General features: G+C 42.2%; 2 protein-coding genes across 3 annotated transcripts; one reads left to right on the plus strand and one right to left on the minus strand.

Annotated features, from left to right (window-relative positions):
* Positions 1-27,246: 27,246 nt before the first annotated feature.
* On the plus strand, positions 27,247-33,382 carry VGLL2 (vestigial like family member 2). Of its 2 annotated transcripts, XM_075148083.1 has the most exons (4): positions 27,247-27,327; positions 29,657-29,948; positions 31,672-32,187; positions 33,329-33,382. In XM_075148083.1, the coding sequence occupies exons 1-4, from the start codon at positions 27,247-27,249 to the stop codon at positions 33,367-33,369; spliced, it is 930 nt and encodes a 309-aa protein (XP_075004184.1). In that variant the 3' UTR covers positions 33,370-33,382. The 2 variants fall into 2 exon arrangements, with proteins under 2 accessions (XP_075004184.1, XP_075004185.1); XM_075148084.1 differs by lacking the exon at positions 31,672-32,187.
* Positions 33,383-46,010: 12,628 nt separating this feature from the next.
* On the minus strand, positions 46,011-121,127 carry ROS1 (ROS proto-oncogene 1, receptor tyrosine kinase). The gene is made up of 44 exons (XM_075148086.1): positions 121,005-121,127; positions 119,191-119,244; positions 117,461-117,520; positions 116,762-116,788; positions 113,850-113,910; positions 113,003-113,151; positions 111,711-111,849; positions 111,028-111,229; positions 110,273-110,349; positions 107,716-107,838; positions 106,506-106,690; positions 105,244-105,341; positions 104,193-104,704; positions 102,714-102,926; positions 101,719-101,829; positions 101,026-101,207; positions 99,878-100,069; positions 94,496-94,596; positions 92,715-92,929; positions 92,218-92,382; positions 91,452-91,613; positions 90,361-90,623; positions 89,422-89,485; positions 88,558-88,760; positions 87,600-87,811; positions 86,806-87,092; positions 85,138-85,314; positions 82,450-82,667; positions 81,636-81,777; positions 76,269-76,501; positions 73,442-73,618; positions 72,217-72,391; positions 71,629-71,746; positions 69,365-69,552; positions 68,632-68,724; positions 67,777-67,912; positions 67,204-67,366; positions 66,863-66,927; positions 64,070-64,199; positions 62,933-63,030; positions 62,096-62,299; positions 60,844-60,978; positions 55,371-55,538; positions 46,011-46,220 (listed from the first exon to the last, which is right to left on the minus strand). The coding sequence occupies exons 1-44, from the start codon at positions 121,125-121,127 to the stop codon at positions 46,076-46,078; spliced, it is 6,945 nt and encodes a 2,314-aa protein (XP_075004187.1). The 3' UTR covers positions 46,011-46,075.
* Between the last annotated feature and the right edge of the window lie 9,422 nt (positions 121,128-130,549).

Consider the following 130,549-nt stretch of genomic DNA (forward strand, 5'->3'; position numbering starts at 1 on the left):
GTCCCTGTGTTCCTGCCAAACTGCTGGTACATCTCCAGTGTAATAGAAATAATGTGAAATAAAATGTGAGCTCATCATATGAGCTCATTTATCCTACTGGGCCCTTAGAACAGTAACATGGGATGGGAGTAAAGCCTGGGGAAGTACCCATCATTGATTACTGCTTAAAAATGAATAGTCATAAGTTGGATGCCTGACTTCATCTTATTTTTCACTTGCAGGTGGTGCAACACAGTTATCAGATGACCAGCATTTTGTTAAGCTATCCAAATCCTTAGTCAAGATCCTTTGTTTAAGCTGTCCACCACTGCCATTCTGTAAGTTGACATCTATTGTAACACAACTTGTATGTAGAAGCTTACCTGACATGTCATATCTGTCACGTGTATCAGTAACAGATACCGATGAGGTGGGAACAGATACACGCACGCCTCAGGGCTCTGTGCTAAGGATGCAGTTAGGGTGTATGTTATTCAGTCACACAGAAAGAAACCATTTCCTTTATCACCCAGCCTGGGGAGTGCACTATCAACTTTCAAAGATTTTTTTTTATGTTTTTGTGTCAACTGCTTGAGTCTTAGCCTAGTTTCTATACGATCAGCCAAGACCTCAAACATCCTGACTGCTGATCTACAGCAGCAGTCAAACCTGGAACCATAGACTCCAGCCCCAGAGGACCCACTCGTTTTAACATCCGTTAGGTGCTCAAACACGTCTAAAATTCAGGTTGCTGAAGCAACAAACTCCTAACTTTTGAACTAAAACAGTCATGGTCTTATAAAATACCCAGTCCTCACCCTCTCCACAGACAAGTCACACGCAATGAGGCATGCAGCCAAAATCTTCAAGAGTCAGTAAGGCATTTCTGTCTTAAAATCAGTTTGGAGGAAGCCTATTGGCAGAGACTCCAGGACTCCGTCTTTGGATACAGTAAGAGTTGCAGCAATAACAGGAGTGTGATCTTTCACAGGAGCCAGCCTGTGCAACCTCCCTCGGTAACCACCAACCAACACCAAATGAAATAGTCTCTGCCCCAAGTGCACAGCTCATTTCATACACGCTTAGCTGTGCAGCAGTGTGTGTGTCTGTGCGCGCACATATTACTTTTAAGATATCAAAACAAAACCCCTCTGCTGCACATATCCTTCCAGGGGAAAAGATGAGAGAATAAATGTGGAATAAGTGTTAATTGCATTGCATGAAGCAATACTATAAGATACTCAGACAGTCTAATGACAAACATAGTAACTGAATATATGGGCAGCAGAACTGAGTTTTAGCATAATATCTCTGAACTGGAATTTGTGTAATCAAACTCTGTAAAACATGTCTAGACTTGCATGCTGCTAAGAATAGCAGCAATCTGAACATAAAGCAAACTATATTAATTTCTGTGTACACTGTGGTTGAGATCATGTTGATGGTCGTTCACTTTAAAAGGTGAAGTATGGCAATCTTACTCCTTATAGATCCAGCTCAGCAAAATATCTTAACTTTAAACACGGGCTTCGGCCCCAAGGAACTGTTTGCCAAACGAAGGCCTGGCATGATTAGAGCAAGAAATGAGCGCATTTCAGAAGCGTAAGATATACACTCCTATAAAACTGTAACTTTGCAGGACAGCAACAGGCACCTCTCCTCTTACACGGGCAGCTGCTCCAGAAATACTCACTTGTTTACTGTCGGCAGCGCCTGCACGAGGAGAGCACGCCTCCGCTCCTGCCCCGCAATTCAAAGGCGCACGTAACGAGGCAGTGCGTGCCTGCTGAATCCTCCTGTCAGCAGATCTTCTCGGTTTTCACTTCTTCTTCGCTACTTCGCAAACTCTCAGCTATTTTTTCCCAAGCTGTAACACGGGGGCTCTTAGAGATTATTGCCATTCTCCCCCTGCCTGTCATACACCTTGTTTCCAAGTATGGTCACTATGAGGGGACTGTCGCTTGGAACCTTTGTGGAAAATTAATGGCAGACAGGAAAGGGCAAGAAAGACAGGACAGATGGCTCTGTCACCACCACCAGCCTGATGCCATGGGAGAGCTTCAGTGCCTTTGCAAATGCCACTCTGTTCCGCAGACTTACTCTGAAGTTGATCCGATTGCACCCTTGGCAGCTGTCTTTCTTCTTTTTTATAAGATTTTTCCTTGTCCTTTTTCTTACTGGACTCATCCACGTGGCGAATGCAAAAGCTCAGTTTTTAAATCAGTGACTGGGTGCTGATGGTCTGAAATACTGTTTAACTATAAGCGTATTGGCACGTTGCTAGAAGTGGTTTTGAAGGCTGTTGTTAATAGGGCTTGTTTACTTGCTGGTTAAAATCCAAATCGGGTCAGCTGAGACCTGAAGGGGCCATGAGTAAACTTCTAATTTAGTAGGCAAACGGAGTGATGTCACCTCACTTTATTCTTTAAACAGCATTCTGTCTAGTTTCACTTTCACAGTGAAACACACACCCGCAGTATATTGCGTGCACATGGGAAGCACGAAGAGATGCGTCTCCTCATGCGAGCCGTGCCAGACAAACTTGGTTCGGTTTACGCTCATACTCGTGTAAAGATATGATTAGGATTTTATGCGTTTAAAACACGATGAACTTCAACAGGGCGAATAAATTGTGATGTGACACCGGGCCATGCAGTCAGAGTCTGCAGAGAGAATGCTAATACCTTGTCCTCTGGAGAAGCAGCGCTATAATCTCTGGTTACCTAGCTTCAGCGTATACAGTTGTAACTATAGGAGAAGTTCTATGTTGCACACATACCAAGACAGTTTGCTGTTAGGAAAGGACAATTCATGTCAGACGTATTTGCTTGCAAAGACTGGTATGTTTGTAATATTTTGTTAATTAGACGCAAGATTAAATTTTTTTTGTTTCCACCACTTTTGGTATTGTAGGAGAACATTTCCAGGGTTGGGCAAAATTAAAAAACTGGAGAATTAGACAGACGACCAGAAGAGTTAGTGCTCCAGTGTGATTTGGAGTGGAACCATTTGTCTACACGTGAAAATGTGACACTGTCCCAAATCTACAGACGGTATTCAACTGTGGCCACTTGATGTGAAGAAATATCTGAGATCTTGCACATTCCTGGGGACATTAATGGGAATTCTGAGACAGAAGTAAACAGACTATCAATCATGGAGGATTTCTGCCATTCCTGTATCTCACTCTGGAGTACAGGTACAGGCTGTTTCCCTACTACCAGGTCTAGCCCCTGCTGGTTGTCAGCTTGTCCCATCATGGTTTTGCGTTGGACACCAACGCTACTGAGTACTGGAAGGTACTCTGCTGGAAACATAGCTACAGATTGCTTGCAGGAAGACAGCTGACACCCCATCTTCTGGAGTGGGAAGAGCTTTTTCTATTGCTGTGAAGCAGGGTTTTTTTTGCCATCACTGTATCACCAAGTCAGTGATGTCATTCCTTATGGAGAAGCCTGCTCAAACAGGTTAATTTTGTTTTCCTAATCAAACTCATCTTCAAGCCTGATTCAATTAAAAGTTACAATGTTAAAGTTTTAACATAAGATGAAGCTCCACTCTGGGCAAAAAATATTCATTCTGTAGTAATGAGTTACAACTATGCCTGAATATCACAGGATCACAGGTCATCAGGAGAGCACCTGAAGAGCAGCAGAAAGGAATTCCAGCCACTCCAGCCAGTAAGCCAGCTCATCAGGGGCCCGACTTAAATGCCTCTATGCAAACGCACATAGCAAGGGGAATAAACAAGAGGAGTTAGAGAAGTGCACACTCCTGCAGGGCTGTGATCTTATTGGCATCATGGAGATGTGGTGGGACGGCTCCTATGACTGGAGTGTTGGAATGGAAGGATACAGGCTCTTTAGGAAGGACAGGCAGGGGAGACGAGGAGGGGGTGTCACCCTCTATGTCCATGACCAGCTGGAGTGCATGGAGCTCCACCTGGGGATGGATGAGGAGCCGACCGAGAGCTTATGGGTCAGGATTAAAGGGAGGGCAGGGACAGGTGACATTATAGTGGGGTCTGCTACAGGCCACCCAACCAGGAAGACCAAACGGATGAGGCCTTCCATAGACAGATAGAAGCAGCCTCATGTTCGCAAGCCCTGGTCATCATGGCAGACTTCAACCGATATCTGTTGGAGGGACAACACAGCAGGGCGTAAGCAATCCGGGAGGTTCCTGGAATGCATTGATGATAACGTCCTTCTCCAAGTGGTAGAGGAGCCAGTGAGGAGAGGTGCTATGCTGGACCTTGTTCTCACCAACAGGGAGGGGCTGGTGGGGAATGTGAAGCTCAAGGACAGCCTTGGCTGCAGTGACCATGAAATGGTGGAGTTCAAGATCCTTAGGGCACTGAGGAGGGCGCACAGCAAGCTCACTACCCTGGACTTCAGGAGAGCAGACTTTGGCCTCTTCAGGGCTTGGTAGAGTACCATGGGATAAAGCCTTGGAGGGAAGAGGCCCCCAAGAAAGCTGGTTAATATTCAAGGATCCCTTCCTCCAAGCTCAGGAGCGATGCATCCCAACAAAGAGGAAGTCAGGCAAAAACACCAGGAGGCCTGTGTGGATGAACAAGGAGATTTTGGACAAACTCAAACACAAAAAGGAAGCCTACAGAGGGTGGAAGCAAGGACAGGTAGCCTGGGAGGAATACAGAGAAATTGTCTGAGCAGCCAGGGATCAGGTTAGGAAAACTAAAGGCCTGATAGAATTAAATCTGGTGAGGGATGTCAAGGGCAGCAAGAAAAGCGTCTATAGGTACGTCAGTGATAAAAGGAAGACTATGGAAAATGTGGGCCCTCTCCAGAAGGAAACGGGAGACCTGGTTATCCGGGATATGGGGAAGGCTGAGGTACTCAATGAATTTTTTGCCTAGTTTTCACCAGCAAGTGCTCGAGCCACACCACCCAAGCCGCAGAAGGCAAAGGTGGGGACTGGGAAAATGAAGAACCACCCACTGTAGGAGAAGATCAGGTTTGAGACCATCTAAGGAACCTGAAGGTTCCATGGGTCCTGGGGAGAGTCCATGGGACCTGATGAGATGCATCCGTGGGTCCTGAGGGAACTGGCGGATGAAGTTGCTAAGCCACTATCCATCGTATTTGAGAAGTCGTGGCAGTCCGGTGAAGTTCCTGCTGACTGGAAAAGGGGAAAATAACCCCCATTTTTAAAAAGGAAAAAAAAGAAGACCCAGGGAACTACAGGCCAGTCAGTCTCACATCTGTGCTCAGCAAGATCATGGAGCAGCTCCTCCTGGAAACTGTGCTAAGGCACATGGAAAATATGGAGGTGATTGGTGACAGGGAACATGGCTTCACTAAGGGCAAATCGTGCCTGACAAATTCGGTGGCCTTCTACGACGGGGTTACAGCGTTGGTGGATAAGGGAAGAGCAACTGACTTCATCTACCTGGGCTTGTGCAAAGCATTTGACACTGTCTTGGACAACATCCTTGTCTCTAAATTGGAGGATTGGAACTAGATGATCTTTAAGGTCCCTTCCAACCCAAACCATTCTATGATTCTATGATTCTATGAATATAAAGTATTAAAAGAATTTACATGATCTGCCTGGAAAATGGACCTGAAATAACTGAGCTTACTATGTTGTAGTACTGAGATTGCCAGCACCCACCTTTGTGATGTTAATCCACATATCAGAGAAGACCATTTTGTGATAATCTGCAACAGGGGTAAACTCTGGATTTATGAAAACAGAAGCTGAGCAACGTATGTAGCAGGAGGATTTCAGGAATATCCAGGATGAGGCACTCTTCCTATCATAAAGCAGTCATTGATAAGTTTTTTAGATTTACCTGAATCATTCTGTATTCCTCCTGTTTCTTTGAGCAAGAAGAAGTTGTAGCTCGGTTACACCATTTCCAGCAGACCTCACTTCTGCTTTGTGTTCGGACAGATTAGAACAGGAGTGAATTTTATCTTTGGGATTTACAAAGCAAGATGGTATGCAGAGACAATATCACTTATGAGGTTAAACAGGGAAAAGTGTAAGTCATTGCACGCCAACATATCTGCTTAACAAAATGGTGGCCTTAGCTTGCCTGGACTTCACTGATATGTCAGCGCTCAATGCCATGAACAATAAACACACTGCTCAGTTGCAAAGCCTACTGTAGACATCACTATTGAATCTGTTGCAACCAAAACAAGCTCCCAGAGCCGTTCACTTCCAGGCCTGGCAATGTCTGTTTGTGTATTCTGCACCCTGTCTTAACTTTAATCAGAGACTGGAAGCAAAAACATTGCTGAGAAGGATGTAAAAACATAACTGCAGTGCAATATTCACTCTTGGTAGTGGACATGCTGAGTATGGGAGGTGCCACGCTGCAGTCTCTCGTGTAGGAACTTTGAATTAACTCAGAGGTGCAATTTCGTGTCTTACATTAATTACGCAGGCAGCTTCCACACTCCCTAAATTCACTGAGGGTCATCATCTTTGCCTTTTCCAGGATGAACCAGAAATGTCCACCTTCCTTTCCTGATACATTTGCCTCATGATCTCCGTTCCTCTCCCTTCTTACTTGTCTTGAAACTTTCCCTAACACATTACCCCTACTCCCCCTCTTTAACTGGTCAAGTATCCTGTCCTTTGCCCAGCTGGATGACTTGGCTTCCTCAGCCCTGGCTAGATGTGACATTTCTACTTGTTGTCCTTGAGGAATATAAATAATAAAATGTTGTCAATAGAAGACAAGCATGGGACTTTTGTTTTTGCAGTTGGAAGCTTTTGTTCATGTTTCCACCTGCTCGATATCACTTAGACATATCAAAATGCATCAGATAATTTCCTACTATTGCATTTCCTTGTCAACAAATGCTATAATCCCCACAGGAAAGTTATGTCATGATGAATGGGAGGGAAGAGTCCCCTGTAATCTCCATGGGAGGACAGATACTGTGCCATTCCTCAGCTTCTCTTTCATATCCCAGAAGCACGGCCACCTTGGCCATGTTCAATTCTTGTTCTGTGTCCCCTCTTTATATGGCAATAAGTATATGTCATCACCATGAGATCTCCCTAGGACGGTTGCAGAGGGAGTTTATGAATATCAAGTTCTTAGGCAATCCACAAAGCCTAACATGAGGTTACTTTTTCCAGGCTGCAAGCCGGAGTCAGGTGCTTGATGGAGGGTAACTAAATAACATCTGCCAGCTTAGAGCATATGTTTGAAAAACAAAGGTGTTGTTAGAGTAAGCCTGGAGTTATGTGTGCAAACTTGGACTGCAGTTCCTCTCCTTGGCAGTAAGCCTTGGTGCTCTGAAGAGCCTACATAAGGCCTAATGAAAGAGCAGGGTAAATAAAAAAATACTTGTGATTTTAATTATCTTATTTACCAGATAGATGAGGAAAGAACATTTTTCCAGAAAGACCCTTGAATTTGAAGACGAGGCTATATCCCAGGACTGAATGGTGGTGGTAACTCCTCAGTGGCAATGTGTGGAGGATAAGCACTGGATCAAGACTGTCTGTTTTAGGAACAGACAAACCCACTGTGAATGGGGAGATAGAGGCCCCCTGCTTCACAGGTTCAGGAGGGAAGAAAAGATGTGCTCCCTGGACTGCAGGCTAGAAAGAAGAGTGCAGCCTGGAGGTATAGCCACAGTGGATCAAGAAGAGCCCCAGAAACTGCTGTGGGAAGACACATTGCTGCTCCCTGTCAGCCATGTCTCATGTTTTCTCCTGTTCCCTGCCCCATTCAACCTTCTGGAAGAGCAACCCAAGTGCTGCCAGTGTTGTGGCAAGAGAAAAGAAGGCAGAGATTAACAAGTGGATAAAGTCTCTCCATCTTTACTACTCCAAATTTTACAAGCAATACTGATGAGCTACTGCTAGCTGCAGCTTATTAGGAGAGAGAAAGAGAACACACCATCCCTTTTTTCTGCTAACAAAAAGTCTGTGTTGATAGGCAGAGACCAAACCTCTGCCTTTCACTGAATGCAGTCCCATGGATCAGAAGTGATGGGGAGGCAAGGACAGTCACATCACAGTGACAGTGAACCCATTTCAGTGTCAACTGCCTTGTACTCATTGTAGTCTGGGGAATGCAGAAAGACAAGGGCTACTCAAAATACTGCCTTCCAAACATCTCATCAGATAGATACACTGTGTTGCAGCAAAGGGCTGGAAAGAAGAAGGTCATGTGCAGTGACTCAGAAGTCATGCTCAGGGTAAGCAAGTAGGGAGGAGGGGGGAAGAACGAGGATGCTGCATGGGGCTGGCAGAGAAAATGTTAGAAGTCAGGACTATATGAATGTGACATGCACATGGTCTTAGTAATACAGGATGCTTAAAATAGACAGGATGCCTAGGAGGACACAAGCAAGGTGTTGGATAACAAGTTATTAAATGTCAAGTGAATGAACGTGTGTTCTACACTGGGTCAGGTGAGGGCTAATTAATTATGCCTGTGTCAGCAAAATGGATAAGCACTTACAGTTGCTCTTGAAAAGCAGTTACATGAGGTTGAACAAGATGCCTGTATCGCCTGGACGTTTAGGGCAAGAGACATGGTTTGCATGATGTGATTGTTACAATGCCTTTGTGAAACACATTTATTCCTTATGAGCAACAAACAAGGAAAACCATGTAGACTGTTATTGAAATTGTAGAATAGGAAATTAATGCAGTCAGAATATTTACTTGGGTGGCTTTGATAACAGAGGAAAATGAATCAAAAAGCAAAGCTTATGTAAAATATAGCATATGTAAATATATAGGCATGTGTGTATAGCCTAAAGGAAAAGGGGTGAAGAAACGAAGTCTCCCCTAAGATGAAACATAGCCAAGGACCTGATTAACTCCAGACTAGTCGTCCTGCTCACCAGAATTTGGAACGTATCGTTTCGTCATTCATCCTTACCTGTTCTCTAGTATCAAAGATGCATTGCTCTAATATTCCTTCAAAAAGCCTGCATTAGCCTGGTAGGCTCATGGATAACCCACACCTCTCATCCTTCAGGCTGGTTCTTGTTTTCCAAAATAAATATTTTGAAGGGGAAGGCTGCTGAGCCCATTTTCTTCATCAATTTGGAAATACTTTTTAGCTATCTATCTCTGAAGTTGATTTTGGAAGAGCTCAAGAACCAGAAATGTGACATTAACCTTTCAGGGCAGCAGAGTGGAAAAAGAACCAGAAAGGTTCACCAACAGTTCTGACCATGGAGAGGAAGCTCTTCTGGTCAACTTGAACGGGCCACCTCTTGGGAACAGTTCCTCGCCAAGTGGGCAAGGTCAAGGATGGATTAAGGGGCTCCAGCCTGCACAAGATTTAAGCAGGAATTGAACTGTGATAATTCACAGCAGTCTGCAAGGTGCCGTATTAAACCTGTTGCTTTTCTTTCCTTTATTCCACAGTTCCTTTTGTTAGGAAGGATGCAGGGAAGGGTTGTTTTCAGGGAAGGGTTCTGTTAATGGCATGTTTACAGGAACAAATGTAGAGAACAAGCACATTTTTGGAATATCGTCTCCGTGATAAGTCTAATACACTGTTCTATCAAACCAATAGAAATAATTCTTCCATATTTCCATGGGCCCTGGGAGTTCAGAGTGTCACTTAGCCACCATCAGCTTTTATTATTTGATCTGACTCTTAAACATTGGCAGTTGCAATTAGTCAATACATGTATCCAGAAAAACAAACATCAATAATGTCAGCCAAAAAAGATATGTGAGTAGCTTCTGTATATAGATGACATTTGTTACTACTGTAGAGACTGAGATGAATAGCTGTGTGTGACCAGGCTCAGACCACAGGCTCTTCATGTCTGCATAAGAGCTCCTTAATGACAATTTGGTCATCTACACTGATATACATTTTTAAATTTTTTCAGAAAGCCACAATCAGCATGCTCCTTAATTCACCAACAGCAAATTCAGTCTCCATTAAACTCTTGCTATAGAAAGTGCACAGTCAAAAGGAAGCAGCAAGCAATTCAGAGGTGGCAGGAAATAGCAGCTGGGCCAACACTGCTCAGGTCAACTGGCAATAGCAAGCGAGGAAGATGAGACCCGAGAACCACAAGAATGGATTCAAAAATATTGAATAGAAAGCCCTCCTAGTCAACTAAACCTTATGCATTTGAAATTATTTAGCAGTTCAACTCAAATAAGTAATGTAGGTGCTTGAGTATTAAGGAGTAATCAACCTTTTGGCCTCCCCGACATTCATGACCTCTCTGTGTTCTTGCTCTTCCATAGTCTTAAGCCAAACAAACATTCTCTCTCCTTCATCATGTTCACAGAAGAGCACATACAAACCAGTTCTTGAACTCTACCTTTTCTCTTTGATTGAGCAGAATGACAGCGGTGATGAAATTAAGTAGAAAGTTTGCTTTTGTATAATAAAACAGAACTAGGGAATTCTATTTTGAGAAAGTTGTTGAAGTGATGATTTAATGAACAATTCAAAATCCTAAGCTACTTTTCCAGGAGAGAGGAATCTGTAGCACCTCTTGTACTAGTTTATCATTCCAAACAACCAGAAGCCATTGAGTGATGCTTGGAAGGTCAACATTTACATTTACGTTAATAAGCAAACACATCACTTTCCTTGCGGAGGTAGTCAAATGTAGAGTTGAGAGAACAGAAGTAATAAAGTGTGTTTTAATGGACTCGAAGAGTACATTAAAAGATGCAGACCATGCATCTTTTAAATAAAGATGTTACTGTTAAAGATGGATTTTTACACACTTTTTGAAACTCTAGATTCTGCTATTAAAACATTTCATACAACTTGACTGAAAGATATCAAGCAAAAGATTTAAATCTTAAGAGTTAACATCTCACTAAGGAAGATGTATGTATAATTACGAACGAGGTCTCACTCTGGCAGCTCCTCTAACCCTGCTTCCCTTGGTGACAGCCACCTTGCCAGTTGGACAGGTCGGCTCTGCCTTGCCTGGAATTTTCTTGATCTTCTCTCTTGAGTGGCAGCTGCTGGCACCCTGTGAGCACAGGGAATTCGCTGTCATATTGTGGGTCAGGCACAGCAGGCACCTGAGCACAGCAGAAAAGCCAGCTGGGACCCTGCTAATTGAGGGCGAAGAGCACTGAAAAGAGAAAGAAAAGGGAGGAAGTTGTTGCACCAGACCTGAAGGTTTAATGTTCTTTTAATTAGTTTCTGTCCAAACAGTAACCAACCCCACGTGCCATTTTCTGCCTGGACCATATGGATTAACCTGACTGCAGTGGCAGTGTGTTAAAACACCCACATGCGCACATGCCTGGTGACTGCTAAATTCAGGTGCCAACAGGCACAGCCACCTCTCCATTCTGCCAGGTAGCAGAAGGCAGGAATATTCCAGATAATCAAAAAGTCTTGAGGTTGGGGCTAATGCTTCAGTCCCCATCTGGCTCTGCCTGGTCTTAGCACGGACACCACATTGCGTGCAGACCTGGAGCCAGCTCCACTGCACCCTGAGCCCAGGGTAGGGCTGGGAATGCTGTGCTGAGGTGTCTGACGTGGATCTGCCTCGGCATCCTCCCATCCAAAGGGTAGCACACATTGTCACACCTGCGTCGGCACCTGGAGTTTCTCTACCTCTGCAGCATTGCTTATACCCACAAAGAGTAATCAGCCCATGAGCATCATCAGATGTATTTCCTTTGGCTTCAAAGCTTTCATTAGACTGGAAGCATTTAAAATACCAGACTGTTAATAGCAGCAGACATTTGCAAAAGCACAACAGGCACATTTCTTACTGCCCTGTTGTTTAGTAAGTGTATTTTTTATTAACTTCAACTATCTTGCTTTATGCTATAACTGAAGACCTCTTGGAAATTTCTGTCAGAGCAATATATCTTGGCTGTCTCCTTAGCAGAGTTTTCTATAATGATTGTGTTACTCCAGCCTGCATTACCTACCATGTTTTTCTCAGGGTAAAACTTTAGTCTTGTTTTTAACATACACATTTTTAAGAAGTTTGGAGGTTAGTTCCCTTAGAAATTTGTTATTTCTTTATGCCGTCGGCAGAGATCTGATGGGGCATTTCCCGTCCCCATCTCCCCAGCATCCCAGAGAGCCCTCTCTCAGCCTCTTTGCTGTCTGAGGGGGTGCCTGTCCTTGCAGAGGGGTATTTCATACCAGCCCAGGCTGCTGTGCCCGGTGTCCGTGGCCAGGACAGGTGTGCTCCTCCTCACCAGCACAACTGGCAGATACCACCATGCAGCTCTCAGGTCATCGAGAGGATGATGAGACCTAAAACTTTACACATGCTTGTAGTTTTTTCTTTAGGGAGAATGCTTCAGCAGAACAACAGAGTTGATCCTGTAAATACTGGATTTTGTTTGGGTAGAGAATCTCAGTTCTACTTCCCATTGAGTCTTTCTGGTGTTGCAGAGGAGGCCAGGGCTTTTCAGGAGCCTGAAAAAAGGCAGCAGTAATGAAGACTGCCTTGAGAAGTGTAGGGCATGCAACTTAATACATCCCCTTCACAGTCAATATTGCAAAAACATTCATTAGGCAAAAGGAAATTAAAAGAAAGGAGAAGGGAGAGGAGAGGAGAGGAGAGGAGAGGAGAGGAGAGGAGAGGAGAGGAGAGGAGAGGAGAGGAGAGGAGAGGAGAGGAGAGGAGAGGAGAGGAGAGGAGAGGAGAGGAGAGGAGAGGAGAGGAGAGGAGAGGAGAGGAGGATCTACTAAATTAATTTCTTAAAAGGTTTAAAAGGCTGACTTGGGTGGGTGGTTGGGCAATGCAAGGACTTATTACACAACAGAAAGGATCAATTTATGGGATATTGCCATCAGACTCCTCGGTTCAGTCGTTAGTGAGCAACACAGAGGCTAGTGGTGATGAGGAAGGGTACAGTGCGTATGTGGAAATGCATTTCATTTCCTAAGCTCTCTATAATTAAATAAAACATCAACCACTACAATAGCCTGCTCACCCAGCCTGACATTCCCTAGCTGATTTCTTGGATATATCTCAACATGCAGAAAAGGCTTAGGAAGGGATTTCAAGGACAGGGAATGGTCTTTCATGAATGGATTCAAGGAGGGCATCTCAAGCTATGAGGAAGCCCAGAGGGCTGTGTGGGACCTTGCCAGACAGGCTGCCATGGCTGGTGTCACTGGCCAAGCAGATGGAGGAAGGTGTGATACAAGCAGAAACAAGTGTAATAGCTATCAGTGCTGCCCCCAAGAAAGTCATCCATATGTGCACAAACATTTTGACTGACTTGTTTTTGGCAAATGGAAACTTCTGATTACTGAGCAACCCAAAACATCTACTTGTTAACCAGTTAGCCTGCTGCTGTTTCAATTGGAAATAAGCTTTCCCAATTAAAGTACAGCCCTGTGGAAACCAGATGTCCTGGTTTGTCATTCTCAGGTCAGGAGAAGTTGTCCATCATACAACTAGATCACGACAGGATGAGAAGCCAGAGCTATGGATTTCTAGCATGAAAAACCTAATGGCATAATCTTATCTTTAGCAGTCATTACAGGAAGTCTTTGGTCAGAAGGAAGCCAGAAAATCCTGCTAAGTCCTCTCCATGAAGTAGATCAGCTGCTATCTGAATTATAGGGGCCCAAACTGACAAATTACACATGGCGCTGACATTAAATCTTGGTGCGTCTAGCTCCTTTTTGGTTTTTAAATATGTCTACCCTCTGTTGGAGAGTCAGCATGTGTTGTCACAGCTCGGCTGCCTAATTTTAACCACTAATGGGGCTCGCTTATCCCCGGGATCCAGATTCGGGCCAGAAATAGGAAGCCGAGTGATGGTCATGTGTTTGACAAGGAGCCGGGCAGCGGGCCAAAACACATTTGAGCTGGATGGAATTTCTTGCCCCTGTGAAAATGCAGTGCTAAATCTTCCTCCCCCACTCGCCTCTTTACACACAAGTGGATCCCTCTAGTACAGTGAACTGTCACCCGAAACTAACAAGGAGGATGTGTCTCCCGGCAATCCGAGCTTCGGTCAAAAGTTCACCACTTGCCAGCCCCCTTATGCCAACTTGGACCAAGATTTCTGGAATGGTTAGAAAAATATTTTAATGTAATTCACCTTGCTATGCTATTTCATTAATAACCTCTAAAAATGCAAAGAGTGCGGCCTTAAAATTCCTTGACATCCTCAGCATATGACTAATAATAATGAAACTTTCTCGCTGTCGGCGGAGCCACCCTGTGAACGCTCTGTTTTCCCTGGAGTTTCATGGAGCCTTTAGCAAATGCAGTACATTTGCCATGTCCATTTTTTACAGCCTAGTAACCGCTGTTTGGCCAGGCTCGTCTGAGCTAGCTCTTTGTCCACCCCACCAAACGGCACTTTCCTTTCTCCCTGCACTGTGCTATTTTTCTCACAAGAATATTTCCTCCAGGCATAATTTGGACGTGCGTGAAATACTCTTTTACACATTACGTCTTTCTTATTTTCTCTATCTTTGTTTTCAGTCCAGTCTCTCAATGTCTTCCAAAATATGTCGTCCATGCGAAGCTTGGAGTTGTTACCAGCCCAGGACTGTGTGTGCTCCATACCGCACTGGGTGAAAAGGGCTCAGCCCTCGGATGGCGGCAGAGCGTGTCTGACATGCCATTATATAACATGAAACCAATGTATACAAGACCGTCTTTAAAAGTACATTTTACAGAGATCCCTATTTCTATATCCTGCTTCAAGCATTTCTTTCTAAAATAGCCTTTTGGGAGTCGGTGGACGAGACTCCGGGGGTAAGTCCAGGGCTACAGGATTGCTTTCCGCTCTGTGTCTGCATCCAGGCTGCTCGAACCAGGAGCTTATAAACCGCTGGGTGGTATCTAGAATTAAATTCAGTCTAGATTAATTTTTTGCAATTTGCTCTAGATTTTGTCCCAATGGCAAAAGCAGAACAGAGAATCAAAAGTGTTTCATTCTCAACACCTCCCAAACTAGTGATAAAACATAAATCCTCTCATCCTCGTTTGTTTTAAAGCATGTAACAAGGCCTGGTTATGGCCCATATAGTGTACTCTCTCTCCATCCTCGGTAGGTCTGCCTCCACTGCACACCCAGATCTAATGGGATCACGTTCCACAGCTCCCAGCTGACACGCGAGTATTTGGAGATGCCGTGCCAGATTATTGGAATAGATCCTTTACCCAGCCAAAGCCTCCTTTGGACCTGGGAGGTTTGCAAAAACATAGTTATTCTTTGGAGCTGGTGATTTTCCCACTGTGAGAAGCACTTGAGATCAAATTAAGAGTGCTACCAAAAACCTTGGGAGGTTATAATCCAAACATATTCTCTCCAGCAAGCTTAGCCAGAGGAACAGCTCCCTGAGGGCCGCCCCGCGCAGTGCCCAGCTGCCCAGCTGCCCTATTTTGCGTCGTGGGGTCTGTTCATACCATGCTCAACCAGAGGCAAACAGGCAGATCCAGAAAAGTGTGGAAAGGGGAAATGGCTAAAAAGTATTTTTATAGCCTGATGACCTTCTATTGCGTTAATTCTAAATTATCCCTTTCCTAATGAATCCTGCTTTTTCCTAACCCTGCCCTGTGCCTGCCTCAATTAACAGTTCATTTTTAGATTAAGGTTGTGCCATATGCACTGAGAATTTATTACCGAGAACTTCACTCACTAACAGATGTAATCGTCTAGCACAGGTGAGGTTGGCCAGTGAAAGAGTTTTCCAGAAGTGAAATGGAGATGGAATATTTTTTCCAAAATGTTTCCCTATTTGCTCAATATTTTCCTATTTGTTCAAAAATTGGGCGCAGGAAAAAACTGTAGCTTTCCAACCTGCTCTAGAGGTAAACAAAAACTGGGGAAAAAGAAACAAAAATGTATCAAGGCAATTTAGTGACATTTTAAAGTCCAGAATATTCATGGACAGCTGTAAATATTCCCAGCCCCAGTTGCCTTGGATTTTGAAATAACACAGACAGCTAACAGTGGGTTTGGGAGTGCACTTTTTGTGGCGTGGACATTGCATTCGATTTTTAGAAAACAGACAGAGACTACCTTTCCTCCAAAATATGGGTAGTTGTTACACTTCCACCAAACGTTGCCACATGAACATGAACAGTGCTTTGAGTTTTTTTCCCATAGGTTTGGCCAATGTCTCCAATCGCCATTTATAACCCCCCGGTACGTGGTGCAGTCTAAGTGGGGGGAAGGGTTCCCTTGCAGGGGCTCCCTGGGAACAGCCACTTTCCATGACCTCCAGGAGAGAAAGAAGGACCTGCTTCTGGCATCTTCTGGTTGCAGAGAAGCATCATCTACTGGTCTGGCCACATGATATATGTTGAGGCAGTTCTTCAACCGAATACTAGGTTTTATCATTTTTTAAGAAAGAAACTGTTCACAGTTTTTAGTAAACAATTTGTTGGTTGCTGACAATTTTCATCTCCGGACTTCCATTATGGTTGCCAGAGAATGAAAAAGAATATGTGTGTGTATATCTATATATAATGTATATATACACATATGTGTGTGCTTGTATATTTGTATACACATAGATGCCTACACTTTTAACCACTTTTACTGTCTTCTTCACGATAAACTGTCCATTTGTGACAGTGTGTCGGAATACATTTATTTGGGACTTCCCAAGTGGCTGGTATACCAGTGGTGTACCATTCTGAGCGGTCACAAACCCCATTTGCCCAGAAAAGCCAGATGTACATGTATTGTATGTAAGTTGGTGGGTGGAAAGCAATCAATACATACAAATTAATCAAGAAAACAGTTTTTTGAAAGAGCTGTGTATGTAACGAGCATTTCTGCAGGCTCATTCTTACTGTACTTGCTGTTTGCCCACAGTGCCAATAGTGTGCCTCCGAAAACTTCTGTTCTGAAAACCAAACGTATTCGTCCACTCCTTTTCTTCTCCCTTTTCCACCAACAGCAAACCATTTTCTGGTTTTCCCAGCTATTGCTCACTGTGGGTCAGCAAGTCTGCGAAGCTGGAAACCTCAGTGCAGGTGGGAGCAGGCTGTCAGAAGCATTTTTCACACATCAACAAACCTGCCCTGAATAGGTTTACATAGCATGGTGTCAAAGAAGGTTGTAACAGCCAGCTGGCCATCCATGCTGGGAATGCTGCTTATACTGGCAGGGCTGAGATGAGGGTGCAAGTTTCTAGGAAAATGTCCCAATCCAAACCAGGCCCACAGAAGTGAGGGGCACCTGCTGAAGGCACACGTGAAAAGACATCTCACCACAAAAACTGGAGGGACCACACTGGGGTCTCCAGGGGCTGAGACTTCAGTTGACTCCAGCAAAAAGTGTGGAAAAGATGACTCTGGCGGAGGAGAGGGGCATAAGGTGGAAGTTCCACCCCCGTGACAGAGGGACCAGCACTAGAAAGCAACATCAGGGAAAGCCCTGTCAAATCTATCAACTACAACAGAACTAAATGCTGATCAGCTGTAGCGCTTATTGTATAGCTGAGGCTAATTAACCTGTGCTAGGGTTTTTAAAGATGTTAATGTTCCCAATACAGGGAGATTTCCAGTCCTCCTTGAAAATAAAAAAAAAAAGGGAGGAAAATATGAACTCAGTAGAGCTGTGGGAAATTAATGGCTTTGGTTTAGGCCAAGTGTTTCCACAAAAGACAACAGCAAACTGCAAATGTTATGGGTCCCTAAAAGAGATTGGAGGTGAATCTTGGCCATGAATCTGCTGCATATTAGCCTTCAGGCTGCCCCACCCCAGCAAGCCAAAGTGCTCTTTCCAGTCCTCGGTTTAGAAGTTCCCCTTCATATCTTTCAGATCTGAAGGCTTGACTTCTAGATATTAGGTGCTCAGCCTCCCCTTTCCCTGAAATCCCTTTCACATTGGTCTCTACTTAGATAGCTGACAATTGTGAGAAATTTGCATAATACGCTATTAGGTAGGTAAGAAGGTAGAGAGGTAGGTAGGTAGGATAAATAGATGGAGGGATGGATGTAGGAATGGATAGATAGATAGATAGATAGATAGATAGATAGATAGATAGATAGATAGATAATCTTGGTAGGAACAGTCTACTAGACATGTAAACTACAACTTCCAAAGCATTTGGGGCTTTTCAGTGTGAAAGACACTGTATATATTTTGTGCATGTTTTCATATGTATTTTACATGTTTGTTTATTTTTTCTGAAAAGCAAAAGGATTGACTCTTTGTGTTGATAAAGAAACTTGTAACTGACTTACATTTTGGGATAAATGGTGAGTACAGAGGAACATAGTTGAAGAAAAAAATGTGTTGGCTTAGAAATAATTGCCTTTTTACTAAGTTAATGAGGATGGTAGAGTAAACTTTTTTTTGCTTAGTGTTTCTTGTATGTGTGGAATCAATACTTTAGCACGTGCTCTCCCAGGTGCAGAAGAAAACATGGTTCTGACTAAACACATATAAGTACTTGGATGAAAACATGCAGCCTCGGGATGCCTTGAATATCCTTTAGAAAGTTCATTTTACCCTCGTGCCAGCTTTCTCTCACCTACATGAAAGCTGTGGGGCAGCATCCCTGATTTAGGATATTAACACTGATACTATTCATGGAGTGGGAGTCATCTTGCTTTTCTCAAATAACAGAAGCATACAGAAGGGTGCCACGGGGCAGTCGCTTTTAGGATGCTGCGGGGACTGCAGGGAGGATGTGCATTTTCCAGGGAGTTGCAGGAGGGATCCCTGGGCTGGGCAAACTGGAGAACACTGAACTGACAAACACTACCCTATTTCTATAGTGTGACTGACTTTTGACACTGTGCCAGGGTAATGCGCAACAGTAGCATGAAAAAGAACTAGCGGCCAACCTCTGAAGCTCCAGTGAAGAGCAGGACACACACCCCAAACTGGCTGCAAGCAGAAAAGAAGCAGCGTACCCATAATTCTGCATATATGGTCTATGGGGCGAGAAAAAGCATAGGGGCAAAGAGGTTCTGACATCCTCTCCAACACTGGCTTCAAACAGTGTCACAGCACTTGCAGGTCAGTGGAGCAGGCACCTGGGTGTGTTTTGCTGAATAATGACTGTTCTCCTGCCCCAGGAGAAGATGCTCACCTGGAAAAAAGCGCAACACCCATTAATCTGTGTGTGGTTTCCCCCGGAGCGTGGCCGCAAGCTGTGCTCCGTACAGGAAGGGGCAGGAGCGGGGTGTCCTGTGCTGCGGGAATGCAAGGACTGTGGAGTTTGCATGGTGCTGGAAGGCGAGAGACTGAAGTATGGCTTGGCACGCGCCGGCTGGAAAGACACGGCATACTGAAAGACATGCTTCTGCCCTCGGGTGTGCAGGAGACTGGGATGCAGCACGGGGCGTGTGGGAGAGGAAGGAGCCGTAAGGGATTCCTGGGGCTCCTGCTTTTCCTCTGGAGCATGGAGTTGATGTCAGGTTTTCCCCAACGGCTTTTTCGTGCCTGTTTCTGATTTCCCTGGAAATCACCCTCAGCCCCTGCTTCAGCTGCCTTTCTGGAGCAGCCCGAGCAACCACCAGCCTGCCCTGGGAAGGCGCGCGAGGGCTCCGGGAGGCGGCAGCATTCCTGCACAGCAAAACCAGTAAAGCCAGGTCCCAGCCTATTCCCAGGTCGGGAGTAGAGGAGCAGATCAGGACAAGAGTTGCACAGACTGGTAAAATTGTCCCTGTGACCAGCAGTAGGCAGTATAACAAAAATTAATGCCGGTTTATTTAATGCAGCAGTTGTATTATTTCAACAGCTAGGAACACAGAAATAGTTTTGAGCTGCCTTCCCATTCCACTCTGCATTTGGCCAGCTCTTCAGCTTTCATACTCTTCTCTACAATGAACCATCCTCCCATCTGGTCAGTGAACTCTCTGCGAGTTAAAAATCAATTTCTGAAACCTGTTATTCAAACAGTTATGCCAAATTCTGAGCCTAAATGAAGTCCTGCCTATTCGTTTCTCGTGAAGCAGCAACTCCAAGTATTTGTCACCCTGTGTGCTTGGCTCTTACCAACTAATACAGAACCTCAACAGAAACATAAAGGTAATTTTTAAAGTTTTCCTCAACTGGGATATCTTTCTGAATTGAAAATTGCATTCTCTTACCTTGATATATAGACTGGACCTGCATTTCAAAACCTAGATTTGTTAGGATAGTATCTCCATAAATTTAACTCAGTAGACCAGAATTTCTTTAATGCATGCAAGCCTTCTTTAAGGAAGAAAGCATAATCATGGGAAATCAAGTATGAAATGGCTTACTTTCTCTAAATTGATGGCTCTGACCTCCTCTGCCAGCTCACTGACTGATTTATATGTACATGTAAAACACTTTGCCATTCAGGAAAGTGCCTACCTCAGCATGCGAAAAGATGCTTCTTTAAAATGTACAACCATCTTGTGTGAAGATCCCAGCACATGATCCCTGGTGTGCACTTTATGATTTCCCTTTTGGGGTGTGCTTATTGCACGGGATTTCATAATTTCATCCCTCTTCTAGTATTTTTGTGTACAAGCAGGGGCATAGGGCACAGATTACATGTGTCCTCAACAGAGCCTGGAACATCATTATTTATTACAAATAATTCATCTGCATAGTATTTTCTTATCCTTCCACATTAAATGAGATAAATCTACACAGATACTAATAATGAAATTAAGGCAGAGTTTCCAGCTGGGCTACAATATGGCTATGTATACACTGGTTTCCAGTGGATTGGTCTACAATAAATAGGTATTATTATGAAAACCACATAACATTTTATTTTGACCCCTTCTCCCTCATACAGATTGAGTGCATACCTGCAGTGGCATCGCCTTCCTTTCTTCTTTTCTTACCGTCTTCCTCTCTCTTGTTTGTTTTTCCAAATTGATTTCTAAAGATGGGGTTGGCTTTTGCAACCATCAGGACTAAGTCCTCTGTTAAGTATAGCCATAACAAATTTTAAATGTGGGCTTTATTCAGTTTCAGAAAGTCAGGATATTTTCCAGCCTCTGAAATCACACCTATTTACACGCAACCCAGGAGCTACGTTATTTGGGGCAATTCCAGGCGATGAGAACACAATTCCCTGTACCATGGCTCCACCTCCAGTATTTTGCTATGAATTTTCTTTTTACTTCATTTTGCACTTATTTTGCTTAAAATATACTCTGTTAACATTTTCTAGTGACATTCTCTTGAGGCTTAGCCAAACACCCATTGAAGAAAACAGAAGTGAACCAGTGAGCCCCTCCGGTATGATATAATATTGCCTCCTCTGAGCAATAAAAGTTTCCACTCGAGGAAGGCTTAATCATGGAAGTAAATGAGAATCTTTCTTTCTCTCATCCCAGCTTCATATCATCAGTCCTACATGAAAGTCTGTACAGACAAAAAAGCATATACCTTACCTGTTTGTGCTCTGTTCAAAACCTGATCATCTTGTCGTTTCCTTGCATCGAGACACTTAGTCTCTCAAGCTGCAGTCTTTCTCTGCCACCTACCTCCCTCTGTCTGAAATATTATCTACAAAAGTGGAAAGACAGACGCTTCTAAATTGAAAACATTTCTAGGAATTAAGGCCTTCACATAAAAGCACGCAAATCTATGTGTGTGCCGTCAAAAGCACTGAGACTGGATATTGCAGAGGATCTACGTATCGCAATTACATCAAGAGTTTAGTGCGTATATTATATGAATAGGGCTGGTGCTTAAGCAGCTTCGACAGAGCTCAGACACAGCCTGTTTCTTCTTTTACATCATAGCAATAAAAAAAAGTAAAATAAAAGAGGAAAAAACCTATTTTGTGCTTGGGGGTGATCGTTAGGGAACATCTTGTCTGAAATTGCCTCTCTGTCCCGAGCACAGCTGAGGAAATATGTATTATGTACCTTATATACAAAGGCAAGAGTATCTGTAGAGCGTCTTGGTGAATGCATCTCAGAACAAGCCGGATTCACCTCCAGTGGTTCAGTGCTGGGGGGGCAGAGGGGTGCACGGTGATTCAGCTCAGAGCCGAATGTGCCAGAATACATGCATCAGAAAAGCTGCTAGCTCTACCTCTGGGGACAAAACTGAGCCTATTCCTGTATCGATTCATGAAAAAACTTCCATGAGCTTTCCTATTGCAAAATCAAGCCCTGAATTCAATGCGTTCAGTGTGTTCTCACACGTGTTAATATATTCCCTCATGACAGCTCTAGATTTCCCTTCCAGCCCTGCATAATGATCTCTTCATCTGCCGCCATCAGTAGAGGAGAGACAGGTGATGCCTCCGGCCCGTAAGGGTTGGGTAGGACGGGTGAGTGACACACGCCAGATGCTGCGCCCTGAGCCGGGCTGCAGCTCCCCTGTAAATACATCATGGAGTAAAAATCACCACGTACATTCCAGCTGCTGCAGAGCGTGTCACTGGAGTAGACGTGTTGTCACATATACAAACGCGCACCAAATAGTATCCGTATGTGTGATTAATTAGCAGCTAACACTTAATTCTTCGAGCCACAGGGAAAAAAAGGAGAAGAAAAAAAAAAAGCACACCCCCAAAGGAAGATTAAAATTAACTATACAAGGTCTCTGAGGTTGAAAATTAAAAACAAAATAAAACTGGGCTCCTCAGGACAGTGAAGGAGACAAGGAAGTCAATGATATGTGTCCTCATGCTATTTTACCATACTGACTGTCATCTTTAATTTCAGTTAATTCAGTGCCCATGAAAGCTACCAAGCCAGCAGCTCTTGAGCCTAAAGTCTTCTGCATCAATACAGACCCAGAGGCTGCACCTCAAAAACATCCCTGGGAACACCATGGTAACAGTTGCCAAGCCCTAAAAAACCAAAAAGCTTTTAGGGAGACGGAGCACAAAGACTGACAAGGTAAGAAAGAAGAACAGCAATATTGATCTTAATTCATTTCAGCCAAATTTGACCCATGTAAACCCACAAGTAGAGCATTCAACCAAAAGTTAAGTATGTGCTGAATTCTACAGACAGATCGAGGCATTAGAGAATAAAATAGAGAGCAGAAATAGGAAGCCTAGTGAAACCGAAGTTATCATCTCATAGAGAAGATGGTATAAATATAAATATAAATGATGCACACAGCAAACGGGCAAAAATTGCAAGAAACTGGAGCCAACAGAAAATCTTTAGTATTTAGGAGTATGAATACTGCTATACAGGAGCATCGTATACGAACACTATATAGGAATATTCATATTAGCTAGTTTGTGAACTGTGCAAGATGTTCATCGGTAACTTGAAAGTTGATATAAAATCACACCAATAAATTTTGCAGGTAACATAGTGACAAGACGACTGGTGAGTAAGGTGGAAAGTGGGACATTTGGAAAGACCTGGGTCTATTGCTAAGTCTCTTGGCACTTTCAAGAACAAACAGCACATGAATGGAGCTGTTTGCAGCGATGCGCATCTAGGACCGAGGAAGGCAGGGGAAGGAGAGGGTCCTGGAAAGGATGGCTCTACAAGGGGTTGTGAGCAGGTGTCGTAGGCCCCATGGGATCACCAAAGCTTTCAGCCTGGTTTCTTGCAATCTCAGTCAGCTATGGAAGAGCTCAGAAGAAACACCAGAAACATCCCTGTACCATCAGCTCCACGCCACCAAGCAGTCCACGGTTTTTACAAACTCGTACTAGCAATCCTGAAAATACTGTGGTGATCACAGTGGGAAAGCACATCAGCATGACTTGTCTTTAAAATTGTATTGTGGCAAAAAAAAACCAACAGCCGTAAGCAGCAGTTGCCAAGAAGGTATTTTACTTTGTGTATACCTTCAGCAAGAGAGATGTTAGAATAATAACAAGTTCTTGTGTCAATATTTTTAGAACAATGTTGAAAAATTGCACAGGGTACAAAGAAAGAAGGTTCAAAAAATATCTGAGGACTGGAGAAATTGCTGTGGAAAATTAAGGAGCTGCATCTATTTTGGCAGGAAAAAAAAAGATTATTATGTGGAATAAAATAAGTTTCATAAGAGAAAATATTACATATGAAAGGACTGTTTAGCTAAGTGAAGTAAGGCATTACATGAACCAACAGCTGGAAGCTGAAGCCAGCCCAACTCAAGCTGGAAGTGAGAAACACTGAAGGCAGCTAAGCACAGCGGCAAACGGTTGCAGCAGGGGCTGGATTCTCCATCCACCTCGAGGCACCTTCCAGTCAGGAAAGCGTGCCTTTCTGGAAACAGCAAAAGTCTCCCTGAGCTTCTAAAAATGTATATTATCGACAGCATGAAGTATATATGTGGTCAGATTGAAAAAACAGAAAGGTCCCTCCTGGCTAATAAATACTTAATCCTTTTATTGAACGTTATGTTTGCTGCTCAAGCTGTCGCACGCCGGGTGCTGGCAGGCTGGCACTGGCTGCAGGATTTCCAGGGAAGGTGAGCAACAAATGTGGTCAGTGCTATCACGTTTCCGTGACATTTTTGTCCCAGTCTTTCTGAATGTTGATGTTTTGTTTGATGACCTGTTTGCCTGTCCAGTGAGCCGTTCACAGTAATACCCATTCTTCTTTTGTGAAAGGTTGCAGCTTAGTTAGAAGATAACTTTGACTTGCTTTATAGGAATGTTTTCTGAGGCAAGCTGTTTATCAGGACCTATAATTCTTTATTCCTAACAACAAGATTTTCTTTTTGCATTACTGCTGTGAAACATTACCACTGTATGACCGTAGGAGTAGGCCCATGTCAGTGTTTTAATGGTACCCAGCCAATTCTTAACCCATGTCCTTCCTAGAAGTGTGCTTTCCTTCATTGCTGTCATAATCTTCTCTCTGAGATCTCTCAGCTGTTTTTTTCCAAGCCTTTGTAGTTCCTTGTGTGACTCAACCCACCTAAAATTCTTTAGTTAGGACCAAGAAAAACTATTTATATGTAATTGTAAATATGCAGTGAGATCATTAGTGAATATAGTTTCTGACTCTTGGTTTCCAGGATAATTTCCTATACCAGGACTGATTTCACAGAGTGCACCGAGAAGGCAAAACAATGCCAGCACTTTTGCATGAATGTTTGTATTGCTCTGCATTAAGGCACTAAAGTTTGCTCGTGTCTTACATTGGACAGTTTTACCATCAAATAGCTGTTTATAAAAGAAACTGAATTCATACCAAGCTGCATCAGACCTGATTCCCCTAACGTATACTTGAGTGTGAGGTAAAACCCCTAAATTCAGCCCTCAAGGAGAAATTCTCTGGGGGACACAACCTAGACCATCTACCACACCGCAGCACCCGGTTGCACACGTTGCTGTTACACCTGGGGTTTTCTTCACAAGAAGCGAGCGCTCAGCCTTGGCAAGTGTCAGGTCCTGCCTTTGCTATTGCACAAAGTCGTCGGTGGAGAGCTCGTACGAACAGCAGGAAGGTACGCTGTGTCTTTGGAGTACGTGTTCAAATCAGACTCACCTTCTGAGAAATGGGCTTTTTTTTGTACGTCGCCCTCTGAAATAGGCACGGATCTCTGCATGGTGGGAAAGCTCCCTACCTCTCAGGAGCAGGGACACACAGGAGAAGCGAGATCCCGACGTCCCAAGTGAGGTCGCTCAGTCTCTCGCTGCGAGGAGCGGAGGGGCGTTTCTTAGCTGACTGCCTTATTTTGGATGCCGGCCACAGAGTGAGTCCTTCCCCGTACCGTGGCTATTCGCTTGCTACTCAGGAGAAATAAAATGATAGAGTATGAGATACATTTCTTTTCTGATGGCCTATTACCAACAGTTCTTCCCTTCATTCACTTCTCAACCACCGACACAAAATTTGCTCTGATGGGGGAAGGAGCAGTGCTGGGGCTGAACCCCGCAGCCACAGCGTTCCAGGCTGCACTGCAGTATGAAAAACAAATTTACCCAGCTAGAAGAAGGAGAAAAAAATGGTTTAAATATGAATTTTAAACCTTGCACCTGGTGCAGAAAAAATTGAAACTTATGCTCATTAGGCACTGAAATATGATTTTGGCAAAGGACAGGCATTCAGAACAATTCCTAGCATTTGGAATATAAAAATTACATTTTTGGGGAAACAAAATAGAGACAAATATTAATATTTTAATTATTAATTAATATTTTAATTGTGAATATTTTCTGCTAAAATTCAATTGAAGATTTCCAGGTCTTCAAAATACAGTGTTCATTATTTTCATATTTTTCTCCATAGTTTTGTAAAGAATCAGCATTTGAAAACCATGTAATTTTCTTTCTCTCATATTTTCTGTGCTTTTTGGCTTTATTGCAAATACTTAAAACATAACTTGTCTCTTTTCACAGTAGTTGTGACCCGTACTATGAAGCTGAACGTTTCGAAGAGTTGATATTGAAATGAGAACTTACATCTCTGTGAGAAACTAATCTCCCTCTTATGCATCGCCGACAAAATTAGCAGTTAAGATACATTCACCTGTTTACGCCTGTGTGTGTAGGACTCAGTGGAAAGCTAGCGAGTAAATCCAGTTTACCTTTACGATAATTTGTTCTTTTCACGTGCCTTTGCCCTCGGCGTTGTTTTAGTTTCTATTAAATGCAAAAGCATCGCCATTCCCGGCATTTGTCATGACTGAAAATTCCTGGGGAGATTCCTCCTCGGGAGAGAACTGATTTTTCCTCCTTCGCTCCACCAGACCTTTCAGTTCCTCTAACTTTGGTAGCGGCATTTTCAGCCGGACGCGGGCCTCGGTGGGATTTGGAGGGGTTTACCCAGATCCCCGCCTTTCCCGGAGCCCCACTTCGCCCCCGTCGGCAGCGGGGCCCGACGAGGCGGGGGGCGGCGGGGGAACCCTGACCGGGGGGCGCGGGGGGACCCGGCACCGGCGGTGGGGCAGCACCCCGGCACGGTAAGCACCTGAAATGAAATGAAATGAAATGAAATGAAATGAAATGAAATGAAATGAAATGAAACGCAGCGGGAGAGGGGCTGCCTCTCTGGGCAAGCCCCCCCGCCGCGCCGCCGCTCCGCTCCTCCGCACCCCGCGGCCGCCGGCGGGTGCCTGCGCGGCCGGGGCGGGCGCCGGAGCTCCCCCCGCGCCTCCCGCCCCGCTGCTCCCGGGCAGCCCCGGCTGCACAAGGGGGCTCTCCCCGGCTCCCCCCACCCTGCCACCCGCCGGGCCCGGGGCCGGGGCTGAAACCCCCCGCCCCGGTGCCCACGGAGCCCCTCCGGCCCCGGCGCCTTTGCTGGAGGGAGCCGCGCTATAGGGAGGGATGGAGGCAGGGAAGGAGGTCAGGGAGGGGGGTGTCATCTCAGCCCAGCGCGGTCTCATCCCCCCTCACTCCTCCCACCAATGAGTGGTGCCTCTTAACCCCCGGGAACCTCCCTCCCGCCAAGCACTGCTCCACTTTGCAGAACACGAGTTGATGAGAAAAAAAATAATTCCCGGCCGCGGCCAGCCATGAGCTGTTTGGATGTTATGTACCAAGTCTACGGTCCTCCCCAGCCCTACTTTGCAGCAGCCTACAGCCCTTATCACCAGGTACGTGCGGGGGGCAGCGGTGAAGAGGCAGAGGGTGGGAGGGGTGTCGTCTGGAGGATGGCCGTCTGGGGCCTTACCAAAAGGAAAAAGGGAAAAGGAGAAGGGGAGGGGAAAGGGGGGGGGGAGATCTGGGAGCCTGCGATGGTGAGCGGAGCAGAACCGCATCCCACCTTGGCGCGGGGCTCGGCAGGGTACGTACCCCGGCGGCGACGGAGGGGCTGCGGGCTGCCTTAGGAGCGAGAGCGCGGTTTTAACCCTGCGACGGCTTCTTAGGGACTTTTTTCTTTTTTTTTTTCTTTTTTTTTTCTTTTGCCGGGACGGGCTCCACCCGAGTGCGGCGGCTCGGGCAGCGATGCCCGCGGCTTGTGGGGGCCGGCCGGGAGCGGCGAGGGAGGGGAGGGCTGCCCGGCGCATCGCTCGCCCCCTGCGCGCCGGCATCCCGGCCGCCGCCGCGGGAGCCACTTCGGGCAGATATTTTACCAGCCGCCTTAGAGCTCCGGAGTCACCCTCGGGAAGTGGGGGAGGCGAGAGTGCCGGGAGGCTGCGGGGTTTCCGCAGTTTCCCAGTGGGGGAGGAAGCTCCGGCCCCGAGGGGGCAAGGCTGCCGTGCGGCAGGGCTGCGGGGATGCTCCCCGCTCCCGGGGCCCGCTCGGCGGCGGCACTCCGGCCCATCCCCCGGCCCCACCGGGCTCCCGGCGACGGCCGTCGCCTGCGAGACCCGCCGGTGTTGCGTGACCGGGAGCCACGTCTCGCCGCCGCGCTGCGCGCAGCTCCGCCTGGGCTCTCGCGGGTATCGATTAAGCCACGGATTTCGGTAGAAGGATCCCGCCGGCCGCGGGGATTTTTCGCGGCACGCACAGCCCGTCGTGCGCGGGGAACTGCCCGTCCCGGGACGCGCACTGTCCCGCGTGGGTCGGGGCTCGTTTCCCTGGGCTGCACCTGCTGCTGCACACCGCTTTCTCCTTCGCCCTCTGGTTTTCTCCTTTTTTCCTCCCCCTTTTTCTTTCCAGAAACGAATTCCTTCCTCCCCCAGCAAAACGAAAAAGGGGATGGATAGAGACGGCGGCTCCCCCGACCCGGGGCGGGAGGCAGCCCCCGCCGTGCAGGGCCGGTGCCGGGGCGAGCGGCCCCGCTCCGCGCAGCCCCCGTGGCTCCGCGCAGCCCCCGTCGTAGCGGCCCGGGTGCCACCTCCAGCGCCTGGCAGCGGGTCCGGAATACCTGTTACAAATAGCAAATGATGTCTTCCCCCACCTTGCCTTCCCCCCACCAACAACCCACCCACCCCCACCCCCCCCGCCCCCCGCGCACGGCTTCGTGACATTATTTAGGGGGGATGATCATTACCTCAATGGCCGAGCCGGGAGCCAAGTGGAAAGGCGGTCGTCACGAAGGAGTGACATTATTAAATATCTCGTGTGTCTTGGCCCAGGGGTCTGACCCGTCCCCTCGGTGCTTCCCCCGCCGCCCGCCCCACGGCTCTGCCCTCAGCGGCCAAGCCCGGGCTCCGCGTCCCATCGCTTATTTCTAAGAAACTCCCAGCAGCTGCGGACACGCTAACGCGGATAAAGAGAAGATGGGAAACATCCAGCAAACTTCTCCACGCCCGCTGTTTTCCCACCCAGAGGAATCCAGTAAAAACAGTCCAATCTTGTAGGAAATACCTGGAGCTTCTTGCTAGCCAGAGAAATGCTTTTTTTGCCCCGATATGTGTTTGAGGCTGCCAGTTTATTTTTTTTCCTCTTCCCCCTCCTCGCCGCTGTGGGTTACAGATTTTTGCGGCATCTTTGGGGCAGATTTTGCCAGCAGTCACATTTGTGCCAGCCGGGGACCCAGGGGCGCTCGCTTTCCCCCCGGTGCCGGCGCTGCACCGTGGGTGCGCGGCCGTCGCCTGCCCACGCCCCCCGCCTCGCCCCCCGCATCCCAGCCACTTGGCGGCCGCTGTCCCCCCGGGAGCCTGCCTGCAAAGTGCCTTCTTGTGCGCGACGTCGTGCGGGGGACCCGCGTGTGTAACCCCCCGCCCGGCGGCGCCTGGCCCGCAGGGAGGCTGTCTTGCTCCATCCCGCTCGGCATCTCTCGGTTTCGCGTCCCCAGCCCTATTTGCAGCCCCTTCGCTGCCTCCCCGGGGTAGGGCAGAAATGCAGCTACGGGGTGGAGGGTGCTGCTGGAGCCCCCCTCTCTGGGGGGTCAGACTTTTGCATCCTCTCGGAAAGACCGCAGGAGCGGGCTCGGCGCTGGATCCCGGCTGGCACAGGGAGGGAGCGCACCTTGCTGCGCTGCGCTGCGTGACCGGCTCTGTTTTTTTTCCTTCCTGCCCCCCCGCTTTCCTCCAGAAACTCGCCTTTTACTCCAAAATGCAAGAACCCCCGGAGAGCGGCAGCAGCGCCAGCGCCAGCAGCTCCTTCTCCAGCCACCCCGCGGCCAGCATCAAGGAGGAGGACTGCAGCCCCGAGAAGGAGCGACCCCCCGAGGCCGAGTACATCAACTCCCGCTGCGTCCTCTTCACCTACTTCCAGGGGGACATCAGCGCCGTGGTGGACGAGCACTTCAGCCGGGCGCTCAGCCAGCCCAGCAGCTTCTCGCTCGGCAGCGCGAAGGCGGCGCGGAACGCCGGCTCCTGGCGGGGTGAGCGCGCAGCGCGGTGGGGCGCGGTGGGGCGCGCAGGGCGGCAGAGCCCCCCCCCCGGCCGCGGGTGCCCGACGGGCAGCCCCTGGGAGCCCGCTGTCCCGGCAGGGAGCCGCGGGCGGCTTGACTCTTTTAGGGGAAAAAAGCAAAGAAAAACCCCTTCTGTTCACGCCGTGCTTCCCCCTGCCCCTGCCAAGGGAGGCCGTCGGGGAGACTGAGTCGCCTTTACAGCGCAGGCAATTTACCTGGCGGGGGCTGCAACCAAACGAGGCATGGAGGGACCCCCTCACTGTGGCTGTGGCAAGCGCCTCCCCTGATGACCCTGCCAGGGCAGCTTAGCGCGGTGGTAATCGAACATGGGAACAAAGCAAAAAGCAAATGTGGGAACCATCTCACCAGCTTCCCACCACCAAAAAACAGATTGTGTGTGTCCCCGTATCTTGCCCGACAGGTATCACCACCCTGGCTGCTGCTGGAGCAGAGACAAGGACCCTAAATTTCTGAAAATGAGGGCTTTCAGACCTGCCCATGGTGGTGGCCCTGTGCCGGCAAGGCCGAGGCCATGGCTGGTGTGCAGCTCTTCACAGCCATGCCCGATTCACCCTGGACAGGCCCATGGGGGTACCTGGGGCAGAGCGGAATAGCCTTCCCCACCCTCCACCCACCGGAGAGTTAGGGCAGGCACTTGTTTTGAGGTGGTTTTGCAGACTCTCCCTCACAGGGCCACCCGCTCAGCCAAGAGCTGGTTTCCCAGCCCCTCCATGAATCGCTGTCGGTAGTTTCTAAGAATGAAATAGTAGTTTAAATATTTCACGTGCGAAAGGTATTCAGTGCTGGAATTGATGGCAGGAGAGGAGAGTTCTTTGCTCTTCATGAACCGCTTCCCTTTCTCCTGAGTATGCCAGGGCGCAGAACTGACGTACCTCCCTGGCAAACATGTATCAGGAGCATGTTTTTATTTGTCTCAGGAACACTGTGCATTCCCAATTAATACTGCTTAATGTCTATCTCTGTGCTGTTAATAAGCACCAGTCCATCTCGCATGTAGCTTACCAGGCAAAGAAAATGCAGGGTCTTTGTCCTTTGCCCTGCCAATCCCAAAAGATCTGCAGAACGTTTCCCAAATATGTTAGCGATGTACCCAAGAAACAGGCGTAAGTCCAGTGTAATAGATGGGGGAATTGCCCCCAGATGTTTAGAGAATTCAAGCTGGCCCTTAGTCGTATCTCGTGCTGTTCCTGCCCATTTTGAAACTGCACTGAGGAAGCAGCCGCTTTCCTGGCAGGGTCAGGCATCCTCCGAGGTGCTGGGGAAAATGCTTAGACAGGGAGATTACTACAAAAACAAACAAGAAAAATCCAACTCTGGAAATTGCTGCGGTGCATAATAGCTCTGACTCAGTTTCCACTACTGAGGAAAAGAGATGTTTCCCTCACCTTAGGTAACAGCCTTTTCCCTAAATACATACTAAGAGAAACCTGGAGCAAACAGTTTCAGTTTCATGGGTAAGCCCTGGGCTAGGTGTGTTGAATGTTTAGCTGGAAAGGAATCTGTACTCGTTGGGAGCAATTTCTCGTGTTTGGCAGTCGTTTGGGGGATAAAGGGAATGCGAGGGCTGGTTTGGGGGGACCTGGGGAGGGGCAGAGCCCTAGGGAAAGGAGATCAGAGCTCGCTGGGTGTGCTCATTGCTGCCTTTCCTTTCTCTCCCGCTCCCTTCACCCAGATGGCTCCTTCCCGATGAGCCAGCGCAGCTTCCCACCGTCCTTCTGGAACAGCACGTACCAGCCCTCCTCGGTCCCAGCCACCCTGAGCAGCCCCCTGGCAGCTGCCGCCCACAGCGAGCTGCCCTTCGCCGCCGCCGCCGACCCCTACGCACCGGCCTCTCTGCACGGCCACCTGCACCAGGGCGGCCCCGAGCCCTGGCACCATGCCCACCACCACCACCACCACCACCACCACCACCCTTACATCGGGACACAGAGCACTGCCTACCCCCGCCCCGCCGCCATGCACGAGGTCTACGGGCCCCACTTTGACCCCCGCTACGGCTCGCTCCTGGTGCCCACCGCCTCCGTCCGCCCCCACCGCCTCACCCCCGCCTCCGTGCCCACGCCGGTCAGCCCCCCCTGCGAACTGGGCAAGAGCGAGGCGGGGACCGCCGCGGCCTGGACAACGCCGGGACCCTTCCCCAACGCGGCGGGGGATGTGGCACAGAGCCTCGGCCTCAATGTGGACGCAGGTAAAGAGCTGCCCTCGGCCCCTCCGGGTCCCCCTGGCTCAGCTGCACCCCTGCTCCCCGCCTCCCTCACACCGCCCATAGTAGTGGGGATGGACCCCCCATGGTGGGGTGGATGGGGTGCTGCTGTGGGGGAATAAATTGGGGGTGGAAGCCCCGTGGGAGACACCCGAGCTCTGCCCTGGGTGCCCTTCTTGGGGCTCTTAGGCCAGGCAGGCGAGGAAGGCGAGGGGGAGGATGGGACAGGGCAACACAACACCCCCCCATAACACCCTTTGAATTTCTGGCACCCTCAGACGTGCCCTGAGGGTGCTGGTCGCTTTGAAGTACTCTTGTCCTGGCCCTGGCCCGGCTCCTGCCCTGAGCAGCGAGAGCCGGGAGCAGGACGGAGCCGCCCCAAAGGTCACCGCTTGGCTCGCTCCGCGGGCAGGAGCGCCGGCCGCCGCAGCAGAGCAGGCCCGTTTCCAGACCCCGCGCAGGTTCATAAACTACCTCCTCTCCTTATTTATTTTTTTCTCCCAGTTTTTGAGAGGAAAGCACAATTGCATTTGCTGAGCAAAAAGCGCCATGGTTTTCCCCTGGTACTGATATCCTCTGCCTGGTGGGGTGCCTGGAAGTAAGGCTGTGTGGCCATAGCGGTGACACAGAGGTGACACAGGCATAGCCAGCAGTGGCGGTTCCCGAGTCAGTGGTTGAGGAGGCAAGGAAGGCCCGCTCTGGGGGCAGCTCTCCATGCTGAAGCTGGGTTATTGCAGCCACAAATGGCTCCTTACGGTGGCCTCACTTCAGGCAGGAGGGACGTGTGCCTGCCCGCGCTCTAGCTTGGGCTCTTCTCCTTGCTCCTTCTCCTGGGGCTCTGGGGAGCCCCTGCGTTAGACTGATTCTCTGATCTCAGCTGGCAGAAATGCAGTTTGTCTTTCTCTGTCCTTAAACGCCTGTACCTATTTTTCTTCTTCCCTTTTTTTCTTCTCTCCGTTCTCAGGTTTGCAGCCTCAGGATAAAAGCAAGGATCTATACTGGTTTTAGAGCTGTCCTTCACTCTTCTTCCCCTGGCTCTCCCCTGTAGATCTCTGCCTGTTAGACATGGTGGCATTCAGAGCTGAAATCGGGTCAGTTTGTAACAGCTTCTGATCTTGGTTTGCAGCTCGCCGTTACTCCTTCTGTGGTGGATCCCTTCTGAGCTGATGTGCTGACTCAAAGACTCCCAGATCCCCCCCTTGCCCTTTTCCAAGCCCACCGTGGCCCTGCAGCTCGGGGAAAGACAACGGGACTTAAAAGGACCTGGCATTGCAAGGACGGTACTTTAGACTTATTTCGGAGAGGAAAATCCTTCTGTTGCGAGAGGAGAGCCAAAGACGTTGAACTTCTATTTAAGCAGACCCCACACCCAGAACTGCAGTCAGACTGCTCTAAAAGAGTCAAATGACGTCGTGGATGGTGATGCAAAACCACTGGCCTTCGTACAGGCGGCAGAGGAAATTGTGGGGTTTTTTTTAGTGGTGTGAATATTTTTTTATGGCAGTGAAAATTATTTCTTGAATGCAAACATGGGAAAGCTACTTAGCAGTTTTGAACTGGATTTTACTTTACATTATAGAAAAGTAAAAGGAGAAGGAACTGGAACTCACGAACATTTTCGGACTATCAGGGAACTGGTCTGATTTTTCAGCTTTGTGGTTGTGAGTGGCAAGTGTTTGGCCAGGGCCAGCTGCCCTGGGCTTACAGAGATGCAGCTGTTCCATGCACAACTGCTCAAACCCCAGAAAGACGAAAACCAAGGTGGCACTTCTCAGAGTCTGGCACAACATTTGCATTGGATATGAAACGGTTGCTTGGTTGTGGTTTTTTTTTTTTTTTAAAAGAAACATTTTCTGGTGCAAGTAAAACCCTCTTAAAGCAGGGGGAGGAAGGAAACCCGTGAAGAACGGCTCACCCTCAACCCAACAGTCTTTAAGGAGAACACCAGAAGGAAAGGCACGTGATGGACAATAGGTCTGAGTTGCCTCTAACATTTCTCTTTGTCTACTCGTTGCTGTCATTTTGTCACTTTAATAGTTGTTTTGTTTTGTTTTGTTTTGTTTTGTTTTGTTTGAAAGGGGGAATAAGATATCTATTTAACAGTAGGAAAGCTGCATTAAAGGTATCTCCTTCTTTCACCCTGTGTGCTTTTATGAAAAATTAAAGCTAAATAAGAGAAATGAGGCAAACTGGAAACTTCAGGATGAAATAGGAAAAATACCTGTCGTGTGGATGAAGTGAGTTATTTTATTACTTTGCATTAAAGATAAATAGAAATCCTAAGAGTTGAAAATATTTTCTTAGTGGGTAAAGAATATGGTGATAAATACAAAAGATAAGAAAATGCAAGATTGTTGCAGTGCTACAATCGTTTAGTGTACGGTGTATCTGTAAGATGAGTTAAAGTAAGGGGGCTGCTCTATAATGACAGATTTTTCTTCATGAAGCTGATAGAAGAGGGAACTGTAGCATTTAGCATTGCTATTGCACTGGTAAATTAAAATGCTATTACAGGGTGATGAATAATTAACCAAACAGTGTAGAAATGGCAATTTCCCCCTACACTTAAAAGCTGACTTTTTTACAGGCAAAACATCTGATCCCAACACTACCGTGTTTTGGTTTTTTTTCTGTTTTTTCTTAATGTAATGTCTTCAAAGGCTGACAAAGTTCAATGCATGTAAGAGGAAAGTCCTAACATTACCCCTCTGACACTAGGAGAAACAGCAGAAAATGGACTTTTGTGCTGTGATGAGAGTTTTTACCTTCCGACACTCTCACGTAATCTGGCATAATGTTCACTACATCTCAGAAATGGAGTTATGAATAACCTAGACTTGCTTCTCCTAGGTCTCTGCTCGGCAATAACTCCATTTCTGGGAAAGAATAGGAATCCTAATAGTAGGAGTATGATAAGCATCCCCGGTCAGAGCTCGGCAAGTGGCAGGAGGTGACTTGCCGTGATTCCTTCAGCCAGACGTACCCCTGAGCATTTTGCCCTCAGCCTCCAATTAGCCAGAGCCCAGACGAGCTGTAAAGGGCAAGGGAAGGACTCCAGAATTTATATTACCGGTTAAACCAAAAATGTTCTGAGGCATCTATCAAGAAAGAAGGCAGCAGCACTTTGCAGGAGAAAAGTAATTAAAAATGGCATTTAACTTTATTGCTGCAGAGGCTTGGAGGTAACAGGATCATTCTGTGAGCATTTGTCTGTGGGATTTTAAGGCTGTTTTTAAAGGTTTTTTACAAAAAGATTAATCTGGCTCTGTCATTGGTTGTGCTTCACCACAATTGTTCCCCCCCCCCGCAATTCATAATGAGGAGGGCTGGGCAATACAGCCCAAATACATTTGGAAATATTCATCTAAGCACAAACCGGTCATTTACTTCATTGGCATTTACAATTCATTTTGACTATGAACGTTTTCAAGCATGAGAATTTATGCAATGAATACATGAATATTGGTTTCGACATTTGTTCTCCAGGTACTCTTTTTTATTGTTGTATTGTGAAAGCATCCAAACGCCAAAGTCAAGATTGTGGATCAAGGTGTTAAATGTGCAAACAACTTCTTAAAAACGCTCCTACTCTGGATGGACTGCAGTCTGAAAGCACACGTGCCTTATTTCAGCTAATCCTTGCAGAGTTTTGCTCACTCTCTGTTATTCTGACTCCAGGGCGACTGCTCACAGCACCTACCTTTAAGGCTTGGGCATGAGTCTTTGCAGGACTGGAGCCACAGCTCCTAATCCAGTGCAAATAACCTCGGTGCCATTTCGCAAGTCTATTTTATTCCTCTCTGCATCATAGGTTATTACTTGCTTAATCATGAACGCTTGCAGGAAATCTGGAAATACAAAAGAAACCCTTCTTATATGTTATGTGCGTCTTATCCGGCACGTGCTTGTCACACACCAAAAGAGCAGGGCTGTGAGTCCCCAGTCCTGCAGCCTGAAGAGCAGATCTTCCTGCTGCCCCTTTCCAGGTGTCGTGCAGAGGTTAGCACCGGCTTGTGCTCTCTAGCTACCCACCTGACAAACAGACTAGCCCGGCTGGGACAGATGAACAAACACAGCTCCCGACCCGTTCGTGCAGAATCCAGGGAAGGAGGCGGAGGGACGGGATCTGCTGCAGAGCATGGCAGTACTGGGCATAGCGAGAGTGTCTGCTGCTGCCCAGTGAGAGCAATTTGCAGGAGTTTGCAAAGTGAGCTCCGGGCATATTCACTGCAGACATTTATCTCCCGTTCTGAAAATAACTGAAAATTAGCAAACCACGAAGGAATACCATTTTAATGAACTCTGAGGTTAACAGTGATCTGTCAAGGGAAGGATGGAAGTGGGGATGGGACGTAGTATTGTGGTCGCAGTCTCCACTTTATTGTAATGAGGGTTTTGCTTCAGTATAGCTGCAGTTGCAAGAATGCGGCTCAGAGCTCTTAGACACAAATATATGTGCCCCTGCACTTACAGCCTAATGTGGGAGAGCTTTAGGGCAACGCTGCTTACTTCTCACCTCCTTTTCCAGTGGGTTTTCCATAGGAGCCCCCAGCAGAGGAGGAGGCCGGGAGGAGAGAGAGGGTGAAAGAGAGTCTGAGTAATCCCCTGTGCCTCCCCTGGACTGTGCCCTGCCCGTCTCTGGGGAAATCTATCTGCCCTGTCTACTCCTTGGGTCAGGAGGGACTGCCGTCCCTTCTCGCCTTCCCTTTGAAGTCCTATTTAGGTTCATGATAAGCTCTAGCGAGGGCTTAAAGTTGGTGCCTTCCTAGAAGGGAGGAAAAAGCTGCTGGTGGCTTCGGATGCACCGGGATTCTCTGACTGCCAGTTCTCGTGCATCTTTTTCTGGGCAAGTGTTGTAATTAACGTGCCCTTTCAATTACAGAAGGGCGAGCCAGCTCCTCTGGGGGATTGTGGTGTCCTGGCTGGCTTCCCTGGCCTGCCACCCAGAGGAGCAGTTGCAGCAGGGGAAGGAGAGGGAGACGTTGTGATTATTTGGAGGAGGGAGGTATTGATTTTGTAGGCTAGGCAATTTTGCATAGGGAAATAGGAATAGGGGATTGTTAAAAGAAAAATTAAAAAGGAAAAAAGAAAAAGGAAAAGGAAAAGGAAAATAAAAATTAAAAGAAAAAGAAAAAGAAAAAAAAAAAGAAAAAGAAAAAGGAAAAAAGGAAAAAAAAAGAAAAAGCTGTACTTCAGTCAGCCCCAAAGCTTTGGGGCCACAGCCTTGGGAACTGTATTGTTAATTTAGTTCCCAGCACGGTAAGACTCTTCTCTAAACTGACTGTACTGACAAGCAGCTCAGGCTAGCAGAGTCCCCCTGTTCACGTCCATCTCTAATCATACAGGAGGAGTTACCTTTGCAGTGCACCTTCTACTGTCTCCCTTAGCCAGGCATAATATGAGAATAATGTGCACCAAACCTGTGAGCGCAAATTGTAACGGAGAGGCACAGGGGTGCCATGTCCACCTCCTCCTGCCCTCTCTGCATCAGGTCCTGCAGGAGAAGGGGAAGGTGCTGGAGGAGCCCGTGCAGGGGTGCAGAGTGCAGAGGTGCAGGGGTGCAGGGTTGCGCACCCCTGGGCCCCACGCTCATGCACGAGCACCCCCCTTTTGCTGTGCTCGGCTGCAGCCCACAAAAACACAGGCTGAATGAGGACTGGAGCGTTTCTTTAGGGATGTGTCAGTTGCCTATTTACATTCATGGTAAAGGCAGAATAAATACCAAACAGGAGAGCTGTTCCATTAGGAGATGTAATACCATGCTGGATAGTACTGAGGGTGCCCCATCTCCCCCCTGCATGGCACATTTCCTCCTGCCCCACCTGGCCCAGGTATGGCTGCAAGGCACCTTCCTTGTTCATCACACCTCCCCTGACTTCTTCACTTCTCCTCTCCTCCACTTCTGGCCCCAGCCCTGACTCTGCATCTCATCCCCTCTCTGTTCTCCTGCCTCACCCAGGCCCTGCCCTCCTGCACTTACTACTCTGGCCCCACGCTGCAGCAATGAGGAGCAAAGGAACGGCGTTAGGAGGGACACAAACTTTCATATCAATGCTGTTTACATGGAGTTGCAGCATCAGTATTTCTATGATAAACAGAATTGGACATAGACCATCTCCAGAAGAGCCAGCACACTGGTCTCAATCCTGCACCACCCCTGTGGTAGGAACCAAGCCCTAATGCCCGATCCAGTGGAACAACCCTTTTTTTCCACAAGCCGAGTCCTAAAGAGCTACGACAGCCCCAGTTGCGCACAGACACAAATGATTATTCTCTCTTGACAGACCTGCACAGCTCCCTCCTTGTATTTAACTGCAGTCCCAGTGAGCTGGATCAGGAAAGAGACACTTGATAGCTGCTGTTTCCGTGGTTGAAATATTTGTGAAGTTAGCGCATAATCTGAAAGCAGAAGCTAATAAATTATAGGGTGCTAATTGGGGCCGGAGTGGAGCCGTCAATCATATTATCCTAAACACACAGAGACCCTCATAACCTAAAAAGGCAAGAGAGCCTCCAGGAACAGCTCCCAGTTGTCACTAGCCATGACCTCCGCTTCAGTGAGAGTACAGAGAGTCAAGGCAGAGAGTTTATTCTGCTAAGAAAATGCAAATCCTGTGTTTAAGAGGGCACTTGTATTTGGTTTTGTTTGCCCTCTTTGGAAGTGTATTTCCCAGGGTACTTTATTGTTTTGCGTTGCCACTTAACTTGCCAATCTTGCAATTTTAAAAAAATGTGTAAATCAGATGATAAAAATTTGCAATTTTTATGTTTGCATAGTCCTTAGAGTAACAGTCATAGGTTTTTAGTCACAGTACAACCTCTTTGCATATAGGCCTGTCCTCTAAAAGCCATCTTATTGCTCATATTTTTTTTTGCTTCTCATGCCCCTACTACTTTGAAGTTGCATGATTCTGAGCCAAAACACAACTGTGCAACACGGTAGCAATAGGGCACTTGCAGCTCTAGTCACTTTGTCACCACCTTTTCTTATATTGCTTCCATCAAGACCAAGTATTTCACTCATGTAATATAAAATTGAGTCAAAGAATGCTGAAGAGGTTTTTAGTAACACTTTTCCCCAGAAATGCATTTCTATATGGAGATAGGTAGGCATTTCAGAACGTATTCCCTGGGGAAAAGATCTGAAAAAAATCATGAGCATCCATCCCATAAGTGAGGAGTGGGAAAGCTTGACTTTGGTGGCAGGATGACTACTGCATGCAGGCCTGACAACTCAGCTACAGTAAGGTCAAACCCTTTTCCTGGTGACACCTCACCCGCCCCTTAGCGACCACCTAAACTTACTGCTGCAAGATCACATGATTAAGTGTACAAAAACTTTTAAAAATATTTCTAAATGTGTCGTTTTTCCCACATTTTTGATGCCTGTATTAATTATTTAATGCCTTGAATGCTGGCAAGAAGTAGGACCAATAGTCGCTTCTCAGCTTGCTTCTGTGAAACGTCTAACCTCGTGACGCTGCCACTAAAGCCAAGAGCCATCTCTGAGTGGGGTACGCAAGAGGATGTGTTTGACAACTGACTGTGGTTTATGATGGGCACTAATTTTGTTTTAGTAGATTCAGGTAGAGGATAATTCTTCATGCTTTAAACAACAGACTCAAAACCTATGGAGTAATACCTCCGTTAAGATAATGAAGACTATGTCAGCAGACAAACTGAGGAAAGCACAAAGCTGGCAAGAACACAAAGCTGCACTGTGTGAGTAGGTTTCCATCCTTGGGGGTGTGATGATGTCAGACTGAAGAAATATGAAAATGTGAGAGAAGATATTCTCATAAAAGGTTAATTCCGTGACTCCCAGAGTTCTGCCTCTCCTGTTTCTCTGTAAGAGAAAGCTAAATATATTTGTGACTGGAAATTACTGAGAACTTACACATGGTCAGCCCTCCTGGAAAGGTGTGAAAATTGGATATGTGAAGAGAAATACACCAGGAGTTTAATCAGAGTAGTGACATTTTGGTGCTACGAGATGATATTGAAATGCCACTGAGTTTCCTATAGGACGGATGAAGAGGCAACTGTAGTTGCTTACTCTACTGCATGGGACAACAAAGGCGTTTCAATGGCCTCATCTCTAATGAGCACTAAGTGACTTGTACTGTCAGGGAAGATAGGAGAGAAAAAAAAGCAGGAAAAAGAAGATCCAGCTATGTCAACAGCATTGCAAAAGGGATTGGTATCCAAACAGAGAGTAGCTATTTTACAGCTCCGTTCTTACTGTAAAAGATAGAAGGCAGTGATGAACATCCTCCGAATGGAAGACGTCACCTGAAGAAGAAGTTAACACATTATAAAAAAGGTTATTTTATACAGCAGTATCAGCCATGTCACTGAATGACAATATTTTGGCATCATCACTTGGCTTTGATGCACTGGGTTTCTGGTTATTTATTAGAGTTAAAACATAACGTCAGTTAGGGGTGCCAAGTGTCATTATAAATAGAGCCATGATCGTTTGAAAAATCCACCTGGTATGCAAACTCCTGCAACTCACTCCAGAGTGTGTGTGTAAGAAAAACTTTCAAGAATTGATTAAAAGAAATGAAGGTGAATTAGAACTTTTTAATCATTAACAGACCTGTCAGGGCTATTTTACAGACATTCTTTTCTATAACAACTATTTTCGGGTCCGTTATAGCTGAATTAAGATCAGCTTTGTGTAGAAAGAGGTAAATTTAAATTTAGAAGAAAGCTTGCCTTCACAGTTGCTATTAAAATAACCCTGAATCACAGAGGATCAGAGTCACCTGGTTATGCTCAGTAAAGCCACACTTGAGGACTCAAACCATCATAGGCAGCATGCTGCAGATGTCAGAGAAAAAGAAAAAAAAAAGAAAAAAACTGGAGACATTAGTCATTTCAAACAGATGGTAAAACCTTCTCTGCTGAAAACAGCTGTGGGAAGCAAGGGTGCAGTGGCCCTGCTGTAAGGATCTTTGTGCCCTTCCACACAGGTGTTGAGGGAACCAAATTTTGAGGGACCTTGTGATCTGGAGGATGTTACTAGTCTCTGTTATCTAGGGTACCAGGAAAGCTGAGGAACAACAACTTTAGTTTCAGCCCTGGGCCCTGGCTTGAGCTTCGCAGATAAGCAAGGCTGTGGTGAACTCGGGTCTTGCCTTTCTTGTCCCCGCCACTTATTAGTTTTTGCAGGTAACAAAGACTAATAGAAAACACTTGCGTTAGCAGCATAGCCGCACAACCTTTTGCCTTTCTGGTGGTCATTTTTAAGTTCCCTGAATCTTGGGATGATGCCATTGAATGACTGACAATAAAGTCTCCCAGAGATGATGACACCTGAATGTTAAATATAAATAAGACAAAGAAACCATCTTGACAGCCCACGTTTTTCAGTCCTACGTGATACAAGCAAACATGTCTTTTGCCTTTCATATCTCAAAAAATCCTCTTTTCAAGCTGTGTAAGTTTTCCCTTCAGAGCCCTTGACAGCCACGTTCCCACAGCTCATGTCAAACCGCTGAGCACTCCCTCTGTGGCACATGGGGGTAAGCAAGTGATCCCCCTGAAGCCTGGCATATCTCTCAGCAACAGCTACATGCAAACTTTCCATAACTTTATCTTTGACCCAGTAACGACTCAATGTTTTTTTCATAAAGCATTGGTTTTTCCTTTGTAGGATCTCGATCGTGGTCCCAAATGGAAAGCATGAGGTACACAGGTTTTGGATATATCTGGTCATCAGTATGTGCCAGCTCAAAAGCCCTTGCAAGCAACCCTGAAAAACAGAAATGCACTGATGGTTGGATGTTACCACCTGCTGTAGACCAAGTGGATTGAAGATAGCAGACCTAGGATAGATGCCACTGAAAATGCTGCCTTAGTAAATAAGTAACATCTGCCCTGGCCCTTCACATTTACAAAATAACTTACAAACTTTAATTAATCACCACAGCATTTGTGTTATGTTGTAGTAAATACTATTCATAGGTAGCAGTAAATATTTTTCATCCACTCATATGGATGTCAAGTCTGCAGCTGAGAGATTAAATAAGCCAACTAAAGCCACATAGTATGTCCATGTCTGTCCAAGCACGGCTCAGAGTTCAGTCGTTGCCATTTGAGAGCCCAGCACTACTGGGCTGTGTGTGGTATCACATCCTGAAGCATGCTCACCATCATTGCTCAGTGATCTCGCCAAGTGTCTGTGCTGGCATCAAGGAACAAGGAAGAGCCTGAGACAGTAACCGGCTGCGACCCAGAGACTCACCTAGGGCATCCCCTGATCAGCGCCTGGGGCACACGTCTCCTTTTCCTGGGGAAGGTTAGAGACTGTACTGGGTTGGAGCTTATTTTCTTCATAGCAGCTCGCCTTGTGCTGTTTCAGATTTGCGACCAAAATAATACTGATAACGCACTAATGTTTTAGTTATTGCTGAAAAGTGCTTGCACAGCATCGAAGCCTTCTCTGCTTCTCACTCTGCCTCCCCAGTGAATAGGCTGGGGGTGCAGGCTGGGAGGGGACACATCCAGGCAGATGGCTGGAACTAACCAAAGAGATATTCCACACCATATAATGTCGTGTTCAGCAATAAAATGGAGAGGAGGAGGCCTAGGGACATTAGGCATCTTTTGCTCAGGAACTGGCTGCGCATAGATCTATCTGTCTCAGGCCAAATCTTGAGAAGCTAAAGACTTGGAGGCAGTTTCTCCACTGCTGTACATCAGCGTAGCTTAACGTATTTAACCTGATTTACAGCAGGTGAAGATTGGGTCCATCTCCTTTATACTAGCCTGAGAGTAATGCTTTTGTTAAGAAGCTTTTGGAATTGCTGACAGGAACCCCTATGCATTTGTGATTCAGACTTCAGACATCACTTTCTGGTTCCTCCAGCTCTTGCAGAGGGAATCTTCCCAGGACAGGTTTCTCCTCTTATTTAGATGGCTTCCTCTGACTTACAAGGGAACCCCAAAAGAATTCCTCTTTCTACATAGATATCACACCCTAGACTCAGTCTCACGATACTCCTTAAATGAAGAAGGTAAAAATGCATGTTATTGCCTCTACGCTTGAGGATGAATCTCTCAGCAGTACGTCACACAAGTGTGGTCACAACAACTGCTTCACTTGTACCCTTATCTCACATTTAACCTTTCTGATATGTCAGGATTCTTTTCTCCCCTAAACACATACTTCCTTTAAATGACATTATCGCCCTTAAACCCATTTACGCTTATTTAAAAACCTATAGCCTTGAAAGTCAAGATACTTGAACTCAAGGCTTTCTTAACTCTTTCCCTTGATCTGCCACAGGAGGAGGTACCAACTATCAGAGACAAACACAGGCCAGGTAGTGCCCATTTTCCTGCCCAAGAGAGAATGTGCTAAAAAGGTTTTTCATTCTCATCACCTCTTTCATGTGTAACTCCCCTCCTGTGTCCAAAAGTAGCTACGAAAACTGTCACCAGGGGCTGGCTGCTTGAAGGCGAGAGATGTCCTCCTGATAGTGAGTAAGAGTTGATGAGCAAAATGTGAACCACCATGAAGAGTTTGAATGAAAGAGGAAGCATCACTTCAGTGAGATAGAGAAGGTGAAATGATGAAGATGTGTAAAGAGAAGGGTGATACAGAAACGTGAGGGATTAAGAAACTCTTTGCAAGTAGCATCATGGGTGGATGCAAGTGAGGTAAGTTTGCTCAAATCAAATTCAGCTTTACCATAACTCAGTGGAATAGTTGCATTTGCATTCTCTCAGGCAGCGAAATGAGAGAGGAAGAACGGAGTGATGGGTAGGGCCATGCTCGGAGCTGACATTGTATCACTGAGCGTGCCTCAGATCACTGCACTTATGGGGAAGGTTAGGGATTGTGTCTTCCACTGAATTCAGCAAGTTTCAGGATCCTTAGATTTGGATTGAGAGATTTGTGTTTTATCCCGTCCAATACATTTTTCACACTATTAGGTGCAAAATGCATAGATTACTGGTCAATATCCTGAGCTTTCATTTATTGGCAATGCATTAAACTTGACACTTTCTTCCTCATTATGCTGTGATAAATCCTCCGTTAAAACTAGTCTTGTCTTGCAACACTTACAAAATGTGGACAAAGCAAGACTTACCTTCCCCTCTGTTCTTTCTGTGTCGCTTTGGGTATTTGTGACTACTTAAAGACCTCACGGGCGTTACTTCTGACTGCTGTCTGTCACTGACACTCGCCTTGCCCGCTAACCCATGTTGGATAGGCTCTTGCATGATTCTTTTCCAACTCAGACCTACACGAAACTGAATTGTCTTGGGTCATCACATCACAGATACAGTCACGAGCCTGTGAGAGGTGTTGCCTAGACAAAACTTTGGCAGGACTGAAAGCTTCTCCTGCTAAAGAAAAATATATCATATGAAGTCCTGTTGGTTTTCAAAATCTTTGTTTGTGGCTTGCTGACTGAACAGTCCTCTTGAGTTAAGTGGAATTATGTACGCACGTGAAGTCAGCCAGGGGTGGTGACTACAGGACTGGGAACTTCCTGGTTTCTTCCTGGTTAGTAAATGTTACTCATGTTTAAGTTAGTGAAATGGAAGGAATGCCTGTGCAATCAATCAAGCAGCACTTGAAGAGGAAGGAAACATTATACAGTATTTATTTATTTATCCGTCACTTATGGTTTGGTGAGCATAGCGAAGTGCTGCAATTGCTGTTATTAGCAAATCTGGCTTTTACACTAATTTGTAGATGAAGAAAAAATATTTATAGAATTATAGACTGCTCGAATGGGCTTTGTCAGGGACTTTGAAGAATCCTAATTCAAAAGCACTCAATTTCTATTTTGTTTGAGTAAAACATCCAAAAACCAAATTTCTTGTTCATCTGTATTCAATCTCCATTTAAGAAACATTTGAAGCTTGATTTCAGTGGAGTTGCATCTTAAAAATGTATACATTCTGACATCAGATGGTGCCTTCAGTGTCCCCCATTATCAAATATTTGCATAAAATCAGAGCACATTTCTAGCTTCTTGACAGATGTCAGTGAATAGCTCTGCATAATTTGCAAACTACTGTTCATGATGAAATGTTCCAAAAAGCTTATTGCTATCTTTTATTCAGTAATGATTTATATATCATTTTATTATATACATTGACTTGATCTCCAAACACATCAAGGAAAAGTATCTTTCTTCACCCAGTCTGATAAAAAATAAGCAAGGATGACGAACATTAAAAAGGGAAAGGAAAAGAAATGTAAGAAAACAGGACTGTCTAGATTCACAGATCAATCGCTGTGCAACTTCAAGATGATTGCAAGCATTTGTTTAAATTAAATACTGAAATAGACCATCCTCAGCAGTGGACAACGCAGTCACCTTTCTTCAATTGCTTTCTGATTTGGAGTTCATAAAAATACAACAAGAATTTATGTTAGTTTTTCAATTTGTAAAACCTTGTTTGTGTACAATGAGGCTAGATTTCAACTGTTTTTTGTTTTCATGAGCAAATTGGTCCCTTCTTTGAAACAGTATACCAGTACTCCCTTATTGGAAGGACTGCCTCTGTCTGAGGCATATGTGATTGCGTAAATTTAATAAACACCACAGTAAAATCACTTGCTGTCTGATTACATGTGTTATTCCCTTAAACTATCTCCTGTGAAACACCCAAACCATAACATGTAGAAAATCAAAAAATATGTAATTGTTGTCTTATTCTGCTACCCATCATTCAGTACCTTATGATATTTTCTGGTGGTTTTAGTGTTTTAGAGAGTTGCTGGGGTTTTTAAAGACATCTCTGTAAGTATGGCGATGTGCAGAATATTTTCCTTGGCTTATGTCTTCTTTGGTAGAGCCTTTTCTCTTGTTTCCCTCTTTCTTTCAAACAGAGGGAACCAGACTTAACTAACTTCAGCAGAATTGATGCTTCCTTGGTCTTGATTGCCTTCTTTGACTAATACCAAATAATTTAAGCCCTCTTGATTCCTTGTTTCCATTAGCGTGGCTGAAAGAATACTGTCCGAATCTGCACATGGAACATCATCACTACCTGCATTTAAAAAAAAAAGACACCAGCCCAGTGATATACATGTAGTATTAGAAAGCAAACGAAATCAGACAGCTGTTGGAGAAAGTTGGTCTAGTGACTGCATAAAGAGTAACTGATGATTCAAATTTATTTTCTGCTATTGCCTGTGTGGATTATAGCTTTAAGCAAATCACTTAGGGAAGGTTGGTCATCACCATTCATACCTCCACAGGCAGCAATACAGTTACAAATACATGACTTGCTTCTTTTGTTAGTAAAGATAGCCTGCATAAAGCCAAAGTGATTTTAATCTGTACCTTTGTGTAATCCTGCTAATAATACTGGTAAAGAGTCCTGTAACATAGGCAGTTTTTTACCTACTAAATCATTACATACCGTCTCTCTAAAGGATTTGTAATATTCTGTCTTTCTAGAAGCTTGAACTTGGCAATCCAGTGTGGTTTTCCCATTTCTAAAAACGTCATATTTTTTCCCTAATTTGATGCTGTTCACATATACAGAGTTGCCTGAAAGCTATTGCAGGGCATATATCTTTTTAAAAATGTTAAAATGATTAACTAAGTTATAACTAAGTTAACTAAGCTCGAGTTATAATTGTTGCTATTTCTTGCATTTATTTTTGTAACATGTACCTTCTTTTATTACACTCCCTCCTTATTTTACTTCACAAGTGGAAAATTAAGCACGTGACATTCAGGGTTATCTGTTCAAAAGAATCACAAGCATTGTGCTGTTGCACCAGGCAACATACAATTTATTATGTCACTATAATCACACACACCCCCAACCTATAAAGTCAGAAGTTTGTTCCGCATGCCATTATGAAAGATTATCAGAGAAAGTCTGAAGGAGAATTTTGATTTTAGAAACCTGTTAGCAAGATGGGGATTGAGACATAGAGCAAACTGTGGTCACATACCACCATGACTGACAGCTACGAAAAATCATTTGATACTCACTTTGTCAGTTCAGGACTATTATGGCAATATTTAGTAATTCAATCCTGACTAAGCCTTTACCAAGCAGTACAGCTCTTCTTTGTATTTGGTTTTTGTTTAATAAAGCTTTTAATGGGAACCCTCAGGGGCAAGTTGCTTTGGAAAAGGCACACTGGCAAATATGAGGGCATGTTTGCAGCAAACTCTTAAGAGAGAAACCTTAAAATAAGGACCCAATTAAAACTGGGTATTTACAGACCAGACATATGCCGGCTGACCTGCCTAAGTATAGAACACTAGAGGAGCATTCAGATTTGTTTCCTGTATAAGTATCTGGAACTGATGAGGTGATGTTTACACAAATGTGAGTATGAGGTCACTGAGATATTTTTACCAGATATATAGATACATTACTAATTCTTTCCCCAACAGTTCTGAAGAACTACAGAATATATAAAATATTATGATCCTTTTTCAGCCTATGCCCCACTGCGTTTCTCATTATAGAGAAAAAGAGTTAAAAAAATCAAACACCTTGCCTTGGTTTTACTTTTTGAGCTTTGGGGACAAAATAAGCAAGAAAGACTATTTTTGCAGAATATTCTTACCCTATCCAAAGACAGAGGAAGAATATAATATTGATGTCCTTTTTCCTATGACATGACACATACAAGCTACATTGCCACTTTCACAATGAGATTTTTGACTACAAATGCCCTTTCCTTCACTGTTGTGTCATCTCAGCACAGTGTTCAGCACCTATGAAAGCTTAGCACCATTCTGCTGTACAAGCCAAAAAATCTATGCAAAGATGTCAAGTTATGTAGTACAATGCTTGCCTCTCATGTAAGTCAGCAAAGCAAGCAAATAATTTTTGCTCACTTAGGTATATAATGGATGGAGATAGCAGATACTTAAAATGAGCAATCATATCTTGTGGAATTCCCCCAGAAATGTGAGAGTTAGAAGCACCACCAACACCCTGGGAAGCCATAAGCCAATGCAGAGAATTCTAAATAATCTTTGGAAGCCCCTTCCAAAAAAACGTTAAGAATTTGAAGGAGAATAGAGAGAAGCTGGAGTGGGGAGGCAGGTCAGTATATTCATGAGATAACATTCTTTTCTTTTCAGTTTTAACATTGCTAAAATTAGTTGATTGATGTACAGTCATGCTGGGTTATACGTGAGTAAATGCAGGATAAACCATGTGATGTGATCCCCTCAGATTTCACAAGCAAAGCCTGGCTGAGCCAACCAAATGCCCCGAGAGGAGGCGTGCAAGGAACACCTTCATGGAATCTCAAGTCGTGCTGGGGAGTCAACTCCAAAATGCTTAAATCCTGAGGGATTGTCTACACTGTGGACTGCTGCATAGTGTAGAGTTACCCACGTTTGCTTTAAACAACCTACCTCAGGGCATGAGGCAGGCTAGCTCTGCCAGTCCAGAGCTTTGTACAGGCTGAAAAGTACTCTGCTGAGAAGCAGGTTCCCATTGAGCTCTGTGCTCTCTCAGGTAGACTGCTTCCAATAACTAAAATGGCGCATTCAAAGCTCAGCACTGTACTGCTATCTCAGGTTCTAAATGCATGTAGCTTTGACCTTGCTGGACACTTTTCCTAGTAGTGGTGTGCTTAAAGCACAACATCTGAGCCAAACTGCAGGTAAATTAATTACAATGCATCTCTCCAGGGGTACGCAGAAGCTTACTTTAGAGAGCCCCACGTTAATTGACACAAGAAACTGTGATCGCCTGACTCATACTAATGAAGGATGGAGTTTGCTTGCTTAGCCTCCTCTGAGGAGACCAGTCCTAACCTGATAAAATCTGTGCTTCCCCCTTCCCAATCTCAGCATCTCAGTCGGCTGCTTCCTGCCGCAGGGCAGCTGCAGTGCCGAGCTGGGTCACGTATCCTGTCTCCCGATCACAGAGTGTCTTTCCTTGCCTGCTCCGTAGGCTGTGTGGGCTCACAACATGTTTTGAAGTCCTGCCTGGAAGGGTGTAAATGTTTACAGTGTCTTGATCAGCAGATGGTTTTTTGGGTGTTTAAGTTCAGAAGGTGACAACATATAAGAAGAAAAAAAAGTCAGTAGAAAAGCTGATTGGTAGAGACTGAGCAAACTGACCTAGTGATACTGATCTTCTATTACAGCTATTTCAGGGCCAGATCCTCAGCTAGCACAAACTAACAAAGCTCCGTAGAAACCAGTGGGATGCCACTGATTTACACCAGCTAAGTAGCCAGCCTGAGACGTTACTAATTCTGGGTAACACAATCCTGTACAATGCTTAGCACCTTCAATATGTTAAGGTATTTAGAAGTGTAGCCACGTTTACTTTTTCCCACTAATATCCTCTTGCTTTTCCCATACATGCTCTGCCCTTTGTCCCTGCCACACAATGTACATGGTAGTAAACAAAAGACTGTCTGACTTACTGGCACGGCTGAAAGATGTACCCCACAGTCAACACATTCAAAAGAAGCGCTTGATGACATATCTTTGTTAAGGATGAAAAAGGTGGCTATTGAACCCTGACTTCTCCATCTCAGCTAGGTTGGTTAGCTCAAGGATATAGTTCCTGTAGAGAGAGTATTTTCCTGATACCTGCTGGCCACCTGGAGCTGGAGGTGCTGTGTTTCAGTTTCTGCATGTTGCCAGTAAGAATATAAATAGAACAAATATATATCCGTTTTAATACTCCACTCTGTATTATATATCAGTGGAGATATATCTGTGTTTCCTGTCTAATGAAGCATATTATCTTGCATGTTTTGAGGGTGACTCACTAAGCTTTACTATTCTGTCACACACTAAAGGTGCCAAAAGTGAGAATTTTGCTCATCCCGCATTTCCACTGCACTAAACTGCTTGAAGCATTGACTGCCTGTCTTTCTTCTTATTTTAATAGATTTTTCAGAGATCTGTGGACTGAAACCTCTGTGTGGAAGAAGCTGTCTTGGGAAATACAGATATAAACCTCTCTATCTTGTTTTTTATCATTTATAATATAAGAGCACCAAAAAAGGTCACATTTGCTGCAATACAATAAGGCTATATAAATAGGAAAGCACCCCCCTTCTCCAGGTCACAAAACAGGATTCATTTTAATAAGTTTTAATCACCCAGATCTTACGTGTCCAGTTTAAGCTCCTTGCCTAGGCTGCCTTACCAGTCAATGGAGAGAGAAAGGAGGAATCAGTCCCTTTGTGGAGATGCTTATTTCACATCCTTACCTTTACACAGTAACATCCCCTGAAACTGTCTACAACTCTCTGGTGACTGTCAAACAGCCAGCATAAATGCAGTGCCTAAGTTTTAGTTGCTTATATCGATACACCCATACTACACAAATGTCAACTCTTGTAACATCATATAACCTGATTTTTTTTCCTCAGTCCAAGGCAAAATATTAGCATGACTTTCATTGCAGTATCATATGGTTGACGTGCGCTCTCTGCGATCAAACAGCATTTGTCTAGGGGACAAATAAGAAACAATCACACCACCAAGTCCCCCTTTTCCTGCAGCGTTGTAACCATTCACTGTTTTGGAAGAAGCCTTTTCTCTGACCTCCACTGGCTTTGGGTCAGCCACTCACTAAGCTAAGTGGGGAAGAGGATTACTGAATTTCAGAAAAGTACAAAGGAGACTAGATACAAGGTTTTAAAAATGTCTCTTATCAACACATCTTACTTTAGAGAAGCTTCCGTTTGTCCAAGTGATTACTTTAAGTTCAGAGAGGTGTGCAGAATAGTTTTTAAAAAGGCAGCTGGTTTTAGGAAAATAAACTGATTACTCTTACACAGGGAACAGCAAATCAATATTACTCAGACAGCAGAGAGGGCAAACATATAATTAATGGTGAAATCACTGATTCCAGATTTTAATAGCAAATCACATCAATACAAAGTTTTGCACTGAGATTTAAAAAAAAAAAAAAAAAAAAAGGTGACATTTATCAAGTACCTTAATTGCTGAAAAAAGTAAATACACTGAGTCAGTGACTTTGGAAAGAAAAGCGAAAAAAGGGAACATTACAAAATCCTAACTGTTTTATCTTCCCACATTTTTCAAGCAACATCTCCAGTTTAGGTATTTAAAAATGATGGTTTTGAGGCCAAATGTGTTTCCTTTCAGTCTTTAGTCTTTTGCCCTGGATTTCCTCCCTCCAACTGCCCTGCATCTCCTCTCGCCAGAGGAGACACTTCTAGCAGTAAGAGTGTGGTACTGTGACACAGCTTCTGAGCAATTGGACATTTTTTCCTTATAGGTCCAAAAGGGATTGCGGGGAGCAGCACTGATAAGAATAGTCCTCCTGGGTCATAAAGGCAGGGAGCTGCTCCAGCTGCTTAATGCCCAGTTGTCTGATGTCGGCAAAGATGTTTGCCAAAACAAACAGGTGTTTCCATCCATGAAGGGGCACGCTTGGGACCCGAAAAAATATAGTGCTGTCTTGTATGTACAAATGTAAAAAGTTATGTCTGAAAATAGATGGACTGGTTATTTTTACAGCAATGCAGGGCCATCCTGTTAGCATGCTGATTCATGACATTTCATTTTCACTTCTTGAAACTGGGGAAGAACAGCCTATCTTTCAGCAATGAATGAGGACTTTGGTGCCCGAGCCTCTGCTCAGTCAATTCCCATTGGATTCAAAACCCACTGGGGTCTCAGTCCTCCAGCTGGATAGTGCTTCCCTCACTGAAAAAATTGTTGTTAATGCTACTTAATGCCCATGATCAATGTCCTGGGAAAGCCTATAAGAGCAAGAAGGAAAAACTCTAAACTGGTAGACTTGTTCCTGGTCCTGAGTTTGCTTCCCTCCCTTCTGAAGCAGGAATGCCAGGAGCTGCTGGTATTGCTCAGGCATATTTATTGCTGCTTGATGCCTCCTTTAGAAGGGTAACTCTTGCAATAACAAAGCCGGTGTCCCTTTTGCCATCCCCATGCTATCCTGTTAGCGTGCTGTCCAGACCACTAACATACTGCCTGTATTAGTTCACCCACACTTGCAATCTGTGTGTCGTACTGCACTGGCATTAATGTTGTTGAGAAAATCTGATGTTTTCCAGCTCTTCCACCTATGAAATAGCACCGACAGCATGTACGGACCTGCTAAAGGTGTGGCTACCTAGAAGTAGGTAAGGTTCAACAGAATTTGGAAGATGTATGATTCCATGTAGGGCTAAGTATCATAGTTATTTTGAGGCCTGTCATTTCACTTTGCTTGACATTTGGCTCTTTCTTTTGGAACCAAGTCTCCTGGTGAGAGCAAACATTTCTTGGCAGTAGGCTCATGACAGGAGTTTCATTACACACAAAGGCCAATGACCACATAGCATTTTTGGAAAATGTTGTCCAGGGCAATCCATCATGGAACAGTCTTTTGGATTATTTGTTTTGGCTGTCATCTTTCTACTACTACTACAAACACAAGAAGTACCTCACATAGTCCCAGCTAAAAATAAATGCAAATTTTAAAAATCGCTTACTTATTATACAGTGTTTTACAAATCACAGACAGACATATTCCATGCCCTGAACTGTTTATGACAGGGTCATAACAGAGCACACATTTTAGTCTGGAAGCTCGACTAGAACCTGAATTACTGGTTCTTGCTTAAATCAATCGCACTTCTGGAGCCCACGTTTCGCTGAACTCTGCTGCGCGAGATTTACATCACAGGCAGAAAAAATGTTGGATTAATTAAAGGCTGGAGAGCTACAGAAAACTGACATGCATGTGCCCCTGATTAGATAATCCAACAACATTAAGACATCACCAGAACTCGAGGCCTTCAGCCAAGTACACAGCATAACATGTTAACGAACTTCTGAAGACTGTACTTGGGGAAAGAGGGAGATAACTTACAGGTGAACTATGAATACATGGTGAAGTAAGTATGTGCATTAGAGAGACATGTAAAGAGCTTACCAAGTGTTTAGTCTTTTCAAATACATTTAAATGAAAGGATGGCATGCAGATGAATAAAATTCAAGCTATACTGTTTCCTGATGGGCGTTCCCTGTATGAAAATCACCAAATGAGCCTGAGGAGAAGTTAAGGAGGAGTTTCAAGAACTGAAGCATAAAAACATTGATTGGAAGCATGAACACAGTTGCTTTGTTTTCCCATCCCAATGCAGATCCAGCAGTGGGTCTGTGGCAAAAACAGCTGGGCAGAGCCTATGGAAAGGGAAGAATGGGGGGAAGCCACAAGAGGGAACAGAGCGTCTGGTGGAGAAAAGGGTAAGGCTCGGGGAGAGAGTGTGCCAAGCAAAACAGGCTAGCTCTGAGAGCTATTGCCAAAGCTCTGCCTGCATTGAATTGGCCTGCTTACCACAGTGGGCCAGATTGTACCAACTAGATTATTATAAACAGGATTAATGGAGTCTGATTTAAAAAGTGACCACCGCCAACAGATTCCCTGAATATAACGTACATTATGGAGTACCACTATTATTAAGACTACCTTAAAAGTCCACTATACAACCACATTTTCTGTAGTAAACTGCTTTTTCAAATTTTAACCATTCAAACTGAAACTTTTTGTGGAAGCCTCAATCCATATTTTCCTTTTCAATAACTTGGCCATTTCTAAGAACGCTACTTTTGTCCCTGGCAAACAAATAAAGCGATGGCTTCTTCTCTGTGACCTCTGTTGTGTGGCAGAACCTGAAATTTTGGTAAAATAATGGTTTTTACATTAAGTCATCCCAGTAAAATGATTTGCCTAGATTGAGCAAGTTAACAGCAGGGGAAAGATCATCCTTAGCTGGCACACGCTAACCAGAGACTTGCACTGAAACTAACATCCTTGCATGTTACATCTGTGCCAGGCCTGCTCCACCAAAAGGATGACAACCTATATTACAGCCTCTTTCCCCAACTCCAAGCAGCATCAGGCCTGCTAAAGATTTTAACAGATATTGATGTAATGCCACAAGAATTTCTTAACTCCCTTAGTTTTCGTGTCTCTGTTGCCTGTGGAGTTAGGGAATGCAGAGCAAAGACGTCTAAGCTAGGAAACCACAGTAGCTCAGGAAGCAGTCAGATCAGTACAGCCCTGTGTCCAGTGGATGTTGTGTTTCTGTAGTCATCTGAAAATTAAACATCTAGTCCGAGATGCTGTATCCAAGTCAAATATGGCAAGTCACCGAGATGCCAGATATCATCAGTGGAGAGAAAGGCAAAAGGTGACCCCTTTCTTGCTATGATACATGCCTAAAACATAGGAGTTGTCACTCTCTGGAGATGTCTGTTTCTGCTCCTGACTACAGAGATATCTAGAAGAGTATCTTAGATGAGACTCCTAGCTTCTAGACAGCTGCATTTAGGTGAGATAAAGTCCATCCAAAATGTAAGACCTATTAGCTTGGGCATAGTGCCTAATTGATTGGCTGTACTTCTTTCCTGAGCTAATGCCAGTCAGGAATTACTGCAGGATGTGAAAAGTCTCTTGTTCTGGCCCAGTCAGAATGTTCATTTCCATATTTAGATGATTTGAATGACAGTTGCACAGACAACTCAAAATTTAGCATTTTTTTTAATTCCTGTCTTCACAACCTTAATAATGTTCTTATATATTTGGGCTTTGTTGTGTCCCATGTCTTAAGTATGTCTTCCTAGCATCACTTTGTTTTATTCATTCACAGTGTGCAGAGCACAGGCATAATGTGACTCCTAGATAGAGCTATCACAGTTTGGGCTAGACTAAAGGCTGCCTTACTTAGGTACCTAATTTATGTCTCACTTTCAGGCAACTACTGAATCAGTACTCCTAAAGTAAGTAAGCACCTAACTGCCATGTTTAGCTGATGGAGAGGGAGTGCATGCCTTTGAAATTGGAACAGATTTCCAGATTTTGTACAGCTCTCCTGACCGTACAAGGAAGTTAAGCATTTACTTTAGCAGAACAGGGTCATGAAGTATCAAAAATTTAGGTGCAAGATGAATGTTCCTGTGAGGCTCAGTTGCAACCTCGTAGGGGTCTTTTTGCTTGGTAATCTTATATGTGCTTTACCTAATGCATTGTGCCTAATGGCATCTAATGAATCTTTACAACTTCATTATGAAAGCAGTAAACCTTTGCTGTTCCATTTTATAGGCAGAGAAATTGAGGCAGAGACAAATGCAGTGAAAACAACTTCTCAGTCCCACTTTGTTCATGGGGAAGACGCCATGGGGACAGCAGGTGCTGGCCCAGACTCACCTTCAAAAGCTTGGTTGATTACTCCGGTTGCTGCCTCTTTGTCTTCAAGGTAGTGGATGAAGGACAGTGAAGAGTGTCTTATCTCTTGCAGTTTGTCCTGAATGTAAGAGAAAGTAGGTCTGTTGTGAGGTTCTTGGGCCCAGCATCTTGTCATTAAATCACATCTGGAAAAAAAATCGTTAAAATGTAAACATTAAAGATAATAGAATCATTCATCTCAACACTTACCATTAAATCATCTGAGAAACAAGTTTGGCCTAGATTTTCAACTTCCGAAAACTTTATATGTGGTACAAAGATTATCATCAGCTGCTGAGGGAAGGAAAAGCAGGTTAAAGATCAATTGTCAGGAATACTCACTATGAATGCTTTTAATTTTTCAAAGATGGATATTTTTGAGATTGGGAGCAGCTATAAAATTAAAAAAAAAAAGAAGACACATTTGCCATTAATATCTGCTCTCACTGAAGAAGTCACCAATATTTTCTAAGAAAGCAGACAAGGAGGTAATTCTCTCACAGAATTTCTGGTCTAAAACCAGAAATGACCCTGAAGCTATCAGCCTATTTAATCCTCCTTCAACTCACGTTACCTCAAATTTAGGGGAAGTTCAAGGCAAACCTGCCAGCACAGAGAGGGTTAATTTAGACTTCTGCCTCCAGACCAAAACAAATAGGAGTAAGTTTTCCCATCAAAGGCAAAACTGGTATGATATTCCTCCGGGTGCAGGGATCCTAGCCCGCTTGCACAACACTATCTATAACATTCAATGGAAAACTGTCCCTCCTGTTTGTCTAAAGGATAGGGCTGATTTATATTGCTTATTTGAGATGAGTCCAGGCTACACAAAACCAAATCCTATAAAAGCCAGGGGGAGCCAGGCTGAAAACCAAAACACAGCCAGCACCTGGATATGCTAAGTGTTGGGAGTGGAGAGGGGGTCTTAGGGTCTCAAAACCGGAGAGCAGTGTTTGAGCAGCCAGTGAAAGGCCAGTTCAGGAGACTGCTACTGGAATGTGGAGTATTCACCTCTAAGCCCTAAGTTCAATTATCCTCCCCTCACAAACAGCCTCCCAGACCTGCTGCTATGTGATACCAGGCGTTACTGAGTTATGTGAAATGAATTGGCTTGCTCAGATCCTCGCTTATCCATCTTAAAAAGGACACTGCTGTCCTTCACCGCAATTGGGTATTTTACAAAACCCTTGGTGACGGGAGAAATCTCTTGACTTCTGACTTTTCAGTGATATTTTTCATTAAGATATTGGGATTGGGTGAGAAACTTGAGTAGAAAAATTGTTTCAGAACCACATTTCATTGGCCTGTATCACGTGGTTGTGGAGCTGGACAGAGTGATTCTGTTTTTTCAAAAGGATCCAATGAAATCTTGAAAATCCACTTTAAGAATCTAAAAAGTGGTGGTGACTTCCTAACGCTCTGAATCACTTCATCTTCTCACTCACTTTCAGGTGTACTGGTTATTGATGACATTGGAAATATAGATGGAAAAGTACTGAATAGGACTCAAAAATGAGGTGAAATAACTCTGGTTTTCCTTCTGCTACCAGCAAAGTGTCTGTCACATTGAATTCCAAAGCCAGGTTTGGATGCTGGAAGCCAAACAATCTGCTTTCTGGTCATGCTGCTTGGTAGGATACCCAAGAAAAAAAACATGAGTTCAGGTGCTGTGCTCCACCAGGTTACGCTTGGGTTCTCATGAGCAGAGCCTTGTGCAAGGTGTAGCAATGAAGTAAAAGAGCTTACTGAGTACACTGCTCCTTTAATGGAAGGAGCCATAGGCCAACAGAGGGAGAAAGAAACAGGAAATGATACTTAAGTCATAGAGTCATAGAATGGTTTGGGTTGGAACGGACCTTCAAGGATCATCTAGTTCAACCCCCTGCCATGGGCAGGGACAGCTTCCACTAGATCAGGTTGCTCAAACCTGACTTTGAACACTTCCAGAGATGGGGCATCCACAACTTCTCTGGGCAACCTGTTCTAGTGTCTCGCCACCCTCATCGTAAAAAATTTCTTCCTTATATACAATCTAAATCTACCCACTTCTCATTTATGAAACAAGAACACGACAAATGTGGATTCTGAATATTTTTGTATTCCTACGACCAATTGCTGCCTTTCTAAAGAACTAAATTTTTGTTGGACAATCTGCTTTATAAGTTTTGTTCCTTTACTCAGTTTTGTTACTTTACTCAGTTTTGTTACTGAGTGGGGATATTCATTGCTGCCAAAACATTGAGAACTGGAATTTCCTCATTTTAATTATATTCTATATTCTTATTTTCTAAATCAAATCACTTGCTGGTTGGCTTAAAATATTAATACCAGATAGAACTGATATTGTTCACAAAGTATTTCATTCAGAGAGGCTTTATGTTTCTAATGACAAAAGCTTTCATGTTGTCTCAGAATGTAACTGCAAATTTTGCATGGACAGCTATTTGTGGCATGATATTTAGCTTTCAAGGCATGTTGTGACATTCAAAGTTTTAAGTCACATGGCATAAACTTTCACTAGCCCAGAAATGCATCAGCATGAGACCAGTCAAGAGGGTGAAAGCCAGGTTAATATGCCAAGATGTACATGAATGACAGCTTGAGCACATTCTTATATTTTCTTGGGAGCCAAACATGGGTTAGCAAATAGTACATTGCTTCAGTATGAAGAGACTCAGAGGATTCCCCCACTTCATGGGGAAAGCCTTTCAGGAAGAAATGAAAAATAAGAGATCCAAACACAACATCAAGTAAAGGTTTATGTTAGGTTTAAGAACTAGCTTGTACACCTAGATGTACACTTCACAACCATGTTTTATCTGAGTGGGACAACTGGTAGCCATATGTCCAACAGAGCTGCATACGTGGGACAGATAAGAATTTGGGAGCCTGGAAAACCAAAGAATTAATATTCATTATCTCATATTGGAGGCTGAAAGCGAACAATTCCTGAAATGTGCTTTAGTGCACAGAAGCTACAGGACATTACCAATTTTCTCTCACATGAGATGGGAAATACAATTGATGTGGGGATTTTCTTAGAAAAAGAGAAAATTTGTTGGGATAAAGAAGAGCCCCTGCTTTCATCATCCGATGCATTCTGAGCAAGCCCTTCTTCTCTCCCCACCCTCCAAATCCTGCCAGGGGGAGGGGGGCTGTTCCCAGAACCAAATAGCAAAAGCTCTTAGTTACCAAACTAAAGTTTCTTCATCAAACTCATTGTGTAACTTTGCATGGGAGTGAGCATTTGGTGAAACCGCAGCTTCAAGGCAGCAAGTGGCACCACGCTTGTACAAATTCTCCTGACTGCAATCCACAGGCTTTCAGGATCTATGTTAAATTAGCTCAGTTCAGTCCAAAGTTTGGCATGCTTTTGCATGCAAGCCTTACACCCAGGTGGCTGTGCCAGATGTGGATCTCTCACTGCAAAAGTAGCGCCATTCATACGTCTAATTCATATTTCAGTAAATGTGGCTCATTTATAGATCCCCAAGCCCCTTTTCCAATTCATTACTAAGATTTATCTATCCACGCTTCTTTGGGGAAAAACAGATGATTACTCCCTGGAGTAACATCTTGTGGAGGTGAGGGGGAGAATTTCTCCCCCCTGCCAAAAAAAAACCAGTCCCACTTCCTTAGTGCTTTTACACCCCAAGGTTTCTGTGTCCTACTTGCCCTTGCAATGTAAGCCTACCACAGATTCCTAAACACTTCTCAGCTGAAGTAGTTTGGCCTTTGAACTCTCTTCCTATCAGTGATGGTTTGTTTTGTTAAATGACAATGAGCAAGCCAAAGTGCTGAGGAGACAATTACTGACTGCTGATGTCCTGATGCAGGTTCAAAACCACAAGAAGGAAAGCAGGAATGTCAAGAATCCCAGCATGCCATTAATGACCTAGCAAAGTATCAAAAAGCTATTTATGCTACTGACAGAAGCTGCATGCAGGTGCTGAGTGTTCACCAAATGAAATAAAAGATGGTACAAGAGTCTAAGAGCCCATTCAGCTCTTGGCTTTCAAAAACTATGTTACTGCTATTAGGCCCTGATCCTACAGGTTACAACAGGCAGACCAGTCTTTAAGCCCTACCTGCTATGCTGAATTTGAGATCTGGGACCTTAAAAATTACTTCAAGCAAAGTTTTCTTGATTCTTCTGAAGATCTGGTCACTCATTTTAAAGGCAACTTATGAGCCTTTGCATGAGCTTGAATTTCAAACTAGTACATGGATATACATTACCTGCTATGTTTTTTTATTCACAGGACAGCTGTCAGGAATTTTTTGAGGAAACCTTTTTCAGCAGAAAATATTGAAATTGAAATTGCTTTGGGCTCTCATTTCTTCTGTGACTTCCAGTTTTTGCTCTGCTCTTAAAACAAAATCCTAATCTCTTCAGTTCTTCAGTTCCTCCAAGTGCTAAAGCTTACTTTTTTTTTTTAATTGCTAAAATGGTATTTCAGCTATACCTACATAATGATAAATAATCACCGTCTCTGGAACTCAGAGCATGGTAATTGATCTGAGACCTATCACAGAGATCTGGAATTACCAATCACAGAATTATTCTCAAGCCATTTCCTCAGCCCCAGGAGTAAGAATTGTGCACTTTAAGTTGCCTCTCCTTCCATTTGTAGGACCAGCTGTCAAATACATTGCTGGGACTGCTTATGCTGAGTGGATGATGCAGGAATTGAGACACAAAATTAAAGAATACTGAGTGATTGCTGGGCTCGGGTTCAACTTCCTCCCTTATACTCCTCTGGCCAGTATGGTTTTGATCCACTATATGTATTCTTTTTATTCTTTTACTTGCAAGAATTTTGCAATTAAATCTGAATTTTGTGCTCAAGTGGAAATTGGAAATTGAAAGCTTTGTTTATCCAGCTCAACTAAAGACTAACCAGAAGTGCAGACTTCCCTTTTCCTGTACTGCTTCAGCTTTTCTTACTGGCTTTTGTAGGAGTTATATCTGCAAAGAGAGCACGGTTTATCTTCCACATATACTCTAATATTAGCCTAAATCCTTCCTGCAGCTACCAATGAGAAAGCCAGTTATATCTGCTATCGCAGGCACATGGTATACAGGGACCAGTAAATTCTTTCTTAAATCCGTCTTAACTTTTAACCAATACCATCAGGTACTCTCAGACTGTTATCACATTACTACCAGATTCATGCCCAAGACTGACTTTATATTATCTCTGAAATCCTGTTTAAAAGACCAATATCCACCTTTCAACTTCAAAACTTAAGTTCTTACTCACAGGTTGCACTACTGGATGATTAGCAGTGGGTTGGCAGCTACAAGCGCTAGCTGTTTTATCTGAGAAGAAGCATACAGGATGTTGAACTCTGCATGGGCATAAGCAGTATTTAAAACGATGACCACCTGGCAATAAGCCTCTTGCATTTTATAAATATTATCAACAATATTTAAACAAATTAACTTACAGGTCATCAGGACAATTGTTTGGAGATTCCAGTCTTCCTCCTGATCGTACATGGTGTAAAACTTCTGTATTGGAGAAACCTGGATATGGCTGTTGACCCAAAGTTAATGTTTCCCATACTAAGACTCCAAAAGCCCTAAGACACAGCAACAAAAAAATTTAATTACCATAGTGAACATGAACAATCTCCCTATCAACAGTTAAAATGTCTCTAACCTACAAATAAGACTCAGTTACAAAACTTAGGAGTAAGAAGTTTTAATTTTTTGGTGAAACAATTCATATATCCTTAAGCCAGCCTCCGGAATAGCTAAAATAAATGTGTAGAACTGACCCACTTTCTCAGACTCACTGAGATGCAGCTTAGAAGACATTGCTTCCCTGGGCATCACTCTCTGGTTAAGCATATCCTCAGTTAAACAAGTGTTTAGAATCTCTAGAGGTGTCATTGGAAGTGGAGAGACAAGTTCTCCTGAGCACCACTAGCAAAGCAATCAGCACCCCATTTGGTTTGGCATAGAGCACTAAACGGCTTGCTTAGATAAATGTAAAAGTGTCAGTCAAATGGATGGGCTGCAGGGGCTGAGGACTTGGACAAGACTGGTGGGCTGTAGCCTACCATGAGTACCCATGGCTACCAAAATCTAAACTTGTGTGAATCTCAGGTTTAATGGATATGGTTTGGGTTGGGTTTTTCCTGACAGTGGGTCTCTGCTTTTTCACCATAAATTCAAACCCACCCAAAACCACACTTTAAGTAAATCTCCACAGCAAAGTACTATGACCTTCCCCTAATGATGCTGAGAAATTTGGGCTTCAAAATAAAGAAGTCATCAGAAGAGGGTGAAACAGTAAGGAGAAAGTATTTGGATGTAAGAAGGAAATGCCAATTAACCTAATGGAAAACAAAATGGAAGAGGATGCAGGCAGTCAATTCACTGCCCAATCAAGCAAAAACCACACTATGGGGCTAGTACAAAATTGCTTGATTGAGTGACACTAGTTCTTTCCAGCCAGAATCCAAAGCTAGAGCGCAAAGCATTAAGAAATATATCCATGCAGGTACTGTCATGGTGCCAAACTTTTCATTAGCTCATGAAAATATTGCTTAAGAAGAATTCTGCCATAGCCTAAAAATTCTTAGAGATGGCAATAGACAACCTTATCACTGCTCCTGTAAATGTAAACCAATATTTTCTTGCTGAGGGATTTAGTATGATTATTCCCACAGCTGTGTGGCTGCTATAACTCACCAGACATCAGAGCGATTTGTAAAGACACCATCAATGAGGCTTTCAGGAGCCATCCATCTGACAGGGAGTAGGCCTTCTCCTCTTTTCCTGTAATAATCATTTTTATAGATATCTCTGGCAAGTCCAAAATCACCAATCTTTACTACCCTGGAGGAGCTCTCATATTTCTTCTCAGACACAAGGCAGTTGCGAGCAGCCAGGTCCCTGATTTGTAAGGCAGAAACAAGAGGATGGAGTTAGCATTGCAAAATAACTCAGGTCAGAATGGACCTCTGGAGGTCATCTGGTTCAACCCCCTCTTCAGAGCAGTGCCAACCTCGAGATCAGATCAAGTGGCTTATGGCCTCATCCAGTTAAGTTTTGCATACCTTCAAGACTGGAGATGACACAGCCCCTCTGGACAACCTGTTCCGTTGATTGATCCTGGACATTGTGAACAATATTATCTAATTTCCCTTGCTGCAACTTGTGCCTATTGCTTCTCATCTTTTCCCTGTGCACCTAGAAAAGTCTGGCTCTGCATCCTCTATAGCTACCCATTAGGCAGATGAAGACAGTAAATGGATCTCCCCACTTGCCCTTCTCTTTGTTGCACGGGATATGATTCTTGCCTAGGGTACAACGAGTCCTGGATTCAGATCTTAGGTAGCCCACCATTTTCTGAGAGAACTGTAGGTGATATTTAGCAGAAAAACATAACATTAAATTTTACTCCAGTGCTCTCACCCTCTCTGTTACATTGTGACATCATTCTAGGCATTTTTTCCCTAATTAGTAAGATAATTAGTCCCGATATTGTGGGTAAATCTTGGAAGACTAAGGAAGTGAGTTCTGTACCTGTGTATAAAATGCATTTTCTCTAAATAGACACAGCCTTTGCAAATATCCAAACCTATATCCAAAAGGTCAGTCACTGTCAGTAAGGGACTCTGGAGCTAAAAGAAACAAAACCAGAAGTTAGCCGTGTCTTCCAGCTTTACAAACTCAGAATGATAACCTCCCTATGCAAAGATGGTATTGTTTTCCTCATTTGAAATGTATAGGATTTTTCCAAAACATGCAAAGCACAGGTGCAAAATCTCTGTATGTTAATAGAGCAAATGCTAATTACCAGCAGGGTAAACTGCCAAATCACTGCACTGCAAGGCAAGTGAACACATCCTGTTCTTTGAATTGGGGCTAAGAATATCCTAGGACCTTCAAAATTGTTTCTTTACTACTTTGGAAGAAATGAGACCCTAAAAATTCCTCCCACTATCAGATCAGGTTTGCTTGCTGCTGTATTAATCAGTATAATACATTATTCTAGTAGAATACACATATATACATTTCAGTAGAATTCAATACTGACTGTGGATTCAGTTTGATCATGAAAATGAACTAGACAATTGCTATAATGCTATAAAATTTCAGTATTGAGTTCTTTTGACCTACAATCCTACCATCCATATTATTAATCTCCTTTCTAACTACAGAAAAAATTTACTTAATTAAAGATATTTATTCTTTATTCTTTTCTCCTCTTTCCTTCTAAAAAATTTGAGGATACAGGCACAGGGACAGTATCTTCTTATATGCCTGGACTATGCCTAGCACATTAAGGATATTGCTGCTATTCAAAGACAGTCCCCCCCATGAGGCCTAATAGACCAGATACATGACCACCATTATTTATGATCACTTTTCGAAGGACTGTTCATGGTATTCATAGAGAGAAACTCAGCAGACATCTCACAACTGAAAACACTGGTTTGGTCAGTGGTCTGACCAAAATGATTGAATGACATTCAATCTTCTTCACAGCAACTCTGAATGCAACTCAACATTGAGGTCCTAGGGCATTAGTGAAAAGCCAGGTCAGACTTGCAGGTACAGAAACAGCTGGACATCAGCATGGCCTTTGAGGAAAGGAAAAACTGAGAAACTGTGGGCAGTTACGGGTTAAAAATATTAGTCTCATGGTCTTTACCCTACCTTTTGTTTTCTGGCTCCTCGTAAATAGCTAAGTAGATCCCCTCCTTCCATCAGCTCTAGTATAAGGTACTGAGGTTCATTTAACAGGCACACGCCAAGTAACTTCAGAATGTGGGGGTGATCAAATTTACTAAAGAGAAGGAAATGACTGTAAGATTACATATGAGAAATCCAGCTGGTTGATAGCTAATAAAGTGCACATAGCTGCAAGCAATGAATGAGCAGTTCGGCCTTTACAATCCTGCCTCTACCAACAACATGATTTAGTAACTCACAGAGCCTGGATTTGCTCAGTCATGGGGAGAGTTCAGGGACATCCTTTCAAAACACAGGCTTACACTGTACTTTGATGGGCACTTTAATGCACGCATGCATATTAAAAGCACATTTCATCATATTTCTAGGAAGCAAAGAAAGGTAGACAAATGGTAATCTCATCTAGGAATAACATGAATTGCCTGTACATTAAAGGTATCGATATTATTTTAATAGAGCATTTTTACTACTGTATTCACAGTAGAACTGCTGATTCAGAGAAATGCACAGAGAAAAGTAAAAGCATACGGTGCAACATATTATTTTCACAATTCAGAGGAGAACTGTTTCTCACAGTACATTTTCAAGAGAAACAAAATATGCACGAGGAATACTTGCAGATATGCTAGTAATTGCCTGTGTGTGTCCAAAAAGATAAGGATTATCACAGAGCAATCAGCACTCTCAGATCTAGCACTTTTCAAAGAATGAAGAATATTTATTGCCTCTGTCAGTGCCCATGTTTTTACAATCACATTTCTTGTGTTAGAAAATGGTTTTCCCTTCACACTGCTGTGTGAAAGGACTTGCACCATCAGTCAGAGAAACTTGACTCTATTGGGGAAACTGGTGGTGTCCAAAGTGCTGTCAAATGCACCAGTGTAAACAAACAAATAAAACAGAGGGACATTTTCCTTCTAACCCCTTTCAATTCATATAATCTTAGGTGTGGGCAAAGACTCTAGCAAAAAGTGTGATTTTGAGTTTGACAGTTCCCCCCGGCCCCCAGCACATACCTCTCAATCAGACAAACTTTGGCACGCTCAAGAACAAAAAGAGGGGAAGGAGCACCCGGCACTTTCCCTACAGCTCACACAGCCCTGACTGAGCTGTCATTCCTTACTTCCCAAGTGATGGGATACACACAAGAATTTGCTACATACATTTGTACACAAATGACTTACAAATAACCAATATCAAATGACTTTTTGAAATACAGGCAACTCAATTTTCGCACTGCTGAATAGCAATAATAGAAGAAACAAATAGTCCTTGCTTAACTGGGACAGTATGCATAACACTGCAATCCAAATTTTAATAAACATCCAAAAAGGCAAGCAAAATAAAAGTTGCAGTTAGAGATCTAACATCAAGGTTTGTAAACAACCACATCCACTTATTTTTCCTTTCTGCCCTTGGTTTCATTTATGAGACCTTATATAATCATCAAGAAAAATCATTAAGCCCTCCATGAGGGAACTAAATCATTCTTTTTTCACATTAAAAAAAATGAAAGATTTAAAGCATATAAAACATACCAAAATTTTTTATTGTTGTTTAATGACTACTGGGAATATATAATATTTAAGCTTTTCTATTCTTTTTATTTCATCGTATTGGTGTACATATGGGCCCACATCAGTGTTTACATTAAAATGTAATTATTTCCAATTATATATTTTTCCAGGATTTCTGGTTTTGGATTATTTGCCGCAAAAAGAAAGCAGAATTGGGGAAGCTTCAGAGAGTTTAACTATGGGCACATATAATTTCCATACTACACAGAAAAGAGACCTTACCTGGGTTTATGACTGCCAGGTAAGACTGAAGATAGATTGTAGGAAGTTTACACACAACAGTTATTCTTTGTCATGAATTTACACTTTAATGACATGGTTCCATTTTGGTTTTCACCAGCCTCTTACCTCATTCAATGTACAGTGTGTGGAAAAAGTTAGGCAAAAAATGCAAGATATTCTTTTAAAAATATGTAAACACAAGAAAGAATGCTGTGAAAACCAATTTAAAATTTAATAACACTATGTTTCCTGTACAGGATATAAAATCCTCCATTTTTCAAAAGAGGCTTCGAATTCTGCACTTGTGAAATAAAAGTCAGAGAAGTGCAGAAGTGCATCTGAAAACTAAACCACACTCTCAGTCTTATATTACCAGCTCAAAACTTCAGCTGAACTTCTACTTGTTTCTGAGGAGACTCTGGAAAACCAGATTTCTAGCTGACACACAGACCTTTCTGTGTGAAATTCTTGCACTGGTGACATGCATTGTTTTTTTAAGTCTACCTCAATAGAAGAGGTATGTGGCAGCCTCTAGTGGTAAGTATGCACATCTTTAAAAAACAATTTCCACAGTAAACTGAAACTTCAAGGCATCAGCTTGTTTTGATAAGTTTATTTTGGTAAAATGGGATTAGTCAAATGTTGCCCCATTGCCTTCAACAACTAACTTAGTTTTAAGGGAGCGAAGATACTGAAATACATTAGTCCAAAGCCCAATAAATCCATTATATGAGCATACTGAACTTGCAGTCTGTATCTTAAATTTTGCTCATCAGTTTTATAGCTTTATTTTCATAAGATCCATCAGTAGTGATTTAATTTTTTAGCAGAAACAGGAGAACACCCCCAAAATGCCACAGTAATTTGTTTAGAGGAATGTTGCTTTCATTCCTCTTGAAGGCCACCACCCTCACATGATACTGGCTTCAAAGGTGCCCAGTGGCAAAGCTGTCCCTACCTCATTAAGTGTGCCTCCTTCAAGAATTCACTCTTCTCGTGATCTGTCGCACCCTTCTTCAAAGTCTACTCAACAGAAAGCAAAAGTGTAATAACACTTAGGTCACCACCACCGTTATCAAGTAGCGCTTAAGGAAAGCAATCAGACATAGGCATGGCCTTAAATACACATTATATTCCAGCAATCATTACAAGGAGGTAATCTCACCTTTAAGTGACTTGCAAGATATACTGCAAGGAAATACTCAAATCTGTCAACAGCTGTTTCTGTGGTATAACCTCTGAGCCAAATGACTCTGCCCATCCCATTCTGTTGCCAGAGAAATACACAGCTGCGATTACCTTGACTGCTACTTTGGATTCTCCACTTCCATCTGCCAGGATATCTACTGCAGTCCCTTCATACACCTCTCCAAATGCTCCACTTCCTAACAATTTGTGTAAGTTCAGTTTGTCCCGAGGGAAAGCTGGCAATGATTCAATCTCTGCTTGAGAAGGAAGAGTGCTACAAAACAGCAATATTGGTCACTTGTTAAGAATGTTTGAAATGTTATTAAAATTCTTCCTCAAAAGAATCTGGTACTATTTGTCTCATCAGGTTCATTTAAAGGGAGCTCAGGTGAAACCTGAATGTTTTGGAAGCTATTGGAAAACACCAGGTCATCTTCTTTTCCCGTGCACTTGCATTTCTTGCCACCGTGAGTGTGCAGGGTGGGCTAGGGGCAATCCAGGCCAGGATGCACACCAGAGAGCCAACATGACAGGGCGTACTTCAGAGCAGACCTGCCCTGCAGTGCAGATGCAGCCCTTAACTCCACCTTGAGGTGTCAGGGATGAGTGCACTGATGAAAACCAGTCCAGGGAAGCCCTCTTAGATGTTTTTGTCCTGAAAATACATTTGCTCCAAGGACATACCTTACAGCATAACAGGCATTGGCTAGTCCCACTGTCTCAGCCATCCCCCTGAGTTGAGCTAATTCTTTATCTTCCTTGATAAACACTATCTGTCCAGGCAAGGCCTGTTTTCTGGATTTCCATCTTTGGTGCCATACTGGAACAGAAAAGCAGACCGTCAGATATTTCACTCTGAGAGCATCCCAGCATGCGAACAGCATGAAAGGCTACAGGTTTTTTGTTATTCTGTTCAACATGACCCCCCAGCAGCTCATGTAAGCAAGACATTTCCATCTGGCCACCATCTTTTCCTCACAAAACACAGACAACTGCTCCTTGAGCTGAGAAAACAGTCAAGCATCCTCTTCTGCATGTGGCAAGACCCAAGCCCAAAGGGCTGCTGCTATATCCCAGGGAGAGGATGAGGAGTGAGAGGGCAGGACCATCACATGTGAACATCTACATGTCAGGGTAATCTCTACATCCTTTCTTCAGGGACAAAGCTTAAGAGGAAGAAAAGGGGACCCTTTGGTGAATAAATGCAGTACCCAACTTGAGAATTATAAGGTACAGGTTTTTATAAGGATACACAGGAACATCAGAGTTCTTTCAGCATTCCTGTGCTCTTCCTGCAGGAAATCAAGAGCAAGAAATGCCTGAGGATGGAGTGGATTGGTATCCTGTCCTTGATACTGAAAACATAACCAACCATCTCTAGGGCCTCAAAGCATGAGAATATACAAATTCTTGCTGGCTCCCACGCTGGGGATTGTTCAGCATTTCCCTAAACCTGGAGGCCAATCATCTCCTGCCATCTGAACTGCCTTTTACTGAGGCCTGGCGAACCAAGGATATGCACAAAACTCAGCCACATACCAAAACCAAATAGCATGACCACAGTCAAGCCCAGCACAACAACTCCGATCACAGCAGCAATGACAATGATGGTGTCTGGGGAGATCATAGTATCTGTTAAATAGAAGGGGAAAATTCGTTAATGGCTCTGTATACAAACCATTTCAATCCTATGGAGCTGAGCAAACCTGAGAGAACCCTTGAGCTGCCCGCTGTGTAAATGTCTTCCTCTGTAAAAAAGTCTCTTGTAGGCTGTATGTAGATGTCTACATTTGGTCAGACTAATCCTCCTCCCCCAGCTCTGGGCCTTTCCTGCGGTGATGACCTACTGTGTATACGGAAAGAAAAAATGCTGAACTGTTTGACAACTCAAGGTGGGATTTTCAAAAACACTCACAGAGTGTAGGTCTAGAGATCTGGCTGAAGGTAAGAAGTAATCCTCGCATCCTTACCCAGTGTGGGAGCTTGCCTTTATTTCAAGAATCATACCATAATGCAGAGTGCAGGGCCACAGAGACAAACCAGTATAAATGAGCAGAAGCAAATTTCAGGCCCGCTGTTCCGTGCAAAAGAGCCTGGATGAGCACGAGCAGCTGGGGTCACCATATAAATGGTGACATTTATTACCTCCTAGACACATTACTTTACCTGTGCAGCAGCATCATTATTAAAACAGCAGGTCTTTTTTCATAAATTGGTATGATTATTTGGAATAAAAAACTTGATTAACAGAGTAAGAAAGTACAGGACATACCTTCACCCAAAATTATATCCTTGCTTGTGTCACTGTATTCACCAAGTCCCAGCACATTTGCAGCTGCTGCTCTGAACTGGAAAGTTCCTTCTACGTTCTCGGCCTTCCATGTGCAAATACTGGCACAGGAGCCATTGTAAACTACCTCCCACAAGGACTTCACTTTGCTGGTGTTGTCAGACTGCTTCCTGCAACAGGCACAGCAAAATAACACAGGTATGTCATTAACACTGTGAGGGCTGTTTACTGTTTCCCCTCTCTGTTCTTCGCTTCAGTTCCATGGCCTTCACAACGTCTCTCTGCCTGCAGGAAAGCTCAATCTGGTCGTGGGGTTTTGGCTACGGAGCAGAAAATTGTACCATGTCATTTCAGCAATGCTAGGAATCACACATCTTTAGCTTGGCATTGGAAATGAAATGCTAGAATGTTTTAGACATAAAAAGCTCCAGCACTCTCTCACCTGTTTCAGTGTACACCTCGCAGCCAAGATTTCAAGACCTTCTTATTTAGCTTTCAGAAAAAAATAAACATTTATTTTTGTGTCCTGTTAGAGGTTTTTGCTTTCCTGGGCCCAGAGCAATTCAGTGGCTCTTGTGCATCAGGTTTCACAAGCTAAACAGGAAGCAAGTCATTGGCAGTGAAGACACAATTCTTTAGCTAGCCAGTTTCCCATAGTATCTGCTGACTGCTGGGTATATTTCTTCCTTTCCCCGTTGGACTGAGATTGATTGCTCACAATAAATTCAGAGCTGATTATTCACCAACCAAAAGAAGACCATGTATTTAAACTTGAAAGGCCATATCTGAAATATCATTTCATGTCACACAGGACTGTAATATTTCATGTGAAATAACCTTCATGAGCATGTCAATCATTCTCCCAACACACTTTAATGCAGAAAAAATGTCAAACACTTCTAAACCAGGAAGACATGTTACTGTTCTTGGTGTGTACACATCCCTACCAGAGCTGTTTGAAAAACAGGGGTAATTTCAAAGGGCTATGCAAATATTTTCTAGAATACTATGCAACAAAACTAACATTTTTCTACCTGATGTAAAAGGACCATGAGGCTCAAAGTGAAATTCAGTCAAAACCAACAGCATTCAAACTGCAGGAGAAAAGCTTATTTCATTAAACTTAAAAAAAACCTCACCTCAGTGATGCATTATGATTCCAGAGATTAATAAGAAGCTGGAGCCTGGAAAACACGGTGGTTAAAGCACAACCCTGACACAGACCAAGGGACTGTCCTTTCTTTACCCATCCACAGCAAGCCAGGTACAAACTGGCTATTGGCATATCAAAATTATTGTGGTCTCATAGCATGCAGGTCAGTGCTGCTGTACACTCACAGAACTGTATGGAGGAAGCTTACAGCACCAGGAAAATATGTCTGGGTGAAAACTTATATAGGTAAAGTATGCCTGGCTCCACAGTGCTGTCAGTCCTTAGCTTACATAAGCACAGAGTTAACTGAGGAAAAAGAAATAACAGCTGAGTTTAAAAAATTGCTTCCTTCCATCGCTCCTGATTTCGTACAATGTGATAGGAATATCTCAGAAGATGGACCCTCCTCAGTTTTAAATAATGTGTTAATTAAGCCTTGCACTTACTGCCTTAAGCAGAGCCCTCCAGAGTAATGGTCAAAAAATGAAAAGTTTCAAAGTCACTGCCCACAGCAATATACTCTAACCTGTCCATTCAGCCCTTCCAACGCCAGCGCGGGAATGAGTATGAATTGGCACTCTACAGATGCCTAATGAGTATAGTCCAGGCAATGTATAGTCCAGGCAATCTGTATTTGGTGACGGAGCACTTTAAAAATTATCTAGTCATCCTTTGTTGGTGGGAATACCTTATGATTCTTTCTGGCAACTTTATAATGCCTGTCCATGATTCCTCTGAACAGTAAGATATTTCTACATATATTTTAGCAAAAAATACGTACTAAATGCTTGAAATTTGTGATTTGAAAATATCTACAAATCTTCTTCTAATTCACCAACATATATCTAAATATATCCCTGTATTTCAGGGTTGGTCTGGAAATGTTGTTAGTGTATATTTTCTTCTAAGTTTTCCAGGAATTTCTAGAAATGATGGCTACTTAGTTTACCCGAGAAAAAGATCCCATGAGAAGGGCCATTTGCGTCATTGATATTTCACTCTTCCCATCAGAGCCAAACTGAAAGCCCCTGCACACACAGAGATTTGTTCTGGGCTGCTCCCTACCGGAAGAGTGCCTGCACATGTAGCTTACCTGCTTTCTAAGATGTAGTAGGTCAGGTTGCTTCCATTGTCATCAGCCTTTTCCCACTGTACAGAGTTTTTAGCATCTTCTGCTCTTTTTGGAACTCCTGGCTTACTGGGAACACCAGCTTTGGCCACACAGGGGGAAGAAACAGAACCCTTAAAATGTGTTTATAGAGAGACAAGGGGCTAATGGGCAAAAAGCAAAATTTAGACGTACACATGGGTGTTTAGACATACAAAAAGACTGAGGATCTAGATCAATAATCCCCAGGGATAATTAATCTTTGGCCTTCTCTTTGTGATGGACAAATTTCAAAATTTTCATTCACATGTAGCCTTTCAACAGTACTTAATAAGTTCACATGAGGCATTTCATTTCAGTTTCCCTCATTCTTTTCCTCTGTTCCACTTGGAAATGAACATAATTTCTTTCCTCCTATTACTTTTGCAGATACGGTGCTCTGTTATTTACTTTTCAAACACACACAACTATTGGCTCTTCATATAAGAAAATTGCCTGCTAAATTTTACAAAATATTTTGTTTGATTATCCACGTCGTTAAAACAGTGTTAAAATCCTACACTAAGTACTTACCTGTAGTTTTAAAGCTTGTTGAAGAGGAAGTGCTTTTCACTCCTGTAATATAAACTACTGTTACTCTTACAAAGTAGTTGGTTGAAGGAAGAGTTCCTGTGAGATTGCATGTGTAAACAAGATCTGCTGTGCATGTAGTGCTCGCAGGAGAAAACCAGTCAGTTTCTGTTTGCCACTAGAAAAATAAAATATCATCGTGGTCAACTTTCGTGCTCTGCTGAAAATGTGTCACAGTTCTATTCCTGGGTAGATTAACTAGTTTGCCACTTTTTAACATCACAGGAGAAAGATTATGCATGTGCTGTTTCAATCACAGGACTTTGTCCTCTTAGAGACCAAGGACACAAAACCTAGGCTTTTTCTTTGTTTTCAGGAGACCTACAAGTCTTGGCAGCCACAAAGGACAACAGATTAAGTGACCCCTTTCCACAGCCAAAAGGAGCTGTTCCCTTGCTTATCTCTGTGCAGCTTGTATTTCTGGATGACCGTGATGTGCCCATGAGTTCAGCTTGCCATGATGCAATTGAAAGGAGGTGGTTTAATGGAATTGTGCTATGACATTTGTTTTAGGGCAGATAGGAAATCATTGCTGTAGGCCTAATAAATCCGATTATCTATATTAAGGAATCTACGCGATCCAGTTTAGCACATGACATTTTCTGTGTCCATTGGTCCAGTCATTAAAACCTGAAGCTTCCATCCATGCTGCTGCATGCGCTTACTTACATCCATGTCACTGCAGCGCTTACTTCTACAGTCTGCACTAGTGGACCCATTTTTCTCTCCGGCATTTTCTCGTAACCTCTATCACAGGAAAATAAAATTCAGATGCTAGGTTGTAGCTGATATTTAATACTGGAAACCCCTTTCTTTTCTTTCTTGTGCAGAGCAGACATAGGATTTGTAGCTACCAGCCAGATTGGGGGAGGACAGTGAGGAGAGAGGGAGGGGACTCTACTGAAACAGGAGACCCTAGAGGAATTCTGGTGGGGTCATCCAGGATGTCCTTTGGCACTGTGGAGTATTAATGCTGCAGCTTCACTCCCCCTTGTTCCTGGCAAACAGTGCCTCCATCCTGCCACTTCTGAGCCACTAAGACTGACGTCACCATGCCCAAATTAACCACTGAGACTCTTCATACACATCCTGCCACCCTATCCTGCTCATTAGGACAGAGTGCGTTAAATTTGCTCTGATCTGGAAAAAAACTAAGGGGTATTTTTACCTTACGCAGCTCAAACCAGAAGCTGGTTTCATTGACGTGCAGAGGAGCTCTCCATTCTAGCTGGAAACTGGTATTTCTGGGAACTATGTTGACAGGCGCAGGTGGAGTCTCAAAAGTTTTTGCAATAATAGGGACACTTTCGGAAAACCAGTTCTCGTCAGGATGAAAAGCAAGAACCTAGTAAGGAAATGGATGAACTGGACAGTACCAGACCAGTTGGAAAGGTGGCTTTAGCAACGCCAAGTGTTTGGAAGACTAGCTGTTTTCAAACAAGACAATATTCAGGCAAAATAGATATAGGTGTATAAAGATTTTGAGCCTCACAGCTGCAGCATTACGCATTTTCAGGCTGGAAGTTCATGGCCTTCCTCACTCTTCTTAGTTTCTCGTTTCATCTTTCTACTAAGACTCATCTCTTTCTAGACCTTTCTGAAATGCCACAAGCTCTTACACAGGCATGCAGACGTCACATCACACTCTGGGCAGTGTTTTAGAATCACAAAAACACAAGGTGAGGAGGTGCCTTAGCACACTGCCTTCCATTATTTCACAATCAAATATGACCTATGTTTGGGTATGCATACTTACATTCGTACATATAGGTGTATAGGTATATGTGTATAAATGTATTCCCCATTATACCATCCAAATCATTAACAAAAGCACAAAATCAAATTAAGGCCAGAACAGATCCCCTCCAGCCATCAGCTGAATGTTCTCCCAGCCTATGCATGAACTGTGAAAATCACTCTCTTACTGTATGTGTTATGCACCCAGTGTGGATTCTGCAGACAACATGTTTACTTGGTTGCTTTTGAAAATGTCACTCTGGTGATAGACCTGCTGTCCAGATACATCATTTATCATTTTCCTTTTAACCCTTCATCTCTAAAGGGAGAAGCAGTATGTTTTGTTCTTACGAATCCACATTGGACATTTTTATTCCTCTGTTATCCTCTAGATGCTTGTATACCAACTGTTTACCCTTTTATCCTAATATAGTCCTAATAATACCTATATATGTCCTAATATAGTCCTAGTAAAACTATGTATGTCCTTAAAATAACTTCAGATATTAAAGTTACACAAAGTGGTCTATAATTTCCTTTTTGAAGCTAAGTGTGACTTTTATTTTTTTTGCTAGTTCTATGGGACTTCCTCTCTTCTAAAAGTTACAGAAAATAATCGTGAACATTCACAGACTGTTTTTAACCATCTCCTTATGTAGTTTAAGGTCATCAGATGCTGCTGACTTAAATACATATAACCTACATAAATATTCTTTAACCTGATCTTTCCTTCTCCTGATCTGTTGTGCTACTGTTAGCTTCATGCAGTTGTGTTAAATATCTAGTCACAGGTCTCCTGTTCCTAAAAACTAAACAAAAAAAAAGCACTAGGTACTGCAACCTATTCTTCCTTTTGTCTTCCTCTTCAGCATACTAACAGAATCTTCCCAACTGCCTTTTTAGTTCTTGCTACTTTGAACTCCTTTGGTTCCTCCACCTTCTTGATTTTATCTCCATGTTAAGTTATCCTTTTCTGCTCATTCTTACAGCAATGACACATGTGCTCAGGCATGTAATACTGCCATTACTTCAGGACAGTGCTTTCCCTGCCCTGGCTGTCCAAAAAGCCTTTCTGCCTGAAAAAGGTGGCAGGGGGGCTGATGTGTCTGCCCCTCAATTCTCACAGTTCATAGCCCAGCATAACGATGCAAGCCACCAAAGTTTTTGTGTGATGCTGACGTGGAAGTCCACGTGAACTGCAGCAGCTGATGGATGGATATCCCATTCTGCTGCTTCTGCTAGCTAGCCTGGGGCTTATTATTACATTTCCTATCTTCCTCTGTCTATGACTTGCCTGGACAGTGGAATAAACTACTTCTGCTATTGCACTGACAGCATCATATTTCAATGAAATCCAAAATCAGGGGGTTTGCAACCACCCTTCAATATTCTTGTCTACAGAAATTGTCTTCAAAGGCCACCAAATAGCCACTCCCCTACTTGCATTTTTCAGTCATTACTAGTCCTCTGCATGTGTTAAAGGGTCAACATTGATATATTGTTCTTGTTGTGAACTTTGCATGTATATTTTATAATATACTTTTATTTTAAATGTGACTGGTGCAATCCATCTAGATTCAGTGAATCAGAATCAATCACTAGAGTCAGTGAACTACTAATTCAGTCATCACCTATATCTCTATGAATATATCAGATACTTTTTAGTTTATTGGAGTAAGAATTTTTTTTTTTTTTTTGCTAAATGAAAAGTTATTTATTAAAGGAAAAGCAGCAATTGGCAAAATGGCTGAGTCTGCTCTTGATATAACATATAGATGTTTCCCCTTTATGAAAGTTTCAGATATGTTGCTTTCCTGAGAAAAGCCTTTATCTTTTGGCCATGACCCATTTGCACTTACATAGCCCTGTTTATTGCACTACACCTGGTTCTTCACAAGCAGGTCACAGTTCCAGGCATCCTCCTTTGGGAACAGAGGTTACCCGTCACTTGACCCTCTCTTAGCATGTTGCATGAAGTGTCGGGGCAGTAACTGCAGGATTGGAGCAGAAATTCCTATTTACTCTTGAGATCTGTGATGTGTTCCCCAAATAGAAAAGATCTCATTTCTAAGGATTTAATCTGAACAACCTATGTAGGAATAAACTGTGATGTTTAATTTTCCTTAAGACTAAAGGACTGAGGGAAGTCTGCCAAGTTTTGAACTCATATTTTCAAAACACACATATAGGTTTTCAGAAGAGCAGTCTAAAGATTTGCAAGTTAGTGAACAAACAGGTAAAGCTGCTTGTAATTATACCTTGAATAAATTGTTTGTTCCGGATTGGAGCCCACTGACAGACCAGGCAAGGGTCCCATTTGGAAATTCACTTTTCTGCAAGGGTGTCGCTGGGACAGGAGGTAATAAATTGACAGAGATTTGATAGCGGATGGATGCTAGAGGTCCATTTGGCTTCGAAGGTTCACTCCAAGATATGTTGATAGTGGTGTCAGACAAAACCACCGTCTTAATGGAATCAACTGCCTCTGGTACTGAAACAGAAAGAAAAATTAATCTCTTTTTAGGTTTGTTTTATTTTTAGAGAAGTCAAGAAATGTCACTGAGGAAAGACAAAAAGGTTATAAGTATATGAATATGATCCATTTACAGGACTGACTCTCTAGATGTGTAAAACTCATATTCTTATATAGTCAATCAGCTGCAGACAAGTTCAAAATATTTTGAGGGACTTTTTTAGTATCTCCTTGGCTATCCTACCATGCAAGCAGACAAACAAAAACCCAGATGCTGTCCTATACCTCTACATTTATAGTCATATCACTGAATTCCTGTTCTCTCCTAGTTTCCTAATCGGGGTCTCAGGTGTGAGTTTAGTATGATGCTTACTTGGATATGCACTAGAAAAAGTACCCATGCACTATTCCAGTTGGAAAGTTTTTTCTTGAACAGAAAAGTATGAAAGCTCAGCATTGTTGGCCATCATTTACAATTTTGCTCAGAAACACATGTCTGGCTGAACTGTGTAAGCAAGAAACTGGGTTGCTGGTCTGATGTCTATCCCAGCTGGTTACTCACTAATTGTTTTGGAAAAATCAACCCTTCCTTTGAAGCTTTGAGATCACAGACTTTGAAATGGTATATTACACACCCCAACTCTGCATTAAAAATTCTTTTTTCCTATTGAACTGTCCAGATAGGTGAAAAGTTAACAAGTTATTATGCTATCTATACTACCGACATATCAGAATGATGAGTACGTATGCTATAATTTATGCCCTAGTAGCAAGGATGCAGATTATTTAAAGGGTCAACATGAAATGTGCAGAAGCTAGACTAGTAAAGAAGACAAATTTCTCATTTCACTAGTTAAAACATATGTGGAGTAAGAGTGACACTCTGTGGCAAGAGCAATACATTAATTTTTCCAAGTTTTCCTTTTTTTTCATTTCCTCTACCTTGCTATTTGTTGGAAAGTACAGATTAATCCAAGATTCTTTCTTTTTGTAACAGAATTAAGGGAAAGACAGAGGAAATTCACACTGCTTCAAAGGTGTGAAATAGTGTACACATTTCAAGAGGCTCTAGCAGCATCTGATTACAATTTAAACTAGCAGTTACATTCATGAAATTGAGAACATAAGTAAGTGCCAGGACAGATATACATTCTGTTTACAGCTGGTTGGAAATTTTTCAACAAATTGTGAAAAGCTCTGAATGCTGCTACAAATACATGTTAAAAATGCTCAGGGTTTTGGGGCTGGTGTGGTTTTTTGATTTTTTGTTTGTGGGGTTTTTTTTTGTCTAGGACTTTATTTTTATCCCAACATTTTGTTTTATCACAACTACAGAAGCCCATTCTGAGTTTCATGTTTCATTTTAACTTGAGACTGAAAAATTCCATTTCAGTGGAGCAACTCAGTCTCCCATTTCATGTGCTACCTTTATGTTTTGCCACTGAAAGTTTACCACACAAAGAAGCAACAGTGTGAATTCTTGCCACATCCTAATAGTATTCAATCTTATTCAATCAGTGTCTCATACAAATTTTAGAATACAGATGTGGATTCCCATGCAAAGAATTGAAATCTACTGATCATAGGCCAGGTTTCTTATTTTTTGCCATAGACTCCTTAAGAATATGCTAATAATATTCAGAGAGCCACATAGGATGAGAGCCTATTTGCTTGATGCTGCAGATGCTGAGAGATCTGACTGTTAAGAGACAAAAAAATAGCACGGTTGGAAGAGAACTTCCAAAGTATAGCATCTCTGGATTCCAAAACAAGAGTGGCAGTGTGCCTGCACCTCTTGTTCCACTTTCATTTGAAAGCTGAAAAGAGGTTCATCTTAAGCAGAGGTTTTCTTAAGGGGAAAAATGTGGCTGCTCCCAGGACAAGAAACAAGGAATGATCTGTGCGTAAGAGGAGCCACTGGCAGCTCACAGGTGATGCTCTCCTGTGGGCAATGGTGGCAAAAAGAGAGGTTACTTTTTCTATGGAAGAGCATTTAAAGAAACCACAGAGTGCATCCCCAAGAGCACAGAAGAAGAAAGGGAATCAGGACCCCTAGCATGTACTTGTTGCCAGCTGGATAAAATATTTCCTTGGGCACAGTTGATCAATAAAGGGAAAGAAATGTTGAGACACGTAAGAAAAACAAAGTGGTGGCTGTGCTTATTTAAATTCCAGTTGCTTCAGCACCTTCTGAAGCAGCCAGAAGCCAAGCAGAGGTAAAGAGAGAGAAGGGGAAACCTTGGGATTCCTGTTGTGGTGTGGACAGCCCTAGATGCATATCACAGTAATACCCCATACCTGTGCAATGTGCACAGCTGTATCTCAGCAACAGCCAACCCTGCTGTAGCTGGGTTAAGTGAGCTAATGCCCAAGCATCAGGTGCTACTGTGCCTCTCCATTTCACTCCCTCACCTTCTCTCAGAGACAAATTGCTCTAACTCTGCAGGACAACAACCAGGCAGGAAAACTAGTAAAGGTGAGGGCTATAGCATTCCCACATCACTGTGAGTTCAACAGCAAGCATCCCTAGGTACCATCTCCCCAGTCTTTCCTGCAAAACACAAACAGGCTGCTGCGTCGGCTTGGCTATAATTCTGCCTTGCTGACTTGGGTATTATCAGAGGTGTCTGATGGCTCTGCAAGTGATGAGTTTATGTGGATCAAGTTGACCCTGGCTGGTGACACCAGGCACGGTGGTGCACAGCTGCAGAGCAAATCTGACACAACAGAAAAGCAAGCAAGTGCTATGCATACTACAGGGAATAGCTAGCACTCTTTATAGTTTTCCATGTTTTCACCAAGTGAGTCCAGCAGCATCACTCCAATGTTGAGAAAACTATCTGAAGAACAGTGCAAAAGCAACTCCTCATGAAGACAGGTACAAGTGTGCACGTGCACACATACACATGCAAAACAAGAAAAAGTGCCGAGCAAGGTACCTCTATTGGGTTGGGTTGCAATGCAAGATGACACATGCAAAGGGATAGCGTGCATCTTCGGATGATCCTTTTCTTTCTGGGAAATGACACGAGCTGCAGGGAAACTGGGACAGTAGCTGTCCCACAGCTGCAAACAGGCAGAGTGAAGCAGGGAATGAGCAGGAGCATCCTCCTGCCCCAATTAAGGTATTTCCAACCACAGGAGGCATCTAGCTCCAGACTAGTAGTATTCTCAAAGAATAAGGACATCTTGAACTCGGGCTGCCTATGAATCTCAGTTGCCTTTGTGGCATTTGAGGAAAGCTTCTGGGCCATGTTGGCTTCAAGGATAGATGAGAGACATACTGGTACTCACAGTACCAGGACCTGGGCCTGCATTAAAGTGCAGCAGAGAGTTGAGTTTCCTCGCTATGACATGCCCCAAGTTTCATCAAGTATGACAAGATGAGCAGTCAGTAGTTTTGGACTCAAACAGAGGCCTGAACCCACAAACAAAAATAGCATTGCTGGTTTCTATTTAGTTAGGGAACTAAGGCAGCACGAGATCTATGTTCTGCAATGGAAACTCCACAATAGGGTGGAAAGGATAACTATGAAGGTAAAGGGTGAAGGATGAATGCAAGAAGAGAAGACACAGTAGGAAATATACCAGTGAACAGGCAAAACTGTAGCTTGCTATGATCAGCTGGATAATCAATGTGTGCTGAGTGGAGTTATAGATCCCTCATAATGTAACACAGGCTACACATCAACAGCAGAACTGTTACAGAAGTCCCCCATTTCTTGTTCTGGAAAATGTGCCCTAAATAAAACAAGCGTGTTTAACATGACTGAGTTCTCCAAGAGAGCACTGAAGAGATGGACTATCCTTTGGAGTATAACAGAAAGGGAAATTTGCAAAATCACACACCCAAAGCAGGAAGTGGAGTAGGTGTTAACCTAGACACATTTCTTGAGGTACATCATCAGGTAATATAGCACACATATGTATTATGTGAGGTGAAAACTGGCTTTATAAACTAGGTAACTAGAAGAACAGGCCCAGCTCTCAAATAATAAAGAACCAGCTTGAATAACAAGCTATATAGAATTTAGATCCTCTTGATCACGCTTCCTTTTCTCTTTTCTTTCCTCTTTTCTTTCATTTCTCATTCTTTTTTTCAAAAGCAACTTTGTACTCAAGAGAAAACCTTTAAAATAAAATACACCTTTCACTTGCAGTGCCTCTTGTCTCTTACGGACAGCAGTACGTGCAGGTTTTCCCCAAATGTAGCCTTGGCTTGTCACTTTGTGAATGTTTCCAGAAAGTGAGCTGTGCTCCTGTTACCCTTTTCTAGGCTGCAGCTACCTGCTCCCTTAGATGCTGCTACAAGCTCTTGTCCCTGTCCTCTTCCATTGCATCAGCAGGTCACACCTCATCACAGAGTACAGAGGTAGCTCCGCTTAAATACAATTATAAATTTGGCTGCCTTGCCATCATGTCTTGGCCTCTTGCCTTCACTCATACTTCTCTCACCCATTCACCCCCACTGAAGTTTCTTAGCTTCCTTCAGCCATAGTTAGATAAGTTTACTGATGTATTTATTTATTTTTAGGTAATCCCTAACCAGTCCACTCTCTGCCCAGTGAACATTCAAGTTCAAAGCACTACCCTTAGCTTTCTTCTTCTAGTGTGAAAGGGACTGAGAAGGGCACATCAAAATTCTTGAAACCAACTGAAAATGTGCTATTGGCATTCAGGCCAACAGAAGTAAAAATGAGGTGTTGTTTTTTCAGCCCGGTTCACAATAAATCAAATCTGTGTTACCCTAAGAAACAGTAATTATGAGAATAATGTCAAGCCAAGGGGGAAAATCTTAATGTTTAATGAATACATAACACACATATTTAAACATACATAACCACGTATACATTCAAACACAACTTATTAAAAATGTGGCCCAAGGCAGAAACTGCAACTGTTTAGCCACTTTTAACCATAGTTTATCTTTCCTCAGGAAGCCAATGAGCAAAAGCATTAAAGAATACATACATATCTTATGAATCTTACAGATTCATCAAGTCTGGTTGCCAAAGCCTTGTGAAGATCTACACAGGTTACATTTTAAGCAGAAAATTTCTCTGCTTTCTGATTTGCAACCCAAACTTACACACACCTTCCTTTAACTGAAGTGAGAATTCTGTTCAAAATCGGAATAAAATGTGAAACAAACCTCCATATAGAGTTGTGCCAATTATCTCTTCTCCCATAGGCAGCACTTCCTCATCTGAATAGTAGTTTTTCACTGCAACTTGTATGACATAACTTGAAAATGGCTGTAGGTTGTCTATGACAGCTATAGGACTCTGAAATTCCTATAATACGAAATCAGATAATAAACGTATTCTTAGAAAAGAGAGTCATATGTCACACCAATCATCTACCAATGAAATGAATGTTAACAAATAATACAGTAATGCTTTTGTATTCTAATACATTTTAGTGTTTAAAAAAGAATGTTAAAATGATAGTTTGGGTAATAGGTCGCTACAGAAAACACATACCAAAAAACAAGCTGAGGTGTAATTAGCACGGCTACAATAGCACATTGTTCAGTGGCTGGTACTTAAATAGGAAATGGTAAAGTAAGAAAAAAAATGTAACAGAAGAAAAAATTACTAAGGCAAGTACAACTACCACAAAACACATAGAGGCAAGCCATATGGTTGCTGGACAGTCTCAAGAGTTATTTGAACAGATTAATATCAACCACAACTGCTCTTTTTACAAGTAGAAACTGAAGACCCGTTTCAACAGGATTTTAGCAAAGGCATGTTAGAAAGTAGAGGAGTACTTGCACAAAGGAAAGCTAAGGAATCTACCACTTAGCAAATACCAAACAGAAAGGGGAATTACTGTTGAGGATGTAGAAGTGGAAAAACTCCCTGATAGAAAGTTACAGAATGGTTTATAAAATGACTAGAAGTGGTATCACATTCCTGTTTATATGTGATATCACATGCATTTTGGTTCCAAAATAGCCATACCAATGCTTTTTGCTGTAGAGCAGACAAACAGCAGCTTGAGTTCCTGCGGTTGTTAGTCATTTGTCTGAGAAATACCAGATATGTCGGTGTAGGCTGCAATATGCTGGGGCATAGCTTCTGTGGTGTGACAGATGGCAAGCTTAACGTAAAACTGGTGTTCGTCGTATCAAGGATAGTAGGTTTCTCCATGTCTGGCAATAGAATCAGGCATCTTTTATCTAGGAAAGACATCAAAAATAAAAAAAAAAGTAATTACTGCTGGACCAATCCAAACTTGCATGGGATTCTGCCATTATTTCTGTGAGAAAGCATAACCACAAAGTATTCTCTCTGCTTTCACAAACAGAAACAGAAAAAAATCCCACCTGAATGTACTTTATTTGATTACTTTCATGGACACAAAAATAGCAGTTATCAAAGTAAAGTCTCATTTATCTTTGATAAGACACAGATTTACTAAAGGTACAGATTTACTAAAGAATTTAGGTTCTTCTTTAAGTACCTAAATGCCTTGGAAATCCAGGTAGTTGCTGTGTTATCATCAACGGCAGTACACACTGATGAGTCCAAACTTGTTTGTCGCAGGAAAGACAGATACACAGAATAGAGGGTACCTTTCTCTAGCGATTAAATGTTATGTCTCTTCTCTTCCAAACAGCTTTTCATGTGTAAAGTTCATAGTAACAACAGGGAAAAGGGAGACAAATTTTGGAAGGAGAAAAGGAGTCTATAGGGAGAAAACAATAGAAAACTACTCTGTGACAGTAAACAAAAAGTAACAAAACAAAACCCCTCATCACTTGATGTACTTTTAAAAACAAATTAAAAATATATTAAATGGACTTACTGCCAAGAAGGAAAAGATTAAGGCGCATGCATGGGGAAAATGGTACAAGGACAAATGTTTGCCCTTAGGCCAGAACAACTGACCTCATTGTCAAGATCTTTTCTCCCTAAATGAGCAACCCCGCCATTCCTACCAAAGTCAGGTTCATGCATATGGGGGAAGGAGAATAAAAAAGTCTGTTCAACAGAAATAAATATAAGGTTGAATCTTTGTCAATTTTATAGTTACCTAGAGTAATAAAACTCCCATGGGAAAAGTCCCAGATGGAATAAAGAATTGAGCCATTTTCAGAGTTAAAGTTTCTGTCAGGCAGTTCCATAGAAATGTGTTTACCCTGACAAGAAAATCCTTCACTACAATATGCAGTCCCCTTCCTCCTAACCCTGAAGAGAAATCATTCTCTCACAGAATCTGTGACAGGACAATAATTTTCACTGAGTACTTCTGATGTGTTAAATGATCAACTGACATCACATCTCTGGATGGCAATTAAATAGGTTAGAATGAAAGAAAACTCTAACAGTATTCCTTGCTCACATCACTAAAGTAATAAAAAGCATGTCAGTCAACCCAGCTGGTCTTTGCAAACATCACTTTTCACATATACACCATTTGCTTTCAGCACTGAGAAGGAGAAGAAAATATTTTTTTTCTTATATTAGTATGTTAATTTACTTTTATCTTAAACTTGTGTGAATAATTCTGTGCATTGCCCTCCCTCCACAAATGCCAAGTGTATTCTTCCAAATATATTTGCAGCAGTCAATGTAAATAAGAAGAACTCTGTGCGGATCTCTGGATAGAAATAATCCCTTTGGACAGAAATTCGGTTCTTCCCTTTCTGCACCAGCTAAGCCTGAGGCTTTTGCAGGAAACCCTATCCCTGGGGATAAGGATTGGTACATTCTGTACCAGGGCCAAACCAGGCTCCTGCACCAATGCCAAGCCCACACAGACCTCATGGGAACAAACTTGCCCAAAGTCCTGGTAAGAATAGCCTGGGCACTGGTCAGAGCAGCTGCAGGCAGGACTAACTCTACTGGCTGCCCAAAACAATGTGAAATTCTTTTATTCCAAAGAAGTCCATCCTGTTAAAATATTCTCTTGTATATTTGTCAGATTTTTATGCAAGACTGAAGCTAAAGAATTATTTTGAATATATTCATCATGCTAGTAGCTGTTCTAAACCTCTGCATTTACAAAGATAATCCCCATAGGGACCATGAATCCTAACTTTCTATTAAAACTAATTTTTATTTCTTTCATTATCATTCTACAATGTTTTGTTTAAAATACTAGGAGTTCTAAGTGAAGCCTGGGTCTACTATAATGTAAACTGTAATTGCCTCTCAGGTACTTTTTATAAATTGTTTTAATAAGCTGAGTTCTTATTTCTTTGTCTTTGGAAAGGCAGACATTTTTTTCAGCTTTGCATACTTGTGAACAAAACCAGAAATCTGTATCATAACAGGGATCATTATCAAACTCTTGCTACAACACTTTGTGGACATGTTTGCTCTTTTTCTGTGCTTTAATGTGCACCACATTTTCTAAATCTCCAGATTTGACACAACCTTGAAAACAGGCATGGCTTGGCGTTAACATCCTGAGCCTTTGAAACACAGGCAAAATTCATCATCATGACCTTCCATGTGATTCAACACAAGGCCAGTCCTTATATTCGTCCTTTAAAAAATGTGCATAGTGAATTGTTTCCTTCTAGAAGGTACCTGAATCCATAAAGCATACTTTACCTAAATACACATAGCATGATCCGCAATTCAAATGCAGGCTCTGAAATAAATTTGTTACATTTACAAAACAACCCAAATCCACTCTACCTGGATACAATTGTGCCGCTGAACTGTAGGCTAAGATTTTCAGCTGATGATTTGCTCTCTTCTGAAGAAAGTGTCTTGTGCTTTCTTTATTTGCTAGCCAAATTTCAGTGTATTCATTTGTTTCAATGCTCCAGTATATAAATTTCTTATCTACAGTCAAGCTGCCAATTTTCTTACCTGTAGGAAAACATTGTATAGTTAAGCTTCAGAATAAACCCTGAGCAGACAATTTTACATGAGCAGATGGGTGCTTGTATTCACAGTAAGTCAATATGGGTGAGTATCTTGGTCATATCATATCTTCAAAGACCTCCCCTGGAAAGGAGATTTCTGATATTTTCCAATAGGTCTCATGAAGCTGAGACACTTTGTTAATTCAGTTTACAAGTGTACAAATCTACAAGTGTAGATTTGAAGGCTTTTTATTATCCATAATTATGAGAACTGCAATTCAATTAGCAAACATCAGAAATAAAACACAAGAGCAAGAGCTGTCTACAGAAACTTTCATCATTTTTCCAAGATGAAAACCACAGTGCTCTGCCATCTCCCAGGAACAATTAAGACAGCTCCTCTGATAACAGAACAGCTTTACCAGCACTCCTCCAGAATTGAGCTGAAAACTGAGCAACCAAGATTAAGGTTATCATTACAAGAAGTGCAACATAGATAAGTTGTCATACAAGACTCTACCTGCATGAAATACCCTCCCCACATATTGAAGTCTGCAATGCCACTTTCAGGCATAACTTAAGATGGTATTGTATTTTTTCATTGAGATAAACTGTAATAGGTGTATCTAATATGAAACCCTAGCAAAATAATGTGTTGATACTATAAGTATCTATTGACAAGAAATATTCTTCTATCTAAGAAATCTATTGACAAGTAGCAATTGAGGCTGTAGCATCTCCATTTGATTTACATCTTACTAGAATACATATTTGCATCAGTAAATATTCTCACACTGCTCTTTCTCCTAGTTTGTATCAACGGTGTACACAACTAGAAACACAGAACACAAACGTTTTGCCCACCTTGCCTATAGATGAATCAATTTCATAAAGAAAGTGCTTCATGAATGCTTGTCGTGGTTTAACCCCAGCCAGCGAATAAACCCCACGCAGCCGCTCGATCCCCCCCACCCACCCCCGGTGGGATGGGGGAGAGAATCGGGAGGGCACAAGTAGGAAAACTCCCGGGTCGAGATAAAAACAGTTTAATAATTGAAATAAAACTAAGTAGAACAGTAATAATAACAATGAGAACAACAACAATAACAGAATATACAAAGCAGACGATGCGCAATACAACTGCTCACCGACCGCGCGTCACGAACGGGGGGGCGAGTCCCCCCCCCCCGGTTTTGATACTGAGCATGATGTCACATGGTATAGAATACCCCATTGGCCAGCTGGGTCCACCCCCCCGGCTGTGCTCCCCCTCCCCGGTGCAAGCACCACCCAGCAATAGCCAAAGCATCAATGGGCCATCAACGCTCCTTTCACACCAAACCCAAAACACAGCACACCCCCAAGCTACTGGGAAGAAAGTTAACCCTGTCCCAGCCGGAACCAGGACAATGCTATTTTGCTGAAATGAACATTGTTTGATGTAAGAGACAGCGAGAATCACAATCTACCTAGAAACATAACAGAGCACTCAGACCTTGAAAACTTGGTATTTTGGTAATTCTCCAGCAGTGACAACCATCCACATCTGAGGCCCATATTTCATCTCTTCCTCTGATAAAGAGCAGCTGGGGATTCTTGGAGTCAGACACATCTATACTCATAGGTCTTCCTAGCTCTGCTTCTGCCACGTTACAGGTGCAGTAGTTCCTCATCTGTTCTTCCACTGATATGTATCCCAAAATGTGGTGCACGGTGTTATTCAGAATACCATAATAAAACATGTGGCTGCCATAATCAAGCTCTTCCATCCAGTACAAGCGGCTATCAAATAAAATGCATTGCTTAGAATAGAAAAACTTCAATCTGAGAAATCTGCCCTAAATGCAGTCCTGTAAATGACTACAGTCACAAACCTCCCAAACGTTTAAAACAAGGTAACTACAGCAGCATACTTGCAGACTGATTCCAGGTGCTTAAATGATATTTTTGAATGGAAGGTCACCATAACTGACTATTCTGGAGAAACGGTTAGTGTAAAAAATTGTCGTTTGGTGCTGACCTTCATTTGCATCACTTAAATAGAAGAACCTATCAGTATTTAAGTATCTTTTGAAATCTTTACTCAAATACAGACATCTTTTTGAAACTAGATCTGTCCAAGCTCCAAGCAGTATAAAAGTAGAACTACATCCAGAAATTTCTGAGATTTACACAATGCAAAAGACTCATATACTATAAAAAGTCCTTTTTGGTCCTTAACAGTTGATGATTTCATGAAAATCCTGTTTAAAATATGCTTTAAAAAGTTATTAGTAATATATGCCTTACCTTAAGAAAGGATATGACAACAGAGATGATACAGTTGAATTACTTTTACTCAACTGTATGTTCAAGTCTTTTAGAGATTTTTTCTTGAGCTCAAGATCAATAACAAATATTTGGGTTTCATTCCAGGGTGTTTTCAGGGCAACAAAGAGATGTCTTGCAATCCAGTCAACTGCGATGGCTGTGGCATTGCGAAGATATGCATCTTTGAAAAACTTAAGAAAAAAATAAAAACATTACTAAAACCGCTTGAAGGCAGAACTTTCCCACCTGATGCTAGGACATTATGAAATTAAATTTGTTTCCAAAATAAATTCTATTTGGCAAGTAGAAGTCAAAATATGAGGAGATGCCATGGAACGAAGACTCCAATATTTCTATACAAATGAAGACTACTGTTTCACAAATATCAATTGTTGCTTCCATGTTGCTTCCATATTCTTGAAATTAGAATGAAATAAAATTAAATTAAATTACATTTGATACAAAAATAAATTTCTAAATTTCTTGTATTTAATAGCGTGCATTTTAAATTGTCTGTTGAAATAACTTATCAAGAAAGCAGATGTCAGTAAAATCATACATGTTTAATAGGACAACTTTACCAATGGCATACTCTGGCCTATTCTAATAGCTATTGATGACAAAAAAAATTGAAGTCCAAATTTTATTATATTATACATATTTTTATTGTATTGCTAGAAAGGAAAATTATCCAGCTAATCTCTTTCATATTGCATCTCATATAAACTGGCAATCATTAAGAAAATTGTGTCTTTCCAGTTCTGTTTTCCCCACTGTATTTTGCCATTAAATGAGCTTTGTTCATCATGCTGCTTTTTTTCTGTTTCAAATATGCAGTTTTGACTTCTTCAAAAACATTGTTAGCCCAGAAATGATGACAGTAATGGACACATATTTTCCGAGATTCTCTCAAGCAAGGGAATGAACAAAGGAATACCTGAAACTTTGAAGTATTCTGTATATTCAGAAGAAAAAGAGAATCTTCTACAATATAGTACGCTTTGTCATCATTAGCAGTATAACAGATGTCCTTTACATTTGTCTTTGCTGAAAGTTCCCATATGGTATGATTATTGTCTGTGTCAGTAAGAAACAACTTGTTGGCAGAAACAGTTATAAGAGTTGGGACAGGGAAAAGCTCTGGAAGGAAAAGGGCACAGCAGAATTTACAAAAAACATTCTAGACAATAGCAGTCATTCATAAGGAAAGCAAGTACAAGATAAAAATGAATGATGGCCCTGCACAAATTATATTTGGTCCTATGTCACAGCAAATAATAAATAAAATAATGAGATGCCTTCTTGTCATCACATGCAAACTCCTAAGATTTTTTCAATGGCATTGTGGATGTTTACATAACAAGTTTAAGCCTAGTAAAAACAAATTTGCTCACTTAATTACCTTTAACAACCCAAATAGAAATAGCCTATGATCCCTAGTAGATTTCTAACTCTCCTGGTTACATTTCACAGCCCAATTAGAAATATTCTATGATCTCTAGCAGTATGCAGATTACAGATCAAAATCTGCTGTTCTATACTACCCTGGGGTTGCCTAGAAAAGTTAATTTAGCATAGTTTTGAGGAAAGACTTGAAATTCCTGAAATTTAATCTAATGATAAGAAATGTGTTAATCATTTCATGTAGGAAGCTGTAACTATTTCCTCTATGGTGTCTATTGTAGGGTGGAACAAATGTCACACAGTGTCGGATTTATTTATCAGACTACCAAATTCCTGTACTGTCAATTTCACCAGCTATTACACACAAACCATGAGATGGCACCTAAATAATCCATACCTGATGAATTCCTCTCTGCTATATCAGACAAAGGTCCTGGACCCACAGAGGTGAAGGCTTGCACCTGGGGGACAGGAGATTGTTACATATATTAAGTAGCAGCATAAATGATTGCATTTGAGAGCCTGTAGAGTCATGGTTAATGACAAAAACAGAACCAGATCCCTGGCTGCTTAGCTAGGAACATATGCATGTGCTCTGTTTGACCTAAGGCTGTGCTGGTCATCTCAAAGGCTACATTCAGGGTTGGATCATGACTATTAAGAGAATTTTAAGCAGCGGCTCAGAGAGTGACAATTCATGCTGCATCTGTCAATTAGAGCTCAAAGGACATCAGACAGTCTTGTCTCCTTCCCCAGGATGGAGGAATTCCTACTGTTGGTTGACGTTGCAACAAACATGGTGTTCTCCCCCACCAGTATGTGGTCTATTACATGCTCTCATGCTTTTAACTTGTCTTTCAAGCACACATTCTGTGTGTTCCAAACCTTTTATCACAATGAAAACACTTGACAAGTTTTAATATGAAAGTCTCTTTTTAGGGAAGCCATGTGAGCCCCTGCATTTCTCCAGCAGTGGAATTTCTCTTGATCTGTGGCTCTGTTTTAATGGCCTGTCACTCTCCATCAGCTTAGTTGAATCTGTGTTTAACTTGTAGCTTTTAGTAGTGGCTTTGGAAGACCTCTAGAAAAGTTTCCTTTGGGCTTCACCAAACCTGTGTAATATTGCAGCATTGTTTTTCCACCTTATTTAAGGAACAATACAATATGTAGAAATGTTAAGCCAGGTATCCAAGAGTGAATCAGTGAATCAGCAGTTCCACAAGCAGAAACCACAAGTTCTTGCCCCAAGCCCAATACCGTCTCCTAGGCAAACACATCAGGCTGCACTGATAACATCTACCATCTAGCATGAGATAAGTTCAGTAGTTTTTCGTACCTGAAACCTTACTGTGAGGCTGGGAAGCACATCCCTGAGAGTAAAGAGCATCAGGGTGGGTTTAACGTTGCTCACATTCCACTCTGTGAAAGTGTCAGCAGTGCCACTCTGACTCAATAGTTGATAGTAAACCTTGAACAGTGTTAATACTCCGTTGTTCTTTTCAGGTCTGTCCCACCTGAACTCCACAAGGACCTTCTCATAACTTTCATGTAGGTTATTTCGTAACACATATATTCTAGGGTTTGTAGGGGGTGAAGGAACTGTATTAAAAAAAAGATAAAAAACACAGAGCAAAGTACTCCTATCGAAACACAAACTCTACCTCGTAATTAATTCTTTTACTTTTCAGCCTGAGCTTTACAATCCCAACACTGACAGAGACAGATAGCAATTAGTGAGATGTAAATTACAGATTAATATCTAAAACTTCATGGTAATTCCTTTCTGTTATTCATTGGTGTGCAGGTATCTGATTTTAACTTGCTTAGCAAAAAAAGAGCTGTATAAACAGAGACAAATGCACTCTGGCACTCAGATTGGGACATATCTATTTAGCCAAGTCCTGCAGGTAACAATGGAGCTGCAAGAATTTTCACAGCCTAGAGCATGTTCTATCCCCTCTCCTATCCACTTCAAAATCTACTGCAGGTCATAAGCTTTCTCAGCACTCCAGTCACTCAACACTATATTTTAGCTGACTTAACTTTGACTTTCATGAGAGCAAAAATAAACACTGAAGTAAAAAGTGCATTACATTTATTAAAAATTTAATAAGTGGTTAAGATATTACACGCAGCCTTTGATGGTCATTGTAATGCATCTCTATTTCTCTTTCTTGCTCATAGTTATAGGCATGTGGTGGATATATTGTCATGCGCTTTCTGTTCCAAATTCTACTACTGCAATTGAGTGCATTTATATGTGCAATAGATAATTGCCAAAGATACTCAGGAACAGTTCCTTATAATTCTGCCTACAGCTATCTAGACCCGAAAGCTGCTCATTCCTCTCCAGGGTTTCACTTGCTGACATAGACCTCGTCCCAGGTCACCGTTACAGGTGAGGAATGGGGTTTAAAATTCTAGTACCTCCTTCAGGGGCTCGAAGGGATACAGACGTTGTTGGTGCCTTGCCCCAGTATGTGTATGGAGTGACGGTAAAATCAAAGAGTGCAAATGGTTCCAGCCAATCAATGCGGTAAGATGGCATTGTCAGGTTATGGGGATGGAGGCAACGTCCACTCTCCAAAGACTGTGAATGAAATAAAACAGAATAAAATAAAACAAAGCATTTTTTTCCCCTGTCAGAAAAGCCTTCAGTTTTCCAAAATTCCCCTCACCAAGCTAGTCAACTAAATCAAGACAGAGCTGCTCTTCCTGTGAGTGATCGTTGTTTCACCAACTCCTGTGGCACTGTAGCGATGCGTAGCAATCTGCTAGCAATCTGCCCTTTGAGTTTAAATTAAAGCTTGCCAAATTTGCTAAAATTAAGCGTGGATGAAGGCTAGATTTCACATTCAGGCAAAGGCTGTCCCACTGGCAGCTCAGAGGACACTTCTGTCTCTGAGTTACTGTGAAAGGCTTTCTCACACATCTTTGAGCATTGGGAGCTCCTTGCCTGGCACTTCACACCCCAGCAGCTAGCCCAGAGCTACTGCTAAGTCCGTGTTCCTCCTATGTTGGCCTCTTTCATGGAGAAACAGGACAGCTTGCTTTATATTTACAGTTTAGTTTGGTTGCTTGACCGATTTGTAAATGCTGGAGAAGAAACAAACTGTATTTCTGTTTAAAAATAGATATGTCAGCAAGTAGATGCAGTAATACATGTAGATAATAATGAGGGGTTGCATGAATATCCTCACTTGTAGAGCTTTTGATCCCACGCAGTAAAAGACAGTTCCCCATTCCACATTTGTGGAGGGACTCCAAGTGATGTGAAAACTTGAAGAATTTCCTTTAATCCTGAAGGAAGACTTTGGCACTGAATCTGGAATGACTTTTGGTGTAAAAGAAAAATTTCCTGTCCATAAAGAGAGGAAGAAATAATAATAATTTAAAGAATATAAGCAACAGGTAGATTTTTCAAACCTGACTTAAAACATTAAAGTACTATGGAAAATCCTGTAAGCTGTCATTAGATAGAAACAACGAATAAAAACACGATGTATTCTTTTTAGCTATATCCATCAGCTTTTATAATTGCACATTATCCATGTATAGCCTGATATATTTATTAATAAGTTGCTGTTGTTCTTATCTTTTGTCAAATGACTAAAGAATTTCAAGAATGAAGAATTACAGGCTGACAGTGAATACCTTTATTGAGGGGTTTAGATAAAGAAAATAACGTACCTGGCAAAGGTTTAAGTGATGTGTGAACAAGGGTAAAGGCTGCAAACTCTGCTGGTTGTGAGAATGGAATGCTAAGGCTCTGATTGACTTCCTGAGTTGTAATGAACTGAAGACTATTAATCCAGAACAGACGACCACTGTAGTATTCCAGTGCACCCTGAGATATTTCTGAAGTACTCCATGCTGCAAATTCTGTGACAATGGGATTACCACAACTGTGAAAACATGTGTGAAATTAGCAAACTGAAAACACACGTGTAGAGAGAACAAGATTTATGGAATGTTTGACGCATCAATAAGTTTCTCATTATTCAAATTCTTAATCCTCATGTAGGAGGCAGGAAAACAATTCAAAAAGTTTTCTTTAAGTTCTCTAAAGCAGAAGACTTTTTAGAATGGCACATTGCAGGAGCACCTGTGGAAAAAAAGCTTCATTCCCTTGATTTCATTAGAAAACAATTATAAAATGGCTTAATATTCTTAATATGGCATGGATGTAGAAAATTGAGTATTTTGAAAAATCAGCCCACCTTCTCTCAGCAATTCCACTGAAATAGTGGAGTCTACTTCACAGCATGAGATTCATTCTACTTCATCAGAGTAGGTTCCCAGATGAATTTGACCCTGCTAGTTTCCTCGATAACTTTCCATTATTTATTAAACTCTATTAACATTTTCCTCCACTGGGATCATTGGTGATTTAATCCGTCTTGTTACTTCTATATCAAAATTTACAGGCCTTTTTTAGTCCCAATTTATCTTCTGGGTGAGAGATTAAATATGTTGTAAGAGGCATCATTTTGTCATCTCAGAAATGTCTTTCAGCTTAGACACATGCTATCCAAAACAAATTTGGAAAAGCTTTGACACGCCATCAGGTCCATTAGGATGGATTACTTCTAATCTCTCTATTCTGGCATGCCAGGGATGCAATGATTTATGGTTGCCAATTGGTTCACAATGGAGCTGCATGTTCTAGCTAAAACTAATCAACATATTTTCATTCTTTAAATGTTTACCATTAATCATAGCAAGTCTAAAATCAGTCAGAAAATTCAGCTGATTGCACACAAAGTCAGCCTGCAACATTATGAGCACATGTAAATACAGATACTGTTCAATTAAGTTTAAGAAGTTTAATCTGATGCTTGAAAAAAAAATGGCACTCTCCATATGAAAAGGAGCAAAAACGTCGTTTCATGAGCTACCACTCATTATGCACTTGGCACTTACAGAACAAATTACCATTTTTCTCAAAGTCTTAGTATATATTCAAGCTGACCCAAAAACACGGTTTTGTTTTGGTTTTTTTTAAACTTTGTCGTTCAGGAATAATGCAGCCATTTCATGCTCAGGATGATCAAGAGGAAAGCCTGCTGAGTAGTGATTGCCCAGGTGAGAAAGCAGTGTCAGTTCAAGTCCTAAGCTCCATGCATGATGAACAAGCTAGCTCTAGGCACTTGAAAACTGTCAGGTGTTGTAAATGCCAAGATAAAATAGACAATAAATGGTGATTATTTCCTAAAGCTTAGTCTAAAAATTGATGAGCGTGACCTCAGTTCAGTTGAGCTTCCACACTGTGTTTCTCTCGCTGTAAAACCGTGTTAACAGTCATCTCAACATGTAGTTTGCCATCAGCTAGCTGTGATCATTAGCTCTTCTTTTTGTTTATTGTTAAATTAGTAACTAGTGTACCTAACATTGGATAAAATTTGTTTTTAAAGAGTTTTACAAAAACTAGAAAATACAGACTTTCTTACCTCTGCTACATATTTACTTACCCTTCTTTGCAAAGAGAAACTCTGTATAGGTTTAAGTGTAGACTATCTTGCACAAGCCAGTAAAGAAAACCATAGGTGAGATCCAAAGTTAAACCAACCACCTAAGAAAAAAAAAGTCCAAATGGCAATTTGAACACACCTTCACTTCTGTGGTAAAAGCCCTTAGGCAACTGTTGTCTAGAGAGCATCATGAGTAGCTCTTTATTGGCAAAAATAACATTACTACCATGAATGTTTATTTTAACATAAAAAGAGTAGCACTAGAAAATAATCAGGTCCTTGGTGGACACCTATTTATAGCAGCTGATGATTTTCTAGATAGCATTTTATGAGCACCTGTCACAGTGTTCATCCCTGGAGTATCTGAGTACTTCAGATATGATGGCAATAGTGTATCAAGTGATTAGTGGAACTACCTATCAAAATTTCCAGAACACCTCTGGTATTTTAACATTTTTTGTCTGAAGCAGGTGGTTGATAACTAGTCTAAAAGTTGGAATCACCTTTTGAAAGAAGTATTTCAGATCTTTTGTCTTTGTTTTCTAGTTTTGTTTTTATGCATACAATATTTAATGATGTGTTGCATTATTTATGGAAAATACATGCAAATTTTTTATTGACGTATTTGGTTAAACAGGAAATTAAAATATTTACATTTTGGTAAATCATTTATTATTAAATAAAGAGTCTGGGGGAACAGGGGGGCAGGAAATGAAACAATCTTCCTGTTCATTACTTCAATATTTCATCTTCATTTAAGCTAGGTGCAAGATTTTTTGTTTATTTTTAATAGGATCCAATAGTCAAAATAGAGCTTTCTTGCTTTTGCAGTAAACAACAGATTCAATACCATATGCAACAATAATAGACATCAGACGTCTAATAATCTGTTCTGCGAATAACAAAGAATTTGCTTCCACAAATTAGTCTGCTAAATGTTATCAAGTTCAGTTTATGCCATGTCATTAGCACAGCTTACAAGTTGTTGGGGGCCTCTCTGAACATGTTTTCCAGCAGCTCTCAAACTTCTCATCCAAACACTAGTTGTAACTATTCTTTTATAAGCTTAAATTTCCATTATGGATGTAAGCGGAGCAGCCTTTTTTTTTTTAACTCTTCACTAATAAACTGCAGAAGATGATGACAGGAAAGCAAATGCCATATCACTTAGTTAGTTGGTCTGTTGGTCCTTATGCAATCACATTCTTGACATATTTCTGTTGACATTGTATGTCAGAAAATCAAGGTTTGAATGATTGCTCCTGTAGGATTTCCTGTTAAAAATATCTCACAGTATGTAAGTGCCTGAGTGCATATTTAGTCAACCAAGTTATATTTTATCCCATTTACCTATTCTCCCTCCCATGCTCACCACCAAATTACATCTTCCTGAATCTACCTTGCTTTTTTAAATGTTTGGGTCTTCTTTTCTTGCCCCACATTTTTTCTGCAACTATTACATTTTCCTATAGATGTGCCCGTCTTCTTTCTCCTGATCCCTGTATCCCCATTAATAAAAGGCAAAGAAATATTTGTACTATTCATCTTCAGGAATTAGGCAGTAATTTAACACCTCCCTTCTGTTATGCTTCAAAAATAGACAAACTTTTTCCATTTCATGAGAGGTATTAGTCTCTGGACACGATATGTTGTGATCATGCAATGTAACTCAACATCATAAGACGCAACATAAATTTAGCTACTTGAAATACCCTTGACTAGAAATATTAAGAGACCACACCTAGAGGGTCCTGGCCCCTCCTGCATATAAGGCATTTTGCTGCTCCCCTATAAATTCCTTTTATCTCAGGCATATTGTACAGTATAAATTACTTACTAAGTGCTTTGGAAATTCTATGCCAGATCCTAAGCTGGAATGAATCAGAGTAGCTCTGCCAAAATCAATCAAACTATGCCAGTATGCACCAGCTAAGCTAAACAACTGATTGGAAAATAAAATAATTGTCATAAAAGGATGCAGTTCCTGCCAAAGAAATTAGACTTTCAAAGCTCTGTCTTCACATTTGTTTAGGAAACCTGTCGTCTCCATAGTAGTCTTTTCTATTCCTATCACTCAGATTTCAAGCTAAAAGGAGATACAGCTATATACTGCTGAAGATTCTGTACTGACCAGCTGAACAGCAATTCTTTATTAGAAAAACAGCTAGTAAATACCAGTAAGAACCAGTTATGTAGAGAACATGCTCTAACTGTTGCATAACAGCAATTAACTATTACATTTGTGTTCTAATATTGAAGTAAGAGGTACTCTTTTCAGGATAAAGGACTCCATTGTGCAAGGAAGATACATATTAGTACTTGTGCAAACATATATTTGCATCTTTATATGGAACAATAATGACCAGCTCGATAATTGCACCATTAAAGAATGTTGTACTGCCCTTTTTTTTCTGATGGGTTTATTTGGGGTTTTATTTTAATAAACAAACACCTGACAGCTACAACTGGTCACTTCTCAATCTAGACATGTTTACTTGGCTTTTTTCCTGTATGCATCACAGCAGGAGGCTGAGTTCAGGAAGTCAGTGCATAGATTAGGGGCAGCAGAGAAGCAGGAGCGGAGATGCTTGTTTGTAGGAAGTGTGAATAAATGGATGGTTGAAGGCTGGTGGTGTAGGAAAAAAAATGACAGGAGCAGACAAGCAGTCTTATTGCTGCCAAGGTTCTTGAAAACAAGAACAAGAAATTTGAGGTTAGCATGAGGCGATTCAGAGAAACAGGTAGTGAATCAAAAGAGAGGGGCAAGGAAGTTCATCGCTTAGAATAAACTGCAAATTGTCTGTCCTTTGCAACAGATCACCCAGAAGACATGCGAAAGTGTAAGTGTGCCGTTGAGCTTGGACAGCATATAACGTCCCATGAAGACAGTACACACCAGCCAGCTTCCACAGAGAGGTGTGAATCTAGTACTGGAAGATACAGTGACCCTTTGCAGCACAGACATTTCTCTCTACATGTGACAAAAGTTTTTCAGTTCTTCTGTATTTAGGTTTACAAGTATAGCAGGTACCACACCAGAATCAGCTTTCCCTCTCCTTCCCAAACCCTCATGAATGTAGGAGAGACCTGTGAGATCAGCTGGCCTTTCCGAATGTTAATTGTCTTTCAGAGACTAAACCAGGCCTGGCTTTTTTTATAATCACAGAAATACCAGCCTCTTTTCCTTTGGGAAAGGAGATTGAAATGTTCTGAGGAATGATACAAAGCTAACGAAGAGACATAGATTCTCTAAAGTTTAGAAAGGGTCTTTAATAGAGAACCTGGCTTCAGGTAAAATGGTAGCACAAATTGTATGACAGATGGAATAAAAACAAAGGTTTCTTTAGCAAGCGCTGTGTTATAAAGGAAGCTGTTGCAGCAAATAATATATCTGAGGATATATTGACCTCTTCTGTGGCAGTCAACCTACACCTCACACCAGCACTCCGGACAGAGGGTAAAACCCCACACAGGCTGTGGTTTGAGCTGAGGAGCATTCAGCTTTTCTTTGAGAGAGATTCCGCAGAGTAAAAGCAGTGCAATAGATGGGACAGTCCCTCAGCCTGATCTGCTCAGGACACAACCTTGAAAAGATTCAAAGCTTCACTGGGTCTGCAGTCCCAATCACTCTGACTCCCGGAGTCCTCCAGTCCCTGTTATGGTAGTAAGGGGTTCTCTTGCCAGGGAATTGGGCCATCCATCACTTTTCTCCCAGCTACACAAGGAGGGGAGGGAGGGAGAGAGGGAGGGAGGAAAGGAAGGAAGGAGGGAAGGGAAGGGAAGGGAAGGGAAGGGAAGGGAAGGGAAGGGAAGGGAAGGGAAGGGGGAAGGGAAGGGAAGGGAAGGGAAGGGAAGGGGGAAGGGAAGGGAAGGGAAGGGAAGGGAAGGGAAGGGAAGGGAAGGGAAGGGAAGGGAAGGGAAGGGAAGGGAAGGGAAGGGAAGGGAAGGGAAGGGAAGGGAAGGACACGTATGCAGCTGTTGAGACCATGGCAGATCTTTTCATGAGGTGAATATTTGGTCTCAGAGTTCCTTTGCTGCATAGGCAACACTGAATCCCACCTAGCAAGAACGAGGACAAGCCTCTGGCATGGTAAATCGCACATGGTGGCAGAGGCAGGATGGGTTTGGGGAAGGCAACGATGATCTATGAGGAGCCAGCAGTGAACCAAGGCCTTAAGAGACTTGATAGGACACCAGAGAGGGGTGAATGGAGAAGACAAGCATGGGAGAGGTCAGCGGAGATACAGAGGTTGTCTGTGAGGACCTCAGAGCACATCAAAAAGTCTCCAGGTAGGGAAGGGAAGTTAATGGGCTCCCACATATTGCAGGGGCTTTGGTGAGGTATAGGTGGGAATGGCATCTCTATTTCCCCTCTACCAGCCTACCCCTGCATGGAACCCATTATCCACCCTAATACAGCTAAAACAACAACCCCCCATCCCTTTTTTCCCCTATACCATCCACTATCTTTACTCGCTCTTGCGAGAAGCCCCCTTCCCTTCTACCTGAGGAGCTGCTCTGCTCTGCAGCAACCTCTTCTCAGCCTTCTGGAGCTCCCCAACAGCCTGGAACAAAGAAAGAGGGGCCAAGCTGGGGCCAGGCCTGCATCTGACTCGGGCAAGGGAGAAAGAGAAGATGGGGAAGGGAAGGGGCGAGTTGGGGATGGAGAGCCTCGAAGATCCCCAAAGCACAGGACTCACTGTTCCTGCCACCGCACGAGGGACAGGATCAGGCAGATGGGGACTGTCAGTGGCAGATCTGGCACCCTCACCAGCACTGCAGCAGCAGCAGCAGCCACAAGCTGTGCCAGGCCGCAGGAGGGGCCAGCTGCGCTGAATGCAAGTATGCACCAGCTGCCGGCCCCCCTCTCTCATCAGCACAGGCAAACCCTGCCTCTGCAGCAGCACCTCTGCAGCCTGAAGTGCAACTCCAGTGTCCCTGGCAAGTGTCTAGCCCCAAAACTGGCCCTGTCAGGACCTGCAAGCTGGGGAACATCACAAAGGAGGCAGGATGCTATGAAGCTCTGGCTCCGTATTTTGATGGGAAAACCAGAACTGACCATTAGACTTAAGTCATTTGGGAAAAGCAAGTACCTTTCTCATATGGGAAGGAGCAGCATTACAACCATAAGGACATCTTTAATGTCACATTTTGTTGCAAGGGTCTGACTTTAGAATTACAGGCCAAAGTTTTGGTACAGCTATTACATGATTTAATTCTTACCCTGTTCTCAAAATGATATAACAATATTGCAAGAAAGGCATGTTATTCTTCTGGTCATAACATGTCGATTTTGACAACCATGAACACTGACTATATTCAAGAGATCTAACCACTAAAACACACCCCCCCCCTAAAAAAAAAGAAAAAAAAATCAGTCACCTGTTTACCAGAAAACTGTAGCTGCTCTTGTAACACAAGATACTCCTCTCCATTCAGTCTTGCGCTCTCCACTGAATACATTGTGGCCCAGTACAAATAACCATTTACTGAATCCACTACTAGATCCTTCACTAGGAACACAACATGAGCCACAACATCCATATGGCCTCCCAGTAGTGATTTTCTGTAGATCTAGGGACAAAAGAATTGCTTTTAGCATCACACCTAAATCCTCAGCCATGATCAATTGAGTATACATGAGTGACTTTTCCACAGCCATTTATCAGAAGCTTATGAAAGCCTTAGGCTTTCAAAGCCTAAACTTTTGCATTCAAAGTATAAGGATGAAGAATAAGGCAAAATTATTAGTTAATGTTTGCCAGAAAGTAACAAAAGAAAAAGCTGAAATATCTCTTCCCCTTGACTTTCCCAGTTTTGGCAGCCTTCTGTCTGACAGAGTTTCTCACCCACTTCATATTCACTATTCACAAGTGTAAATGAGGGTGCAAGGCAGTGTGAAATCTGGCCTCTTAGCTCCAGTTTTTAAAACAGCTTCTGACTTTGCACTTACAAGAAATGAAATGCATAATTTGACAGCACTGCATAAATTAGCACTGCAATTTTGAAGTCAGATACCTTTTAAATAATTCACATGTCAATGTTCCTGCTATGAGAGTGTACAAAGTGCAATTGTAATTTTTTTATCTGCAGTCATCTGCAAAATATCACAGTACAGAGGCCAATCTTGAAAATCTCTGTGTAAACAAATCCTGTCAAATTTGATTAAAATAAAGTCCATTTACTTCTTAGCTGAGATCAACTTGGCAGCCTCCATTTTCACTATCTTCACTTACTTTTACAATGTTGAATCCAACAAAACTGTTGATAGCATGTTTCATTTGCCCATTTTGCACCTGGAATTCAGTCTCCTGCACTAGTGAATATTAGTGAACATTTTATCCCAAACTTTTTATAACTCTGGAAAATCACACAAGGGAAGAAAGGCTTCCTTGTTCTACACTATAATAGCAAAAGTCCAAATGCATCTCAGGTTGCAAGAAGTAAGGATTATCTTCCCAAATACTGTTTTACAGTCTTTCTTGTTGACTTTAATTTTTTTTCCTTTTAAGAAGTGCAACTATACCTACCATATTTGCTTTGCCAGCCCAGTACAAACATTGACCCAACCAATCAAAGGCCAACATCCTTGCATTTCTGACGTCAGATACATAAGTATTCTCGGTGGTACCCTTTCTTTTGTTCAATGGCCAGGTCTGAACTTCCCCCATGGAATTAATCCAATAAAGAGTGTCATTATACCAGTCAAGGTCTTGAAGAAGGGATAATATTAAACATTTCACAAACATGTAAAAAAAAAAAATGTATTTTGTTAAAGAATAAAAAGTATCCAGATACTTCAGGTTTTTAAAAATCAATACAAATGAACAGTTAGGCTCAGTTAGCATGAAGATAGATACTTTGTTATAGGAATACAATGTACATATATAGTACATATATAGCCCTGATGATTATAAATATATGACATATATTGGGGTGCTAGAGGCAGAACTATTTAGTTCAGAGAGTTGATTTTAGCTCTGCTGTAACTGTGGTGCTGTCAGTAGGGTTTCACTAAGGATTAATTTGATCCATAAAGTAGAAGAAAGGGGATGGACACAAAGGCTTAGCTCAGTGAAGTTGGTTCACTGCACTGCACTGCATTCAAGTCTAGACTGCTGCAGTGAAAGCTCTTGTCTTTCAGTTCTGATGATGAAATTTATGCAGAACTAATAAACGCCAACAAGTCTGTAGCAGCAGCATGCAGTTTGTTTAGCACTTACCTGAAATATTTCTTATATGAGGATAGAGGAGTTCTCCTGGCCCGTAGCTATCCAACCGCTGCTTCCAGAGCCCTTCAGCCCCCACTGCCAACATATACGGTTCTTCTTCAGCTGATAAAGAAAGAAAACTGCAGTTATGCACACCAAGGAGTGACTGATGTATAATATTTGTATTTCAATAGCAGGGGCTTCTGTTTCTGGAAAGTTGCAGAAGCACACTTAAAACTGCCCCTACTATAAGGAATAATGGACAAAGAAGAAAGGCATGAAAATATCATAATCTGAGAAACTCAGACATTCAGGGCAAGTTTAGATACAGAACAATAAAGCAATTTGGAACCCTATTAGATGCTTAAAAACCACTGTGGGTTTGGACCTGGCCTTACCAAAATCGGGCAAAAGTCATCCCTAATTTCAAGTGCCAGTCCAGTGCCTTAAGTTGAAAGCTAATTTCCCCTCAGACATAGGTTATTATGGGTGAACTAGGTTTCAAAAACATTCCAAAGGTCTACAAATCTCAGACATTGTGCACACATCCATTTCCCCCATTATCTATGCTCAAACCAAGGATTTTCAGCTTTTAGTGAGCCTGCCCTTTCCCATAAACTGTCATTAACCCCCAAGGCACTGCTCAAACCACTTCGTCATAGAAAGTGCTTTACAGAGCACAGGAAAGGAATAATACCTCTCATACCTGTTCATTTGATAGTGTATCAGATAATGTGTTTGATAATGTATTTGCATTAGAAAAATGTATATAAGTAGTAGTAATAATAATAAGTAGTAATAATATATAATACCATTATTGTAGTTTGAGAATCTTACTGCTTTAACTAAAAGCAAATTTACTTATCCTGTATTCTTTAATGTTTCTAAGACAATCCTTTTTGTGCCTCCCATTTTGCAGTCTTTGCCCAAAGACTGGACCTCACTTGTTGGAAAGCTGTATGCATAACTTGTTCTTTATTTCTCCTGGATGACAAAGCAATTCTCACCTTCTTCTAAAGTTGTGCCTCTAAATGACTCTGACCATGGCCCTTCACCAGCAGGAGACACAGCTCTGACTGACACTTCATATGCTGTGAAGCTGGCCAGCTCCTTCACTGTAAACCTAGTGTTACTAATGTTTGAGACAACCCTTTCCTCCTCAGATGGATGCTGAGATGACACTTTCACATCATAGGTCCAGTTCTGCCAAGCAGATAGACCTGTGAGATGCAAACAATCATGTTATTACAGAGTAGATGGCTGTAACCGATTATAAACATTCTTTGAGAAAACTGTACTTTGGAGACTCATTTCAAAAATGCCAGCATCAGGGGAATTAGGAAAGGGATAAATTAAAAATTTACACTCCCCAACTCTGGGACTAACCAAGAGTAGTGGTTCAATCCCCCATGAAGAACAAAGTTGGAAGAACCAAAATTTTCCCCAACCAGGTAATTTTCTGCTGTTCAAAGACGCATGCACAGAGGATAGATACCATAGCACAGTCACTGATCAAAAGTAATTACGTCTCTGACATGCATTTTCTGAGTGATATCAGCAACCAACATTACTGTTACTCCATGCCATACTTAAGATGGAGCCTTGCTTAAAATCCCTTGCAGGTTACAAAGGAGTTACCAATATAAACTTGTATTAATTTAGCCAGACAATTTAGCTATTTTACTGGCAAATCTTGTGTTAAATTTTTCAAACTGAGATAATTCCACATCTTCCAGCAGGATTGGCTATTTGTTGTGGTTTAACCCAGCAGGCAGCCAAACACCACACAGCTGCTCGCTCACACCCCCCCCCCCACAGTGGGCTGGAGGAGAGAATCAGAAGAGTAAAAATGAGAACACTTATGGATTGAGATAAGAACAGTTTAATAATTAAAATAAAATATAATAATAATAATAATAATAAGAAGAAGAAGAAGAAGAAGAAGAAGTAGTAGTAATGAAAAGGAAGAAAACAAAAAGAGAGAGAAATAAAACCCAAGAAAGACAAGTGATGCAAATGAAAAAAAAAACAATTGCTCACCACCAACTAACCGATGCCCAGCCAGTCCCTGAGCAGCGGCTCTCCAGCCAGCTTTCCCCTAGTTTATATACTAGAGCATGAGGTTATATGGCATGGAATATCCCATTGGCCAGTTTGGGTCCACTGTCCTGGCTGTGCCCCCTCCCAGCTTCTTGTGTATCTCCAGCCTTCTCAGTTGGTAGAGCATGAGAAGCTGAAAAGGCCTTGACTCTGTGTAAGAACTTCTCAGCCATAACAAAAACAACTCTATATTATCAACACTGTTTTCAGCACAAATCCAAAACATAGCCCCATACTAGCTACTACAAACAAAATTAACTCTATCCCAGCCAAGACCAGCACACTATTGAAGTCACCAAAGCCCAGCATCAGGAAAAGGGAAACCAGAAAGTTATTCCTCTAGAAAGAAAAGGAGTGGACTTTCAGGAAGAAACAACTGGACTTACTGGTTCCAATAGCGTGTTCAGGTGGTTTCCAGCTGATCACGGCTTGGTCCAATCCAAATAGCACCGTGACAAGCCGAGGAGGAGTTGGTAAAGGAAAAGGCTGTGTTGATGCCCCATAGAAAAGCAAGTTGCCAAAGCCAAAATGTTCTGGATATGCCAAATTGCAATCCACAACGTACTCATTGAAGCTAGAACTTCCCACTGGAGAGACCTCCTCATGGAAAACTGCTGAGCCATCTGTGACAGTAAATGTGTTGTCCTCATAAACAAAGCTCTCCATGTCATTAAATGGCACGTGTGATCGCAGCATGTGAGATTCTGAACCATCAAGAAAACCTGACACAAAGGCCTGTTCTGTTTTGTTGAAGAAAATAAGTCTCTTAGATTGGAAGTTGATCATGAAGTCTCTCAGAGCACTGGATTTCACTACTGGTGAAGCTGTGGAGGCAGTGCCAGGAAAGAGCGGAAGGTTTGCTCTGTATATGCCATCCTCCAGGAGACAGAAAATATAGCTGGCCATGAAGCAAAATAGACCCAAATAACTACAGTGCAAGAACTCTGTAGATGAGTCACAAATATTTTAACAGCTCAGAGATGTGCCTGTCTTTACTCAGACAATAGTAAAATGCTTTTGGTCCTATTAATATACATCCTGGGAGAATTAAGCACATCACTTTTTACCTTCTGGGGATTTGGCTGGCAGATTATTGGAGAATATTCTTCCATAATACCTCAAGTGTTAAGCATGGACATTTAAAATGCATAGAGCTTTGTATTCATAAAAGCACTGAATGTCTGAAACCCAAATCTCTGCATTGGAAATACTTTATCTCCTCTGCTAACACCCTAGGAAAGAAAATGCAGAAAACAACACTGCATGGTGTTACTCTTGTTCCAATTGTTTTGTAGTTTGTTATTTTTTGCCAATTGCACTTCTGTTTTGGTAAAGCAAGGGTTTGAAACAGGAACCTAGATAACTAATGAAGTGAAAAAAATTAGAGATGAGCTTTATAGCACCTTTCACACCAAGTGCTCAAAGGAGGACACTTACCCATTATAGGGATCAGCTATAACCTTCCTAGGGGATGTCACATAAAGAGGAGTGATGTCTTCAGCTGCTGTGCAGTTCTCTAAATGGCAGACATGTATCTGGGGAATGAGAAGAAAAACCGGTGATGCGTTCATAGGGTGTTTGCTAATGAGCAAACAAGCTGACCCGAGATTTCTTCAGGGGAATCGGACAATGAAACACCTCTCTCACAATCCTAGGTCCTTATGGGCTCCTGAGCTGTCAGCCACCTGAGTATAACACTTGTACACAAGTACGAATGCATCCATGACAGCTTACCCTGAAAAAGCTGTCAGCCGTCCTCCTCTCAACTTTCTACCTCTAAGCTGGAGGGAAAAACCCAATTTGGGGCGTATAGGCAAACTGTACCTTGAAAACAATCTGGCAGGGAAGGCAAAAGAGGGAAGGAAGTACTTTTCTGATCCTGGGAGCCATACCTTGGGACTTCTCTAGCCTGCAATGTATTAGGAAATCCCTGCCATCAGTCGGTTCGTCTACGGCTCATTTGTATCTTTTTATCACTACTGCTTTTCCTGCTCCCTGTTCCCTGAGCAGTAAGCAAAAAATCAGACATTGCAAGAGGATTGGAAAAAAAAAAATATCCCCCACTAGTCCTTTAGGGCAACTTTCTAGTCCTTTGTGCATTAGAGGACTACAAAGGTGCATGCAAAGCCTGACCATTCACGTAATAGATGTTTTATGAGTACAGAATCAAGTGCAGGGTTGCCATCTACATTTTTACTTCAAGTTGAAACAGTTGTAATCTGAGCTGTCATCACTTGTGTGAAACACTTTCCTTCTTGAACATCTTTTGCCAATTATGAAGGGCGTTATAATCACTAATTAGTTGTCTGACCACCTTTCTGAGGCAGAATAGGAACTGAACAGGCTAGATGGAGAACCAAGTAACAGAAACAAAGTCGCTTAGATTGGGTATGAAGTGGGTGTGAGGTCAGTCTCAAAAACAAAGCAGTTAAACCCAAGCTTTTTATGTCCTATGGAGAAAAATAAGACAAGGAGCCAGAGTTCCATATAGCCTGTTTGCTTTAAATATGACCTGACATTCAAACCTTTCTTCTTTTTTAAAACTCTGAAATATGTGAATATTATTAAAGTAAAAAATCAATTTCTGTAATTATATTTTGTGCATGCATATCTATATATAAATCAGATTTTCTCATGCGAAATAAATCACAGTAATGGTTCAAATGAAATAAGAAATTAATTAAGCCCTAGAGCACTACCTTTTCATTCATGACAAAGTATATCCTCTGGTAAAGCCAGTCTACTGAGATGGATGTAATATTCCCCCAGCCAACATAAAAGAGCGTTAGGTCAGATACATCAGACATATTTGCAGCTCCTTTCACCCAGATGGAATTCCCCTCAGAAAAATAGACAACTTGCTGATAAACATTCACAGAAATTCCTAAAAATAGAAAGATATGTGCAGACACATAATATAAGAAATAAGTTTCAGGTTTTCAGCTTCTTTTTCTACTTGCCTTAAAAAGAAGTATTTTTAAATCTGCAACCCAACATCATTGGAGAAAAGTTAACTGGTTTTTCTCCTCCACTTCTAGTCTTCTTTCAGATAATAAAGAGACTTTCCCATTTGCTATGTAAATGACATTATTATAGACAATTGCCCTTCAGAAAGGTCATCGGACAAAAAGAGAATATGTAACATGCAAACCAACTGACACTGATTGCCCCTCTTCAGGGCAAAGAGATGCAGTTGGCATCTCCTTACAAAACACCATTCACTCTAGAATTCAAGCTAGACATTATCTGTGCCACCCCTGTACTATCAAAGGTTATTTAGTCAGGGGCAACATTTGCTCTCTGGCATCTTTGTGGCTCTGTGAACTTTGGTAAATAAACTCAGATTTCCACACTGTCTCCAAGGACCAAATACAACACCAGTGTAGATAAGAAACATTACAGTCATGAGTAATTTGAGATAACATGGTTGTCTGGTGACTTAGGCTACTAAATGCCTCGTTATAGAGCTGTGTGCCCCAGACTAGCTAATATACTAGCATACTCTTCAGGCAGTGTCTTTTGACACTTTGTATTATTTAATTCTTAAGTTTGAACCACTTTACTTCCCCATATTCATGTTGAGAAAATACAGTCATTAGTCATAGGGAAATATCTGTATTGGCTTCATCTTACCTCAATTTAGATACCTGCTATGTAAAAGTCCAGCTCTGAAGTAGCTGCCTAGATTCAGTGAAGAAAAGGTTGCACTGGGGAGAACAATTCATCCCTTCCCAGTGCCTGTCATTTCAAATACGTCAAATCATGTCCTGAATGTTCCTATTTCTCCCCACTGACTATAAAGGGAGGTTAGACACTGTCTCAGGCTAGGTGAGGTACATTCTGTCCTTGGTGAACAGAAAGGTCTAAGTTGTACTTGAGAGAAAAGGAGAGAGCCCAATCTGATTTTACCTGTAATGTTGTGGTGTATAATACCATTCTGCAGGCACTGGGCGGCTTCAAGGAAATGTTCTGTGCCTCTCTTCCTTAAAGACTGGTTTCTGGATAGGAAAAGCCATGTTGCTTTCTCCTTAACTAACAAACAGGGAAATTCAGAATTAAGATACATGACTGCAGCACAGAGAAGAATGTTGCGAACTCAGATACATCATTAATAGACATGCTTATACACATGCACACACATATGTACATGTACGAATATATTTACACTAGCAATGACAGACTAAAAATTAACTCTTTGAGTGTTGAAAGTGGACTGAGTTATTCACCATTACAGTGCTTTCCAGCTCCTCGCCCAGGGTGAGAATTCACCACATGAATTTCACACCATCGTTTCCTGTAACAGTAGTGAGTCCCTAGTGAGGGAAAGTAAGCTGGAGCAAATGAGGCTCTACGGACTCCTGAGGAAATGAAGGTACTAAGACATCCACGTGACTCCGAGATCCAGCAGAAGTGGGATATTTAACCCCCCTGGGCCTCTTTGAAAAGCCCAGCCAAACTAGAATATTATCTCACAGAGCTGGGGAAGAGCAAGGCAAGTATGTTTATTTCATGTATTTCATTATGCTGATCAGTGATTTTTTCAAGGAACAAGTAGTTTTCAGAAATAACGGTGATAACGGGATAATATGATCTGCTTCAAAGTTGATAAATTTAATTTTTTTTTTTTTAATAAAGTCACAGATTTTAAAGTCAGGAAGGAGAGCTTTGGTCACATAAGCTGACTTTGTGCTTATACAGGCCCAAGTAACTTACATCAGAACCTCTGCAGCACAGCCATACCTTCTGTCTGGGCTATGCATAGCTCTGGGAAAAGATAGCTGGTCTTGCTTCTGAATCTCAAATCCCTGAAAATCTAGCACATCCCCTGCTAAATTGATTCACAAGGTAGTTACCTTCATTTTAAAAAGTGGTGCATTATTTCCAGTCTGAATTTGGCTAATTTCAGTTTCCAAACAATCCATCCTTTTTTTTTTCCCCCTCTAGTTTAAACAGCTGATATCTGCTATCAGATATCATTTCCTTATATGGGTATCATGAGACTGTGGTTGAATGCTGTCTTAATTTATTCCTGGGTAATCTGCATAGATTGAGCTGCATGTATTTCTCACATGATGCACACACCGTGAGTCATTTCGGTAATGATGTCTCCAAAGCAGAGTACAAGAGCCAATATCACTTCCTTATCTCTTTTCCAGTGACATTTCTTGCAATCTAGCCCAGAGATCAGGTTCTTTCCCTGACTCTTCTCAGGGCTGAGATCTACACAGCTCAGTACCTGATGCAGTAACACCATTTCTGAACATGATACACGAGGAGGGGTTGCTCCTGTTCATGTTAGCACAGAGAGAATTGCCAGTGCAATTCAGGGGGAATCAACTGAAGTTTTACGTGGTGACCACCTAACTACAACAGTGATTGGACTTGAACTCTGAATATCTTTAATGGTCCCCCACCCCCAGAAGGTATTTTTTTGGAGGGTAGGGTTGTTTGTTTGTTTTCTACCTTAAATTAATTGGCTGGTAATTGGCTTGACTTAATGAACACAGTCAGATGTACCAGTCCGGACATTTCACAAATGGCACAAATGTTAATGGCTCAGGGTCAGCCAACCCTAGAGCAAACCTCTTCGGAGTCTCCAGATAAGGACATATCAGTGTGTCTGAGCTATTACAAAAAAAAGTCGTCATATTTTAAAAAGCACTAGAGAAGCAATGAGTTCAATTTCTCTAACCAATAGCAGAAGACTGGCAATTCAGAGACAGACTTAAAGTGTTTGCTAGAGTTGAAGAGTTTCCAGGTATTTGACAACAGGATTTCTTCAGGACGAGGGGAGCATCTTTTGTTTTCTTTTCTAAAGATACATTTTGGTAACATTGATTTCATTCTCACTTGTGCTCTATCTCAACATGTACCTTTCTCTGGCAATTAATATTTCTGCAATTAGAATCATATAGAATCATAGAATAGATTGTTCAATGAATTCTTTGAGTGATACCTATAGTGAATCATTGCTTTCATTATTAATTAGTTAATATAGTAAAATAAATACAGCCATGAAAGAGCAACAAAAATTAGTACGATTTCACATATTTGGCCTGAGATAACTGAGGATGTTTTGACAAAAGAGCTTCATGCTAAGTATTTAATATTATTAGAAGAAATACATTTGTTTGTCAGCTGTTAAAATCTCATCTAGAAAATGGAAGTATGTCCTCTCAGTCGCTGCCTCGGACCACCAAGGTGTTTTTCATCTGTAATACAACTCAGAACAAATTTGTTTGGGCCTACCAGCATCTCAGGTTATTACCATGCTGTGTAGCCCAATAATGTCTACAGCTAAAGAACAGGACTCTCTCTGATATGCTATGGACTCCTCAGTGTACAACTCCTTGTCATGCACTGTTTAGTCTAAATATTATTCTCTTCTGCCAGGTACATGGCAGCCCAGCGAACATGAATTTGTCCCCAAGAAAAGACAGCGATAAGGACTCTGCTACTCTTGTACCTTTGGATTCTGGGGTTGTAATGTTGGCTTCAGCAGGGGGTCCAGCACCAACCTCATTAACGGCCACAATACTGAACCTACGATAAACCAAAGAGACAGGTTTTGGTTTGCAGGTTTCTTTTGAAAGATTGCCTCAGAAACATTTTATCAAGTAGGGCAGCTGCTACAGAAGTGCTTGGCTTTCGGAAAACACCCATTTAAATGTAATGCTCCGGGAAATTTATAATAAAAATAAAACCAACCAGAACCTGAATTCCCTAAAGGTGAGACAACAACAGAATCTTCTAAATTAAAATTCAAAATGGGGTTTCAGACTCAGAAAAGCAACTCAATTTCTTTTCAAAGGGAGATCTGTATTCACCAGTAGAATGCAAGTAGAATGCAGGCCTTTGTGTTTAATAAAAAGGAAGGAATTTTTCCAGACATTTGAAGGACTAGAGAGGACTGCTCTGTCATTCTCTGAATGTACTGAAAACATGCCACACAAGCTTAAAAAAATGAAAAACAGCAGCTAAGAAAATGCAGCCTGCTGGTCCTATATCAAATTGCTTCTCCTTCCTCCCCATCTGACTTCCACATAAGCAGCCAACTCATCTGGAATAACCCCATTATCTCAAGAAAGCTACCCTTGCTTTTGGCAAGAATGTAAGTAAACAGCATAATTGTGCAGAAGTGGTATTTAGGGACACCCTCTAGTATCTGGACAAGAAGTGCTACCACACACTTGGCCATGTTGGTTATCTTTTTTTTCATACCTGTAAGTGTTGTTTGGGAAGGTGGAGTAGAATTGAAAGCTATGCCCTCTTGAGGCTCTCAACAGTTCATGATTCTCACTGGTCAGGAGCAAGTTATATCCAACAATCAATCCATTCGGAAAAAGTGGCGGAGACCAACTAACTTCAACAGTGTTTGGACTTGAACTCTGAATATCTTTAATGACAGGAGCTGTCGCAGGAGCTGCAAGCGACAGAAATAACTGACTCTGGGATGTAATTTAAGATATGAATGTTGTTTTCTTTTTTTAGGTACATTTTTAGATTTCACACCTGTTAATTCATTTATACTAATAAATAGGGACAGCATAAAATTTCAGCAACTGTTAATTTTTTTTAGTGTCCAGGAAAATGTGTGTGTATTTCAGTCAAAAAGTTAACATGCATAATTATGCACAAAACTATCCTATGTGCCCTCACAATTTTGACCATGTACTTTTCTGTGCACATTTTTAAAATTAAAAGCAGGAAGCAGCCCTAAATCTTCTAGTTCAAACAAAAGCAACCTGTAGTATTTTAGTTTGGTCTTCTGCAGCTACCCAACAGACAACATACACATCATTCTGAAGATTAAGCACCCATGTTTTCTGTGAAAGAAACGACAAGGAAACCTAAATGTTTCTGATACGGTCCTGAAAGATGCAATTAATAGTGCAATTCATTACCTCCAAAAGCATGTGTCCGGTAACTGGGACTAGATGGAGAATGGAGCTGCAGCTGAGATGTAATGATCCAAACGACTCGAAACACGTATTCTGTGAAGGCTTGAAGTTCTTTGACTGTATATGATGTTTCAGATACTACCTGGATTAATGCACAGACACAATCGATTTTTTCCTTTCTCCATCTGCAGCTACTATGTAGGGTGTTATCAGGGCAAAAGAGGTCTCATACAACAACATACATATTTCAGGATATAAAAGTGCAGCATCCTAAGTTTAAATAAGAGGAAATTCTGGGAGTTATTTTCAGCACAGGCTTTCAGAACTTTTTCTCTTTTTTCTTCAGAACACGCTACCATATCTAAACAATGAGCGGATGGATGGAAGAATGGATGCAATATAACAGTAAATTTGAAGAATAAGGTAAAAAAAATAAAATAATAACATATTACTGGCAATGTATTTTAAACTGTTGATACATATACTACAGGTTTAATATCCAAAGGCTCCTAGTTACCCTAAAATATTTACGGTCTGAAGTCATTGTTCCCCATTATTTCACTAATGATTAATTCAGAAGAACTTCCTGCTTAGCAAATTATCTTTACATTTGATTTGTGGCACCAACTTGCCATGCTCTGTAAATTGGTCCAACAGAAATGATGGCAAGATAACAAGTGTATAGTTGACGCAAAATAACGTAATATGAGAATAACCGTACTGAGTCAGAACAAAGTTCTATCTAGTCAAGTATTGTGTCTTTGAGAAGAACCAAAAAAATTTCTCTAGGGAAAGGTATAAAAAAAAAAGAAAGCCTACAGTGATATTTCTCCCGAATACTCTCAGTCTTGGCATTTTATAAGCATGGCTCAACATGAAACAATGGCAATGTTTGCATTTAGTAGAACTCAATTTTTTCTTCCATTAATTTGTCCAGTCATGTTTCAAACCCCATTTAATAATTTTAGTAATTTAAATATTTAGGAGTTTAAATTTAGTAATTTAACATCCACATGTGCCAGGAAGCAGCTGAACATTTTAACTACACATTCTGTGAGGAAATACCTTCATTTGCTAGTTTTGAATCTGCTACCTGCTAGTTTCCGTCAAGGTCCCTCGTTCCTATGTTGGAGGAAACGGGGAATAATCGTCCATTCTCAGCTTCTCCATGCTACTCATGATTTTGTAAACTTCTTTCGTGTGCCTAATTTATTATCCAATATTTTTCTAAAATAAAATGAAGAGCAGAGAAGAACCTATTTCCTTGCAAAGTAAAAGGAAGTGTCCTTCTTTACCTCTGTGTACCTCCAGTCTCCAGGGAGCTGATTGAACTTCCACTGGATAATATATTTCACTCCAGAGATGTTAGCTGGCTTCCACCCTAATGTGACACTGTGGCTTCCAATAGTAGATGCAAATGGTGCTCTAGGCTTGCTCAAGTAGTCTGAGGGGAAAATACAATACAACAGTAAGAAAAAACCTTTCATGGCAATCTCTGGGTCTTAAGGGTAAAAGCCTGTTACCCCCCACACCTGAAAGCTGTGAAGCCAATAAAAATACATATATTGAAAGAATATATTGAAAATGTTGCTGAATAAATCACATGGCATTTTAAAGACAGTTTGATAAGTAAGCCTGAACTGGGCCAAGCTCAATATAAGCAAATGTGACTACAGCCCTGTGCTTGTGTAAATGCACTTTTAGTTTCAGGTACTTAGTAAAATTTTGCTGAATAGAAACCTAGAGAGGGTATGGGAGACTTCTGAAGAGATTTTCAAGGGGCCTATTTCAATAGCACTGTATTGTCCCAATTGTTCCCACATAAATTGCAGGAGCTTTTGGCAATTATTTCAAGATAACAGACAGGTCAAGGATGGGTGCTTGACAAAGTATCACCTTAAACAGTTGAAATTGAATTCAAAAAGTCTCATGAAAGGGAAGGAAAAAAGTTTTACTATAAGATAGATTTAACTTCATTGTATTTGTTAAAAGAAAAAAAAAAGAGTGGTAATTTTCTGATGAATCAAAACACTCAAGATATTCCTATTTTTTCAAAGAAATCTAGAGAATAGAATAAGACTATAATCTTAAAACTGAATTTATCAGACTGTGAATTGGACACAGGTCTCTATTCAGACTTACTCTGTACTTCAACTCCATATGCATCCTCTGCACGACTACAGCCAAACTTACAGGAAACTGTCTGTGTAGGGTACAGAGCTCACTGGTTAGTTTTGTGTAAAGGTAAACTTCCTCCTAGAATTATGCAGATACATTTTAAATACATACAAATCCTGTGAACATTTTGAATACACACAAACCCTGTGGAAATCATTACATTCATTCTGAAAAATAGAAGTACCACAAACTCACTCCGAAGAGCTTCCTGAGAGCCTTTCCATCAATTTACTGGGCACTGAATTAGGGTTTTCTTCCTTACACACTGTTCCTTTGTGGAAATCACAAATATGGAGCTACGTTAAAGTTGGAAGTAGACTTCAGTGACAACCATGAAGTTAGGAAGTAATGGTTTTTAACTTGTTAATGATATGTTCCACATGTTGGATTTCACCCTTTCCCGCTTCATGTATTTCCTATGAATGAGACACATTCTTATAAATGTACTTCCAGTGAATTTTCAAAATAGTTGAAATAAGTAATTTGTAAAAGCAGCCATGCCTAATTCACACTTCCTTGTTAGTAGTTACCCCTTCTGGTACAGTTGTGTTTACAAGCTGCAAACATAACAAATACCCCAAGGCACTGAGTTCTCCACACTTAGATCCTAAGAACAGAAAGTTCCTGAGTTTTCAGTTTAGGTAGGGAACACAGATATAGTGTTACCCTGCTTTATAGGTAGAGAACTTAAGAAGAGGTAGTAATATTTTCCAGATGGATCTCAGTAACTTAAAAATTACACGTAAGACTGAGTCTCCTGGAAAGCCAAAACTTTTGAGAAATGATGGTTTGAGCTTTTCTAGACAGACATTTTATTTGCGCTCATTTTATTCTGCAAGTTCATTCTGCCTATAAAATCTTGAAGTTTGCTTCATACAGCAGCCACCTTTCAAGTGATAATTAACCTTTAGATCATTCAGAAGCAATTCATTATGTTAAGTGAGCAAAATTTTTTAATTGCTCTTTCTATGATTCTAGGATATACACTTCTGACACCCTACAGAAACTGATTAGGCATGTTATTTCAGACAACACAGTTGCAGCTGAGACAGATTTAAAAACTTGCTTAGCAGTATATTCCTATATACAGTGTCTCACATCTAGGCATTCAGTGCCAAGTGCAAGCACTTAAAAAGTTTTTCCCAATGTTTTCTTATTCAGAGAAATAAAATACTTCCAAGTGAATTATCATGACTGTTAGCAGGCAAAGATCAGGGTATTAGCAGACATAAGTTATCAACTGTGCACTGCAGCTTTCATTTATAACCAAAATTTGTTTGGTTTGTAGGGGATAATGTCCCCAGATTACATGCTGATTCATAGTGCCTTCTGCTTCATTTAACACAGACACTTCTGACCATTTGTTTTTTTGTCGTGTTTTTCTTTCTTCTTCTGATCTTTGTCTGAACCAAAAATCCAGTTTTTGCTCGAGGTAAGAAGATTACTAAAGCTCCTAGCCTTAGAAATTTTGAGGGAAATTTGCCATCTGCTCTGCCGGAAAGCAAGAAATCCTCATATATTCTCCATCGATCAGAACTGCCCCTGTATGCGCCAGATTCTGCTGCCCTTTCTTGTGAATATTCCCACTGAATAGAGTGGCACTGCCCTGCTCCTAGGTGAGAGGTAATATCTAACAGGAGCAATATTACCAGATTTTAGTCCCAAGGTGTAGTCACACGACAGAGCTGAGCCAACTCCAAAGGAAAAGTCCCACTCTTACTCCCAGTCCTTTCCCCTGCAGACTGCAATGACCTGCTCCTCGGCATGCAGTGACCTGGTGCTTGCCTGACCATGTGGGGAGTCAAGTCAGCCAGCAGATGCAGTGGAAAGATAATCCTGCAAAAGCCCTTTCAATGAGCTGGCCCTTGAATTTAACTGGCATATTGTGTGGCCAGACAAGCAAAAAAAAACCCCAAAACCCAACAACAACAAAAAAACACCCACTCTAATTCCGCGTTTCTACAAAAGTAAGTTGCTTACTTCTTGGACTGTTCCTACACTCCAAAACCACCATTTAGTGTATTTGTAAACCTTTGCCATGGTCACAATTTCACAGATCAAAAAGCTTTAAAAAATTAGTCCTTTCAATCAAATTTCCAGCTTGCCAATGGGTTTGTCTTCTACTTGGGATTCCCTCCAACTCCTCCATTACCTACTTGAAGTGTGTTGCCCCTATCTGGGTACAACCTTCATATTGAGGTCTCAACAGTCCCAAACACAATCCCGCCCTCATCTCATCCCCATCCCATCCTACACCCATGCTAAAGGGTCCCAGAAAGGCACTGTCTCTTTAGCAGCACTTTGTTGCCTCATTGCGAACACCAGTCCATTTGCAGCACAGACCAGGCACTCCCCATTTGAGATCTCTTTCTAAAGGGCAACATGTTGCCCCTTACTGAATTTCATTTTACTTGATTCGGACTCTCTACCCAGTCAAGAGTATGTTTTGTCTTCTAGCTTCCACTCCTTGTTTCCACTTCTCACCAGGCTGGTGCCATACCAGCCTTAATAAACATTCTCTCTGGGTTGTCTTTGATGGCATTAATGAAAAACTGGATAGCACAAGACTCCTGTGAGAGCCTGGAACATAGTTTAAATAGGTCTGTACTGTGTTCCATACTGGTGTGATTAGTCTGCTTTCTTTAAAGCAATATTCTTCGCCACACAGCAGTTTTTAATGCAAATATGTCCTTAGCCACCATGCTGGAAAGAAAGGATTCAGGTACTTAACTCATTCTTCAGCTTTAGGGAGCACAAAACAATTAGACCTGGACTGATAAGTTTGTGTATCCACATTGTATTTCTTAGCACTATGTGGACATAGTAATCACTGAAATGGTGAATTTTTTGTATTGATCTGGTAGCATTTAACTTACCTCACATGCTCTGGTGTATGTCTTGTTCTGCCAAGAAGCAAAGTAATAAAATGTGGGATTAGCATAAATATAATCACAGAACATTTCAAACATATAATATCAATTAATTAGAAGTTTCTTACAGTGAAAGTACACTACAAAACCTTATCACTGGCAAATAATGAAAGAAGAAAAACCCACACCTGAAAAACCAGAAAGTCAACATTAAAATGATGCCAAGGATGAAAGAGCTTCAGGTGTTCAAGAGGTCCAGAAAAAAGAGAAGTTTAAAAACTATCATGGCAGTTGTCCCAGACCAATGCTAATTCTTATCCATCTGGTTTTGTAAAAGCAAGAAATCAATCTAATAAAGACCATGTGCTTCATTTACATCTGCATACAACTCTGAGACAGGCCCCAGTAGAGTAAAATCCTGAAAAACACTAATTCTTTCTGCGTGAGTGGTTGAGCTTAATGAACTGTAAAATGTCCCCACATGTTGACAAACACAATGAAAACTTTTGATTTTACAGGTAACTCCCATAGCAAGAATTATTATCTTCCCAAAAGAGAAATTATAAATGTACTGAGAGAAAATATGGACATTACATCTTTTCATAGAAAAACTGCTCTGGTTAGGTTTTCCACATCTGCCATTGGATAAGGTACTTGATGGACTGGAGACAAGTGCTATAGAGCCAGGGCTAAAGCAATACTCACACATTTCAGTGGGCAATTGATTTGCACCGTTGCATTCCAAAACTGACATCCCTGTGTGCACTGCAAAGACAGACAGTGGCTTTAAAAAGTCCTTTGAAAACACATTTTTAGAGAGAAGGGATACTCCAGCAATAAGGGTGAGGACAATGGTTCAATTTCCAGCTGCAGTAAAACATTCTGCATGACCAAGTCACTTAGCTCCTTCATGCCCTGGTTCCTTATCAATAAAATAGGCATTTACAGCACTTAAACTCTCTAATAAAAATATTAAATATCCCAAAGATTATAGATACTCAGATGCTACAGTAAGGGAGTTAGGTTGTATAGTGCCCTTCTCAATGTAAAATCAAATATAGAGCAGAAGAAAAAAATAAATCATTCTTAGAGATTGGTTTGTGCAGAACAGAAGATGTTCAATTACCTGTTCAGCTCTGGTAAAAACTTTGACACCCTCTCGTGTACTGGGAGCACTAAAAGGACTGCAGGACACCTGAGCAGACTGTGACTATCACCTGGGGAGAGTGCTCAGCTTTACATAGGCCTTGGGAAAGGGCTGATGCACAGCTCCAGGGGCAGAAGGAGCCCTGACTAATATAGTCCATATTCAGTCTCGCTCTGGGAACGAGTCACCCAGCCAGCCATGATGTGCGTGGCCAGTGTTCCCTCTCTCCCAGCTTTATTTTACCATTTGTTCTCTGTGGACAAGTAACAGATATGCAGTATGCAGCACAGCCAAGCACGGTGCAAAGCCGTTCAACACAAGCCGCCTGCTCTCCAACAGGCAAGGCATCAACTTTAAATCCATAAGCTTTCAAAGATGTAATAAATATTATATGGTTTGGACTTGATGTTGGACCTTTCTTATTTATTCTGCCCCATCTACTTCTTAATGATCATGTACATTTTTCTTTTTAAAGGGAAGCTGGAAGGGAACAACTTTGGAAGCAGAAGCAAAGCAGAAACATTGCAAAGCCTCATGAAAAAAATAGTAAGACTTGATAACACTGAGCAAAGATACACAGTAACCTAAATAGGCGAGTCAACCTTGCTATGTATAGTCATGACAACACAGCCTCTTATGGTCCCAGCATCATAAATGACCTAGCCTCGCTAGATACCAAGCACTGAGAGGCTGCTTCCCACTAATCTCTGTGGAAAATATTGATGACTGAATTCTCCACCGCTCTTCAAATAATATGTATAACCGCCACCTTGAACTGCATTTGAAATCTGAACTAAGAGAACATCAGCTAAACTCCTCACAAGAATGCTGCTATGGAAAGCTCATGTTAAGCTAAAGAGCCCCCACCACGATAGACACAACCATTCAAAATCCTACAGAACTCTAAATTTTCAACAATTGTCATTTTAAGTTTTCTCCCATCAAATCACTGAGAAAACAAAATAAATAAACAACTGTACAAAGGTAGCTGAATAAAACAGTCTTAATGATTTGCATTTTGGAGGGAACACTAGTTTTGACTCATTTTCTCAAAAACTTTGTAGATCACAAATATGAACATGACTCACAGCAGAGATCCACACCCTTTACATATTTTCTTTAAACAAAAAAGATAGTTGTGTCTTTAATAATTTGAGCCAGATCTAAGCACACAACCTACTGACTTACGCCAGACAGGCAACTGTGCACATTTATGTGGAGTCTTTGACAATATGATCATTGTACCCATTTTATTCAAATAGCATTAACAAAGTAAACAATTACTCACTGCTCCAGTGATGTCACTAACATTGCAAAGGTTAGTAATTCCAAGTTCTCCTTCCTATAAGAGAAATACATACATTTTTACAAAGAGTCAAAATGTTTCCCAAAAATTCTTTGATTAAAATATATTAAAGCATTGGTTTCTTGTAAAACAAATTTTCTTTGACTAATGTTTCATCATTTGAAGAAATTTATTGTTGACACATCAGTAGCTTCTCACTTGAGACTAATTTCAGAGTATCATCAAACAAAGACATTGGCAGAATCAGTTGGTGTTAATTAAATTATCTCAGGTAGGGATTTGGCTCTCATCTCTTGATTCTGGTTCACTGAGTCAAGAACAAAGGCTTCATAAATATGTCGGGCATAAATGACAAAGCCAACTGGCTTTGACCTCTTGGGACCAGAAAGAACTTCCTTCAAGCTAGATGCCTTTTGTCTGGCCTCCTTTTGAAGGGGTTTTACGCAGCCATATGGTGACTGCCCTTCCTCTCCTGCCAAAAGTGCTCTCAAGCTAAGGTGCCTGTTTTTTCACATCATTCGAAGTGTGCAAAAACAGTCACTGCCTGTGAAGTGCAAATGATTTGAGGATGTATCTAACCACCTCGGAGAAACTGAATGTTAGGTCTTAAGTTTTGTCCTGCAAACAGGTGAGAGCACCCTTAAAACAACTCTCGGGAAGAAATTTTCAGCACACTGGGCACACGGTGACAATAGTGAGAATCAAAGGTGTCACAAAGCAAATGTGAACACAATAAGTAGACTGGAGGCAAAAAATAAGATTTACAGCTCTCAGACTCCAGGATTATATTCTTCTCATCTGAATCCCTTACACAATACATTCACTGAACATGAATGTGATTTTCCTGTCTTTCAAAGCTGAGAGGAAGAGCAACTTATTTCTTATTCTGAATTAATTTAAGCTTAAATCAAAGGATCCCCATTAAAGTTATCATTGCGTGATAGGCTTCCATCAGGGAAGGCAATTAACTCTTTCACTGGTGCAAGAGTTAGAAATAGTTTTAAAGGAACTGTCAAACAAATGTATGAAATAAAATGGAGCAGGTGATAGTCCTCTGCAGTAGGTTTCCACAGCTAGTTAGCCGCAAGGCACAAAATGTCCTTTTTACAAAGCAAAGGTACATGGTCTTCTAAACGACATCAACATTTCAGGCAAATAGAAACAAGGTTCCCGAAAGCCTCATGCAGAATTATTGTTTGGATTTGAGAGGTTTTGCTTATCTTTGTCGTGCATCAGTAGAAGGAAAAATAATAAATTCCACTCGACTACTCAAAGGAACACCAAGAAAGCATAAGATTAAGGATCCAACCACTTACTTCAATACTTAAAGAAATATCCACAATTTTAAGCATAGATGACAAAAAAGAAGGTGAAACTAGTTCAGGATAATTGTGCAAGCCACAGATTCCCAGACAATTTCTTGTGAATTTACAGTTCTCCTAGGTTTATAGAAAAGTCATAGACTAGACAGAAACTGATAAGTAAAGTGAATAAACTGAAAGAACAAAGGTTTCTCTTCTCCACCCTCCAGGGTCTTTAGCATTTATAGTAATTTCAGGAGCTGCTGGAACATAAGTATATAAAGAAAGTATAAAACGAAAACTGCCCAATTAATGGGATTTCTTCCTTACCGGGTTCCACAAATTCAAATCTTAAACATTAGTTCTCAAACTCTGCTTTTGCTCAGATACGTTCTTTACAATAATTTTGAAAAAGCTGATATGTAACAGAAAATTCTTACAGTGCTAACAATGGTCTATGTTTCAAAAGATTAAGTACAGTTTTTCAAAACTTACCAGGTTACTTGTACATAAGTTTTGACAATTTTTTGAGAAAGTACCGTACACTGCAGAAGTCCATACACAGTAAAAAGCAGCAAGTCTGTTTAGCGGGAGATCCCACAGGCAAGTGTTCCTCATAACTTAAACAATTTCATCTGTCAGTCTGATTCTTTCCTTCACTTGGCCATAAGAACCCCTTTTAGTCTAGATGACAGAGACGCAACTGTGAAATTTCTGCATTTCTGTTTATTAAATATTTTTTAAATCCTTGTTTGCACTCTGTTCCTTCAACAACTTTTCAGCTTCCTGGAGCACTTGTCTTGAAATTGCACAACATCTATTTCATAGTTTCTTATTAAACCACTGAAACAAAAGAGTTGACCAATGAAAGTCAGCGTATCTCCTTACATAAATATCATTAACGTAAAGAGGAAACTGAGTGCAACGCTTTTAATCAGGTGCTCCAAGCAACACGGAAACAGGAAAAGAGCCAGAGAAAACTGGCCTAATCTTCATTTCTACTATGATTAAGCTATTTCTAAATATTTTCAAGTGGATACAACTAAGAAAATTTGTTTGTGATGATGAATAACCTTGTTAGAACACTACAGTTCATATCAGTCAGTATAAAAATGTTAATTAATTCTCTATTTTAATGACTGTTCCCAAATGTTCCATTTCCACACCCAAATACCACTCAAAACAGACCCTGTCTGCCTTCTGATGCAACGTAGACACAAAATAACCAGAGACAATCTGCTAGGGGGTCTCTACATGAGTGGGCACAATTGTACTAGTAAGTTTGTGCCCATAACACGGAAGAAAATTGAAGCTGGAAGATTTATCCATCCTGAAGATGGATAAATACTGTATCCGATTTAAAGAGAGGTGAAGAGTCCTACATAAAGTCAAAGACTCACATTAAAGAGGTCAGTGGGAATTCAAGCTTAAAATACATCCAGGTCCCAGTCTGTGGCACATCTCTGTTGTACCGTCAGAGCTATCCACGGAGTCATTCTGTGAACTGCAGTAGGAAATCAATCCAGCTTACATATATATATGTATATATAAACAAATGCTATGTCATTTTTGTGCATGTGTATTATGCATTATAAATAAAACATGCTATTTTATAAATAACAGCATTTCGATGACCAGTTTAAGCTGGCACATCCTGTCATTGCTGCTTAAAGAGGGGACCCGCTTTTCCACCACACCTTCCCAAGCCCCACTCACTTGCCAAGCAAACATTCCAGCAGTCATGCGATAAACCAGGCTGAGAATCTGGTTAACGCTAACCCAGCAACCACAGAAGTGAATTGGTTAGCATTAACCTGATGCTGTTTTCTCTGATTCAGGCTGCAGCACAGCCCCATGTGCTGTTGTGCCCATGCATGGTAGGTGAAAGGAGTTAAAAGCACCAAGGCAGGAGGAAAGGATAAGTCGGGCTGGAGAGAGCCAATGGATATTGCCAAGCACATGGCTCGAAGGTGGTCGGAGGAAGGAAAGGCTTTGTGGAGCAGGCTCCTTCCTTTTCTTCCACTTGTCCTGGGAAGCATTTGAGGGTTTCCTTGTGCATTATCTCAGCCTCCTCACCACTACTCAATGGAATTCCTAGACAAGAGTAAGACTCGTCTAAGGTGAGCTTAGCTTTCAGTTAAGGGCTTTCAGCTACACAGGTGAGGGGGAGTTACTGCACCATGTACTTGTCACTTCTCCACTCCAGAAGGATGCTGCCTCCGCTCCAGCCCACCAGCAAAGCTGCTCAAGAGGGAACTCCTTAGCTCCAGCCAAAATAAGCCAGTTTAGTCTGACTGCTTAAACAGTAGCTCTTTGCTAATCCAGCTCATCTTGGCTGAAGAAGCTTCGTCAGAGCTCACATGAGCAGCAAAATTGAAGAGGAAGCTGGTGACAGACAGATGTAGGCTGCAATTTCTTCCTGAGGCAGAGCACTTTGTGCTTTGGATAGATCTTTAGGAGATTTAGGACCTCAAGGTTTGGTCTCTAGGGCTAGTAGGTCTGCTACTAGGTCATACCCTAGCAGGTGGCATGGGATAACCCACATCCACACTTTAAAAATCACTCATAATCCAAGAGAGGATAGCCACAACTGAAATACCTATGAGGCATGGCTCCCAGCTTTTACTATATCCCAGATTGTTCCTGGATATTATTTGAGTTAGTGCTGATGTGGACCAAAAGCAGCCAGGGACAACTCTGACAGGGTAACAGTTGATCTATGTGGTCACTCAGGATTAAGAATGCTGCCTGGCATGGATTTAAATTACTAGCTTAGATGTAGCCCAGGTAAACAAATATGTCTAAGTTCAATCTTTTAAAAAAATTATTTTAATTGCATTTGTTTATTCAACACTTTTTTGTTTTTGGTTTTGTTTTTTTTTTTTAGGACCTAATTGATTGTTAGGATGTCTTTTTGGGGGATGTACAGGGAGGAGCAGTGGGAGGGGAGAAGGAAGGATCAGGTTAAGAACCTGGTGAGGAATGTGATCAAGGTGCATCTGAAAGCCTGAAGAAGAAGTTGGCAGCCATATAAAAATGTTGGCATTTGGCTCTTAGGGCAAGGAAATTTGGTTACTATCAAATACACGTAACTAACCCTTTCTTTATAACTGGACAGATTTGCTATTAGTGATGCTGATAATTCTTGTAAGTGAGCATTTGCACCCTCATATATGTGTAGTACATGCATACCTTGCACAAATGGGCTCTAACCATTACTGCAATACAGACAGTTAATAAAATAATAACATTAAAGACATTATTCAAATAAACAACTCAGTTTATGATGCAGAAATTTTTCTTAGACTTCCAACACTGTTTTCCACCAGGTGTCACTGTAACATCCCATAAACCAGGACCTTCAAAGAAAAAAAAGCACTGAAATGTGTCCTTTCCAGTTTATGTTCCTCCTAACACATTGGCCGAATAAATACCAGCAGTCACTTAAGTCTTTGGATTTTTTACCTGAATTTCAGGAATTCTTCAGGAAGAGAGTATTTAAGAGCTTTAGAAACCAAACTTTATAAGAAGGGTTTGTAGAATATGTAAATGATGGAGCATTTAGTGTTATTTTTAAGTGCACCTCTTCCATAAAACTGCATCCTGGCACAGAACAAGGGATCCAAATTCTGTGAGATATCATTAATAAACCTTGTCCTTTATATTATAGATTTACTTACAGAACACCATTTCCTTCATCCCAAAGACCAGCACAGGGAGAGGACCTGCAAGGGAGAAGACCGTGAATGAGGAGAAAATAGCAGTGTAGTGAGTAACAGAGAAAAGCAAACTCTATTACAATTCCCTACCTGAACAGCAGTATGCATCAGAGCACCTCACAAACTATGGATTCATCTTTCAAACTCCTTTGAGAGCAATAGAAATATATACAGATGAATGATCAGCCCTGATAGTAATGAATATGGGCTACCATATCTTGAGGAGAAAAATGCACACTATTACTGCCAGTAAAGCAAATAACTAACACCTTCTTTATACCTGAAATTATCATGATCCATAAAGACAAATCTTTACTGTGTGTGAACATGCACATGATTGTGCATGTGTATACATGAATGGTATAATATAAGCAGACTAGTGATCTAAGACACAGAGCTTTAGGGCTCTGCTGCACTTAAAGCATAAGACTGAAATTGTCGGCTGAGGGCAGGTTGGCAGCCTCCCCTACCATACACCCCAGTGCACAGACACAAGATGTTACCCCTACAGCCAGAGACATCAATTGGGAAGCATCTCCTCGGTTGCCAAAGGTTACAGCCCAACACATTAACATAAACTGATGCCAACTTCAGGTTATTTTAATACCCCAGAGCGAAAGCTCTCTAATTTCAGGGTAGCTCCCGGCTGACCCAGTCCAGGAGCCATGCCATCATCCCTGCCCCAGTGGCAGCAACCTCCATCAAAAAGGTAGGCCAAGCAGCTCAAGGTAATACCTACTCCAGCAATTTAATTTTAATCTGCTCCCACATGCGAGTCAGGCACCTAAAATCTCATCAAATGAAACACTTGACTACGTGCCGCCATTTAAACACATCAGTACGTAGTTTCACAAAACCACAGCACCCAGCAGCAATTGGAAGGACCGCAAAAACAGAAAAGGGGATGCTTGAGGACGCAAGGCGGGGAACACCCAAAGGCCCCAAATGTCTATGTCTAATCGGGACTGCTTGTGTCCAGTTACATAGTACTAAAAATTCCTTGAAGTTAGACCACATTCATGAGTTCTATCTTGATGGGGAGGAAAGTTGGGAGAGGTGAGAGAGGAGACACTGTCAATCCCACAGCCAGCCTACAGGGCAGAGCAATGAAAAGGAAAATCTCAGCTTTTACTTATCAGTTTCTAACCCCTTTGTCTTTGGGGGTAGCCTTGAAAAGATATGCTGATGTGAAGCACTCACTAGTGTTGACGGATTTTCACTCTTTTGCAAAGATTATTCTCATTTTCCCTTCAATGGGGGGAAAGCAATGGGCCCTCATTAGCTTTTTAATTTCTCAGTAAAGTAAGTGAACAAGGACGCTAAGGGCAAACAGCTTCCCTCCACTGCCCCTGCTTCCCTCCCCTCTTATTTGTTACTGCAACCGCTAAGGCAGCTGTTTGTCTGGCAATAGCAGCCAGTCGGTCAGGGAGCACTTTGCACAAACAGAGGGAAGACCATACAAGAGAAACCCCCTGGTGTCTGGCTCAAGATTTATATCTATCTCTGCAGATTAGAGAAGTGGCGTTGGGAAGGGGGGAGAAGCAGACTGTTAAACTGGATCAAATTGGAAAGACAGTCATGCATGAGATACTTAGCTAAACCAGTCAGGAGACAGGGATTTTTTTCTATTGACCTGCAGTAATGATGACTGGAGAAATGTCTCATTAAATGATGTACAATGATGGAGTTCAGACTAGGCAAATTTGAGCTGTGGAGATCAACAATAGCAAGAGATGTGAAAGCTAGGCCAGGATAGAAAATATAAGAAATGCTAAAGGGTAACAAGGATCTATAAATATGCTGCTAAAAAATTCAAATCTGAAAAAAAAAAAAGACTGTATCAAGGCTTACTAAACTACGTTTGTGTAATCATTCTATATGACATCAGGGGAGAAAGAGAGCTAGCACAAAGTGACAATAAAAACCTTGCTGTTAAGTAGATAAAGCTTGCACTGCTTTTTGTATTGCTTTAAAGAGGATAGGTTGGCAAGGTATTTGCAAAGCTCTTTAGTGATTTGTTCAACTGTATTATCTATTGGGTATCTTCTGATTGTTTATAATAAAATGTGCAGTCTGAAATTTTAAGAAAACTAGATTTCAACATACAAAAGTAGCAGATGGCAACAGTGTAAGTGTAAAATGGCCTGATGCAGCATGTCTGAAGAGGACTGCATGGAAAAGATTTGCAAAGGTTTTTAGAGAGGAACAGAAGGAAAGAAGATTGCATACTGCAGAGGGAGTGACTTATTGCTCTGAGCATGTAGATCAGTGTGTAAGAAGATATAAAGCCAAGATTAGGAGAAAAAGACAAAAGGAGCAGAAGCTGTAATGTAGATTACATGATCTTTGTAGAGATCTTCAGAACAGTCAGATGCTTAGCCTGCATAAACATCTCCCATGGATGGCTTTACCTCTAACACCTCCTGGTTTCCATGGTATTCCAAAATACCTGAACATTTAATCTCCCAGTAGTTTCGTAATAAGAAGTTGCTCATCCAGCAATCCAGAAGAGAGCCCATCTGCATTGTGACAGCTAGAGAAGCAACAGTGCCCACCACGTGGGGCAGGAGTTAGCAGGGGCTGGATTTGACCATTTCAATCACCTGCTTGTGAAAGCGTGTTGCTGGAGTGCTGTTTGGATGCACTGCTCACTAACCTTTCGATAAATATCTAGAGTTTCAGTCCCTCTCCCCCAAAAGTTCCTGTCCTCCTTTCCTTGGCTGAGCCGTGCCCCTGAGTACTGCCACTGCTGCTGGCCCATAGGAACAAGTAGTTCCCGTTCACACAAGCAAAAGCAAAGCCGCTCATAGTAGGAAAAAAAAAAAAAATTTAAACAAGTTCTCTAAAACGTTTTTGAGGCTCCAACAGGCAAACACAGACTTGTTGCAAAGAGCTGGAGATACGCCTGTTCCCTTCTTGTTTGAGGGACAGGGAAACGTCCCCTAGGAAGACCACAGTTAGCTGGGACTACCGACATGAGAAATCCTGGGGATGGTAACCCAGCACGTCATTTCCACCTGCGTTAACAGGTGAAAGTAAATGCTGTGTCTCGACTCGGTAACGTGTGCCAGCACCACAGGCAGCCAGTCAACTCTTAAGATTTTATCCTCTAAGGGTTTCAAACCCCTTTGGAGTACCAACAGCCGCCATGATTTAAGACATGGCCTTTCTTCAGGAGGCACTTGGCACCCCGCTGGGCAGAGGGGGAGGCCTGAGTGCACCTCCACAGCCCCCAGATTCGGATCAACCCTGCTGAGAGGCCGCCAGTGCTGAGCCCCGCAACCATGCACCTGCTCCCTGGCTCTGGAATGCCTGGGGCTTGGTCCCGTTGCCTTAACACAGGACCCTGGTGACACCCGCGCTCTTTTAGGGTATCCCAGAAGTTCACACAGGGCTGGCGGTGTCTGGGCACCGTGGCTGGGGGCCCCGCAGGCAGGACCCAGCAGGCAGGGCCTGTCCCACCCCCAGCCAGGAGCAGGGCAGCCAGGGACACTGGGGCAACCCCAGCCCCGGGGCATCGGGCACCTCCCTGGGGATGGGGACAGGCCGAGGCCAGGCTGGGATGTGGGCCCATGGCTCGGCGGGGCCTGCAGGCAGGCAGGGCAGAGCTGTGGGAGTTGGAGACAGGCCCTGTGGCATTGCTGGGGGCAGAGGCTGATGGTCCCGGGGGTCTGAAATAGGGTCCTGGCCTGTGGCCAGGGGGTGAGCCCCTCGGGGCTGGGCAGGGACAGCCAGGGCCCCCTCAGGGCCAGGGCAGGCAGGTGTCACCCCAGAGCAGTGGACACCCCTGCCCTTCTGGATCAGCCGCTGGGAGGCAGGGGGATCATCCAAGCATCTCAAAAGACAAGAGGTGCCTCTGTTTAGGCCACTGAACCAAGCCTGACCTCTCCATTGACCGCAGCAGCAGTCACCTGCCTTTAGATGTATTGACTTTAAATTAATTACAATGCTTTAAAACAGACTGAGTATTATCTGTCCCCAGCTGTGTGCACACTGCCCATCATGCTGGCACCGACATGCTGTCAGACCCACAGCAAAGCGGTTGTTCAGGTGTCAGACCAGCTTTTCCTTTTCCCTGGTTGAGGAAGTTTTCTGACAGCTGAGGGAAGTTTCCTTCCTGCGGAAGTTTTCTTCACCAAGAAATCAGGCAGACGCCAAAGCAAGGAGGGGGGCGGGCACCTGGAGCTACACCTGAACAGTAATGGTGAGGGTGCACACTGAGGCTGAGAGGATTTATCGCTCTGTGAAAGAGAGCAGCCCTGACATTTTACCCCCTCCTTTCCCTCCCACCATGTTCCCAGACCTCAGTTTCCCCTCACCTGCCCTAGCAGTGTAGTCATTCCCCATTGCACCAGCTCTGCCGCTTTTTTGATCCTCTAATGAACTAATTCAGGTCCCCGACACAGCAGAAAGCCATTCACCTTGTTGTCAAGAAAATGTTCTGCTGGCTCAGCAAGTTGAATTGGCTCAACAAACATCAGGTGAACACCAGGAAGAAGCGAAGTAAGGCCAAGAAAGGGACCCGTTGACCAGGCTGGTTTGAACCTTGACTCTAACAGCTGCTATTGTTAACTAAATTTAGGTCTGAGGATACATCATTTTCCCTTAATAGAGAGAAGCCTGGGGTGTGGGGTCTGCTGCTCATGATGTGTTTGAACGTGATTTTGCACAATAGAGCAGTGACCTCTTTCTGCTTTATGATAATACAAATAATAAGAGTTGGCCTTTAATTGTGAGCACATCTGGACTCCCAAAAGATTTGCAAAACAATGATATGCTTAAACTGTAATGACAAATACTACCTCAAGGTAAAGCAAGATAAGAGAGGAGATGCATTAACAAGGGATGTCATACTGGTTCATATATTTATGCTCCCAAGATTAAAGATATAAATTGGTTTATGAAAAGTATATTTTTTTTCATATTACTTATATGCACAAGCACACGCACACACACCCCTCTTCTAATGCTGAAAGGAGTCACTGGAGCTCAAAGAAGAAAGGAATGCACTAGAAAGAGAAAATCTCTAGATCAAAACAGATGTAATAGAATTACTTATTTTAAAACAACTAACACTCTAATAATAATTTTTGAGAAGATGCTTCTGTATTTTTTTCTTTTCCAGCAATGTTTGGGATACGGACTAAATTACACACCGGAGAAAGTCTACGCTGTGAAAAAGGCTAATGTGCCCTTTTGCAGTAATCCACAGCAGAGACTGCAGAAGAGACCATATCCTTCAACCTGTGCAGACACTCATGTTCACAGTCCAATGTACTGGTGGATACCCACCCTAATAGCAATTTAAGTGAAGGATGAACAGCTGAGGTGCAGGCACAATCTCTCTTACATTGCTCTGCAAGCCGCAGAAGTTGAGCAGAGCAGAGAGCTATGGGTACAGCAATATCTTGAAACACTACAGCAAGATCCATCAGAACCTGGAAAGTAAGGGCCCCAAGGAGCACTCGTCTCTGCTGTCAGCACAGGCTCCCCCGGTAACTTCAAGGTGCTTTAGATCAAGCCCAAGAACTAAACTGAAGGCAGAAACTCTGCCCAAGCAGGATTACTAAGTAGTAATGCTTCCTTTGGCGGAGTTTCCAGGTCCAGAAAGAGTGCCCAGGCACATACACTTTAATGTCTGTATGCCAGTCAAAATAGTTTACTGCTTTTTTGCACATGGTCTTTAAATAAAGACAATCCATATTAGAAATTGTCTATATGTGTATTTCTATGAGACCTATAAAACAAAATAGCTATAAATATTTCTCTTGTGTAGCAACAACTTGGCCTTCATTTGGTAGAACGGCTGTCTGCAAATGTTATCACTAATTTCTCACTGTGGTATCTCTGTGATGCTGGTTTTGATTCTTTTGCTTCAATGTTTGCTATTTTATTACATTAATGTAATTCCACAGGTCAAAACAACAACAAAAAATATCTCCAGGACATTAACGTAGAAACAGGAACATCAAGAAAAAATATTGGTTTGAAGATGTGAGGAAGTGAGTGAAGGTTCATGGTCCGCCATAGCCAGCCTCTGTAAACAGAGGAAACCAATGTGGGATGATCTACATCTGCTCCAACAGTGGTTTGTAACTGAGAGGAGACTGAAAAACAGCCAGGCTCCCTGCTCCTGCTTGTTTAGAAGTGGTTGAACTGGCAAATTGAGCAGTCATAATTCACCACCTTGCCAGTGGTAGGAGTGGATAGTGTGACACAGGATATTTGACAATTTTTCAATGGCTTTGCCTTTGTAGATCCCTAGTAATGAGGGCATATTGGTGGGAGTGTGGGAGAAGGACCGGATAATGCCATGAGAAT

The sequence above is a fragment of the Calonectris borealis genome, chromosome 3 (assembly GCF_964195595.1).
Source record: "Calonectris borealis chromosome 3, bCalBor7.hap1.2, whole genome shotgun sequence".
In the NCBI taxonomy this organism is placed as follows: Eukaryota; Metazoa; Chordata; class Aves; order Procellariiformes; family Procellariidae; genus Calonectris; species Calonectris borealis.

What these genes read in the sequence shown, in the direction of transcription:
- VGLL2 (XM_075148083.1), top strand. Translation starts at nt 27,247, where the DNA reads ATGAGCTGTTTGGATGTTATGTACCAAGTCTACGGTCCTCCCCAGCCC. An exon ending in CCTACAGCCCTTATCACCAG is followed by an intron (nt 27,328 to 29,656) that starts GTACGTGCGGGG and finishes GCTTTCCTCCAG; the next exon opens with AAACTCGCCTTTTACTCCAA. An exon ending in CGGCCTCAATGTGGACGCAG is followed by an intron (nt 32,188 to 33,328) that starts GTAAAGAGCTGC and finishes CTTGGTTTGCAG; the next exon opens with CTCGCCGTTACTCCTTCTGT.
- ROS1 (XM_075148086.1), bottom strand. Translation starts at nt 121,127, where the DNA reads ATGAGGAACACTTGCCTGTGGGATCTCCCGCTAAACAGACTTGCTGCT. An exon ending in TTAGTGACATCACTGGAGCA is followed by an intron (nt 117,521 to 119,190) that starts GTGAGTAATTGT and finishes CTGTCTTTGCAG; the next exon opens with TGCACACAGGGATGTCAGTT. An exon ending in ATATGGAGTTGAAGTACAGA is followed by an intron (nt 113,152 to 113,849) that starts GTAAGTCTGAAT and finishes TTTTCCCCTCAG; the next exon opens with ACTACTTGAGCAAGCCTAGA.